General features: G+C 46.4%; 2 protein-coding genes and 3 long non-coding RNA genes across 5 annotated transcripts; 2 read left to right on the top strand and 3 right to left on the bottom strand.

Moving 5' to 3' along the window:
• Nucleotides 1-30,602: 30,602 nt before the first annotated feature.
• On the top strand, nt 30,603-41,883 carry LOC120847689 (cell surface glycoprotein 1). The gene is made up of 8 exons (XM_040219545.1): nt 30,603-31,014; nt 32,424-32,501; nt 33,756-33,812; nt 34,734-34,818; nt 36,321-36,807; nt 37,150-37,340; nt 37,395-37,519; nt 41,662-41,883. The coding sequence occupies exons 1-8, from the start codon at nt 30,703-30,705 to the stop codon at nt 41,881-41,883; spliced, it is 1,557 nt and encodes a 518-aa protein (XP_040075479.1). The 5' UTR covers nt 30,603-30,702.
• A 1,799-nt stretch (nt 41,884-43,682) lies between these two features.
• Nucleotides 43,683-49,843, bottom strand: LOC115318835 (P2X purinoceptor 7). Its single transcript, XM_029978544.2, has 4 exons — nt 49,551-49,843; nt 49,267-49,482; nt 48,754-48,912; nt 43,683-43,768 (listed from the first exon to the last, which is right to left on the bottom strand). The coding sequence occupies exons 1-4, from the start codon at nt 49,826-49,828 to the stop codon at nt 43,765-43,767; spliced, it is 657 nt and encodes a 218-aa protein (XP_029834404.2). The 5' UTR covers nt 49,829-49,843; the 3' UTR covers nt 43,683-43,764.
• Nucleotides 49,844-51,939: 2,096 nt separating this feature from the next.
• On the bottom strand, nt 51,940-77,050 carry LOC115318834. The gene is made up of 3 exons (XR_003918348.3): nt 76,982-77,050; nt 74,986-75,224; nt 51,940-52,292 (listed from the first exon to the last, which is right to left on the bottom strand). It is a non-coding gene; the product is annotated as an uncharacterized LOC115318834 (long non-coding RNA).
• A 4,370-nt stretch (nt 77,051-81,420) lies between these two features.
• LOC120847679 lies at nt 81,421-98,704 on the bottom strand. Its single transcript, XR_005717422.3, has 3 exons — nt 98,596-98,704; nt 81,993-82,074; nt 81,421-81,523 (listed from the first exon to the last, which is right to left on the bottom strand). It is a non-coding gene; the product is annotated as an uncharacterized LOC120847679 (long non-coding RNA).
• A 6,769-nt stretch (nt 98,705-105,473) lies between these two features.
• Nucleotides 105,474-111,261, top strand: LOC115327407. The gene is made up of 4 exons (XR_005717421.3): nt 105,474-105,603; nt 107,149-107,181; nt 110,198-110,246; nt 111,189-111,261. It is a non-coding gene; the product is annotated as an uncharacterized LOC115327407 (long non-coding RNA).
• Nucleotides 111,262-144,179: the final 32,918 nt, after the last annotated feature.

Below are 144,179 nucleotides of genomic sequence, written 5' to 3'. Positions count from 1 at the left end.
GAACCGAGGCTGACCTACGCCGCCATGGCCAGACGACCGCCGCAAGCTCCCCGCCAAGCTACGGTGCCACCACGACGTCAACCTTCAGCGCCACAGTACTACCAACGTCGCGAAGAACGACAGCACGTGCGCCCGGAAAAACCAGCACCCAGGAAAACTGACGTGTGGCGAACGGCCGATCGACGCCCGTTGTGCTACCACTGCGGGGAAGCCGACCACATCTACCGTCGATGCCCCTACCGCCAGCTGGGCCTACGAGGGTTTGCGCCCAACGACCCTCGACCACGTCTTGGGGAGCGACCTCGGGACATCGAGGACTACCTCCGCCGTTCTTCATCACCTGAGTCGTCTCGCCGCCGAGAATTCCGTTCACCATCTCCCCGACGCTCGTTATCGCCCTTCCGCCGGTCTCGCCGAGACAGCCCGTCACCCATCGCTTCCCGTCAGGAAAACTAAGTGCGGCAATGCCGGGAGGTGGTATTGCCGAGGACGAACGACGCCAATATCCTCCACAAACGTCGGAGGGCTCCCCCACTAGCGACGAGACGGTGTCCAATAACCTCGACGTAATCATCGACGGCCACGACGCGAAGGCGCTCATCGACACCGGAGCAGACTATTCGGTTTTAAGTGGGAAGCTCTCTCGCCGCCTACGGAAGGTGATGATGCCGTGGGATGGCCCGAAAATACGAACCGCCGGCGGACATCTCATCACACCAGTGGGAAGGTGTACTGCGCGCGTGGACATCCACGGGGAGACCTGCCCCGTGAAATTCGTCGTCCTCAAAGACTGTTCGAGAGACGTCATCCTTGGCATGGACTTCCTCTGTGAGTACGGTGCGGTGATCGACCTTGGAGCAAACAGGTTGACGCTGCGAAAGCCCGTGCTACCTCCGGAGGAATCCAAAACGTCGCCAGCCGCCGTCCGAGTCATTGCGGACCACGTGAACCTGCCGCCACGGTCGAGTGTTCGTGTGCCCGTCGTGACCGACGCAGTTGCCAGCGGGAAAGTCCTTCTGGAAGGCAACGTCCAACTGCTTCTCGGAAGAGGAATAGGCGTCGCAAGGGGCGTAGCAGAGCTGCAGGATAGACGTTGTGTGGTCCTCGTGACAAATTTTCGACCGGAGGCGCAGCATCTAACGAAAGGTGCCACTATAGGACACGTCGAGGAACTCCGGGCCGACGCCGAAATCGCCGCGATCTCCGACGAGCCCTCGCCATGTCAGTCGTCCAGTACAGTGCCGCAACAGCTTGACGTTAACCCCAAGCTCAGCGCCACGGAACGAGGACAGCTCGGAGACCTCCTCGCCGAGTTCGGCGACTGCTTTGCGACGACGTCGAGGGTGCGCCAGACAACAGTTGCGAAACACCGCATCATTACCAACGAGGACGCGCTCCCTGTGCATCGGCCGCCGTACCGGGTCTCCCCAAAGGAACGAGAGGCCATTCATGAACAAGTACAGGAGATGCTCAACGACGACATCATTCAGCCTTCGAGCAGCCCGTGGGCCTCTCCAGTTGTGCTGGTAAAGAAGAAAGACGGAACGCTTCGATTCTGCGTTGACTACCGGCGGCTCAACGCGGTCACGAAGAAAGACGTGTATCCGCTCCCCCGCATCGACGACACGCTGGACCGGCTGCGCCACTCCCGATACTTTTCGTCGATGGACCTTAAGAGTGGCTACTGGCAGATCGAAGTCGACGAACGAGACCGAGAAAAGACTGCTTTCGTCACGCCCGACGGACTGTTTGAGTTCAAGGTGATGCCCTTCGGACTGTGCACGGCGCCGGCAACGTTCCAACGTGTCATGGACACCGTCCTGGCAGGCCTCAAGTGGCAGAGCTGTCTCGTTTACCTCGATGACGTCGTGGTATTCTCGGCCAACTTCGACGAGCATTTACGACGCCTTCGGGCCGTTTTAGAGGCAATCAGGACCGCAGGACTCACCCTCAAGCCGACGAAGTGCCGGTTTGCCTACGGAGAACTGAAGTTCCTGGGCCACGTGGTGAGCAACGAAGGTGTAAGTCCTGACCCTGAGAAGACTCGCGCCGTAGCGGCCTTTCCACCGCCCACCGACAAAACTGCCGTCCGAAGATTCCTTGGACTTTGCGCATACTACCGGCGATTCGTTCAGGATTTCGCCAAGCTTTCTGCGCCGCTAACGCACCTTACGAAAGACGCCGTGAACTTCGACTGGGGTGAAGAACAACAACAGGCATTCGACGAACTAAAGCTGCGGCTCCAGTCACCACCGATTCTCGGCCACTTCGACCAATCAGCCGAAACGGAGGTCCACACCGACGCCAGTAATACAGGACTCGGAGCGGTACTGGTCCAACGACAAGACGGTGCGGAGCGCGTGATCGCATACGCTAGCCGGACGCTGTCGAACGCGGAACGCAATTACTCAACGACCGAGAAGGAATGTCTGGCCGTCGTCTGGGCCATCACGAAATTCCGCCCATACCTGTACGGGACTCCTTTTCGGGTGGTCACCGACCACCATTCGCTGTGTTGGTTAGCGAGCCTGAAGGACCCATCGGGACGCCTCGCTCGATGGAGCCTACGACTGCAAGAGTACGACGTAACCGTGGTCTACAAGTCAGGCCGAAAACACAGCGACGCCGACTGCCTGTCCAGAGCCCCTGTCGAGTCAGCTGCCGGATGTGCTAAAGACGACGACGACGACCACTTTCTTGGCGCGGTGAGCATTCACGGCATGGCAGCGCTCCAGCGGGACGATCCTGAGCTGCGTGCATTGATCGACCACTTGGAGGGACGAGGGGGTACGATTCCCCGAGCCTTTTCACGTGACCTGCCAAGATTCGCCGTCCGGAGAGGTATCCTCTATAAAGAAAACTTCGGGGACAACAACTCGACGTGGTTGTTAGTGATTCCTGCAAGTCTTCGAGAAGAGATCTTCCAAGCCTGCCACGACGACCCAACATCTGGTCACCCAACGAGCAGAAGAAGTACGCCAGCTAGCCCGTCTTCGAATAAAGGACCAGCAACGTGTGGACGCTGGCCGGTACAACCTTCGCCGCCGCGACGTGGAGTTCCAGCCCGGAGACAGGGTATGGGTGTGGACGCCCATTCGCCGCCGCGGCCTCAGCGAGAAACTGTTAAAACGCTACTTCGGACCCTACAAGGTCATCCGCCGCCTTGGGGACTTGAACTACGAGGTGCTCCCCGACGGAACTCGCCCATCAGGACGCCGCCAGCCACGACCCGAAGTCGTCCACGTAGTTCGACTCAAGCCGTTCTACGCGCGTTAGGATTGTGAAACTGCATGTTTGTTTTGTTTCGCCGTAATTGTTTTAGCCATTTCCGTTTTCCTTTCGTTTTGCATCGGGGCGATGCACTTTTAAAGGGGGAATAATGCCACCCGCAGAGCCGAGAAGGCAACGCTCGGTCACGGTCTTCTAGAAGATTCCCGGTCATTCTCGCCGCAGACGTAACTTTCCTTCTGCTTTGTTATTCTCGAAAGTGCCAGTTCATCCTCGCCCCGAGCGCGCGACGCTCGAACCTTCTTTGCCGAACTTTCGAGATAGTGACGCAGGGTAGATAAGCGGCTCCCGCGACCTTGTCGAGTCAGTCCCAGTTTCGCTAGCGCTCTGTAGTGCCGCCGAACCGCCGCCCGCTTTTCTGCTACCTCGACGCTCTTTCGTTATTTATTTTTGGTTGGCACAAGTTCGCCCATTAAATCTTTATTTTCAGTTCACTGTTCGGCGTTTCGTCACCTTCATTCGTGACAATATTTCAACAACAAACTTCTGTTTTGTTTTAGATGTGTTTTACAAACCTCGTTTACCGACGCCAGACAAAGTGTATGGAAATCGCTGCAAAGCAACGAGGTTGTTTTTTGGCTTTCCAAAACATTAAAGCAAGGCCTCTGTGGTGTAGAATATTTAAACTCTCGGTATTTTCCGCACACATTGAGCTACTTGCGCATCAAGAAAAACGACTCTACAACGCGCATAAAAAAAATTCGTAAAGAGGTTCGGTACAACTTCGTGAAAAGATTAGAGCCCAGTTCAACAGTTGTAAATGGCTTCACGCCGCGCGATAACGTGCGCATGTTTCTTCGCGTTGTCATTGATTGTTTTCCTAAAAGTTTTCTCAAGATTTGTGAAACAAAATATCAATAATAAAAAAAGCTGGAAAAAACGCCCGTTCCTGCTTACATAAAATTGAAAGAATAAAACACAAAGGACAAGCACAGGACAACCACTTCCTTTCGTGAAAGTGGTTGCCCTGTGCTTGTCCTCTGTGTTTCATTCTTTCAATTTTATGTATTCATGTTCAACCCGCTCGCCTTCACCAGTCCTGCTTACGTCGAGAAGTTTGGGTTGGGAGTCGCTATCAGGTGGATCCTTTTCGCATCCCAAAAGAAGATTAAATCGATGTTCTTTTTTTCCCCCTTTTTAAATGTATTTTTTTCACAGATAACGCAGGGCTATCTGGCTACGTTAGCACTGAATCAACATTAGAAACAGGGACATAGGTACTTCGCATGAAGCGCAGCAACAGGAGCAACTTAAATGCGGTATACGAGACACGGCCGGACATGCCGGGGTGACTCGCGGTTCTAACATGAAAGCTAGATCGGTGCTGTATGTGGGAATAAAAACATCAGCGCTTGATTAGCGCGTGTAGCCGCCGCAGTGAGGTAAAGCCCCTCATCTTGGGAAAAGTGGCGCCATTAATTGTTTTGGAAATGCTCGAGACACGTGCCGCGCGTTACTTCTGGGAAGAGCATTGTTATGTATCAGACTATGTTTATTTAGGGCATAGTCTTGAACGTAGAACTGGGATGCTGCTCCTGGTTAGTGTTCGATGGAATGTTCCAGAGCGCGCCAAAATCACTTTGTCTTCGGCAGGTTTCCATGAGCACCCGAGCCAGGGGGCGCTGGCTGTTAGTCAACAGACTGTAGAGATTACCAAGCAAAGATTAAGTGAATGGTGGCAGAAATCGAGAGAAAACTAGGTATTTTCTTATCCACTGATGGCAAGGGGGTTTCATAGCCTCACTTTCTTTGCACTGCGGAGTGAATATAGATTTCACATTTAAATATTCTAATCTTAAATGGTAAAACAAAATGGCTAGGTGGCGTAAGCTACCGCCCGATTCAAAGGGCTCAGCCGTATTCATCCATCCATCCATCCATCCATACATAACACGCCCCCCCCTTTTTAAGAAAAAAAAAAACAAACAAACAAGCAAATTAACTGAACACACAAAATAAAAATTCCAAAGCACTTGAGATCTTCATTGTATGAATCTTTGCGGTTTCACCACTTTTCTACCTGCTCATGTGTAGTAGTGCTGGTACGAGTCTGCTGCCTGTGGAGGGGGTGGCGGTGACTGTGGGCTGGCTGCAAGTGGAGAAGGAGCTGCGGCATAGTAATCCTCGGCTGTAACAGTCGCTGTTGGCGGCTGACTGTGAGCGGGTCGTATGTGATACCTGTTGCGCCTATACATGGTGCCTTCCGGTGTCATCACAACGTATGAGCGGTGCTGGGGTCCCACAGAATTAATGTAGCCTGGTGTCCACTTGCCACAGTGCTGAAACCACACTTTCTGGCCTTTCTGAAGTGCAACCAGGGGCTTGGTTCTCTTATCCCCATGTCGATGCTGCCGTTCCTGACGAAAATGTGCGTTTGTCATAGGGCGAAGACACCCATTGTTGTATTGAAAACTGCCTGCGCATGCAGAATGACCTTAAAATGACACCAAAGCGCCGGGCAGGTCTAAGCGTTCGCTCCGAACGAGATCGAAGCGCGCGCATTCTGGGCATAGAAATGGCCGAGATGCAGCCACCCTAAGACAGACGTGGCGAAAGTGTATGAAGTCACCCTACCCTCTATCCTGGGAAAAGTGGTGCCATTCAATGTTGTGGAAATGCTCGAGTGCCACGCGCCCCTTCTGTGAAGAACATGACGTCTAAAATCTAGCTCAGTGCTGCGCCGCTGCGCTGTGCCGCCATGATCTTCCCAAGGGCTCCACGTTGCACGTGCCGCGTGTATCGACGCATCTTGCGCTACTTTTCTTTAACATGAAGGGTCTTTAGTAATGATAAAAGCCCCTTCATATTTTAGAAGTAGCGCATAGCGCGTCGATGCACGAGGCAAGTGCAACGTGCAGGTCTTGGGAAGATCATGGCGGCACAGCGCAGCACTGAGCGAGATTTCAGACGCCATGTTCTTCCCAGAAGGGGCGCGTGTCACGTGTCGAGCACTTCAACAGCAATGAATGCCACCACTTTTCCCAGGATAGAGGGACTTTAGTAATGATGGCGGAGCGGCGATGGAACTTAAAGCGGCGCCGTGTCGTCTGGCGAGGACGCGAGCGTGCCTACATAAAGCGGCACAACAGCCTCTATACACGCGCGCTACTGGATAAAAATATTTCAGCTAAGAAAACAAAAATAGACCACGCGCCATCAGCCTCCGTCACCTTAGCCTGGACCAGTAAAACAACCTTTCTTTGCAGCGATTTCTATACACTTTGTCTGGCGTCGGTAAACGAGGTTTGTAAAACCCATCTAAAACAAAACAGAAGTTTTTTGTTGAAATATTCTTGAATAGAAAACATAACAGACACAGACTACGTGTCCGTTTGTTCACCATTCATGGAGAAGGGATTTTGCTATCGCAGTGGCTAAAAATTCGACGGCCGCGGCGGCGAAAACTTACGTGGCGGACGTCGAGTGGAGCAACACGGGTGGTGCCAACCTCATTTCACACTCATTTCTTTTTTTTTTTTTTTGTCGCAGCCGAGGTGGAAAAAAAGTTGTTTAGTCTTGAGAAAGTTAATGCAGTTATCCTGCCAGGGTTGAACAAATCTTCAATAATAGCGAAACGTCCGTCAACTGTGCTTGAGGTAAGTGCTATCTTTTGGATGAGCATCGTACCGGCGTGCGGTCGTGTATCACTACTGCGTGGTGCACGTTAAAGGGAAGATAGGGCACTTCTACATTTGAGAAAAAACGCTTGAATTGCGTTCATTTGGCCTTCAGAATAACAGATATCAAAATTATATTTCAATGCGACGCGCCGGAGAGTTACAAGAGCAATTTCAAAATATGGCTGAAGTCCCGCCCCCCTAGCCTTGGGCAGCCAAAGGAGCCGTCGATGACGTCATGGACAGCGACTGTCTTTCGAGTTTTTCTCGCGTTTAACAATACTTACGCAGCAAATGGTTTGGGTATTCGGGTTCACGGGGTAAAAATACACTAGAATTCACTTCTAACTCATTTTTTCCAAGAAGCTCCGTAGCTTCCCTTTAAAGACCCCAGGCTAGCGATTGTACTGCACTGGCTAAATTGCTCATCTACAGCTGGGAGACTCGTCGCCCCTGTGAGGCAGGCCAAGTTCTAGGCTGTATAAACACACACACAACCCAATTTTTCCTATCTGAAACCAATTTAGCTCTTGCAACGTCTGAAAAATATTTCCCAGGGCACAGTTTCTATCGAAACACAAAGTTTTCTAAAAATAAAAAAAATAATAAAACACTTTTGTCAATAACAAAAAAAAAAAAAAAAAATTTGAGTCGCATGTAACACCGTAGGCAGTCTGCCGCTAAACAGTACGATTTCATCGGTGTTCGCATCGAAAAAAGAGTGCCCTCAGAGATGAATCGCATGACGGCCTAGCTCTTCGCCCACGTGGGTGATCGGTCGGAAGTCAGATCGGTCGGAAGTCAGTCAGTCGGTCGGAAGCCATGCCCTAGAAGGAAATGCGGAGAAACCGAAACTCAAGACGGGCCGCCCGTACAGTGTTCCCAGACCACGAAGAGGTTTTGTAACTCGCATTTACGTAGTTCCGTTTTCACGCAGAAGAGTTTGGGTTTTTGTATTGCAGCGTTGAGTCAAGTCATCGGAATAGTTGATACAATCAAACCGACTTTTGGACGTTAAAACATTTCTGCCGGACATCGCAGCAGAGTGACGCAATAAATATAACACTAATTTTAGTATAGCAAAGGTTTTTTTTCTTTATTATAGCTCAATTTGGGAATACAGTTTTATCTAAACTTCTGTTTTATAGTTTATGATATTTGCTAAAAGATTAGTCTGGGAGTAAAAAAAGTACATAATTTTATTAACTGATTTTAGGGAGTTCGCTACCTCGTTGGGAGCTCGATTGAGTTCTATCCAGTATCCACTGATTTTTGTTTTCCTCGCCTGGCAGCACTGGGACCCAAGACAGTGGGGTGAAGCTCTCGGCTACTTCCGTCCGGCCGCGTATACTTATGACGTTCGTCCGGTCCGGCGAACTGCTTCCGATTGCCGCGCTCCCAGCGGGTGTTGGCACTTGTTATTTTATTTTAAATAAATATGATTCATATATTTATTGAAGCGAAATAAAGGTTAAGTTATTTTGAGGGTGTGACTGGCTTTGAAGCTTGTTATCGTAACTTTCTCTTTCGCTCTTTCAACGTGCGCGCTTTCTCTCTCTCCGAACTCGCGCCTCGAGATGCGCTGGCCCGCTGGCCGCTGGCGCCGGGAAGTCGGTGGACCGTTAGAACGCGCGAGAGACGCGAGTCGGAGAGCTGTTTCGCTTCTGGGAGTGCGTCGCGGCGCGAGATTCGTGCCGCGTTCGTGCGCGCGCGGCTTTCTTTTCTTTTTCGTGGGAACTCGTTGTTTTTGTAATGTGGTCAAGCATGGATTTTCGTCATCACCACACCACCTGATGTGCCAAGTGGGGAAACAATGACTGCCGAAAGCCGGGATATCAATGGTTTCGAGTTCCAATGGACGTGCGGTACGCTCTTTTGGTCTTCTCTTGCTTAAGTTTCCGATTAGATGTTTGCAACAAAACCTAACTGTCGCAGTGGTAGTGAGTATTAATTGCTTGATTTTGGCAATAGCTACGATGGTTTCCAATCACAAAACCAAATCCTATCATTGTTCGGGATTGCTCTTCACTCGCCACGAGAAATATGTCATTGTCAAATTACTGGAGACTTCTGTGTCATATCAAGATCGAGCACATATGCTCACTTTAAAAGATGGGAATCTTTTTGCTGTGAGCTGTTTATTTGGCATTGTTGTCAGCGATTCACGCGTCTGTTCGCGAGGAGTGAAAATGAGCCTAAATATTTTTCGATTAACTGAGCGATGGAGCGATCCGCTCTGGTTTCCCGTTTCGTTTAGCAGTGACGCACTCCTAAATTTAAGTGATAATATTAAAAGCGAATGCAGGTTCCCGATGAAGACTCAATACCAAAGAGCTGAGCTGTTTTTCTTGACCTCATTGCTTAGTTTCCTTTAGTTGCAAGACACCGTCGTCTGTCTTTACTTATATGCTTACTTATATAATCAAATTCGAAATGATTGTCAATTTAGCGTGGAGGCATTTAAGTCAAGGAGAAGGAAAATAGAGGAGACACGAGTTTTTAGTGTCGCCGTGTTGAACCCCAAGTACCGTTTTTCGAAAGGAGGCGCACAAAATGGTCGCTGTTTTCATATGACCCTATCGGACACGTAATGGCCAATCAAGCAATTCAACTTTTTTTTTCTAGGCTACACGCCTGTGGCTGGACGGCGTAAGGCTTGTGAGTACACGCCAAGAAGCTCGAAAAGGATCGCGAACCTAGAGATTTTATGTAAATTTAGCGAAGTGTTTTTGCAAGGACGCATATCACCTTCGTCGCACGTAACCTTAACGTTTTATCCTGTTTTGTTGTTCATTTCTTTGATTCTTGTGTGCAAAATAGTGAGACATTTCTTCTGTATTTTCTACTGTCTTTTGAATAAAAATGAACGCAAAAGAACAAGCATTGCATATTTTTTGTGTATGTGTCACTTTCGTTGCTTTGCTAGGCTTCTGCTGCTTTGCTGCTGGTCTCGCTTTTCAGTGCTGGCTTGTGTGCGTTGCAACCCACATTACCCAGCACTGAAATGCGAAAACCAGCGGCAAAGCAGCAGAAGCCTAGCAAAGCAACGCGCAAACAAAGCAAAAAAAAAAGGCTACAATATATATATTTTTTAAAAAAATCTAGGTGGCGCAAGCTACCGCCCATCCATCCAAACACAATGGCGCTGCCGTGCAGTTTCGGTTTTGGTTTCGCTGTGCCGCCATGTTGATTTTAGTACAGCCACCAGATACCAGGGGATTCAAATGGCGCTGCGGCCTCCCAGCGTCTCCCAATTTGCGTTCCATGGGCGGTATAGGGAGTTGCACTCCTCTGCCCAAGATGGCGCAACGCTTGCGGGGCAGGTGGAGCGTTGTGTGCGACGTGGTTGCGGCCTTTGAGTTATTTGATGGTTTTGTTCAAGACAAGGCTCCTATTTCGAGAACGAGCGGTTCAAATCAACGCCTCCGTTTGCAGCGAAAGTAATACCGAATCACTGACCGGTCCCACTTCACAGTTCGTTCATCAAGGGTGAGTATCCACGAAAACATGGTAGCACAACTTCGGGAAGGGGCCACAAAGCACTTTCCGAAGGCTGTGTCTACAGTGCCGAACGTAGGCACTCCAATCGCGCCTACAAGTGACGTCCGGGAGTCGGACAGCGCGTCTATCACGGGGGAGCTCGTTAACACACACACACCCCCGCCTGCGTTCACGCCACTTCGCGGCCACAGTATGCGGCTGCTAATTACAAAACTATTGACCCATTTGGCCCTGTCGTACACGCCGCTTCGCGGCGTCCAGCCGGCAAACAAGCCCCGCTCTACCCGATGCACCTCCGGAAACGAAGTACCATACTATTTCGTTCAGCGAAATTTCGGCGACAACATTCGTTTTTTTGCTGTGTTAATGGTAAAAAAATAAATGTACATATCGCCAAATGCGTCGGCAAAATAAAATGTTCCGAGAAAACAAAAACAAAAAGTAAACCCGCACTGGGTTTGAACCCGGGATCACGTGCTTATGTGACACATCTTACCAATATGCCACACTCCCCTTCGTAAAAGTCGTTTTGGGAACTCGTTTTATACGAGACTTTCGGACAGCACTTGAACGCGCGAGTGGAGTACCGTCGGACGGCATTTGAACGCTCTGCAAGAGTGCCGTCGGACAGTTTTCTAGACACAACGTTTTGCGAAACCACACCCGTTCACTCGTTCTGTCTAGTGGGTTTTATCAGAACAGAAGGGATATAGCGAGCGCAGCCGTGAGCGGCAGACTGGGCGAACTGCGATGAACAGGCGAGCTCTAGGAATCGAAAGTATGTGGCATCGCGCGTCGGAGGGGCCAGGATGGGGTTTTGCAGTGTGCGCGGCTACAAGGACCGTTGAGATTATTCTTCCGCAGGCATTACATTTCAAAGTTAAGTCCCACAGCATAATAGAATTCGAAGTAAAGTGAATTGGTGGACAGTTGTCCTGGTTTTAGGAAGGTCAGCGAGCTGCGGAACCGCTGGATTTCGGTCGTTGATCGCGGCGGTGACTGGACCCCGTCTCACATCCTCTTCACCTCAGTGAGTGACCTACACAGTGACCGCAATAACAATAAAAGCGAACTGTTTTAATCCAGGTTGTATCTGAGTGCCGTCCGATGGCACCAAAGTAACACTGGACTGCACTCTGAGCACGCATTCGAGCGCCGTCCGAAGGCTCGATGGGCTGTAGGTGGGACCTGGGTCATCGCACCCCGAGAAGCGGAGCCTTCAGTATCCGTAGTCTGAAGAAATAGGTTTCACTCGGAAGTTTTTTGACCATATCCAAGCACTTAGCAAGTCATCAGGGAAGTGTCGCAATCAGCAATTTAGAAGATCTGACTATGAGCCGCTTGCCGCTGATTTGTTTGTCATAAAGTGCGTCCAAACAAATCCACAAATCGTTTGAGCAACCTCAAAATTCTTCAGGCACTCTCTGCGTTTGATATCACCACACATCGCGACACCAGCTTTGCGCGGGCACATCCAAGATGAATTGCCGTTGAAATTAGTAGGTAAGCGATTTCAACATGTCATACTATCTGCAAAAAACTGTTCCTTAACCGAAGCAAAGTACCGAAGAAAGGAAGCAGACGACGGACGTCACCGGTCAGCCGCAGTCTCCATTTGGGAATTGAGATGAGTAGCGGCGCAGAGCCCAGCAGTGCCAGCCAGTCCTTCCCTACGAACAAGCGTCAACCACAAGGGATGACGGGTAGTCATGATGGGCGAGGAAGTAGACAGCAAAGGGGCTGGCGATAATGGAGGTTGGGTTGCGGGGGCTACGGAGCTAACATCATGACCCCCTGCTCCAGTTCTATCATACTTGGTAGTAGGCATTTCTTCCAAATTTTTGAATACAACAGAAGTTCAACTTTGAGGGCGTGTGGCGGGTCGCTACAAAACACACTCGACGCCCCGGCCGACCGAAAAAGGCCAGGCTGTGCTAGCGAGCCCCATCTATGGAAAGCGGCAAGCTTTGATGCCATGATGCTTTTGGAGAGAAGTAGTTGTAGTTTAATTAAATTTTAGGCAATTTACCCACATATGCAGGATATGTTTGGGTCTCCATCGACAGGACAAGTTGCCTGCTTCATGAAGACCCTCCATGATGATGTGCGACATGGGCAATTGCCGTACGTGTGATCATCGATGCCTCCATCTCCCTGTAAAGGTAACCCATAGACTGCAGCAGGTATCGCCTAGTATACAATGCCAGGAATTAATTTAAAGGGAAAGGCCGTTCCCAAGCTCCTTGAGAACCTGCATGGCGATGCCCTAGTAGGGAGGTAGCCAAGCTGCGGCTCTCCGCGTGTTAAAGTGCGGCTCGCCACTCCCTCCCTTATTCCTCCTCTCTCTCTCTCTCCCCCCTCTCTCCCGGAGCACTTCCCCAAAAAGAGAAATGAAACGTGTTTAAATCTGCTACTGCTGCCTTACGCACAATTGGACTGCTTTTGACTCATATAAGATAGACCGAAATTAGTTTGAGTTTCGTTTATTGCTCTAAACAAAGAGCCTGCCGCGCCCCCCCCCCCCCCCTCCCTCCCTCTGCGGCTCTTGAAAATTTTGTGATTTTGTTTGCAGCTCTTAGGCCGCGTCAGCCTGGCCAACCTTGCCCAAGTATATAATACTCTGGAGTGGCTATAGTTAGGGTTCCATGTTTTCAGAATATGTTTTTTAGTGAAATTCCGAAGGTGTTTTCTCTTTTTGCACAAGTAGAGGGTAATATTTTTGTAGCGTGCGAAAGAGTTCACATTAAACGCTGTGCTGCATCCATGCTATTTAGGAGCACGGTGATAGTGTGACGCTCTTCTTGATGAGAACAATGGACGCGAGAAAATAATTTCCGGCGCAGCCCAGAGTACTTACTCAGCAAAGATATACACAGATGCTAGGCTCGCACAAAGAACAGTGAGTCCGCCCACTGCACCGATTCAATCGAAACATACAGGGAGGCCATTTTGCTTCCCAATGGATTGCAGCCGACAGATTGCGCAATATTTTCTTGATGGGCTACATCCGAGCGATGCGATGTTGCGTTGCACCTTGTCACTGTTAGTGATGCCAGTGACGGTTCCTATGGTAAGCGTTGCGGGACGCTTGTTTTATTTATTATACGGTGTGTTATATATCTAGGGTTGAGAGCATGCAATGACCGATCTAGTTGTTGTAGATCAACATGGATTACCCAGCCGGTCACGGAAGCACGTCGAATGAGAAGAACACGAGAATAAAAGCAAAGATAGGGTTCACTTAATGAAAGAAGATCAATGATATGTCTCCCCTATAGGGGGATCGAGCCCACAGACTTTTGATTAGGAGCCCGATGTTCTACCCCTGCACCACTGAATGGCACAACGAACGGCGTTTCATCTGGGTTCTTTTAAGTCACGCAGCTATTGCGGAACATTCATTTGACTCACGTGGCGCTTGCACTCGCCGGTCATGCCCGGCGGCCGACGTGCTGTAGTGGCAGGCTTCTTGCCATGCTTTGTCGCGTCTTAGCATGGACTAGCCAGAGTGGCTACAAGTGCGGGCAAGCGCCCTGCGTTTAATTGCGGCTTAGTTGTACGAGAGCTCGAGCAGGAGGGACACCAGTGAAAGCAACTCGCTTGTAATTGTACCATTACCAGCTAGTTCATGCTAGGGTAAGACAAAAGGATAGTGTTGTCGCACCTTCCCTTCCATTTGGCAGTGGAAAAAAATTTAATGTACCTTGATCCAATGGGTAAATTCGGATGATACATTGTGTGCAGGTGTGTGTCGCAGGAGTGATTAAAAGCTCATGAACCCAGTTACAAGCTTCGCAAGTCTTACTATACTCTGTGTTATGAGAGTTTTCTCGTAGGATCAAGGGGCATTTATTTCTTTGTTAAGTCTAGTGCTTAACAGTGCCGCGCAGTCTATGTACAGCATCCTGCGAGCTTTGATTGAACCTGCGTGGCCGTACTGCCTAGGCGCCAGGCTGTCCTTTCCAGCATGTCATGGGCGTACTGTGTGTGTGAACAGTGTTAGTGAGCCAGGCTAGCACTTGACGCTTTGTTCTTAAAATTGAAAGGCTGCCATCGAAACATTAAACGCAGGACACATGTGCATCGAAACAATGTGAGCCAGCGTGCAAACAGTCGGAAAGATGGCTGCTCCAGCGTGCTGCACACAGCAGTTTGCGACACATGCTTTGGATCTTGCATGCGTCGGGTCGTTCGGGTGGCTCCGCCCAGTTCAGGCAGATACGAAGAAAACTGAAATTTTTTTACGTTTAAGTTCCTGTTGGAATACTAAGCTTTTGTAGCGTTCTCCAAAAGACTTCAAATACCTTGTGCTCAAATGCCGGAACCATGCATTGTGTCTAGCTTTTATAGATAATTATTTTGTTCTCAAGAGTCGTTACTTGTGGCTCCTTTGGGCAAAAACTGCGCTGCGGTTCAATGAGACGAGGGTTGCTGAGAGTCGTTGTAGATTTGTTTGTAATTTCAAAGTGCTTTTTGAGCAAAGATCTAGCTTCGAACACGAACAAAGCCTCCAGTGACAAACTGGGTGAAGCTCGGGAGTGCGTTGTTTATTTGGTGAACAAACCCTTTATTCCGTAATGGGAGGAACCAAAGCTAAGAAAGTCGTGAATGAGCCGGTACAATTTTTTTTCGATCAGCGTTTGACAGTTCTTAAGGTATCGATGTAATCGCAACATGGCTGAAATGATGGTATCCAAACATCGTAAATTAATCACGTTCGAGCACCGCGTACAAACCACCGATTGAACCACTGGTGGGCTCCCTAGACCTTGCTGTTCACAGGAGGAGAAATGGGAGGAAAGTGTCTCGGGGCTTTTTCCTCCCATTTCTGACCATTTGAAGCGTGCAATCATAGATTTATCTCGCTTTTCTTAGTATTTTCTGCCACAGCCACAGACGTGGCAAAATATGTTTGTTTGACGTAAATCTGTATGAGTGACTTTATACGTGGAACCGAAATATACCGACGCCTTCAGGCTAAACTGTGCTTCTAATGTAGAAAGAAGTGCACAATGAGAGTATCTACTCATGCAGTGTGCTGGTACGGAGATTTCAGCTATGGATACTGTTTCACAGGAAAATATGTTTTGTTTTGCTGCAGTTTGTGTCATCAGACATTGCAGCACATCATACCTACGACAGACGGTGGTGCCTGCCATGTGCTGAGACCTTCCAAGGTGACATGGGCAGTTACCATACTTGTGAGCATGGGTGCTTCCATAACCTTGCCAAGGTAACCTCTAGACTTCGGCAAGTATCGCCTCATATGCAATGCCAAAACTTCCCTTTGCGAGGAAGGTCATAACCAAGCTGCACCAGAGCGTGCCTGGCTACCCCTAGCGTGACATATAGCAGCATCACTATAAGCGGCATTCCGTGTTTCCAGAATTAATCCTTTGTCTATCATAATGTAGAAAACCTGAGACTGATAAAAGCAGGGAAACAATGTCGGAGGAGAAAGACAGGGGAAAAGAATGTAATCCTTTGTGGCATTGGAGGGTGTTTTCTGGAGTTTACCTTTGTGGAAAATTTGATGTTTCTCGGAGCTTGTTTTGATTAAATTCTCAGTTTTTCAGAATAATTTAGATATTAAATTTGCTTGCTGAGTTTCCCGATTCTCAGAAAGTCAAAAGAAACAGAAAAAAATAACCAGACACAAGTGTATTAATTAATTTATAGTCTCAATGATTGCGGAAGGAGTTGCCTATGCTTAGACGAGGTTTCTTGAGCTGAATATGGCGGTGTGACTCTAGATCCTCTACAACTCGCAGTGCACCCCAGTTAATACCAACTCTCCCACGACAAAACTTGGAGACCAGGGTTACTTATCCTACCTAGTTTGGCGCAGTATGGCCATCGGAGCTCTTGCGCCATAAAACCCGTAAACAACAACAACAACAGGGTTACTTATCCAGGTGTCGGTACATTAAGCTATCAGTCTCCTCGATTCGGTCACTGAAAAACTTTGTTTTACCCACCTTTTAAAGGCTCCCTGACATACTTGCTACTCACAGCCGTAGGTGCCACGGGAACGTGCCGCTCTGCATGGCTGTGCGGGGTGAAGTGTGAAATCTAGAAAGTTCCGCCGCCTTCGCCCGTCCCACAAAATCTGCCGGCTAATGGCTTCCTTCATGATAGAAACTGTACCCCTCTTCACGTTACAAAGCCCAAATGGTTTGTTCGAAACTCTTGTTTGTTTGGAGCATGGCTAGCGCAGCTGCATCAGAGAACAGAATGGAACATATTTCTTTCGTGCTGCTGAGCTATTGTTGGGGTTCCGCAGGCTTTATTTGTTGCCATCGAAATTCTTCTAATCAGTTGGAAACAAGTTCTACTGCCAAAACCCAACCCCTCCCCACCCCGACGTCACAAATACTGATGTCACAGAGACAAGGGGAACAGGACTACAACATAAACAGAATCCCTTCTGGACACTAAGGCATACATTGCCAAGATTGCAGATGTCAAGCAGAACTAAAAACATTGCCCCGTAATAAGTAAAAATAATAATAAACTTATTAGGGAAGTTATTGAAGCTGAAAAGATTTCGAGGTTAGAAGAAAACTGTCACTAAACCTTGTCCAGATTTATTACAAAAAATAATTAGATTATCTCTCATCCAGATGAAACCAAAAATAACAAAAAAAAATCTTATTGTTTAAAAAGACAGGCGCAGGCAGAGAAGAAATAATACAAGTCTGAGTTGCAAGTCAGAGCTTCATGAATGTGTTTTCCTTTTGTGTGTGCCTGTGCTTGGTTACGAATTTTTTGCGCTGTGGAGGAGTATGCAACACCAGCTTGCCCGAGCCTCCATATTTTTAATACTGCCAGTAGAAACTTTCACTTTGAAAATATGATGAGGACCAAATTTGAAAATTCAATGTCGCCAAACAATTTTTTGCGGACGTAAGGTTTTGGTTACGAGGTCAGTCATAGCTACTGGTGTGTTTAGCCAATTTTGAGGCAAATTTGTGACCTTGAAAAAAATTACAGGTATACTGTTACATTCTCCTTAGCCTCCAGAAGATGTAAATCACTGGATTGAGCCCCTACCATATTGTTTTGTCTCATAACTGATGCAGGTATCTTCTTTTTTTCTTCAACTCAGTTCGACGTAGGAGCTGCCAAGGCGTCCTGTCCCTTTCACGTGAGCAGTGGCCAGCACTGGAAGAAGCGATCTTTGGACTGCTGTAATCCATTCTTTGGGCAAGTGAATAAATTTCTTTGAAGCAGAGACCTGGTGTTTGCACAGCAGCTCCACAGAACAAACAACACAAACACAAATGTTTCTGTGCCCAAAGCCTTCGTAGCTGCTTGAACTTATTGATCTTAGCTTGCATGTTGCAATGTTAAGGCAAGATGCAGATATAGTTAACGTCTCTCTAAAAAAATTGGGAACACCTTATGCTTGGATGTCTAGCTTGATCAACTTGGAACGTCCAGCCGAATTGAAACAAGAATCTAGCCGAACTGAAGCATGCAGCCGAATTGAAACTTGTAGCCGAACTGAAGATTTAGCCAAACTGAAGCGTCCAGCCGAATTGAAACTTCTAGCCGAATTGAGGATGTAGCCGAACTGGAACGTCCAGCCGAATTGAAACTTCTAGCCGAATTGAGGCAATAGCCGAATTGAGGCGTCAGCCGGATTGGGACGACACCCTCCAAACAGGACACTACAAAACGCACGACTCCTACAAATCGTGAAAATTGAAGCGGACGCGCCCGCTTCAAGCCCGCTTCAATTTTCACGATTTGTCGGAGTCGTGTCCTGTTTGGACACCCCTTTATGCGGCGCATTGCAAAAGCGAGCGTGGCTCTGTGCGTGTCTTGCATTGTGATTGAGCACTGTCAAATCCTAGCGATAACAAAGTGCGGAAACGACCGTGGCTCTATGGCGCGGTTCCCGCATCACACATGGGGGATGAAAATGAAATCCCGGAAATTGTACTATTTTAGCGTGTTGATACTTTTTAAATATTAAAAAGTGGAGACACAAAAGGGACGATAAAGACAGGACAATCTCTGAACTTTAAAGCCGCTGTACAAACGGGACGTTCTGCAGAGAAGAACCTTCTCTCCCGAAGCTGGGGGACGGGGAGGGCAAGGTCAAGCGTTGGATGGAAAGGTTTAGAGAATGGGATTAGCCTCGGGGCGAGCCATCCTCTCGAGAGGGAGTGGGGACGGAACAAAGCTGGCCGTGGAGGTTCCGGCTACCAGGTGGAAGAAAGTTAAGCTTGTCAAACGGCGACCTCGGATCCGAGGACGGGCACGCCAGAGAATTTGAAAATAGCTGCTTGATTAGCCGGGCGACCCAGTGCGGTCTACTGGTTCTAGAAGGTCACTCGGATGAAGAAAACTCGTTTGGTCGAAAACTCTAAAAGCATTCTGGACGTGAACCCTTGCCACAAATAAAAATAACACATGCATGAAAAACTGCGAAGGCACCTAAGCTTTCGCCTATGATGTGGGAATGCGTGAGCATTACAGGCAGAGTTATGTTGCCGCAACTTGCAATAAAGAAAGAAAAAAAAAAGTTATGTTGGCGCAACGGATAGCGCGCTAGTTTCACGATCAAGATGGCCTAGCTTCGAAACCGGGCAGGCAATGGTTTTTGTTCTCGTGGTTTTTTTTTTTTTCGTTTTTTTTTTTGTTTGGTCACTTGGCTAGAAAAATCACATGAACAGAATTTGTTTTTGCCAAGTCACCAGAGATTTTTTTTTTTAATTTCTCCTTTTCTTCAGTCTTTCTTTCTTTCTTTCTTTCTTTCTTTCTTTCTTTCTTTCTTTCTTTTTTTTTTCCTTTTTTTCGGTTTACGCTTCCTATCGCAAAACTCTTTGCACCTATTTCGCGTTACATTGGCGTTAGCCAAATCATTTTATTTATGGCAGGGAATTCTGCCTTACGTATCTTATGTTACTATTACCAACCCTGGATTTCGTCCGGACACCAGTTTGGGAATGACGACGCCAAATTTCTGTTATAATTTCTTTGAGGTCTAAGGCCTCGTTATCCGTCGGTCTCTAAGATTGGCTCTTCAAGTATCTTTTGGGAAAGAGTTGACGACAGGCATTTTTAAGGAGCACGTGTGTCGACCAGAGCGAACATTGCTGAAGCGCCTCTAGTGTGATTTTGGCCGTAAATAACTGGAGGCCCCGGGCAAACCAACCCAGTGGAGAAAAGTATCTACCTTTCTGGTTTCATAGAGAGCTATGAAAGTCAGAAGGGACGAATCCCAGCCGAGTCAAACTACCGGCTTGCAAACGCAACCGTGTTGATAATACCGCAAAGGAGTTTGTATGACTCTCTCTGGCGGTGCGCAGAGGGTAAAGGCACGGAGTTAATATATGCTTTTGCCCAGTCACCTCGCGAACGGTTGGGTATTGGCTGCAGAGATCCATTTCGCGTTGTTTTATTACGGGATTATATCTTGATTTCTTTGTTCCTAGTTTCACAGACAGAACGAAATCGCTTTTCTCGTGTGGTGTCACGGCGGGAAGACAGAAATCAATCAGAGTACCGAAATTCGACGCTTGTGCTCGTTCTATAGCGCTTCTAAAAACCGTGCGATCACGGCTGTGTATCGTCAACATTGCATAAACTGCCGTTACTTGTACTCGTATTGCATCGTGAGGTAACGACTATGACTGGGTAAACAGAAATAGAGAGAATGGGTGCGTGTGATTTGTTGAAGTTCGAATCAACAAATCGAGCTTCAACGAATGCGATAGTATTGCATTCACTCAACCAGCTATATGAGTTTTCAGATCCTTCCAAGTATGCGATTCGTGTTCTGCCAGTGGTACCTCAGCTAGATTAAAAAACAAAATCCACGTTAAAAAAAAAAAAAATTCCGGTGACTCGAGTTGCTCCCGCGCCGAATCATGTTTCACGTAAGCGTAATTTTTGGGTTCGACGCACGACGAGGGGTCTTCAATCATAAAAATATTTTGATTACGATTATTTGCGGCGCTAAAAATTTGAAAGCCAAGCAGTGAAGACGATGGTGTTTTTATAAATATTATATACATTTTATTTTACACTGTTTGAATACGCTGCCGTCGTTGTGTCCTTGAATTATTGGCTAGCTTGTGGCGGACAGGGAAGTCTTGCAGGACCATTATGATAGGACCTACACTAAACCTGCAACGCTTCGAAAAATGTTAGTCCAATGCATACCAGCTTGTTCAAGGCGGACGAAGCATTGCGCATCCGGCAAAGCGCATTAAATCGCTGCCCGCGACGTTTTTTTTTTTTTTTTTTTATTTATTTACTTATTTTTTTTTTTTTTTTTGTGCGGCGAGATAATCTTTAGTCAAGCAGCACGCCCCCTCTACGGCGGGTTATGCCGGATTAACGGAGGCGTCTCCTAATCCATTCTCCGTGTTGGCCCCTCGGGGGAGGGCGGTGAAGGGAGGAAAGGAGGGCAGGAGAGGAGGAAACGCAAAAAAAAGTGGAAAGAAGAACTTTATTTTCGGCTTCAACCTCAAAACTCGCCCGCTCCGTGGGAGTACCGGAAAAAGAAATCTTGGCGGAAGGAGAGGAAGCGAAAGAAGTGTACGCGATCCCCCTGTCCTGCGGGACCAGGTACATCGGGCAAACAGGGCGATGCCTCAACGACCGACTCCGAGAACATCAAATGAACGCCGAAAGAGCTGCTTCGGAGTCCAAGCACCCGATCGTCATTCACGGGAGAAAATGTCCCGGTTGCGCTCCTAATTTATGTAATAACAAAAACGGCTTGACATAACAAAAATAACAATTTAATTAAACGTTGCGCCTCCAATGCGGGAGGACTCTTCAGTAGAGCACAGAGCGAGTGAGAGTCGCACAAAAAAGTTCGGCCATTTAGGCATAAAGTTTGTGTACACATCCGGCAAGGGGCCACGGTTCTTGTTTACCAGCGATGAATCACTTCCGCATTTGTCGTTCTGGATGAACCAAGATTCCAGCAGCTTCCTCGGTCGCCACCTTATATCTCTCGCCAAGGTCGATGCCTTGCCAAAGTCAAATTGGTGTCCTCACGTCCATGCGTGGTCAACGAGATCGGACTTGAAGCGGGTGGCGTTCGTGGAATTGGCGACATCCTGTGCGTGTTCTTTTAGTCTTGTTATTCTTTTTCGTCCCGTCTCTCCAATGTAGGAAGCGTCACATTCCTTGCAGTGCACCTGGTAGATCACGCCCCTTTCTGCCTCTGGCGCGGTCGGGTCTTTTGGCATGGAGATAACATTGACAATTGTTCTTTCGTACCCCCAACGGCCTAAGGGCGCGTCCCAATGCCTCCGGGATGCACACGACGTCACGTGTTCGTTCGGCTAGATCCGGGCGCCGACGGGACATTTGTTTCTTAACGCGATTGACAAACCAGTCGGGGTAGTTACGTTTTTTCAAAGCCTCCCGCACATGGCTAAGTTCTTCAATGCTAAGTGTTGACTTAGATGGGACAGTTTCTGAACGATGAAGTAACGATCTTACAACTGAGCTTTTGTGTTGAGTAGGGTGATGAGAGTGGCAGTCAAGAAAGTTTTGTCTGTCACATGGTTTACGATATACGGATGTCTTCATCTTAAAAAAAGGTTCACTAGTTCTATGGACACGTACATCTAAACACGGCAAGGTACTATCGGTTTCATGTTCGCAGGTGAACTGAATTGAGGGGTGGACACTATTCAAATTGCGGTGAAAATCAGTTACGTTCTCTCTGTTAACCATTACAAAAGTGTCATCGACATAACGACGGTAGAACTTCACGGGGAAATCAATGTCAGACATTACCTTTCCTCAACATATTCCATGACGAGATTCGAGACGGTTACGGAAACTGAACTCCCCATAGGGCATCCGCTGACCTGATGATATATGTCCCCATTAAAACTAAGATTACATTGGTTGAGACAAAAACGCAAAAGGAGTATAACGTCTTCAACAAGGAGGGTTGTGCGAGTGGACAACGACTGGTCTGCCAACAACCGGTCACGGGCGACATCAACCGCCAGGGCGTTGGGGACATTCGTAAATAATGAAATCACATCAAAGGATACCATAGCCTCGTGCGGTAGCAGGGTCTGAGCGCGTATAAGTTCAACAAAGTCATGGAAATTCCGGACGCTAAACTCATTTTTTCTTGTAAGAGGGCTCAGAATCATAACCAGATATTTGGGAAGGCTGTAAGTGGATGAACTAATAAAATATACAATCGGGCGTAGGGGGCAACCCGGTTTGTGAATTTTGGGGAGTCCATACATCTTGGGTGTCGCGGCGTCAAAGGAGAAGAGACGACGGTATAGGTCGTCACTGATGCGTCCTTTCTTTTTCAGCTCTCGAAGGTGGTCAACCAACTCTCTTTCGGACTTAGCAGCGGGATCTCTTGATAGCCTCACGAAATAGTGACTGTCGTTTATAACTTCATACATCTTCTTCATGTAGTCATCCCTATCAAGCACAACGGTTCTTTTTCCTCTGTCGGCCTTTAAAATCATGATGGAGTTGTCTGACTTCAACTCATTAAGAGCAATGCGTTCTTGTTGACCAACAAACAAATGTCCCATCGGCGCCTGGATCGAGCCGAACGAACACGTTAGGTTAAGGGTTTCGGAGGCATTGGGACGCGCCCTTAGGCCGTTGGGGGTACGAACTGTATACAAACCCTACAGAACAATCGCCAATGTTATCTCCAAGCCAAAAGATCCGACCCCGCCAGAGGCAGAAAGGGTCGTGATTTACCAGGTACAGTGCAAGGAATGTGACCCTTCCTACATTGGAGCGACGGGACGAAAAAGAAAAACAAGACTAAAAGAACACGCACGGGACCGCCACCCGCTTCATGACCGAACTCGTCGACCACGCATGGACGTGAGGACACCAATTTGACATTGACAAGGCATCGACCTTGGAGGGGGATAAAAGGTGGGAACCGAGGAAGCTGCTGGAATCTTGGTTCATCCAGAACGACAAACGCGGAAGTGATTCATCGCTGGTAAACAAGAACCGTGGCCCCCTGCCGGACGTGTACACAAACTTTATGCCTAAATAACCGAACGTTTTTGTGCGACTCTCACTCGCTCTGCGCTCTACTGAAGATGCCTCCCGCATGGGAGGCGAAACGTTTAATTAAATTGTTATTTTTGTTATGTCAAGCCGTTTTTGTTATTACATTTATCACGTTTTCGCCCGGCTTGTGGAGTATTTTTGCGCTCCTAATTTCACCGGCACGACAGCCATGGGAGGCCACTGCGAGCAAATGGGGAGAGAAATAATTGAGGCCTATCGGATGGCGACAAGCCCGGAAAACATAACCACCCCGTCCATTTCGCTCTCAAGAAAGGAGATTATCTTTCTGAGGCCCTTAAAGGGCCCATGAAACGATTTTTGGGTTGGGATAAATCATTTTAGATTGGGATTTTACTAATAGCACATCGTTCAGTGGACCAAAAGAAAACGGTAGAAAGTCAAAAGCCTGACTTTCAGTGCGAAAATTTGAAAACAGAGCGGACTATTTCGTACCTCCTCCCCTTCGCAACCTCTCTGCCGTTTCACGGTGATACAACCGCGGTCCCAAAAGCGCGTTATCGGGTCGAAACTGACGTCACACGCAACCGGACCTTACTTATTCCCTTCACCCCTAAGCTGACATTGTGGTGGAAGCTACGCGCTTGCCGGACCAATCAGCCGCCTCCCTTTCATCACCTGACTTCATTCTCCGCAGCCACATTTGCCACGCTCACGTGGCAAGTGTGGCTGGCCCAACGAGCACGTAGCTTCAACAGCACTGTCAGCTTCGGAATGAACGGGGTGGGGAAAGCAACTGTTGTCTGAATTTTGAGCGACGGGCTAATCTTCTAGGGGGAGAATGGATGTGTCCGGGATTACACAAACGAGAGTGCGAGCAAGAGGGGACTCCCCCTTTTCGTCTTCTTTAACTGTTTGGTGGAAGGCGCAATTTATGAGTTGAGGAAAGCGAAACAGGAAAAAGTTGGAAAAGCGTTTCATGACCCCTTTAATGGAAGCCGAACGCTAACAGACTAGGCAAGGCGACAAGGTCACCGGCAGAAGCGGCCTTTCCTTTTATGCGTTGTTGATGCCCCTTCGACCTCGCCTTTTGCAAATCGTCCCCACCTGCTTTTGCGTCTTCGTGTGGCTGTCAGCGAGCGCGACAGCCGCTTTAAGCGAATCAAAAGGATGAAGCAAAACGCGTGACTCAGCGTGACCTCTCTACATAGGACGCGTAGGACAAAAACGTTTGGACGAAAATTTGTCACGTGACTTTGTCTGTCACGCTGATGGGATCTCTGGGGCTGTCGTTTTCGCCGTTTGCCTAGTTATAGAAATAAGCAGGCCCCGTAGGTCCGGTTTTCGAACTGGGCTCTTCAGTGTTCTGTTGCTTTCGTGCGTTGCAGACGCGGCCGTGTTTTTTCGTCGGAAACGGTCGGAATACGTCCATGCCAATTTTTCGGTAACAGTCATTTTTTGCACCGGAGTTCGTGGAATACTTGTGATGTGTTTGTTGGACACGCTTCGACAAAAACTGCTCTTCGCCGACGACGAGACGTCAGTTGAATGTGCGCAACCTTCTTCCTCGAATGTGTTTGTGGGGTGCCTGAGTTGGATTATGCATCTATCAAGGATTACATGATATCGCTCTTTAATTAGTAAGTGCACTGCAAGCATGATTCTGATAGTCGTCCTGCTTTCCTTTCATTCTCCGCGGTTTTACGTGTGATGAGTTTTGCTTGGCATGAGGACAGTGTTAATTGTATTTTATAATTTGCTTTTCGTTTTACAGAGAAGTGTGACCTTTGTAAATATGTTGAGAATACACTGTGTGTAATGATAGTTGCTTAATAAACTTCTGGGAGCGATCGAAAAAATTTGTTTGTCCGTATAAGTGATTGGATACGCAACAAATGACATGCAACGTACACATACTTGCACGACGTTCGGCCAATACGAAGCAGACGCATCGTAGAGTTTTCGCACAATATTACGCGAACGCTAGGCCGGGGCGAAACAGCTGTACGGCAATACCTGCCGGGTATCAAACGGTGGTGCAAAACTGGACAGTTGAGCGATATTGGAACCGACTTTCGGCCGGCACTGGCACCATACTGCAAAGTATTGCCGTGCTGCTTGGGAACGGAGGTGATGACATCTTACTATCGTGCTTCCAACGCTTATTTATTTTATTTCTCTTCTGGGACGCGTAAAAGAGCACTTCTTTGACACACCAGAGATATTCGAAACTTGGGCTGGCCTCTCGGCTTTCTTTGCCACTTTTGGCACTTATTTGGCACTTCAGTGGGTAGCCAGAAAAGAGCCAAACTTCGGCATGCCCCGAATCGACAAATTAAGATTTACTGCGGCAGCTATGGCTCAAGTCTGGCACTTACTTTGGCACAACTGTGGCGGACCAGAGAAAAGCCAAACTCGGCGAGGCTGAAATACCGAAATTAGGCGTTGCTTTGGTAGTTATGGCTCAAGTATGGCACACTTCGGCACTCCTGTGGCGTATCAGAGAAACGCCAAATTTCGGCGTGTCCGAAATACCCAAATTAGGCGTTGCTCTGGCAGTTATGGCTGAATTATTGCATCAACTTTGGCGCTCCTCTGGCGGACCAGAGAAACGCCAAACCTTAGCACGTCCCGAATACCGAAATGAGGCGTTGCTCTGGCAGCTATGGCTGAAGTATGGCACCAACTTTGGCGCTCCTCTGGCGGACCAGAGAAACGCCAAACCTTGGCATGCCCCGAATTCCAAGTTTAGGCTTTATTATGGCAGTTATGGCTCAAATCTGGCACCAACTTTGGCGCTCCTCTGGCGGACCAGAGAAACGCCAAACCTTGGCACGTCCCAAATACCGAAATTAGGCGTTGCTCTGGCAGTTATGGCTGAAGTATGGCACCAACTTTGGCGCTCCTCTGGCAGACCAGAGAAATGCCAAACCTTGGCATGCCCCGAATTCCCAGATTAGGATTTACTATGGCAGTTATGGCTCACGTATGGCACCAACTTTGGCACTCCTCTGGCGTACCGGAGAAGAGCCAAACTTTGGCATGCCATAGGATCGCCCAACTAAGGCTATAGTTCGGCACCGTACTTTGGCACTGATGAATGCCATGGTGCAAAAACCTAACTGCGCCAAAGTTGGGCCCTTATGTTTGCCAGACCTTTGCCCAAGTTGGGCATTCCTCTGGCGTGCTACCTGGGTACAGTCCAACCCGACTATATTGAACCCGTTTACTTGGAATTATTTCTTACATTGAAAAACTTTTCTGCACAGTAATGTTACAGCGATAATATATATCAACAATTACGGTTACATTGAACAAAAATAGCAGCCACTACCGATACATCGAACTGCCAAGAGTGGCGTTTTGCTCCGCAAGCTTGCTTTCCCCCAATGTTTGCACCCCATTGGGGGAAAGCCAGCTTGAAGAGCACGCTGGCTTCTTTTTTGTGGGCGGACGCATCGACTTAACACCTCTAAGAAAGAAGGCCGTAGCGCTCCGAGTGGTTACATCACAATGTCGGAGAAGGAAGGCCATGGTGCAACTACATAAAAAAAAATATCACATCGTCGTGAAAAACATTTTTCTTGTCAAGCGGCACGGTGGGGTTCGTGCGCGTTTATCCGACATTAATATGTCTTAAAAGTGCTGTCTTGTACAATTTATTATATATATATATATAATATAAATGTAATATACAATGTGCTACCAAGGTTGAAAGTACCAATTTTATATTCATGATTACCCCTATAACCGCGGGACTATGTGCAGTCCCGCAGCTCCCCACAACTTTCGAATGAACCAGTTCGGTGAGACATTTTCATCTTCCCTCCAACGGCTCCGATTCTGGTAAATGTATGTTGTGTGCGAGCTGCAGACTGTCTGAAAAGGAATGCTGGGACTTTCAGAAGGGAAGAGAACGGAAAAAAATCTAGTCAGCGCCGCGGGGAGCGCACACGAGCAAGAGATGGGCCGACAACGTTAAGCCTCCCACACTGCTCCGCTGCTCTCGTGTGAGGTTCTTTTGATCCTTGTTCCCAACGTTTTTCTGTCGTCACCGCAGCCTCGGGTAGTTTTTGTGTTTGCTTGATACTACGGCATTTACGTGGATTAGCGGAACAAGTCCTGCTACTGTTTGAGTGACGTGTGTGGAAACTAGCCAACAATGACACTGGTCGATTATCGATAGACCTCTCGAGATTTCGACTAAGAGGGACTTCTTGGAGCTTGTCTTCAAATGTTTTCGTGCCAGATATTGTGGGACATATGGATACGATCGACAGGTGAGAAACAACTTATTTACGGGCTTTCTTGGTCATGTGGGATGCGAGTAAGTGCTGCAGTCTTTCTTTTAAAATTTTGTGATAGAGTGGAATTTTGTTCTTTGTCGCTATCCGTGTACAGTGGCGTCGACATTTGTAAATATGCGTTGCAACATTCTAGTTTTCACTGGAAGGTGAATGACAAGTTTGTGCGATCATACAAAATGCACTTTTTGTGGTTTCGTGTTTGTTGATACTAATGTCATTTTATTGCCTTTACCGCATTTATACCAGGAACTTAACTGTACTACGGCAATAGTATTATTGTATACAAAAGAAGTTATATTTTGTTTACATGATTGTAAGTGACCCTTCTCTAGCCGTGTCCACGTTGACTACGTCTACCTGATCTTTAACTGATCTGTTTTGCTGTGTCCACTCACTGCGTTTTTCACAATTTTGTTGAAGCGTTTCTGTATAAATTATGCATTCCTACAACAATTGCGTGACTCAATGTTTTAAACCTAAAACAATCACTTTGTATAAGCGTCTTATACGCATACTTCGTGCCATTTTGTACCGATTATTTAGCGATGTAATGCTTTGCCCGTGAAATACGACGTTTTCTAGACCCATTGTTATGGGCAGCTTTCATTTTAGCTAACAAATCACGCTTATGTGACTAAAACCGTGTTACGACAATCGACCCACGCGCGTTGCCTTCGCTTCGACGCGCCCCCCGATGGCCTTCATTTGCGACGTCACGAGAGGAGCGCTACGGCCTTCTCTTCTGGGAGGTGTTGGTCGACCGCCCGGAAGAAAAAAAAAATCTCTTTTGCGCAGGGAGCAGGGGGAGGGCGCTCCATGGTTCCTCTTCCCACTCCGTCCACAAAAGAGAATACTGCCTTTTCTTCCGGGAAGGTTGAGGCGGCCGCCCGGAAGAAAAAAAGCCAGCTTGCTCTGCTAGCTGGCTTTCCCCCAACGCAGCTGCCTGCCTTAGGGGAAAGCCAACTTGCAAAGCGAAACGGAAGCTCTGCAGGTGCTACTGCTCGGACGTGCTCCGTGCTCTCGGCATAGTTTGGCCCTAATGTGCGAATATAGAAGGCAGCGGCCTCAATTTCGGAGTCCGTCGATAGCGTAGAAAAATATTGTTATTGCGGATGCAATGAAGAAAAAGCAGCAGAAGATGCAAGACTATTTCATTGTGTAATATGTCAGCAGAAAGTGGATTTTTGAGAGTCAAATTCATTAATACACCTAACTGAATAACCCGCTATATCGAACTGGCAGACGTTTTCTTGCGAGTTTGATGTAAACGGGTTTGAGGTATAGTGGATTTTAAGTTCAAAACGAATTTAAAGTGAATATTTTTTTTCTGTTGAATAGTTTTGAATTTAATATTGTTATAGTTTCTACTAGCCTTCCACTACTGTACGATACTTAAATAGAAACCCTGCAGGTTGCTGCCGAGATTTCACTTGAACTCTCCTAAGTCCTTATTTTAATACGTAACTCATATTTATAAACTGCGGCATCTGAACAAGAAATTTGTTGCAGATATTCTAATCAAGGGGATTTTTAAATCTGCTTGTTATATACAAATATTTTGTATTCAATATAAAGTATGAAAAAAAAAAGGAGCATGAATGATGAACGTATGTTCTCAAGGCCTCTTTTGCCTAACCCAGACATTGTTTCTCAAAATTAATGAACGTCTAATTGCAAGTTTTAGAATGTGTCCAAATTTGTGCGTGTCAAAGAAATGGCATCGTCGTCATGCGCCAGTCCAGACAAGGTCTAGGCTTTGCACATGCGCACTGGTGACGATGTTATTTTTGCTCACGCAAGGCTTTTGGGTACTCTAGTCTAAAATTGCCTAATACTATTACTTAAGGTATTCACATCAAACTTGATCACATCGGTCCATGCTCATGAATGCAAGTGACAACCTAGCTTTTCATAATCTACACCTTTTTGTGTCTAGATATTTAGTTTTTTATGCAAAAATGTTTTTTGTATTCCTTCATACACAAACTCATCTCTGTTACGTCACAGTGCGGTGGCGGCGCTTCGGGCACACTTCCGGCCTGGGGCTGTGGGCGGAAGTCCCCGTGCGAGACGTGTATTCCTGCGTTGTTTTGAAAGGAACCTGACAAAAACCCGCTTTCTCGTCAAAACATCACGACTGGGGCTGTACCAAAAGAGTCTAGAAAGGTTTGAAGGTTAGTTTTCATATGCTCGGTTCGTACGAGAACGTGGATATGTGCCGTGAAAAGGGAAAACCTGATGCCGTCGGACCACAACTGCTTGGGCGGGAAGCACTTCGGGTTGAATTCACGAATACTGGTGGTCATCAATTTATTCTTTTGTTCCCACATGAATGCCAAAAAACCGTCATGTTGTACCGACCATTGTATAATGACTATGTTCAGTGCGTCTTCAAGTTCAAACGGCCGCCTGATCATTCGAACTATCGTCTGCTGTCTCAGACAATTCTGCTTGTCTGCTCTTTTAGAAGACACCGGCCCGAACATCAAATGTTGGTGCCGTACTTGCGATAAGAAGTAAGTACAGCCCTCAAAAGACTTAAAGGGGCACTGACAGGTCAAAATCATATTTTTTTTATTATCTGAAACGATTAAAAACCGTGTTTACACATTATCCTCAGAATTTGAAGCCTGGGGACTCAGTATTTGTGAAGTAAAAAAACAAAATCCAAAAGCCGATTTTGAAGTTCCCGCGCTCTACGGGCCAGAGGAGTGACGTCAAAAATCGAGGCGACCTGTGACTCGAGTTTTTCTCCTGCCTCCAAAACCGCCCCAACCGGAAGTGGCGTTGCCCCCGGGATCCGCGCATCGCGCATCCTCCTTCTCCCTTCTCCGTGCGTGTCGCCTTTCGCTGCAAGCAGACGACGCTGTACTTTCAAGTTCGAAGTTTCAGGGATCTCAAATTCTTTGAGATCCCAAATTGTTCCAAAGTTTGTGAGGTTGAACAGGACGCGTAGTGGACTCGTGTCGGCGACGTGAGGGACCATGTCGCGCCGGTGCTGCGTGAAAGGATGCCCCGGCGGAATCGCAACCGAAAGCACGCTGCTGCACAGGTTCCCAAAATCTGTGCCAGAGAAGGCGGCCTGGCTAGCTGCAATTCCTGAACGACTTCTCGAAGGCTTTGGACCTAAGTCCTTTATTTGTTCCCGACACTTTGTCGACGAAGATTATGAGGTCAGTCCAAGCGTATCTAGAGCGTTGGGGGTTAAAATGGTACCTCGGTTGAGGCGTAGTGTTGTACCGACGAACTTCCCGCAGCAGGTCACACCACGCCAAGCAAAGCGCCCAAGACTAGAGGTAAGTCTACCAAATATATCTCATTAAATGCAACTTGGACTTAACCACAATCTCGATGAACGCCAGCCGACATTGGTGCGCGGCATGAATTAATATTTGCCTGCTCTTTGCTCGCCACACGAACGTCGGCTCGTCCCAGCCGCTGGGACGGGCCAACAAATTTGCACCTCGTTAACGGAGCACACTACGTAGACGTTTAAATTTGTAGCTAAAGCCGGAAGGTTGGGTATATTTATTTGCCAATTATATCCCTTTTTTGTATATTCTTACAGATTAGTTTTAGAAAAAAACCATGAAAGGTACACTTATGCTGTTTGCGCGAGTGAGTTAATACGCCCAGGGGGACATTATGTGGGTGGCTAATCGTTGCTATAAGTCGGCTAATTAATTAAAATTCACTAATTTTTATTAGTCAGGATAGACATATGGTTCCAATTAGAAACATGCTGAGCGTCGTCCAAAACCCCTAAATCAGTCATTTTTAGAAAGACTGAGCGCGTGAGAAGAGCAGTGTGGCGTTGAAGTTACCACTCGTTGAGCAGACAATATGTTTTTGAATAAATTTCAACAACCCTTTTTTTGTGATAACAAACGGGTCGATGACGTGCTTATGACTACGGGGGGGGGGGGCAGGAGGAGGAGGAGGAGGAGGAGGAGGAGGAGGAGGAGGAGGAGGAGGGAGGGAGGGAGGGGGGGGGAGGAGGGAGTATTTATTCATTAACATGTGTAAGTATTCATACTGCACTGAGGCCAATTAGCAGAAAATACCATTTTGATGACCAAGGCATTTGGGTACATGTTTGATCGCTAAAAGGTGATGTAATAAAAAAAAATATAAAAAAGGGCACTTTTTAATATTTTTTTTAATAATGTAGTTTTAAATCATTGCATTGGATGAAATTCAGTGAATGAATTTCGAATTTAATGTAAAATACAACGCAATTTCAAGTTAACCAAAAGTGCTACCATTCGGTACTACAAAAATAAAGTGTTGAGTAAGCTGTGGGTATGATGCATCATGTGGTCTGAGGCCTCGAATTAGTCGTGAGAATATCTGAATTATGACATTTGTCACTTTATTTTGGCTATGTGTAAAAAAAACTGCCGTATAAATGCAAAAATAGGTAGTGGATACCATACAGAAAAAAAAAAGAATGCCAGATTTTTCAGGTGTTTGTAATTTATGCTGACCAAAAACTATCTACCTTGTCCATGGTAAACGTTACACTAACACGAAATAAAATAACTTCAACATTTTGGGTGCAGATTTTGTGAAGCATAATACATGCTTTGTGAATTATGAAAGGTCACTTGTGACACGGGATGTACAAAGTGCATCGCAAAGATGTACTGGACAACCCAAAGTATAGTACCCAAAGTGCACAGAATGATAATTTCATTACTTTCAGGAATCTCCGGGTGACAGCGCTGCTCCAGGACTAGCTACTCCCGACCAGTCAGCAAGCTTGGCAGCTGGGCCAACTCATGTGAGTTCACACCAAATCATCATGACACCTTATACTTGACACAAAGCAGCAGGAAAAATTATTAAAAATTAAAAGCCGTACTCCGAGATAAACTAAAATTACTTAGAACAGAATGTTTAGGTTAGACTGGTGACAGGCGATAGGTCCATTCCCAGTGTAGGAGCCAGAAAAAGAGGGGATGTCATCCAGAGACTTCATAGAATTTAAGGTGGGGGGCGCCAGGCGCCCCCCCCCCCCTTCCCCGAGGGCAATTTCACATGAGTGGACCCCCCGGTGACATGAAAGAATGGGAGAATAGTATTTTTACAAATTCACCCCCCCCCCCCCCCCCCCCCCGGCCCCGGAAACAAAGTCCTGGATCCGTCCCTGGTCTTTTCTCCATCGTTATGCGATGGGTCAACACCACACATGCACATGCCTGAACAGGACACACGCCACCAGCAAACACAGGGAAAACAGGACCGCAGCCCAAAAAAGAAAACAAATAAAAAATTCCAAGGACTCGCGTGGCAGAGTGCACCGACGAGCAGAGCCATGGGGGTGCTCCCCTCCCCACTACTTGGCGAAATTCTGCTTATGTACCACCCCAAAAATCACTTTTCCAGAGAAAAACCTTGGCGGAAGCTAACAATCCATAAAGGTACAAACAGATGTCAGGGTTATCACTCACATGACAGAGCATTACCCACATTCAATTGTCCCCGATGACAACCCAAAAGACTGAAGAGTGACAGATAAAAAAATTTTTGTGGTTCCTAACCAGACTGAAAAATTCACACCTCTTTCCCACCCAAAAAACAGTACCTCGTCGCATTGGGGTGGGGCGGAAAGGTGTGCTAAAGATTAAAAGATTGAACCAACGGCTGCGGACAGTGCAGTCAGTGCCAACAAACAAAAAATAAATATCACCTAAATTCGTGACAATTGTGGACCATAAATTATCCTGTGCATGACCTATCAATTTAGAGAGCCACAAGCACTGTTTCTAAGAAGCACGTTGTTGCACATCGAGTAATGAATTTTTCTGTGTTCGTGTAAATCAGGTGTAATGCAGCTAATTTCCTTTTTTTAGTGGGTAAGCCATATATCTTGAGGAGCCTAGAGGTGCAACTGCAACAACTTGTAGATGATTTTTCCCTACCTCCTACCTTTAATTTGTAGAGGAATAAAGAAATTTAACCTGAAATAAAGAAATCTAAATTTTTTATGTCCCGTTGTCTGGATTCTAAACATTGAGATATTTCATACTTCCAGGAATGTCAGGGTGAGGAGATACCATCTCCAAATACTACTTCAAAGGATATCCACTTGGTAAGTTGTGCCTCCACATTCAACACCTGCTGTCTTCCACTACAAGACAAAAGAATGATGAGGTTATTGAAATAGCATCATCATCTGTTCCAGAGGTGCGCTAACTGTTTAGGACTGCGACCCCAAAACCTGGGCCAAACACGCTTATTAAAGAGCACAGCCTGGTTTCGTTGACTTTACCCTCGGCTTTACCAGCCACTGTTCTTAGGGGACTGTTATTTCTGTGCTAGCTTTATGCATATTCATTTTTTTTTTTCAGGAACTCTCCAAGGCCGTGTGGCCTCGTACAATAGCCCGCGACCGTTTGAGGGGTCACAACACACACTTTGCACGTCTCTGATCTGTATAATGGATGCTGCAAAAGAAGCTCCCTCTTGAAAAGCGGGCAAAATGCTTGGGCCAGGCAAGGGACATAGTTTTAAAGTAGCTTACCAGACTGGAACTTTCAAAAGATTATTTCAATACATGTTGAAAAAAGAAAGAAACAGACTCAAGCATTTTCATTTAAAGAAAAAAGAAAGAAACAGACTCAAGCATTTTCATTTAAAAGCAGCAGCTGACACCAAAAGAGTGAAGACATGTGTTCATTTACTTGCCTATTGCATTCCTTTCTTCATTCTTTTTGAGTGACACTACTCATAACTATGTGTAGTCATTGCTGTTTGCAAATACCGACTTTACTTGTGCACGTAACATACTCGCATAATTAATTTACCCGCCATGTAAGCATAAAAAAAGTCCCTTTTGTTATTCCTGCAAAGAATTTCTAATAAAAAATGTGACTGCAATCAAGTGGTTACTACAAGAACATGACTGAAGAGCTGCCAATATAAACATTGTTTTGTCCTGCAGTAAAAAAATTGCTTTCTGTGGAAACTTTCTGTGCTTGAGCACAAGCTTTTTTTTTATCTTTGCATTTAGGTTGTTGTGGTGCCACGCACTGAGCTCTCTACAAGCAAGCCACCACTGGATTCCACAGCCAGAAGACAAATGGGAACTGTAAGAGGTAAGCCCGAGTGTCTTTCTGTTTGAACATAAACAAATTTAACAGAAGCCCCTCTGGTACGGTTAAAGCCAGGAAAATTAAGAAGTCATCAACAAAAGACCTCAAGTTTCACGGTCCCAACATTTCAAAAACCGAATTGACTTCTTCAGGTGTGACTATTTACAAATGTGAATGATTGCTTTCATATTTTGAATACTTCAAACATTACTAACTTTCTGGCACACCTATACTCTATCGAGCCAGCCATTCAGTTCACTGTGGAATGTGAAAAGGAGGACACCTTGCTGTTTCTGAATATATTTATAAAGCGACAAAGAGAATATCTGAGGTTTACACCATACACCTTTTCATCTTAGTAGTTCCCTGACTGGCGCATAGTGTACTTCCACCATTAAATGGTTTCACTTCGGTCGGTTTTGGTTTTAGCGTACTCGTGGCTATTGTTCTGTGCTTTATTGCATGCATTTAATTTTATAATATAAATATTATGTAGCAAAAGAACAATCAAACAGTGTCATAGCTGCATTGAGAACTCCTAACCTTTTGCTTTTTTGGAACACGTGGCTGTGTGCTTCCTTCAAAGTTGACAGCCATGAACTGTCACAGCATTAGGAACAATGTTTTAGTGTTGTAGCCATTTATGCAAAACGTTCCCTGTACAAAAAAACAAATTACCAAAACCATGCAGCTCTTCGGACGAATAAAAAAATAAGAGTATGGAAAACCTGAAAGCTTCCGCTATCACACACGTGTATGCTTATAACCGCCGGCATCCATTGAAACTTTTTTTCAGTTTGTTTAAAGGCCCGAAACATTGTGAACTCGCTGCAATTGTACCGTTGAAAGATTTAAAAGCACCAGATAAAAGACAGAGATAAACATCCACTATTTAGTGTCTCTGAGAGTTTCTCTTTTGATCATCAAAACTGCTTTCGTCTGCCTGGATGGCACAGCACAAACATTTAAGACTTTCCTGTGTCTTTTTTTCTGTCATTTTCATTTCGAACACGAGGCAAGCAAGCCACAATCATTGAGCAGACGTTGCCTTCATAACCAGTGAACTATACTGAGCCCTCGTGCTGCTCTTACCGTCGGCTTTCGATTCGACAACGTCAGAGCTAGCGCTAATCTTCAGCATCCCAACACACATATCCAGTGCGCCGTGGCTGGATGTAGAGTGCGCCGTGGCTAGATGTTAAGACAACTCTAGATATTGTTAAGATGATGATGTCCACTAATTGGAAAGCAGACATAAGCATTTAGAAAAAAGTTCACCAAAGAATGCCACCACAGTAGAAAAAAAACAAACCTGCTGCTCCTCGCATGTAAATAGCCTCCCCCCCCCCTTCAAAAAAAAACAAAAAACAAGTCGGTTTTGAAACAAAGGCACCCTGATTCGTTAAGGCTTTGTTGGCGGGTGTTTTTATTTTTTTTTTATTTTTGTGTTTATGAGTATGCAAATTTTCTATCAGCAACTCACCCCGAAAAATTTCTCATTCCAGCGACACAGACTGACATGCTGACAGAGTTCAAGGTTCTAGTCAGCCGTGGCACTCAGACTGATTACATGCGGACATCTTCGCCTGCCGCACTGGAGATCTGTCCCTTTGACTTTGGACCAACATCACCTGTTCCATTTATCGATCCGGCATATCAGGTTCAGCCCACAGAGGAACCGCAGCCTCAAGTGGAACCTGGGCCAGCCACACTGGCAGGAATTGACTGGTTGTTCTGTGAAACGGAACAAGACATGGAGGTAGAGCTGCCTTCAGAGATAAAACTGCCCTCGGAGCTACCTGGAGACGACTTCCCCACTGAAGGAGATTGCTGCCTTGAAGCCGACCCTGCCTTTGAGGATGGCCTCCCCTCAGAAGCAGACCCGCCCTCTGAAGGTTACCTTTTCTCTGAAGCCGACCCCCCTTCTGAAGCAGAGCCATACGATGCCGCAGATGACACATACTACCCCTCGGAAGAAGACAGCATTAACAGGTTCGCCTTGCTTGATATACTGCAATGAGGCTCTAAATAATTTATTCTAAGTTATGTAATTTGCAAATTTTATCATAACTGTTTGGTTTACTTCATACACTGTCTCAGTTATGGTGCTAATTGCTTTGGAATGCCACTTCCTGTGTTTCACAATCTGACCACCAAGCTGCACTAGTTTGCACAGCACATAACTCTAGTCCCCCCATTTTCCTGCCTCAGATATTTATCCATACATGGCTTTATTTGAAATCTCAAATAAAGAATCATTAGTTTTACAAGTAGTTTTAGCATGATGCACAAAGCATTGAACATTATATGTTCCTTCTTTTTTTAACTCTAAAGGTCTGCAGGCAAAAGCACAGCTCCGACACCCGACAAGGAAAGGAAATATATAATCTATGAAGGATCCTTGTTGGTGCTGTTCAAGTTTTGTAGAGAGTGCCACAAGCCCTGCACAGCGGAACTGCATCCTGACGGCACTTGCCTGACAGTGACCACGCAGTGCCAAGATGGACATGTCAGGAAGTGGACAAGTGAGCCCAGTGTGTCGGGGAGGAACGTGGGAAGCCTTCTTCTCTCCGCCGCAGTTCTCTTCAGTGGGGCAAGCCCTGTTGTAACACTGAGGATGCTGCGGCACATCAACATTCAAGTCATCTCCGACCGCACCTACTACAGATATCAAAAGCATTATCTTCTGCCTTCAATAGCCAGGGTAAGTCTCTTTTTCAATACTATGTTATGATGGACAGTGTTCATAATGGGTGACAGTCACACCCAGAATCTACAAGATATGGTCCTCACCACCTCAGACCACCATTCAAAATAACGGACGTTCATATCAAGATTTTGTTAAGGCCCGTTCACACACCTGCGTTCGGAGCGACCACTATGCTTACGAACGAATGCAACCGCTGCGACATCAACGACAACTGTGCGCGACGTGTACACACACATGCAACCGCATGCAACCACACGAATCGACAGCCAATGAGAAACGAGTTTCAGCTCTTGCTCCTAGCCAATAGTAAGCAACCCAGCTACGCTTACAAACATGGCGGACGGTTTCCTACCCGACGCAGGGTAGCGGGGCCGCTGATCTCTATTGTAGTAGGCTGGATCACGGATCGGGAGCCCGTCGGTGTCGCCACCGGCGGCTATTGCTTGACACCAGGCAATACACGCAAGTCTATGGGAGAAACGCACACAAGTAAGAATATTGAAGCACGTACGCTGTGCTCAAAGGCGAGTGTTTTATGGTGAGCCGCGGTGCTTATGTCGAGTGTTTGGAGATTGAATCTGTATTTGTCAAATGTTCGAACGCTGATGAAAAAAAGGGAAACGTACCGGAGCGCCTACGGCTCTCGTAGTGTAGTAAGCAAAGAAACTTGCTGTCAATGAGACCGTCCTCGGGGAAGCCCAGAAGTTGATGAATGACAAAGAAGTTCCATCTCGACAGAGGCTTTCTGGGAGTGAGCAAATTCCGCGTGGCAAAGCCTTCGAGCTCCTCGTCTGCTAAACCCAACTGAACAAAACCGCCACCCACGCCGCGGTAACTCTAGGTAACTCTTGCCTCATTGAGCTGTACTACAGCGGAGTCACTCTCGACCACAAAATATTTCTTTAAAAGAACTGCGAGGGCTATCAGTTTTAATATTTGTATGCAAACTATCTGACGGGCTTATCGAAAAGCATCTTAAAAGTTTCAGTGCTACAGCAGCTTAGAAACGAGAAAAGCGGCACTTTTTCTCGTTCTCCCCATAGAGTCCCATGCATTGGCTGGTGTCAATCAATGGCCACCGATGGCGACACTCGGCCCCAGCTGCCGAGGCCGCGGTCCGCGATCCAGCCTACTACAATAGAGATCAGTGACCGGGCCCTGACTAGAGCAGCCCGAGGTTTCAACTACGGCGTACAATCACGAAGATCTGCTGTGCGCCTACAATAGCTTTGTAAAGGCTGTTTCAGACATCTAAAACGAACCCGTTATCCGCGACTGCGTCCGTCGTGATCGCAGCGACCGCAACGACCGCGCTGCGCCGCGCGTACACTGCTGCTGCCACTGCAACAAGCGCAGCAGGTCGGCAGCACGGCAACCGCCTCTCCGTTGCCGTCAGCTGTGTCAACGGTGCCTCTATAAAGAAGGGGACGCACTGCCACTCACTTGCGTAACAGAAAATAGACCGTCTTCTATGACCTCAAGCTTTATTACTCTTTTTTTTTTTTTTTAGGATACGCTTGCAGGGTAGTGCATTAGAAAAAGAAAAAGATGCAGTACGCCGTCTTGCACGATCACGACTTTAATACACGACTTTGCCAACAGTAGAAATCTCACCACACGCCATTTCTACAATTATAAAAGATGATGTAATCTTAGCAACGCTACGTAGAAATATAATTTGACAGTCGTTGCAAGCGTTCAGGATTGCTAACACTAATCACCTTTTTCGGGCGATGAAAAAGCGTGAAAATTTGCACCCTTTATACGGCACGCACCAGTAATACCTTGAACTTAAGCACACGCATGAAATGCGCCAAAAATCCGGGCGATGTGCGAGGACACAAATGCTAAGAAAGCACCACTGTAGTCGAAGTAAACAAACACAACGGCACGGGCGTTTCTGCTGTCTTGAGAGTGCCGCCACGTGATTGCCGCACGAGTAGGTGGATCTTCCCTTCTAGTACGTGCTGGGCTATCATAACGACACACGACGAAAATTCACAGTCAAGGATAGTGCTTTTACGGGGAAGGATGAGCTTCCACCACGCCGTCTACGTCGACGATTACCACGGACGCCATGTTTACAGCTCGAAGGAGCCCGGGATGACCAGCATGCAACGCGCGCGACCAAGCTCTCTTCGATTTGTGATTGGTCTGTCGCTCCCGTCGTTCCCGAACGTAACGAAAAAGTTCAGCCTGGCTCAACTCCTTGCGTTGCGAACGAACACGAACAAAACGACCGTTTGGCGCTTCGTTGCTATGGTAACTCGTCGTTCCAACCGGTTGCATTAGTTCGTAAGCGTAGTGGTCGCTCCGAACGCAACTGTGTGAACGGGCCTTTAATGTTTGCGAGCCTCTCATGTACTGCAGTCACTAGCATAATGATCATATTTTTTACCCACTAACAGTTACTCACATTTGATGCCGAAATGTCATCCTGCAGCAGTATTGCAGTGTTAAATCACATACTGGGTCCACTATTGAAATCTGGACAAAATTGAATTGGAAACTTCCACTCGACTACTAAACTCAAGAGCTTTGACTGACTATTTTCGCCTTACATGCGAGACTTCCTTTGGTTCATACCAGATTTGCAGGGACACCAGCATTGCTTTCTTTCTCCCTGCTAGAATTGTGTGGGGTCTGCAGTAATAAATAAAATAAAAACAGAATAAACTCTTATACCGTGAGGTTTTCAAATTTAACATTGTCCAGATTATAGTGTTGGACCTAGTGCACAGGAGCAGAGGCTGCAATGTGTAGCAAGATGTCCTGACAGGGCTCTTCGTGTAGGCGCAGCATGTTCGCGCTTGTGATTAATAAAATATCTGCCCGTGTAGCCGATGTACGACGATCTGCATGACATGGCACTTTCATATACCAGTCCCGTGGTGCATTCTGTGAACCTGTTGTAGTGCTTTGTATAGCAAGAATCTGTGGAATTTCGGAAATTGTTGATTTTGCGGCACATTTGTGATAGCTTATTGCGTGCAGAAAAAACAATGAGTGCATCGTACCGATCGGCAACCTTTTTAAGATTGTGGATTAATGAGTACAAGCACAGGATTACCGCAGGACTTGCAGAGTCTCTTTTCCGAGGTTGCCTCAGTCTCCCTTCATCTTTTTTTATTAGGCTGTCCACCACTTCCGCCAGAGCGCTCCTACAGCAGCCCGGTTTCTGCAACCATGCTACCTGTTCCGTGAAGATCTCTTGAGCACTATGTGCACAGGACCTTTTAAGTAACGCCTCGAAACATTGTCTCTTTGTGCCTATGTGTATGTGTGTGTCGGTTGCAGAAAGCGGGCTACCGTCGGAGCACTCTGGCGGAGGTGGCGGACAGCTTAATAGGAAAGAAGGGACACCGAGGCAACCTCAGGAAAGAGATTAGGCGAATCCTGCATGAGCACTCATTAACCTGCAATCTTAAAAAGGTTGCCGATCGATACGATGCACCCATTTCTTTTTCGACACCCAATAAGCTATCACGATTGGGCCGCAAAATCAACAGTTCCCTCAAAGTCCGCAGATCCTTGTGATACAAAGCCCTGTAACAAGTTCACAGAATGCGCCACGGGACTGGTATATGAAATTCCCATGTCATGCAGATCGTCAGCCACATGGGCAGATGTTTTAATAATTGCAAGCGCAAACATACAGCGGTTACACGGACAGCCCCCCAAGGACACCTTGCTACACGTTGCAGATACTGCTCCTGTACGCCATCATATTCCAGTTGGATATCTAGGGAGCTGTACGAGGCCTTTGATATAACAGAAAAATGTATAAATTGTATTAGTGAAGGTCCGTGTCATTATCGGCGAAAGAGTAAGCCTTTTTGCCACGGGCTACACCACACACAGGCGTGACTGTGGATTCTGCTACGAGTATAAAGAGATTGGGTTTTTCCATAAATCTTAGCTGTAAAGGTGCCCCGTTTCGACTTTTTTTTCTTTTATTGTCCTTGTGTAGTTTCAACTCTTAGTTTCGGCACTTTGTGCGTGATAATGAACCAACTAGCCCAAATCACCATTTTAATGCAACCGCTGTTTGTCTTTCTTTCTGTTGTCAGTCACGGGCTCTCAATGTGGAGTTTCGTTAATTATATTGCAGAAATAAAATGATTCATGTCATTCAGGTCTGGAACGCCGAGCAGGAATGCATCCTTGAGGAGATGAGAAGTGCAGGAGGCGCCCATTTATCGGGTGATGGACGTTGCGACTCCCCCGGATTTAGCGCTAAGTATGGCACATACAGCTTTTACTCCAACACCCTGAACAAGATTGTGCACACAGAGCAAGTTCAAGTTGGTGAGGTGAACAATTTTATTCATTCATCTGTGTTCCAGCCTCCACGTTAGCTAAAACTTCAAATTATCACTACAGCACGAAGAATTGTGGAAACAATTTCTACAAATCCATCTTGCATCCATTTACAACGAACCTTACGTTTATGGCTTATCGGAATGGATAAGTGTGAGCGGTAACAATCACAACGGTCAGCTAAGAAAGGCAGGTTCAGAAATTTCCATTTTGCTATAACGGACTGCGATACGACCAGTTGAGCTGCAACGCCAGGTTGCTATGGCAACCGTTGCCCGTGCACATGGTTGAAGGAGACGAGGTTTGCTCCGTTGCGATCCCACACAGTTCAGACTCCTCCTCTATTCTTCTACCGTGCCTGTGCATAGTGCCAAAGGAAAGCCAAAATGAGCCTACCTTGTTACGGGTTTTTATGACAAGATTGGCAATACTGGAGCTCTGCATACACTCTGTGTCCTGGGGCTTTCACTAGTATATTTTCTCTTTGGACCTTTGTGAACGTTTTTAGAGAACCAGTGTAAAATAATGAGACGAAAATGCATCTATCTGCCCAGTTTCCAAACTAGCTGTCTATACTCTGGACTGCAGATTCCTATATTGATGGGACAGAACTTAGTGAGCTGAGACCAGTACCCCAAAAAATGTCTACATAACAAGGCGTCAATGTAAACGAGACATAGCTGTCTACAAGAATGTTACGAATGATGTACTTGTGTAATGGGGAAGTTGATATGATTGACTCACTCTATTTCTAAACATAAATAGATAGCATTTTACAGTAACTTGTAGTGAAGTTGGATATATTACCGGCTGATGTCACCACCTCACCTGCGCCCTTACGTTCTGTTTTAATGTCAATAGTCTGCATGTTTTTTGGGGTGCTTGTTGTTTATTAGAAGAAAAATTGCAGCGACGAGCAGTCGGCATAGTCGTTCCGACGGTGACATCATGAAGACCTAGACATTATTTTTTTAAATAACGAAGATGAGGGGAATTCTTGTGATGGTAGCACCATTTCGGAGAATTCTGCCAACAACAAATACACTTTAAAAGGACTTGTGAGTCGCAACTACAGAAAGGTACTCCTAACTGTGGCGCATCATCGTCAGAACTGTTGCTAGACGAGGAATGAGCAAAGCATTCCAGGTTGTAAAAAAACATGTTTCCTTATTTCGTCCTCTTTTCATTTATGCTTGCTGGAAAGCATGTTAGAGAAGCAAAAGATTTGTGCAAGGATTAGCTCAGCTTTAGGTGGAACAGCCTGTCATGTGGAGGGCCCGGCAGTGCACGCTGCATGCGGTACCGAATGGGCTAAGAGAAGGGCAACTGTGGTCAATATATTTCTTATTTTGGGATTACGACTGTTTTTAGGTAAACCAGTGTCCCTGAATAACAAGGTACAATTTTTTTTATATTGCGCATAGTTTATAAATATTACGGCTCAAAGTTTGCTTTTGGTCGTCTACGGCAAAACCAAAAGTACTTGCTAGAGGGTGGCAACACTGGTCATCAGCCGTACGGCTGCAACGTGACGTCACAAGGGTGCTGCGGTACAACCAATGAACTGCAACTCCACCGTTGCATGACGTCACACAGATGCTGCACCAGTTTTCCTTGATTAAAAGCTATCCTGCTTGCCGCGTGCTAAAGAGCAGCTGGTCCCATCTTTAAAATAAGTTTTATGGGAGAATGCGGTTTCACTTTGACATAATATTTCAGCTATGATCATATTTCGTGCTACTAAAGCGACACCAGTAACTTACTTTAATTTCATTTTCAACCAGAGTTGCCTTTTTTAGAGAGGTTCTTGGCAATTGTGTACAACTCCCTTGCTTTTTTTTTTTTTTCTTTCTTCACTAGAATGACGCAGTGCAGGCAAGCTCGCACATGGAGAAGGTTGGCTTCATGAGAGGCTTCAACTACCTGCAAGAAAACAACATAGATGTGTTATCATTCACCACAGATCGGCATGTGTCAATCAAGAAAGAGATGGCAACTAATCATCCCGATGTCAGCCACTGCTTCGATGTGTGGCACTTTGCAAAGGGTATGGAATAACAGAGCTCTGAACACCTGCAGCTACCTGGACATATACAAAAGTACACAAAACAAAACTGGTAGATGCCGGTATATATAATAAACTTTGCTGCTAGCAGATCAGATGTGGATAATAGGGGTTGCAGTTGAGGGCTGGATGTTACCTCCGTAAATCTGATATTATCATAAAATGTGTGTACTTGGGGAAAGCATGTCTGTGCAATTGAATGTGCGTCAAAAGTGCCCGTCAGGTCTAAAATATATAACGAAATGTTGTACATAGCTGGTTGGATGAATATGAAGCCTATTGAAGACTTGATGCAAATAATAAACCAGCTACCTGTGTGGCGGGATATTACAGTAATGAATATTCAGGGACATACTGTTCTCATAAGGAAAGATTTGGAAGGGCCTTACAAGCACGGCATTTACTTTACCCTCGTCGTGCAGAATAAAGCTCACCAGTCAGTTACTTGTTGGAGTTCTAATTACAATCCTCATTGTTCCATTCTACGAATACAATTCCTTAGTTCCAAGCACTAAAACCAGTCAAACTTTATAGCGTTTCTTCACTCTGTCCATCCATTACAGGCATCACAAACAAGCTGCGAGCAGCGAGCAAACGCCCTCAGAACAAAGATCTGAAAAGATGGATGGAAAAAGTAACGAACCACGTGTACTGGTGTGCAGCTATTGGGAATGGCGATGGCCAAGTGGTGCTTGATGCGTGGAAAACAATCACGCGCCACATCATCAACGTTCATGACGGGCATGAGGGCTCCATCTCAAGATGCATGCATGGGCCGTTACACAACAAGTTGTGGCTCAATGCAGGTGGGTTCTTTTTAGAAACTGTTCAGAAGCTGAGATGACAACTAACAGATGTTGTTTTTCTTTTCTTGCATAATACGAAAGAGTCATCAGCATACCAGGTTTTCATGAAAGTTGCACTTGCCCCACTGCTGCTTCGGGACATCAGGCAGCTTTCGCCTTCCTTCCAAACCTAGAGCCTGGAGTCATTCCATAGTGTGCTCATCGGATTCGCACCAAAGTCTACCGTATTCACCTATGAGGGGATGCGTGCCCGGTATGCTACGCCACACCTCACATCTGTACACTGCTCTGAACGTGTGTAAATCTCTTCCAGAACCCTACTGGCTGTGCTGCATTTTAATGCAAATGCAAAACGCCTGCAGGCCACAACCAAGGATGGCCAGGGCAGGTACAAGGTCAAAGCATCAAAATCAAGGAAGGACCATCTGGCGGCATTCCAAATGGCAGAAGGGGCGAAATTCGGTAAACATACGCAAAATCTCACTCTCACTCAATGTGTAACCAATACCACTGAAATCTTCTCTTTGCAGAGTATATCAGTACACTGATGACGAACGTGCTTGAACGTCTCGAGCGTCTGCCATCTTTCAGGGAAGCTGCTTCTGAGCTGTCGACTCCTCCCCCTCCTCCACCCATGATTGCCAGGGTGCAACCCAGACCGTCTAAGGCAGACTTGGTAGCTGCACACAAATCCCGGTTCGGGAAGGCCTAGGCACCATCCTATTCAACCTTTTCTGCCCCAACGTTACTAGATCGGCTCGGTTGTCAAGCTCCGCATTAGCCGCGCTTGGGAAAGCCAGCCCCCTCCGCTCATGCGAGCGGGGTGGGCTGGCTTTCCAATCCGGACATTACCACAATGCAACAGTTGTTAGTAAAACACTTTGTAAGCCCACACAGGAACTATGTGACTTCACGGTGTGTCCAAGGGTACCCAATCGTTGGACCGAGCGGGTTGGGTGGGCTGTGACACGAATGCCGCTACACGGCAGTGAATGGCAGCGCGTCACTTTTTTCTCTGACCTTGTCAACTTAGCCGATCCAGTAACGTTGCTCTTCCCTGTACTTGTATATAACTCTACCTCGAGCTAGTTTGCTTTCTGTTGTGTAATGGTACCTTTTACAAGTGTAGATAGACCGCAAAGCCAGCAGGACGTGGCCGGCTGAACAGAAATGAAGACGAGCAAGAATGGAACGAAGATTGCGAAGGTGATCCGGGTCAGACTTGCCAGTGACAAGAATGTTGTCAAAGACACAGCAACGTGTGGCAATCCAAAAAACAAGTTCTCTATTTCTCACTGGAAAATAGCTGGAGCAGACGACACCCCGAAAGGAAGACGGGTGTACTGGAACAAGCCCTTGTGTGTTGAAATGGTCACATACTTTTTGGAGTCTTCGAGAACTACTTACTGGTAGAGCTGGAGCAGACAACACTCCGAAAGGAAGACGGGTGTACTGGAACAAGCCCATGTGTGTTGAAATGGTCGCATACTTTTTGGAGTCTTGTTCGAGAACTACTTGCTGGTAGGCATCCCTCAAATCCAACTTTGTAAATTTCTCGCCCCCAAAAAGCGTGGCCCACAGATCTTAGATTCTTAGAATGGGGTACTTCTCTAATGTTGCCACTTGATTTACAGTAACTTTGAAATCTCAAAAATTCCTCACACGACCATCCTTCTTTGCCACAGGAACAATGGGTTCCTGTGGCAGGTTGAAGTTCTGACCGGTGTAAAAACAGCCTCTCTTTCTAGCCGCTGGTGGTCTTGCGTAACTCCATCTTTCAAATCAGAAAGTAGCGGGCGTGGCTTGAAGTGGGGTGCATGAATTGTGGCTTCTGTGCTCTTGAAGGTGCTAAGACTTTTCTCGAAGACTTCCAATAACTCGTGAACTAGAGTTTTCACATCCGAGAGGGAATGAACGGTTGCCTCCACCTTCGAGAAATTGATTCCCAGCTCTCGAATCCAATTGCGTCCAAGCAGTGTAGGTGAACCATCTCCTGTACTCCTGAAAACAGTTTTTTTTTTTTGTACATGACGGACAGAGTTGCTTTTGTATCCATCTCCATGCAAAGTGGCTTGCTGCACACAGTGACGGTGGAAGGCGGTGAGGACGCAGCGCTGTCAATTTGCCACATGTCAAAAACCTCGGGACGATGTCACTCCGGTATCTTCAAAGTTGTCATCAAGAACGTTGATTGGAAATGTCTGAGGTGGACGGGACTTGCGTCCTGACCCCAAAAAATGCTGCTTCGCAGGTTTGTTCTTGGACGACTGGGCGTTCTTCTATTTTGAATTACACTTTCGACAGGTGTACCCGCTTGCTGCAGTAGCTGCACGTGGTATTCACATGCTTGCAGCTGTATGCAAGGAGTTAATCTCCGCAGCAGTAGCAGGTGACGTCTCGCGCCAATGCCGTGACACAGTGAGTCGTGAACGCATTGCTGCTAGAGCTTGCCTGGCAAATCTCTCCAGTGTCCTTCACTGCTTCCATGGCCAAAGCGGTCTGTACAGCATCCTCGAACATGAGGTCCAGCTGCTCCAGGAGCCTGGTCCAGATTGTAATGCTGATTATTCCTCAGACTATGCAATCTCTCGGCATGTTTCTTAGCGCTGTTCCAAAATTACAGTGCTCCAACAGGCTCTTCAATGCTGCAACAAAATTCCTTACGGTTTCCCCTTCTGTGGGAACACGCAAATTGAAATGAAAACATTGAACAATACCAAAAGGTTTGGGGCAGTACTGGCTCCCGAGAATGGTAAGAACTTTGCCTAAAGACTTATGTTGTGGTTTGGCGGGCTTCACCAGATCTCGGAGTAGGGAGTAGGTTTCTGCGTCGCAACTTAAGAAAATGTCCTTTTCCTTGTCATCGTCAACATTGTTCGTTGAAAAAAAAAAAAAGAAAGCTCCAAGACGTTCGACGTATGATGGGCTCTCCTCACCTTTCTCTGAAAAGATTCAATTCTGCCGAATGTAGGCGTGGCTAACTCAGAAGCTTGAAGAAAACCTGATAGCTGTAGAATATGTCGTGAACTTGCAATGCCCGAAGAACCTGAATAAATAGACCGCTCTCACTAAGCGTTCGGCACATGCGTAACGCCGCCATAACTTTAGTTCACCAGAGGCAGACGGCAGTGCACGCGAGGGCTCCTGCCGTCTCGTGCTCTACACACACAGAGCTCCAGCGAGGTTGACGCACGCGCAACTAGACTAAAATTTCCTCGATACATTGCGGCAGCGCTGGCATAGTCCAACTGGCTGGTGAGATCGGTCTATTATTTTTCTCGTCACCAATTGTTACAAGTGTAGATAGAACTTGCGACGCGGGAAGAACCTGAATTAATTCTTTTTCTCGTTACCAATTGTTACAAGTGTAGATAGAACTTACGATGCCTGAAGAACCTGAATGAATTCTTTTTCTCTTCACCAATTGTTACAAGTGTAGATAGAACTTGCGACGCCTGAAGAACCTGAATGAATTCTTTTTCTCGCCGCCAATTGTTACAAGTGTAGATAGACCGCAAGACCAGCAGGACATGACTGGCTGAACAGAAACATGACAACGTTACTTTCACTTCTGGACCTGATGAAATGCTTTAATGTCTCGTGATGGTGATCGTCGTAGCAGACAACTACCACTAGGGAATCCGGCAGTGCTACTAGCCTGATCGAGATTGTGACAGTACCCTATTGCTGTTCACAGACGACATCAAACTTTTCTCAGTGTTCATTCTCTTGTCAATTGCATTTTTCTGCTGTAGAGCAGCAACATGGCCTTGTATATATTGTGTAATGCTTGCTCATGCTTCAATATATTTTTATGTTTTCATCTGTTAATTTATGCAACGAAATGAAAACTGTATAGTGCTTCAATATATTTCTATTTTTTCATCTGTTGGTTTAGGCAACGAAATGAAAACTGTATAGTACTTAATATATTTCGATTTTTTCATCTGTTGGTTTATGCAACGAAATGAAAACTGTATAGTTGTTTTGTGGCATATGAAAATAAACATAAGTAAAATTGTTGCACCAAGACTCACCTTGGAAACCTTGGGTACCTAAACCCCGTCTCCTCCTCACTAGGAAATGCCTCCCTGATTGTCCGCACAACACAAGAAGGCAGGACAAACCTGTTGCCCCTGCCAAGTCGCCCCCACACCCAGCGCACAAATCGGCGATAGGCAACATACCTATAACGCCTGGAAGAAAAAAAAAAAAAAAAAAAAAGATCACAACATTAGGAGAGTCCCAGTTTCGTCTGCCACATGGTGGGTAGAATCTATTCGACCCATTTAGCAGTCGTAATAAACGCAACAATGGCCCAAAATTAATTTTGATAACTTCGAAAAGATGCCTTGGCAAAAATTTGTGAACATTTTTTTACCAGTGTTATGTGCGTTACTTTGAAATAATTAATCTACCAACCACCTGCGGGCACCTCTATAAATAGCAGCGTGACACGTTAAAAAGCCAATCTATTCGGTCACTTCAGAGGGCCAACGTGAACGCCCGATAGATCGCATCAACTTCGCCGAGTATACAGAATATATTACCTATGCATGTCGTGGTGCATGGCGAATCTTCGGTCGTGCAACTCGAAGTAGGCTAGCCTGAGCATCACTAGGTTGAGGCACACCAGGGGAAACTCCTCGTGCGTCGTGATGCAGCCCAGGCGCTGAATCCGAGTCAACTTGGGACCCATATCCCTGCAGCAGCGGCACTCGTCGGGCACGAAGCTGGGCAACACAGCACATCGGCTGCAGCTGCACCTAGTGAAGGCCACGAAGTAACAATATCACTTGGGTGAACTGATCTATGACTTTTAGATTGGTCTCACCAGTCAGTGTTGTCGAGACGCCACAAATCAGGGTGGGGCGAGAGCTCCGACGACTCGGCGACGGCGTCATCCGGATCGTCCCATTCCCGATCAGGGGTATCATAAGGCACCAAACCCAGTTGTTTCGATCGTTCGACTATTTGTTTTTCTAAGTCTGAGAGGTCATCGGGCACCGAAAAGGGAACTTCGTCCGATTCTCCGACCATCCTCACTATGGTCACTGCTACCCGAGTCCCGGCTCTCACTGCTAGCCTGCTACAGATGCCGAGCTCCGCCATTTTAACTGAGGGTGGATAAAAAGCCAGGAGGCCTCAAAACTTCCGGACTCCCGATTTCGGATATTTTAAAAGAACGTGCGCAGTACGTTCAAAATTGGATTAAAAAACATGTTTTACGAATGCCGGTATTAAATGTTATAGAAATGTCGCCTACAAAGCTTCTAAATTTTATGATTTTTGACGTCACCGATCAAAAGAAGGGAGGAGGCTAGAGGCGGGAGATTCAAACGCCAAAACTAAAAAGGCGCGCGCGCGGGCGGAAAATTTTTTTTTCGCGATGCGGTTTTTTTTGCGTGTCTATGACTGCAACTTGCATCGTTTTAGACAATAAAAAAAATACGACCTTTGGGGTGTCAGTGCCCCTTTAAATTTGAAACTTGGTAAGCAGGCTTCATGTAAACAGTAGATACAAAAAGATGTTCATCATTGTTACCAGTGGCCATCACCAACTTGTTATGCCTAATTCACTTGGTCCGATTCTGCTTGCGATTTTCAGTATCGGCGTCGACCATCTCAGCTACGGTTCACGCTGTTGCAGCCCGAGTGACTTCGCGACTGAAAATTGCGAGCGAAATCTCATCATGCGAATCAGGCTTTAGCGTACATTCTGCGGCGTCCACGCGGAATGAATCGCCGCATGTCACATTATTCACGCGAAGTTTTGCGGTGTAACGAGCCTCGGTAATATCCCTGAGGCCGCTCAAGTAGTCAGGCATCGCCAAAACGACGTAGAATCACCAATTCGAACACCAAAAAGGGCAGGGGGACTCACACCGACAACGACAACATCGCATTCCAATGGTTCGTTTATGGGCGACGGCGAGCTTCTCGCCCACACTCCATCGCGCATGCGCGGCGCCAGTGGCGCTCCAGTTTGTAAATATGAGTTGGTGTAAACTATAATTTAGGGAATGACATATAAAATATCAAGCAAATAAAAAAATGTCAACCATTTACCTACTACTCAGTTTCATCTGAAATGACCCAATACCATGGTGTTAAGAGAGTTCAGCCTTCAGTTGTGTGGTGTAAACATCAGCCAGTGTGCAATGGTATTACAAATACCAGAGTCACCCCTTGCGCGAAGGCATGATGTTGCTCCAATGACACTGCCTAGCTTTCTGCTTCTTCGTCCATCTATCATTTTCTTTTTAGACACAGCCTGCTATTGTTTTGCCCTCGCCATGCCCGCCATCAATTGGGGCATAAAATTCATAATGTTTCCTGTTCATATGTTCGTTATACCTTACAATACAACACAGACCATGCTACAGGCCACACAAGTCAACTCAATGTAGTGACCTCGGAGAGAGGCGCTGTGATACGTTGTCACTTCATGCGCTAAGTTGCCCGAGACAGCTTGCAACGGCCGCTACAATCCATTGCACTTACAAACGGAGTATAGTGACTTCTAGATAAATTAATTGAATCATTTTGTCAACTCGCTACATGCACTAAAATACTACTTTGAGAAATTAGCACAGTTGAGAGCAATCAACCAAGCACAGCACCCCGAGGACTGATGTACCACAAAGTTCAGTTTTCATAGGCACTACCAGACACATCACAGATAAAAAAAATATAAATAAAAAAACATTTTTTTGTATGATGCTTTGTGGTGCCTGGGAGGTAATGCGACCAACTATGGCCACTGTGGATACGGTGCTCGAGTAACCACTAGTTGTTGAGACACAGCGCCTCCAACAGAAATTGACTGCAACAGACTCGGCAAAACCGTTATTTCTTTATTTTAAGACAATAGAATACAACAGGTCTTGGTGGTGGATTCTGAATTACATGTTTCTAAGTGTTCAATAACGAAAATTAAAAAAAAATTGAGGATGACAATATCTTTGAATTCTCACAAAAAAATTGTTTGACTTTTTCTATATTTAAAAAAACTTCTGAGCATGCATAAAAATATTTACGTTTCGGGAAGTCTTATTACCCTGTGGAGCTCGAAGATATGTTTATGCGCAATTGGGAAAATCATATTTCCACCTACTCAGACGCAATTTATTTTAACAAAAACATGGAAGGTCTTTTTGTAAAAGTAGGTCTATTACATTGCAAGGACATATTTTGCTAGCTCCTATAAAATCTTTATTGAAAACAAAAAATAGGCACGACATTATTGTCCTATCTTAACATGTTGCCCCATTTGTTTTTATCGCCTTCCTTGTTTCTGTTAGACTCTACACATTGGCCGGTTCCCCAATTCCCCATTCTTGGGTCAGGCTCTGTTGATGCACTGTTTAGTTAAATTAAACTATTATTGCTACATGAAAGTTTTATGAGTCTGTGCTTTGTCGGACACATGTCTATATTTCCTGTTTACAGTGTAACAGTTACACTTGCGGCTCACCCGGACCGTGTCGCTTGCTCCAGTGCCGCTACAAGCCATGCCTTCATAGTGCCTTGTTTGGAAGACTTCAATGTCATGGGTGCCTTGCGACCACGGCTTCTAGAAAAGAAAAAAAACACAATTAATTGCCTGCACGCAGAACACCAAAGAAAAAAATCAAACCTCTGGGTATCTAATGCCTGTCAAGAATATCAATGTAACCTGTGCTTTAGTGCACATTCTTTATACTCTGTGCATTAGTTGTAACATGCGGAAGAGAGCAGATGCTGTACAGAGATGTTCTCCACCTAAAGTAGGTTTAAAGTATGTCCCTTACATCTATCACTTGCTTCATGCAGTTAAGCATGTTATGTACGAACCAAGATTGAATTTGATATTCAGTCAATTTCCGTGCAAACGACATAAACAATCACGTGCCTCTGTCAAGTGGCAAATTTGAATGCAAGCTCTGCTAGGTACATATATCTGTCTCCTCTGGTTGAAATTAATCACAGGAGCTCACTCTTAAGAGACATTGCACAATTTCAGGTTGTCCGAGCCATGCAGCTTGCTCCACCTTACGTATCATTGCGCAGCATGTTAGTAACATGACAGCCTCCTTGTCAACGCTAAAGTCATTTTCCTCGTTTGAGGTTTTTTGGCAATGCTTATTCCACAGCCTGCAGCCCTAAAACTTGAATCTCTATCATATTGAGGGCTATATCACTCAGTTTGCATCCACCCCCTTCTACAGGCTGCAACCACAGAGGCATAACATAAACAAATCCAGTCCCTATAACACCAAAAAATATTGAACGGTTCCAATTGCATTGCTGCATCAATAGACCCATTTTCTGAAAGTCCACACAAGGCACACTAGATCTTGTAAACAAGTACAGTAGCACAGCCAAAAATAATTTACGTCCCCACTCACCCCTCCCAATATTAATTAGCACAGTACGCTGTGTAATAATAACGCTACTTTCCACTTACAGTATGGGTGCATGTTCTGGTGTAAGTCATCACACCAGTAATAGGCAAAATAAAATTGCCCATAAAACTGCATATCGAGTGGAACCTTGATTATGCATTTCCAGTTTAGGCAACGTCCTCCATTTTACTATAAATTAGCGCAGGTTTGTCAAAGTGCTGTAATTATCGTCTTTTTGGGTAATACGACTCCGGGTTCATTATTTGACACTTTCGAGCGTTCCCATAAATGTTGTATCATAAATGTTCCACTGCATACGGTCTAAACTTCCAAGGGGGAGGGGGGGGGGGGGTATTGAAGTTTCATGAGTAAAGCACTGCGGATTCGCCAAATGCCCAAGAACTAATAACACACACCACAGCGCACTATAGCAAATAACACTCACACCTTACACACGAAAAATAAAGCAAAATTCAAACAAACCGCGCTGACTGACAACTCTTTTTATATAACTTTGTCTTCTTCGACCTCTAGCACCACCGAATTTCCCAATTCACGCGCACCGATCTCCTAGATGCCTAAAAACGTTTTCTCTTTTTCTGTCAGGTGTAAAGTTGGTGTACTTATACAGTTGATATAGTTCCTGGCGATATGTTCTGGGAAATTCGGTGGTGCTAGAGGTTGAAGAAGACAAAGTTATATAAAAAGAGTTGTCAGTCAGCGCGGTTTGTTTGAATTTTGCTTTATTTTTCGTGTGTAAGGTGTGAGTGTTATTTGCTATAGTGCGCTGTGGTGTGTGTTATCATGTGCAACCAACTCGCCCAAGCTGCTACGTCCCAAGAACTACCCACGGTTATGCCCAGTGAACTGGCAGGTGCGGATAAAAATAAATTAGATTTGGCGGATTGTGAATTGGATGCAGATGTCATGGGCTACAGGTGCGGATATCCATGGGTCCGGATCTATATTTTTGTCGAGCCTGCCCTCAAGCGTGTGTTATCGCAGAGCGAAGGGAATAAGTGAGTGATTCTACAAAGTGCATTATGGAATGTTTGGCAGGAAAAAAATTACTCTCTCAGAAAAGGAGTGCCAATTTGGGAGAAAATATTTTTTTACACTAAGACCTGAGTCTTATCAGAAATCGGTTTAGTGTTCTGCGCCACCAAACCTGCTGTCCCTACAAAAAATAAAGAATGTAGGGGCATCAATTGCCTTAGGAAAGTGTGTTCTTGTCTGGCACGAAAAGAGTGGAGAACATTCTTTGGGCAAAGGAAACTCAAAACGTAGAAGCCACAAAAAAGTAGAAGCCCCAGTCGTGTAATCGCGTCTTACCACGCATATACCAGTGCTTCTCTGCAAAGAGTGACCGCCTTTCCTCGCACACTTTTTTATTTATTAAAGGGACACTGACAGGGTATTTATGCTCGCCAAGGTTTTTAGTTGTACGTGACATATGAGAGCTCAACTACCCAGAACAGAATTTGCGGCTCGAAATTCGGTTTCTTTCCGCCCGAAAACCGCCGATCAAGAACTGGCCGGTTCGAGTCTCGCTCACTCTCCTTTCCGCGGTCACGGGCCGTTTTCTAAGGTATCGATGCGACCACCAAATTTAATCAAAGTCGTGGGTCACTGAAGGCACACACTCAATATTAAAAATAGAAAAAAAAATACGAAACCCATTTTTTGTGGCTTCTAAAAAGCTGTAGATACGTTGATTGATAAAAAAAAGTTCCACAGACAACCGGAAGCCTTATGTGCGTTCGTCGTTTCGCGTATCGTGGGACTCGCGGGGACGGCGATGGCAGCGGACGACGGGCATGGGACCTCTATTTCAGAACTGTCGTTCGCGGTACCGGCGAATTCTGTCTACCGTTAAAAGAGAAATTTGGGACTGATCAAAAGAATTGGTATTCATCCCGTACGACACGCCCGGCCACCAAGCAGATTTGCACGAAGACGTCGCCGAGCCGTCGCTCCCTTCTCGTGGCTGAAGACATCGCTCGTGCAAACGTCAAGCACGACGTGTCTACTTCGAGTTGAATATTCACGCGTACGATTTCTTTACTACGTGCGAATGTCCCCAAAGCGTGGTCCTTCCCGACTTCGACCCGGGAGTGCTTTTGCTAGAGAAAAATCGACAGCAAACTTTCCAACTTACAGTTTACCGGCTGAATTATTACTAAGGAAAGAGATCCACCAGAAATGAGATGTGCTAGTAGCTCAGTGGGAAAGACGTCCGGTTCACACGCGTTATGTCTGGGATCGATCCCTCGTGTAACTCTATTTTTTTTTTATATTTTCCGATGTTTACATATCTTTTTCTTTTTTTTTTACAATCATCACTGAAGAAACAAACAAAAAAATAACAAACAAAAGTTGTGGACGATACTTCGCTGAATTAAATGGTATGGGATTTCCGTTTTGACACCTGCAAACTCAATGTAATCACTTTCCACAAAATACGAGGAGCATACAAATCAGGTAGCGTCCGCTTTCCGAGGTGCCCGTATATGTTCTACAGGAATTGCAGCCAGCCATTGGTCCCGATCCCGTTGATCTTTCGGAAACTCTGTCGCACAATGCCATTTTTTTTCGGATGCAGGACATGTGAGCCAGCTCTTCACGCAACATCTTGGGTGTATTCTTTTCGGAGCCGATCATGGAAATTCACCACGGGCACTTACTACTCATCCTCCAACTCCTCAATGTACAAAACAACTCATCTTGGAGTACAGAACAACGAGCGGAACAAACGTAACTGCAAAAGAATCGCACGGCGAGCAGTTCCCGCACGCCGCATCGCACACCGCATGTCGTGTCGTCTGCTATGGAGAGGAGAAAAAAAAAAAAAACGCACGGTCGGGTGTAGTTACGTGACTTCCGCCACTCACTCTCTTCTCTCCACTTCTCCGACCTCCGTCGGGTTTCGGTTTCGATTTCGAGCAGTTGCGTCTTTTGGCTGTATTAAACAAATACGCTACTCTGTTGCAAAATATTAATTGGGTAGTCCTCCGACACCATAATAAAGCGCCTAAAAAAAATAAAAAAAAAATTTGGGGTGGTCAGTGTTCCTTTAACTTAAAAAAAAACCTTCAAAAAAGAAAATGTAGGAGGGACACGCAGGTAAAAAACAAATTTAACATGAACAAAAAAAATTTTTTTTAGAGGCTGGTACACATGTACAGCACAAAGCTGATGAACCTAATTTAGCACTGATTCACCACTGTATCACTGGTGTAGGACACAAAGCACAATGTCAGAACTGCATAAACAAGATCAGCATTACAGTATAGACCACTTATAACGTAACCACTTATAGTGCAGGACCGGGTATAACGCGGCTTTTTTAAACCACCGGTTCGCCTCCCATAGAACTCCATGTAATTACATACCACTTAAAATGCAGGCGCGAAGGGAAATACTGGTTATAGTGCGGTTTCTGGAACAGCGCGCCGATTGCCCTGCGCAGCCAGCACGCTTCCCTGTGCGACACTAGATAATGGCGCTAGCCTGGCTAGCCGCAACCGGCACTCGCGGAGCAAAGAGGTTGCTCGAAGTCGTGGCTCCAAGAAGCGAAGAGAGAGGCTTCAGTTGCCATACCGACGAAGGGACGCACGCACGTGTCGTTCACGTGCGTGCGTTGGAAACAACCGCAACGACAGACCAATTGCAGGTCGGGCAGAACTGTTAGAGCGCGTTGCATGTCAGTCGCGGGCCGGCTTCTATCCGCAAACATGGTGTCGGTTGCGATCGTTCCACGTAAAAGCACTATCCTTGACTGTAAATTTTCGTTGTGTGCCGCTATGATAACCCAGCACGTACTAGAAGGGGAGATCCACCTACTCGTGCGGCGATGTCGTGGTGGCACTCTCAAGACGGCAGAAACGCCCGTGTCGTCGTGTTTGTTTACTTCGACTACATTGGTGCTTTCTAAGCATTTGTGCTTTCGAACATCGACCGGATTTATTATCTGGAGCATTTCACGCATGTGCTAAAGCTGAAGGTATTACTGGCGCGTACCGTATAAAGGATGCGAATTTTCACGCGTCTTCATCACCGGAGAAAAGTGATTAGGGTTAGCAATCCTAACGCTTGCAACGTCTGTCCGCAACCAGCGACGCCGTTAAAAGGCTGCGCCAGGCAAAAGTCGCTCATTTCTTTCAAAATTGACACACTTAAAAGAGAAGTGTACTAGTCTGGTGAAATAAAGACTCCTCTTCGACTAACATAAAATACATTTTTTTTTAAAGGTAAGTTGTCTCATGGCATGTATTTTGGCCTGAAAAATTGATGTTTTCGTTATAACGCGGTACCGCTTATAGTGCAGATTTTCGCGACTCCCGCGTTTTACGTTATATGCGGTCTACACTGTATTCCCAGGTCTTGACTAATAGCCCTAATGTAGAGCTGTGGTTGTATGTGTAAACCGGCCTTACATAATATCTTTTTTTCACTATTACCTTGAAGGTTTCACAACTGCGGTGATGCGATTGGCCTAACCCGTTTTGAAGCACCTTTCGGAGCAGCCAAAACAGTGTTTTGGAGCAGCAAAAGTGGCCTTTGCAGTAGCCAAGACAGTGTTTTGGAGCAGCAAAAGTGGCTTTTGGATTTAGGTAAATGGTCAGCTAGAACGAGAGGGACAAACACAGACAGGGAGAAACAGAGACATACACACCGCTGACTATCAACTAAGACTTTATATTTCTTCTTCATCACTGTGACCCACAAATTCACACCTAAAGTAATGCCAATGAATGACCCTAAATCCTTACAGTACACTAATAAATGAAAATACTGATTAAATAATATTAAATTAAAATTGAAACTAATTAATTACATTAAATTTTATTAATTATTAATTATTAATTTTGGTCCAACCCACAGACCACCGCCGAAACATATCCCTCCTAGTCCCTTTCACGGCGCCGTGCCACACTGCAAAAACTGCCTTTCTTTCTTGCTGACCGTGATGGAGGGCATGCTCACGCAGTCGTCGCCGGTTTGCTCAATGGCCAGGGCCTCGAGGATCTCGCGCGCGAAAGCATTTCTGTGTCTGTTAATAATGGAGACGCTACTAAACTGTGGCCTGCACCCGCACGTGCGGCAATGGGCAGCAAGGTGCCCTGCTCCCGTGCCTTGCACCGACGCCGCGTGCTCCCTGACTCTGTCGTTAACGCAGCGTCCCGTCTGTATTTTCATTATTAGTATTTTCAGTATTTTCAGTATTTTCATGTATTAGTGTACTGTAAGGATTTAGGGTCATTCATTGGCATTACTTTAGGTGTGAATTTGTGGGTCACAGTGATGAAGAAGAAATATAAAGTCTTAGTTGATAGTCAGCGGTGTGTATGTCTCTGTTTCTCCCTGTCTGTGTTTGTCCCTCTCGTTCTAGCTGACCATTTACCTAAATTATGTACCAACTAGCTCAACTTCAGCCTGTTATTCAGTGGCTTTTGGAGCAGCCAAAACAGTGTTTCGGAGCAGCAGAAGTGACTTTTGGAGCAGGTATTCTTAGAAAAATAAAAATATTTGTTTTAAGTGCTGGACAAACGAAGGGCACTTTGCTTGCCGCAATAAGCAAACTATGGTCAAGCTAGACCACCTGGGAGTCTTTCAACGTGTAACTGAAATGCCAATGACATGACAGATTTTGCAGTGCTTCAGGTAAATTATACACACATATGTAACTGCTGAAGATAAATAAGAACCAAACTGCACATAATAAAATTTATTTGAAAATGATCAGCTACTAGTAAATATCACAGCAGTAGGTTGACTAGTTATATAATATAATGAAAGGAAGCAGTCTCCGACTGATGAAACGCGTAACTACTGCAGAGCAATGCGAAATTGTACACAAGACAAAGGTTCATTACGAGTCTTAGCGCGTGCTTTTCTTTTCGCTTTTTTAAACTTTCTGAAAGGCTGCTCCAAGCCTCGCTTTGCCTTCGGCTAGAAATGAATGTCAACTTTCAATGTCTCCAAAGAGACATTGAGACATCCCATAAGTGTACAATGCTGTAGGCGTTACCGAGCGATTCCGAAAAACCGCTTGCCGCCGTTTCACTGGTTCCCGACGTGCCAGATTTTTGTCAAAAGTAAGCAAACGTAAAACAATGAATTGCAAGCGTCCCAGCAGGTGCCTCTCTTGTACAATCATATTCGCATGCACCTGAGGGCAACTTCGGCAAGCTTGCAGTTGCACGTGCTTCGTCGCGTGAGCGGAAATAGCTGTTCGACCGAAACCATGCTACTCCGCTTCAGTGCCAACTGGTTCCCAAAACTGTATGCAAAATGCAACTGTCCAGGATACAACAAAAACGTCCGGCGGCACGTGCTTGATAGGCAGGCAAACAAGGTACGTACTAAACACACACAAAAAAAGAGAACCTGAGCGCATCGATGCAAGACATCGCGAGTAAGGGTCAAAAAGCTTTTGGAGCGCTTTGTGCAACGACTGAACTCGAGACAAACAGGCACCCTCTGCGAGTTCAGCGTGCATACATTGTCTTCTTTGCTTTAGATCACTTCTCTCCACCCACTTTCTTCCGTGGGAGATTTTTTACGTATCAGGGTCCCTCTCGAAAAAAAACCTACCAAGAGAAACCTAAATAATCATTACTTCGACAGAGCAAACTGAGTTAAAGAGGGATTTTTGTAGTAGCGTAAGATTTAAAAATGCACAGGAATTTCGGTGAACACGCCGCGAACATGCGGCAGTCCTTAAATTTCAGTTCAGAAAGCGCCACATCTGCAGCGACGTGGGGATGGCAACGCCCGACGTTGCGCCACCACGGTGACTGGCAGGCAGACACAAAATATAGTTTTCCATCGGCCGTTGTTTTGAGGAGCGAGTGCTTCAGCTCACAAAGTAACTCCTCCCACCGCGCAAAAACGTGCTTTCGTTTCACAGTATGACGGCATGGCTGGCCTGGTACCCGGTACGCTACTGTCGGAGCATCCACACATGCCCGCGTTTATCTTTGAAAAAAAGTCAGCCGCGTGAACCGCAGCGCGTGCAGCGTCATTCGCTCAATAACACTCAACAATTTGTGTGTTGGGGAGCGAATGACGCTGCACGCGCTGCGGTTCACGCGGCTGACCGAAGTTGTTTTGTTTTCTTCTTTTACCCTAAACCGCCGATCTATCAAGATCGGCCGCGCCGAAAAATAAGGCAAAACGACGACGACTACGAATAAACGCTCAGTCTTGTGACAACCAGCTAGGCTGACATGACTCCTTCATTTTGTCTTCCGAATTTACTTCACTCCTGCATGCTCAATTATGGTACTCAGTTTAGTTTCGGTTTCGAAAAGCCACCAAAATTGGTCCTTAGGCGCAGATTACTTTTATTTTGGCGAAATATAGCAGGATATAGCAGGGTTAGTCCCTTGGCGCAGTTTGGCGTAATTGGCGCAGCAATCACATCACTGCAACTGGGCATTACACAAGGGATAGGCTGCTGATATTTGCGATAGCAAATAAGTGACCATTACACTCAAGAACAAGAAAAGTCATGTAGGTAGTGTTCTAAGAAATAAGAACTCAGGAGCTACATTATAAAGAATGGTCACCATCTTTTGGTTTTATTTTACATCCACTTCCTTCCCTTCTTCTCATACTTCAGTCCTTGTCTTCTTCGATCTCCCTACACTTCCACACTTTGAGACTCGTACCTCCTGGGTTGATAAAGTAAAATATTGCCAATTGTGGCAAACTTGAGTTGGCATCACTATTTCGATATCCAATGGTCTTCAAAATGCCTTGCTGGCTGGACATCTTGACAACGCGAAAGAGCCAAGGAGGTTGGAGTTTGTCCCTAGGAGGTCTTTACGAACTAAGACCAAGTCATTCAGCTGCACGTACGTTGGGTATCTGGCTGCCGTGGCGAGCCCTGAAGTTTTTCTTCATGCTGCCTCGATACTTGAACCTTTTGTCTGCTATTTTCCTTCATTCCCTCAGCTCCAGTTTCTCCGAAATTCCCAGCTGCTGGTCCCCTGGCAATTTAGGAGCGTTTTCAAAGACAGCATAGTATTGCACCCAGGAGCGGCAGTACGCGAAAATTGTGATGAGCCAATTCTGCCGTGAGGCAACGTTTCCATACGCCTTTGAAGGTTGGGTACATCACTGCGTGTTGTTGGAGGTCTTGGATGACCCTCTCTGCCATGCCATTAGCTGCTGGATCGTATGAAGATGACCACTGCAAAGTGATTCTGCACTGTAGACCCCAGTCCCAGAGGCGTTTGCTTACAAAGGCAGGTAGGAAGAGCAGCAAAGCAGGAATAGGATCTGAAGTGGAACATACTGTGAAAGGGTGTTACCAAAGATAACAGAATATCACTTCACCGGGCAGGACCAATGATAAACCCTGTTTCGGGTCTCAACCAATAAGATTGCTCTCACCATATTTTCTGGATTTTTTGTTTGGATGTATAGGCTTCTCCTGGCCATTGATACTTTTAAACTTGGAAAACTTCTACGGGCTAAACCTAGAATAAATAGCACTTACAACGAAAGTGGTGAGATGTTCTGGGAATTAAAACAAGCATTAAGCCGTGCTAAATATAATGCGCAAAAAACTTGTTTCCCATTCACTCGGATATGTCGAAAATAATTTATTGTGAGATAAATCTTGCATGTTTATGAATGAAAGTTTCTGAAACCACTCTTTTGAAGTTAATAAACATAAACATAATCTTTTTTAAGAAAAAAACTTTTTTCCTGAATTTTTTTAGTCTGAGGCATTATATCACCCTTTAGCAAAAGTTATACATACAAAAATTAACAAGGGACATCTTATCACTTGAGTGGTATTGTTAGAACCATTGATTCCAAATATTTGAGTGGTATTGTTAGAACCATTGATTCCAAATATTGTTAGCAGTGACTATGTGGTCGGGCAAAGCGTTTCCTTCTGTTATTGTTAAGAGTATCAAAGAGTTTGCACAGTACACGCGAAGAAGGCCTGATTGTTGCAGGTAATGTCTCGTCTTGGAAAAAAAATGAAAGGGGAGATGGAAATAATGTGTTCCTAAGTGCTGGATTATGTGGTAAAATTTGTAAAACAGTGTCCATCGACATATTTCTCGTCTTAATGGTTAGCTCTGTGCAACGTTATTAGAACACTCAATTGGGCAACTAACCCTTGAAACCCGGACCGCGTGCGTCCACCAAGACCAAACTTTTTTATTTATTTACTTATTCATATACCCTTAAAGGCCCTCATGAGAGCATTACATAAGGGGGTGGGGGCCTGCGTGGATAAGTTTCATACAATAATTACCTGAACAAGGTAAAATAAATATACACGCATTAACACGAGTTCCCATAAAAGCACAAAAAAAAACATTAGGCACAATAAACACATTTCAAGATTAAACCTCGCTGTTTAATCAAATAATCTCAATAATTCAGTTCTGAATGCTTCAGAGTTTTCAATTGTTACTATGGCATCAGGCAAGTTGTTCCAGTCGACAATTGTCTGGGGAAAGAAACAGTGGTTGAATGCGTTCGTGCTACCAGATAAACGGGTGATTGTTCGAGAATTCCCTTGTCGGGTCGATGATCGGAGGAGAGAACGCAGTAGGGCGTCGCGAGGCGTAGGATGATAATATTTAATTTTGAGAAGGGCTGAAAGGGGTGCAATTTTACGGTGGACTTGTAATGGTGGGAGGTTCAATGATTCTTTAGAGCAGATACGCTGGTGGTGCGGTCATAGTCGAACAAGGTAAATCTTGCTGCCCAGTTCTGAACTGATTCCAGATTGTTGATGAGGTAGATCTGGCGACGGTTTCAAACCGATGCTGCATATTCTAATTTTGACCTTATGTGTGTGTTGCATGCCATGTTCTTTACATGCGATGGAGAGGCTTTTAGGTTGCGTCTAATGTAACCCACAGTTCGGGATGCTTTAGCTTTAATGTTTTTAATGTGGTCAGACCAGGTAAGGTTAGCTGTCATTGTTACACCGAGATATTTATATGAGTCTACAGCCTCTATCCGACCACTTCCTATTGAGTATGAGAATACTGATAATGATTATTTTCGAGTAAAGCAATTTAATTTACATTTTGATTTATTCAGTGACATAAGCCACTTATTATACCATGTGCTAACTTTGTTTAAATCGCTTTGTAGCACATAGTGGTCATTCTGATTAACAATTTGTATGGTATAGTACACAGTCGTCGGCAAAAAGCCGAATGGTAGAAACGACAAATACTGGGAGATCATTAATGAATATTAAAAAAAAGTAAAGCTCCAAGCACTGATCCCTGGAGAACTCCTGATGTCACTGGTTCTGTGTTAGATTCACGATTGTTAACGGATGTAAATTGCGAGCGTAAAGAAAGGAATTCTTGAATCCAAGACAGAACCAGTGAGTCAATATTAAGGCATGAGAGTTTGGCGATGAGACAATTGTGAGGAACCCTGTCAAACGCTTTTGCAAAATCCAGAAATACGGCATCAGTCTGGATGCATGCTTGAAGGTTAATATGATGATCATGGGTGAATTCCAGAAGTTATGTCTCACAGGAGTACCCTTTCCGAAATCCATGTTGATGGTTATAAAATATATTGCTAAATTCCAGACGCGATGCAATGTGCAAGAATAAAACATGTTCTAGGAGTTTTGATGCTATGCAGGTTAATGATATTTGGCGATAGTTCGAAACCAAGGAGTGAATGGCAGCTTTAAAAACGGTAACAACTCTGCCTAATTTCCAATCTGCCGGAAGACGTGATTGGGACAATGATTGCGCAAATAGTAAGTGGAGGTACGAGCTTAAAATAACTTTTGTGTTCGGAAACATTTTTGAGCAGATATAACCTCGCCCACAAGAAGAAGTGGGTTTAAGTCTTTCGATGAGCTTTGAAATTCCAGCAGGGGAAATTTCAATAGGTGTCATAGGCTCTAAACCCAAATGACATAACAGGGGAAAGTTGTTTTCTGTTTCAACAGTAAAAACAGACGAAAAATACTCATTCACTGCACTCGAAACGTTAGCTTCAGAGACAGGACTTCCATTTTCATCCATCAGGTGGACAGACCGATCATTGTTTTGGGGGAATATGAATTTCCAAAACTCTTTGGGGTTATCTCGTAACGTCGATGGAAGGTCCTCAAAGAAAAACTTTTTTTTTTTTTTTGATGAGCGAAGAGCACTTTTATACGTCTTCAACTAGATACGATTACAGTGCCGCCTCTTAGCGGCGAGTCAAAATATCAAAGTTGCTTTATATAGCTACTTCGAGATGGCACTGCGAGATGGCGCCACCGGCCCTTGTGCAACTCCGCTGATCTGGTACGTGCAACCACGCAGTTCCCAGAGTGGGCGCTACGAGAGAAATGGCAGCAATACAATCGTGTCTAGTTCGGTTCTCAAGTACGGATCATAGCCAATTTTTCAAAGCAGGCTCCTAAGGCAGTTTCCCGACTGAGTTGTTCTATTAACGTTGGCTCTGGGGGATTCACTCTCTAATGCAATTCAGAGATGCTAGTACAGTGATGCGATTGGCCTAAGCCGTTTCGGAGCACCTTTCGGAGCAGCCGAAACAGTGTTTTTGAGCAGCAAAAGTCGCCTTCGGAGCAGCCAAACAGTGTTTTGGAGTAGAAAAAGTGGCTTTTGGAGCAGAAAAAGTGTTTTTTGGAGCAGATATTCCTAGAAATATAAAAATATTCCTTTTAACTGCTGGACAAACGAAGGGTGCTTTGCTCGCTGCAATAAACAAATTACGGCCAAGTTAGACCATCTGGGAGTCTTTGAACATGTAACTGAAATGCCAATGACATGAACGATTTCGCAATGCTTCAATTAAATTATACATATATATGTACCCATCATAAATAAATATAAACGAAACTGGACATATTAAACCTTATTTGAAAATGACCAGCTTTACTAGTCAATATCGACAGCATCAGGTTGACCAGTCATATAATGTATGGAAGCAGTCTTAGGCTGATGAAACACGTAACTGCTGCAGTGAAATGCGAAATTGTACACAAGACAAAAGTGCATTACGACTAGCGGGTGTTCTTTTTTTTGTTTTTTTTGCTTTTCGTAATTCTTAGCAAGGCTGCTGCAAGCCTCGCTTTGCCTTTGGCTAGTAATGAATGTCCACATGCAATGCCTCCAAAGAGACATTGAGACATCTCACAAGTGTATAATACATTACTAAGGCCATTGCCGAGCAATTCCGAAAAACCGCTCGCCAACGTTTTACTGGATCCCGACGTGCCAGATTTTCGTCAAAAGTAAGCAAACGTAAGACAATGAATTGCAAGCATCCCAGAGGGTGCCTCTGCCGTGCATTCATGTCCGCATGCATACGAGGGCAACTTCTGCAAGCTTGCAGCTGCACGTGCTTCGTCGCGCGAGCGGAGATGGCTGTTCGATCGAAAAAAAAAACATGACTCTATGCTCCGTCACCAACTGGTTTCCGAAATTGTATGCAAAGTAAAATGTAACTGTCCAGCATATATACGACAAAAAACGCACCCGTATTCACCAGGCGCGAGTAGCGCCTGTTTAACCACCGACTAGTGACGTCATCGACTAAAATTATCACGTGGCAAGCGATAGTCGCCGCTAGGTGAGCGCTATGTATTCACCGGTCGTGTTTAGGGCATAGTCGCCCCGCGCGACTGAGGAGTCGACTGACAAATCTTAGTGATAGGGTAGGGCTAGTTTAGCCCGTGTTTAGCGGGTGACTAGCGACTCAGTGCCATGGCCAACGCGTATAGCACCGCTGACCGCCAGCGCGAACGAACCCCTTACTCTCTCGGAACCCTGGGGGCACATCTAGAAAGAATTGGAGAAGCAAATAATGCGTAAATAGCCATGTTCAGTGGACCGAGATACCGCTAAAGAGATCTCAGCAGGGCGCTGGACGACAAGAAAAAAACATGTTTACCGGCGCTTCCATATTTGTTTATGTCGCTGGCAATGCGGCTTCCGTGTTTCTCCCTGGTGTTGTTTTTAAATTTTTCTTTGTAAAACTGTCTCGGACAACATGTCTTTTATTGTAACTTTTTTTTTTCCTGATAAACATTTAAAGTTTAGTTTTTATACGAAACAATACCCATTTACGCAGTTGCGTTGAAATTTGCATATCCGTGTCCTATCTTTTTACGTATCTTCCGCTTGTTAGTTCTGAATAGATAGTCACCCGCTCGCTTCGCGCTCGTGAATATTGCAGAACATAATCGCTCGTTAGACGCGTATTTCTTGTTTAGCTCGCGACTACTTAGTCGTGCTACTACCCGTACGAAAATGTCAGATTCAGGCCGGAATGAAAAATACCGGTTCCGCCTAGACCCAAAATTGGGGCACCAGCTTGTATCCAGCCTGGAACCGCGCAGTTCCAGTCCCATTTTTAAACCCAGGACCGTTGCACCGCCGGAATTCCCGCTGCGCTCACCACTGGACTCTACAAAAGAATTTCGTGTTATGCCCTTAGCCGTTACAACCGAGAGATCGTCGTGACTTCAGACCCAGGCGGAGTGGGTCTGAAATCGCGACGATCTCTCGCTTGTAACGGCTAAGGGCAGCGCACGGAAGACTTCTGTAGAGTCCAGTGGTGAGCGCAGCGGTAATTATGGCGGCGCACACGGTCGTCCAGGCGTCGTCGCGTCGTCATTAAACAGTGCACGGAACACACACACACAGCACGCACAAGCACAGTATCCAGTGTTGAGTGCGTCGGGAAGTTCCGGCGGGCAAGCGGTATCCAAGTTGCCCAAGTATTGTCACCAAGCACACCAGCGCAACCAGATGCCGAGCCAAACTGCAATGGGTCGGCAGCTTCACACTAAATAAATATTCAAAGCCGAGGTCAGTGGGTATCCATCCAGGGCAACGATGGGCGCGTCAGTATCCGTGCGCCCGCAGCGCGAACGTCGCCGCCGGCCGGCAGTCCGACGGGAGCGGAGAAGAACCGAAACTGTCGAAGCGCTGGCGCTGACTGCAACAGACAATGAATGGGGTCCATATCACAAGAGCGAATGATATTTTAGCGAACGGCGACATTTGAGCGAATGGTCGTTTTAGCGAATAACGGGGGCGCGCGTTAACCCATCCGTCGCGCTGCGCTTTACGCCGCTTCGCGGCGACAGTCTACGGCAACTCATTACAAAAATATGAACTCACTTGGCCCACCCGAAAACGCCGCTTCGCGGCGTCCGACTATTCGCTAAAGTGTCGTTCGATGAAACGTGGACGTTCGCTAAAACGTCATTCGATCAAGTGAGTGCCTCCCCAATGAATGCAAGGCGCGCGTCGTCGCCAAACACGGTGCACGGAACACACACACACACAGAACGCACAAGCACAGTATCCAGTGATGGAGTGCATCGGGAAGTTCCGGCGGGCAAGCGGTATCCGAGCTGTCCAAGTATTGTCACCAAGCACACCAGCGCCAAGCGCATCCAGATGCCGAGCCAAAGTGCAATGGGTCGGCAGCTTCACACTGAATAAAGATGCAAAGCCGAGGTCAGTAGGTATCCATCCAGGGCAACGATGGGCGCGTCAGTATCCGTGCGCCCGCAGCGCGAACGTCGACGCCGGTCGAGCGCCGACCGACCGTGCAACGAGCGCGAAGAACAAAACTAAACTGACTCGACTGACTCGCAGACAAAGCCGGGCGCGCGCGCGGAGAACGCCCGCTCGCAGCGCCCGCGCCTGTCGCTAACACGTGACACGCGAGAGACCGCGAAAGTGGCGAAAGTTCTCCGCCATCCCCCCCTACCTCCCCTCCTCCAGTCACGCATATGCGCGCCCACAGTTTGCGCACCCGCTGGCTACAGAGCCGCTGGCTGGGAGCAGACCCTACTGGAACAAGGGGAGCGGATCAGATTCACCGATCACCGTGCGATTCCAGTGCGTTGCGTCTCACTGGATTCGACTGGTCACGCCCAGAATCGCGCTGATCGGAACTGTCCAGAAGTTCAGAACTCCGCGGACCCGAACTGGGACCGCTCCCATCTGACATTTTCGTACGGGTAACCTTAGAACGGCGCTGGTTAGTCGTGCCTGGTGAATACAGGTGACAGAAGCTAAACAAGCTAAACACACGGGAAAGAAGAACCTGAGCGCATCGATGCACAACATCGCGAGCCATGGGGTCAAAAATTTCTTGGAGCGCTTTGTGCAACGGCTGAACTCAAGACAAGCAAGCGCGCTGTGCGGGTTCAGCGTGCAAACATTGCATTCTTTGCTTTAGCTCAGTTCTCTTCAACTTTCTTTTGCGGCAGGTTTTTCACGTACCGGAGTCCTTCTGAAAAGAAAGCCCACCGAGAGAAACCTAGGTAATCAATACTTCGACACAGCAGTATTTGAGTTAAGAAAGATTTTTGTAGTAGAGTATGATTTAAACAACAGGAATGTTGATGAACATGCGGCGGTCTTTACGTTACAGTTTAGAAAGCGCCATACCTTCAGTGACGTGGGGACGGCAACACTCGAGTTCGCGCGACCACGGTGACTGGCAGACAGGGACAAAATATAGTTTTCCCACGGTCTTTGATTTCAGGAGCGAGTGCTTCAGCTCATAAAGTAACTCGCACCGCGCAAAAACGTGGTTTCGTTTCACAGCATGACGGCATGGCTGGTATCCGGCACACTTGCGTCGGAGCGTACGCACAAGCCAGCGTCTACAGTTGAAACAATTTTAAAAAGCCGACGGACGAAACCCACGAGACGACGAGCGCGCGAAACGAGAGACGGCGGGAAAAACCATGTAAGACCGGACGGACAATTGATGCAGAGTACTTTCTGTCGGGCGGACGCTTGCGCCACCTAGCTCACGCATGCTCAATTACAGCATTCAGTTTAGTTTCGGTTTTGAAATGCGACCGAAATTGGTCCTTTGGTGCAGGCTTGGGGCAGATCACCCATATTTCGGCAAAATGTAGCAGCATGTAGCAGGGCTGGGCAATTGGCGCAGCAATCACATCACTGTAGTATAAGAAGAGTAGACAGAATAACTAAATTGTAAAACTTTTTTGGAGAAGTTTTAATTCTTCAGCAAGATAGTTCTGCCATGGAGACCATACAGATGATGAATGTTCTAACTTAGGGCATACAAAGGTAAGGTATGCAACGCATTTATTATTAGGAGGGGCTAGTATTAAATTGTCCAGGAGAAAGTCAAGTGCGCTGTCTTCCTTACCGATAGTAGGTCTAATGCGGGTGATCCGTGTAAAATTTCTTGCTATATAAAGACAAACATATTTATAAAACAAGAATGTGCTGATTATGGTATCGTTAATACTGTAGACATAAAAAGATGGTAATGAAAGCTGAGCAAATGTAAGCAATTTGCATTTCTTTATCCTCGAGGACAACAGCCACTATCACACCAACCCGCTATGGATAATAAGGCAGTTTGCAAGGATAAGTGATGATCGCCATCTGTGACAGGAGTAAATTAGTCATCTGTGAAAAGTCAGATAGTGGACGCAACACGAAAAGGATGATCATTGATACAGATTAGGAAAAGAAACGGTCTGAGCATGTTTTCTAAAGGAATGCCCAATGTTAAGTTGGACTTGGATCACATGAAGTTATTTATAACAGTGCATTGAACTTGATTGGAAAAAAAGTCAAAGTCAAATTTAGGGGTTTAACGTGCCAAACCTACGACGGGCATCTGGCACGCCCCAGCGGAGGACTGAGGATCAATTTTGACTACCTGGGGATCTTTTGACGTGCAACCGAAAGCTCGGTTACACGGCGCCTTCTCCGCAATAAGGCTCCGTCATATTGTGGGGACACCTGGGTCGGGATTCGAACCCGCCACCTGGGGATCTGTAGGCCGGCGCTGTCACCTCAGAGCCACCGAGGCGGCTAACTTGATTGGAAACAAATTAGAAAATCCAGGCAACAATAAAGGGATCAATAGTGACATTGCACGATAAGGTGGTTATGAGACACCCTGTCAAATGCTTTTGAGAAGTCTAGGAATATACAGTGGTGAAACTGACAAGAGGTGACTTGGAGCAGCTCTTGTAACAGGAAAAAATCGGTTTTGGAGCAGACAATTTTGAGCTTTCATGTCAGAAAGTTTCATACAATCTCTTCGAAAGTTAGCCCATAGAAAAGACTGTAGCTGTTGGAGCATTGGGAGACTGAAGTGTTATGCCCACGGAGGACCTGGCCTGTACAGATATTTATTTATTTATTTATTGAACAGTCATACACCAGCAATTTCGTAGAAGTCTCAATTAACCTATTATTAGTACCGATGGCATCTTCAGTCTGTGTTTAACGTAAAAAGATATTTTCGGCTACTTTGTAGCGGGTTTTATTACAGTGACGTAATTGTCACAAATTTAACATCAAACGGACACTTATGGCTGAAAGTGCCTCACATTGCCCTCCCTCGTATTCAACTTGCTGCTGTTCCTAGAACAGCTAAGCGGAGCACATAGCTACTCTAACCGATCACGAGTAGCGGTAGCTATTCATTGCAATCGATGTGAGCACCGTTCGCAAAAAAAAAGAAAAAGACGACAACTCTTCATTTGGCATGAGCAAAAATAGATTTTGGGTTTCAAGCAAATTCAAAGTGAATAGTAATAGTTCTTTCGGTCGAATATTTTTTAATTGAATATTGAAGACTTTTTGCACCTTTCTCCATGACTTTTACTACTGTTCCACCACGCTTAAACAAAAATTCAGCTGGACTCACGAAGGTTGTTCCTAATTGCCCACTTATGAGTAGTTAAATTTAATCTAGCTATATTTATAGACTGTAGCCTCAGAACGTCCAGTACCTACAGTAAGATGGCAAGTAAATGACAAATTTGACATAAAACTAAGCCTATAAAGGAGCCTAGCCATACATAATTGAGGGGATTTTTAAAATTTTCTGCCTATATAAAAATATTTTTGTTGATTCTGAATTTAAAAAAAGCACAAACAATAAACAGAGGTTTTTTGAACATTGCTGCCTACAGCCTGTTGTAACTCAAGAAGGTAGGGTGAGGGTAAGACGGGCCAGGAAAGAGGAAGCAGACGGAATGCTGGAGAAGAGAGGGGGAAATCTCTCTTAAGTGTTCCGTCTGCTTCCTCTGCCCCGGCCCGTCTTACCTTCACCCTACCTTCTTGACTTGCAAGGGACTCTAACATATACCCTTGAATACTAGTCACAGTTAAATTTTGAAGATTTTACTGCAATGTAATAATATTATAATAACGATCCCAAAACTTTTATGTTTTTTTTTTTCTTTTAATATACATTAGGCCTGCACGTGCACCATACTAGTTTGAAGATGTGCTTTTCGCATAAGCGCGCGAATGAGCTGCGGCGAAGTCGGTAGCGAGATCACTGTGTCAGCTTCATGGGTATTGCTTCTCCGCAGTGCAACTGTGTTTGAGGAGAAGCGCACTCAAGGGGGCTAACCCACCGCAATCAACCGGCGGACACTTCAAGCGACTTCCGTTTAGCTATTTGAGCGCCATCTCTTATCCGTTGGTATTCTATTAAGTCTTTCCGGTTTACGCCAGAAAGTTTATTTAATAGGATGAGATACATATTATTGTTGCTGCTTACAGATTTCAAAAATTATCCTGGTAAGATGAAACAAATATTTTGGTTAGCTAAAGTTTCGCCCTCATACTTTGCTCTCATTGGCCGGTTGTTTTTTGTATTTTGACCGTTGAGAACAGTTGCGCGTCGGCTGCCGCGCTCGCGGATGTCGGCTGCTCGAGGGAGCCTGTGCCAACGGTGCGGTGGTGGTTTTCGTTTGCGGCAGCGGGCAGTGGCGTTGACCTATTGGTTATCGGTCTATTTCTTCTACCAAAACACGGAAAACGAAACCTTGTCTATTGCTCGACTCAGTGGTGCTCTAATTCCAGTGGCAACATCTCTGCCAAGTTCTTTGGGTTCCTGATCGAGTGACGAAAGGTAAAGACGGGCTGCTATACTTTTGGTTATACAGTTTCGGATTGCCGAAAATTTGCTGGTGCATGTTTCTTTATGGTAGAGTTATTGTAGAAGGTCACAAGGGATAGCGCATGTATCTTAAAATGAGCGGTGTGGGCGGTATCGGTGTTAGAGCACCGCAGCTCGTGCGTGGAGCAGCTCGCTGCAGAAGGAACCTGCGAGATACCACGGCGATCGAATCACTGTCGCTAAGTGCCGCTAAGTTAAATGTGTTATTGCTGGTCTGTGAATACTTGAATAGTAGTTTCGTGTAGATTTTGTTACTTTGTTGTGCCGTGCAGTGAACGTTTTTTTTTTCTGTATAAAGAGCGTGTCTAATAAAAAGAGAACTTGCAAAAGAAGTTTGGACTTGTGCTCAGATTGGCGATGAGCGCCCATCTTAAGCCGCTAAACAGCAGCGGCTGGGCGTACTTTGCATTCATTGAGTGACGATTTTATGAGAACTGGCTGTCACTGAACATGCACTGTTGCCAAGCTGATATCAATCGAGCGACGCTAAGTCAAGTGCAATCGTTTCGGAGCGTCGGACATTCGCAAAAAAAAAAAAAGGTAAACACATTGTATTGTAGAAGAACGAGACGGCGGCAATGGGAGCAGTTCCCTCTTCTCTCAACATCAGCGACAATAGGATGCAAATTCGTTCGGAGTTCGGAGGCTGCTCCAAACTCCGAACGAACTCGCATCCTTTTGTCGCCGAGGGTGAGAGAGAGGGAGAGGAGGGACCACACTTCTCACACCCTCTCCCATAACCAAGCAATTGCCATGACGACGGCGCGCGTATTGTTTTGTCTATTTTTTATTGCTGTTGGAGAAACCCAACGCCCGTTAGGGGAGATTTGGCGCTGCCGTCTGCAATTGGAGTCCCAATGGGAGGTATAGGAAGAGTCCGCCGGTTGCCGCAATCAACACTTCGAAATGTATGAATATTGCAGTTAATTTTTTTAAGCGAATATCACCATATTATTTCAAACTACTATTAGAAAATTAAAATATTCGCGTAGCTCTATTCTTCGCACATACTACTTAGGCATCAAGAAAAAAAAACTACTGTCTTTACTTTCAGTGGCATCGCTTGTCCCGTGCCAGACACTTTCAGTTTCCTTTTCGAGAACTGCTCCCTTTCGGCGCAGACATGACGCAAATTGCGCGCAAATACAGCCTTTAGAGCAGCATGTAGCAGGTTATTTATTCTGGCACAGTTTGGCGCAATTAGCGCAGCAGTTTTACCACTGAATATAGCAACGTTTTGTTGTTTACGTTGCAAATTTAATTGAATGTCGTATAAATCACAAAAGTTGTATTTTGCATGATAATGTCTTTCTAAATCTGTGCTTATTTTTGTTTAGGAGCATATTAGGCTCAGTGTATCTAATGATGTTTGAAGATATTATGCTGAGTGATATACAACAATAGTGAGGTGAATTTCTATCTCCGAACCTATGTACCTACTTTTTGTATAACATGTATTAAGTTATGTTAACCGTTTAGTTAAAGCGTTTTCTGGATATATTTATTACCCTGATTGTTTTTCCTGCATCTCCGTCACCATCTGCCAAGCTCTCGGGGCCCGGACCTAGTAAGCCAACAAAGATTGGCTTTTTTGTCCGTGGTTTCGACATCTGTACTTGCAGATGCAATAAATGATTTGATTTAATGTACAGGGATTACATGGCTGATTTTTAAAAAGGCCCTGGAAGGACTTTTGTACTGGTTTTTAATTTGCACCGAACCTGAGTGCACTGAACGTCGTATCTTAATGAAACTGTTCTTTTCACGAATTTTACTTTATTTTAAAAGATATAGGCAAATTAAAAAAACAAAAACAAGCACAAAAACCCTCTTTCATGACGTCCTCGTCGCTTGAGTGGTCGTGACCTAGAGCAGGGTTAGTGAGCTCAACAAGCACACACGGCTGCCGCACTCCGTGTCGACGGCTCCAGAGGGCGCCACTAAAGCATGTTCCGGCTAGGCTGTATGAAGCGGGCGGCCAGGGTGGCTCGCACTGCACTTGCTGCACGATTAAACACTGATTCGGCATGACACTTCATTGGCCACCAACGACAGCAAACACGAGTTAAAAATCAGTTAAGAAAGGCAGCCACTTCGCGCTACCATACCACCAAACGGCCAAATCGCAAGCCAAATCTGCTCGCCAAAGGCCTTCGAAACACTCAAAACCAGTCGGATCCTCGAGCCCGTATACGACCGCAGCGCCGCCACGTACATCGGAGACCTTTCTACACTCGCCGCTCATCGGTGCCTGACCCCACTACCCCTGTAGTATGCGCCGCCTTTTCCACCGATTGGTGGTGGATATGTCGACGGGTCATTTCTTGTTTCCGTCTTTATAAACTGCATTTGTTTCTTTTCTGATCTAAAATACTGAACAAAAAGTACTTTCATAAATATCTGAAACGGTTCGCGCCACTTATATTTTGTATTTCGACTAAAAAGAAGCTTTTAGCGGGTCTGACCAGTAGACTACACAAATTGCGCGCTTTCGGCACCGCAGGTCGCCCCCGTAGGTGGAGGAGGTTTCCACATCGTCCGGTTAAAATATAACGCACTGGTATTTAGTTACTCTCTCCGTGCCCGCTGCCTTGCCCGAACCCCAGTAGATTTGGAAACCGCAAAGAAGGTAGACGCTTAAATATGATTGCAGGGCCCCTTTAAGTAAAGAGGTATGCTACCAGAGGAGTGATTCTCGATAGATGTCAGTTAGAACCAGAAATTCTATAGGCTTGGCGTTTTCCATGACTGCAATTTATGTGGTTGCCACCAGAACTTGTGGAAAGTTCCAGATCTTCAATGGCTAAGGATGTATATCTAACAATTATATTCTGCAGATATTGAACAGGGAATTGCCATTATTACACAAATAATTACAATGCTCCGTGAAGTAATTCCACTAAAGAATAAAACTGAACATACCAACAGCCTCCTGTCAGCAGCTTCCATGAGTCTTGGTAGTTTCAAACCGCAACATGTCCTCTAGAAGTGGAGCATAAATGGCTCTGGTCTGTGCCTGGTCTGGTGCTCTAGCTGTCTGAGGGCCATGAGTCCACAGTCACTTGTGCCTTCGTTTCACCCCTCTATTCTTCTACACGGGCCACAAGCTGTAGTACCAGGCTTGCAGTAGAAAAGAAACTGAAGGTGTTAAAGATGCACTTCTGAAAAGACAAGGCACAAAAAAAAACCTCAACTACTTAGCTTGAAAGGTGCTAAAAAAGAAAATCATACAGATTTAATTAGAACAAAACTTTGAAGATTCATCTCAACCACCCAGGTATTGTGAACCTAGACTGATCTTGCAGCACAATAAGCCTCAGTCAAATTGCTGGAACCTCAGTCTGGTTTACAACCTAATAACTCGGCATCTTGCCTCAAAGCCAACTTTCAATTAACAGCTAATACATTAAACCCTGAAGATACAGCACCAATAAGAGATGAGCATGGTCATGACAGCCTGCTTGACTTACAGTGTCAAGTTAAGGGTTAATCAATGAAACTATTCTCCTATGCCCTTGAAAACTGTGGTCGAGACAAACGTTACAACCAAAAAGATACTTCAAGTAGCTGTCAGCATGCGCTGTACAAGCAGAAGTGTCAAGGGAAGGTTGAAAGGGCCACAGGAAAGCACTGGCTTCCCAAACCTTAGATCCGCCACCCGAAAAACACCCTACTTTCACAGGGGGGAGGGAGCTAGCCTTGCGGCTACAATTTCAGCTATCTGCTCACGTGATAGGGACAGTATACCCAACCTCGACATCAGATTGGACATAGTCTGAAGGTTCAGTTGACTGACTGCTTACAAAGCAAATTGCACGGACCAGAGGAGCCTGCTTTAGTATGTTGGTCAGCGACTGTGTGCTGAAAAATTAACAAATAGAGAAGAGTCATGCTAATGCAGTGCTTATATCTGTAGTGAGTTTGAAACAAAAAGATTATGCACGTAAAATGCTTTCAACAGGCTTGTGAATGTGCATTAAAAATTTGCATAAAGATGTTGGCCTGAACTAGGTTTCGGTCGGTGCTGCTTCGATTGCTCACAACTGATCTCATTCCAGGGGTAGTGATTAACAGAAATAAAACAGGCACAAAGGCTGTTTCACACACTTGCGACTGCTTCTGGCTGGAGAGGTTAAAAGACTGGCTTTAAACCTCTATAAATGCTTATGACTGCCGTGCCGGTTGTAGGCAGTTGCAAGTGTGTGAACCATGCCTGCTTTCTTCTGCAGTAATACACTGCACAAGGAAACTTATTGTATGTTTCTATAGTTGCAACACAAGAATGCGGTGAGACTGGAGTATTCAAGTTCTACTGCGGTGAATCACAGCTTGCTCTTCTATTTAGGCCTGCAAGAAGGATGTCCTGGGAATAATAACAACATCAAGCCTATACAAACAAAAACACCTACCTGCTTCCAATCATACTTTGAAAAGACCTTGTTTTTTAAGGCATGGCCAATAAAAGAAAAAGCTGATGGCCATAGAGAATCTTCTGTCACAGAAATAACACTACATACTGCCATATATGTCAGGATAGACCATATCCCAAATTAACCATGCACAAAAGAGAATGCTGAGAATGTATGAACATACACTGCATGTGCTGGTGTCTGCAAGCGAATCTGTTCAAAGGTAAAAATCTAAAATAAATAGCACATTGCACACACATTCCTCGAAACCCTATTTTGGTTTTTTGCCTCGAATCCTTTATGCAGAGAAGGCAAGCGTGTGCAGCATGTGTACCTACGTTTCCAGCATTCCCCTTGGTGCTTGGGTAATTAGCAAAAAGTCTATTGCTGAAGTTGTGGTTGCAACGAATGCTGTCAAAGCTACAGCTCCTGATGCAAATTTCTAAAAGGGCCATTAGAGGTAAGCACACATGTCAAAAAGTCGGTGAGGGGGGGGGGGGGCAACTTACCGGTGAAATTCCGCTGCCTCAAAGAATCATGACCACCTGTGACATCTTTGGGCGATAGTAGCTCCCGGGGGTGCTATTAGAAAATAAGATGGATTGTTAGGTACAAATCTTCTAATACTCAGAATTTAAAAAATAACTATCAATTTAGTACAGAACCCTCAGATGCGTCTGCTATATTGTCACGGGTGGTGACCAAAAACAATAGATGAACAGAAAGAAATAAACGTTTAATGTGGCGAACTTGTGCCAAAAAATAAAAGAGTACAAAAGATAATAACAGAGCGTCGCAGGCGTCGAAGTCGGCGAAACCGCAGGATCGAGCGCTGGGGCGAGACTGACTCGACAAGGTCGCGAGCGGCGTCTTATCTAGAGTGAGTCACTATCTCGAAGATTCGGCGGAGAAGGTTCGAGCGTAGCGCGCTCGGGGCGAGAATGAACACGCACTTTCTAGAACAACATAAGCGGGGATAAACGATAGAAGTTATGTCCGGAACAAGAATAAACGAGAAAGTTCTAGAAGTCCGTGACCCCTGCGCGCGGCAATATAAATGCTTGTGCAGCGAGAGCACATTCGAAAAATGCGACCTCCTGCTGAAAATAACAATGTATGTATGCTTTACATGCAGCATTTCTTTGCAGAGCTGGTGGTTGCATATCATCACTGTTTTTGAACTTCCACTTCTATGGTGCACAACCATGTGTTCTATGTTGAAAGAGAACACAGGGCTCTCAAACCAATAAGTGTTTTCACGACAATGTCATACCTACAAGTGTTCATTCTGTTGTTTGTTTGTTTTTTCCTGTTTTTATCTCTGAGACATATGATAGTTATCTCTTCGCTGTTTTTGTAGCTCGCTTTGTCAAGAAGATGAAAGAGAATACCTTGTCAAGCAAACAACTGTTGGCTTTTTGTCTGCCTCCCAGCATTTGTACTTGTACAGGTGCAAATAAAATGATTAATTGATTGATTGAACTAATACAAAACGGAAGTGCAACAATCTAATTCATTCCCTATAATCAAACAACAGAATTCACGTTTGAAAACAATACAGGTGCCTTCACTAAGGGAAGAGAAAGGTAAAATGTAGGCTTCAAAAAGCAAACATATTGTAGCCAATGGCGTCATGTCACTTGACACACAGCAGACTACTTCCCGCTGCATATGCTTAGCTGTTGGCATAGGCACATAGCCCCCTGCTTCTCTCATTCACCGTCCTGTCCCCCCTCCCTCTTTGTGTCATACCCTCATGGAGCTTTGAGAAGCAACTTGAAGCCAATATATATTTTGTTGCAAATTAAAAGCCTGGGTCATCTGTATTATATTTTATGTCCCTCTTTTCTTGCCCAGTTTTCTCGCTAGACTGGCCAGGCGACAATCAAATGCAGGCGCACTTACTGCTCCCTCTCTTAAATCTAGGCTCTCTCCGTCATCTCCGCCGGCATGTTGTCGTTAGCGCTCCGAACGTCTCTATCGGCATGCCACAACGGCTTCTCCGCGTGCAATGCGGTAAAGCTGCTTCCCAGATAAGGAGCGGAGAGCAGACAACGGCCTTTCCCGCATCTTCTACTGCCTGTTTTGGGTGCCTTCTTGGTCGTGACAGTAAAGTGCGGCGGTCTGAGACTTAGAACCAGTTGCACCAATGCAGCTTAACGCAAATCAGAGCTTAGCAGGGAACCTAAGCCGAGTTTTGGTTTTGTTCTGTTGCACCAAAATCACTTATCGCTAAACCTAGCACTAAACCATGCCTATCGTGAGCGCTCAACATCGGGTACTTTACTTGGTTGTTTCTTAATCCTGGATTTAAAACATGTCGGCTGGTTTGTGGCGGTCTACACGGTGGACGAAATTGGTTGTACAAAGTGTTTTAGGCTACAGCAGCGTGAGAGCCTCAACAGAATGACCTTCGATTGCGACAGATGCAAAATATTATGTGAAGTGTTTATCGACCCGTTTTCAAGTTGACTTTCCACTCTCAGTGTGTGTTAGCCCTAACCAGGGAAGGTATGCAGATGTGGGGCTCACGCACGGCTCACGTCCATCTTCCCATTGGTTTTTATTTCAGCGTGCTTATTCGTATGCAGTTATTTGCGCATATCTGTAACGTATGGCTATTTACAACCTTGTTTATCTTAGAGCGCAGCTCTTAGGCACCCGTTTCCGGCTTGAGTGGAGTCGGCGTAACCGCACGGTGCATTATGGGACACTACCCGTGATGCAATGCGCAGGGAGGAGGATGAGGGGGAGGGAAGGAAGGAGGAGGAGGGGGAGGGAAGGAAGGAGGAGGAGGGGGAAGAGAAGGAAGGAGGGGGGGAGAGAGGAGCTTGAAGGATGAGGTGAGGGGGAGGTGAAGGAGGATGAGGAGGAGGGGAGGAGTAGCAAGGAGGATGAGTGGGTAAGGAGGAGCAGGGAGAGGGGGTATACCCTCCCCTCAGTACCCTTCCCTCGTCTTCTTTAAGAGCTGTGCTCTAATTCGGCGTTACAGGGTGTTGTAAACGTCAGATTTTTACTTTCAACGCATTTCCTTTTTTTCCAATCGGCGCGTTGAATAGCGGCAGTGGACGATCTAGGCGATCAGCCGATTGTAGCCCCATTCTTCCGTTCTCATTAAATTGCGGTGAACAACGCATTTAGACAATAATGCGACGAAAAGGTTTTTTTTTTTTTTTTTTAGTGTTGGGACAATTTTTAAGAGAAGTTTCTTTGTCTCCCGAGTAAAGTCTTAGCTTCAAAAAACTGTGTCGTTCTACAGTCGAAACATATCTGGTGACCGCACTTTGTAGCGGCGACAAGAAATCATAACGACTAAGATGCGAGATTTGCTCAGCACTGTATTAGGGCAGGCTGTGGCGGGTGGTGCGAAGAGATGACTTTTCTCATAGACACAATGTGATGACCTAGTGTGAGTTTTCATACTTCAAAGACCGCCACCGCCTTACGTTCAACTAGGGAGACAGGCAGTGTACTGTGCCACAGCTCACACGCCATGCCCCTCTGGGTACAGATGTTACAACATGTTCTGCAGTACCGTAGAAGCTAATAATCGTTCAGTAATTGTATTTACACTTCGATATATTTAAATTGTTGTCAAAATTGAATACAATATTTACTTTTATTTTTGGGGTGCACTTTGTTGCAATGCATATAAGTTGTGTGGTGAAGTAGGCATCATGAAAATACCCAGTATTTCTGGTTTCTGGCTACACTTCGAAATTTTTTATACAAATATGTATGGTTAAATTATCCTTGGCAAGCAACTGAACCCCAGCTCTAGACTCAAGCCTTGCTTATTCCAGCATCTGCTCATCTAATTTCTTAAGGAAATAATTCAGGTACTATCAAAAACATGAAAGGCTTATGAAGGCTGATCGGGAATCTGAATGGTTTAGTTTGGAAAATCATGTAGGTCATAAATGACCTAAGCTTAATGTGATAATCCTAGTGTTGGTTTTTATGATTGAGATCTGAGGCAGAGCAGGTGAAATAGAAAAGAAACTTTGTACAATGTCTAGGTCTAAGGCACAGCTTGTATTTGTTTGCTAAAAGACAGAACTAACAGACACTTAGAAAAACCCTCAACACCTAGGCATAGAAATTGGAACAGCATAATAGAACCAGAGGAATGAAATGCACGACTGCCACAGAAAGATGGAACTTTACCAATCTGGGGAAACTTTACGTAACACTGACTATTTAAAATAAGTGAGAAACCAGACCGTAATGCAGCTTGCTTTTTGAACTAACCTAAAATTAACTATCTTCAATTTTATGAGCTAACAGAATAATGACCGATGCAGCACAAAGAAAGTCAGAAGGTCAAGTTATAAGGTTACATGTAAAGACCCCAAGTTAGCAGCCATGCTGCATATGGTAAGTTTTCTTTCTGCAGTGGAGACACAAACAGTCTAATTTCATAGCTGACTGATTCATCACTCTCTGAAGGCTAACAACCTATTTAATTTTGACTTTTATGACCATAATAAGGTCAAAGTAGGAAAGTTTTAACTTACACAAAGATATACCAGGTGTTTCTTTCAAAACTTAACAGATTTGTTTAAAAAGCCGTGAAAGTTACACTTCTGCGGTTTGTGCAGATGAGTTATAATGCCAGGGGGATAGAGTATTAGGGCTAATTGTAACGATCAGTCAGCTAATTATTTAAAATTCGTTAATTAACTTTTTAAATAATTAAAAATCGACACATAGTTCCAATTAGAAACTTGCTAAGCGCCATTGAAAACTACTAAATCAACTTTTTTTAGAACATAAAGCATGGGCAGCATTTTACGTCATTCTAATGAAGCGCTCAATTTGGATGTGTTTCTAGGTTTCGCTTACTTATCCGAGCACTCTCCGCGCCCGCAATCCTGTCCCCTCCCCCTCCCCTCCCTCCCTCCCTCTTCCCCCTCCTCCTCCTCCTCCTCCCCCGGTAGTCGCGGCGCAAAGCCACTCCCTCGCTTACCTTGTAGCATAGAGGGAAGTTGGGCGCAACTGTGTTGCACGTCTCAGCCACTGTCGAGCAGGACCGTGGGCGCAGAGATGCACTGCAATAACAAATCGAAACCTAGAAACGCGTCCAAATTGAGCGTTTTCATGGAACGCTGTAATATACAGCCCCTGCGTTATATCTTTCGAAAAAGAGTTGATATAGTGGCCTTAGGTGACGCTGAACAAGTTTCTAATTGGAACCACATGTCTATTTTCATTTATTAAAAAGTTAATTAATGAATTTTACTTAATTAGCCAACTGATCGTTACAATTAGCCCCCTATACTATGTTCCCTTGGCCGTATACCTCACCTGCGCAAAACCGCTTTAATGTAACTTTCATTTTTTAAAACAAAGCCACAAAGAGTGTCTTGGTGTAAATGCTATATGTATTCCGTTACTAAGATTGGCTCATGAAGTAAACTAAACAATGAATAAGTATGGTTGGAGCCAGAATGCAGACGTTACGAAGGATCCATGTCGTACGAGGGTGATTAAAAACTTATTTCACTTTGGTCAACTTACACCTTCTGTTGGCTGCACTGTCTTATCGGCACTTTTCATACAAGGTTGCTGTATCTCCAGTCACTGCTGTGCAGGCTTGAATCTGTTAAATCAGTTCAGTAGGGACTGAGGTGGTAGGAAGAATGGCTGTCCCATGCTTAATTTGTAGAAGTGAATCAGTCATCGTTCTCGTGATATGAAGGGGTGTCCAGTAATTCCATATATATGAATATACCGATATCCATAAAAAAAAAAACTTTGTGCACAGTATTATGGAAATGTAAATATTTTCTCGCAAAGAAATGCGTTTGAATGGATACAGAAGTTCTATGAAGAATGCACGAGTGGCAGTCATTAAGGAGCCAATGCCCATCCATTTCGACGACTGAGAATGACGTTGAGACACTTCCGCGAGAGGTGTTGAGACACTTCTGCAAGGCAATGGGGGATCTCCAGAGGAAACTCAAATGCTGAAGATAATCAGAGTATTGTCGTCGTCCCCATATCATAGTCAATCATTGGTCTTGAATGGTGCTATTATATTCGAGTTCTCTATTTTGTGACCACACTTGCCTCCAGATGGCTCCAACGTACTGAGAACTACCCCGGGATAGTCGTCAGCCTCCGATTGAAGTCAATAATTGGTCTTGAATGGTGCTATGACAACAAAGTTTCCTTTCTGGTGAGCCAACTTGCCTCCAGACATCTCTGCAATGATGAAAACTACCTCGGAATGGTCGTAGTCCTCCTATTGTAGCCAATTATTGGTCTTAGACGGTGCTATGACAACGAAGTTTCCTTTCCGGTGAGCCAACCTGCCTCCAGACGTCTCTGAAATGATGAAAACTACCTCGGAATGGTCGTCGCCCTTCAATTGTAGACAATAATTGGTCTTAGATGGTGCTATGACAACAAAGGTCCCTTTCCGGTGAGCCAACCTGCCTCCAGACGTCTCTGAAATGATGAAAACTACCTCGGAATGGTCGTCGTCCTCCAATTGTAGCCAATAATTGGTCTTGAACGGTGCTATGACAACGAATTTTGCTATCTGGTGAGCCAACTTGCCTCCAGACGTCTCTAAAGTGCTGAAAACTACCACTGGATGGTCGCTGTCCTTAAAATGTAAACTGAACTTTGAAAAAAAAAAATGTGGTCGTTAAAATTAATAAAAATCATTTGACAATTTTGTAATCCTGACTTGTTGCAAAGGGACAGATGCTTAAGGAACTATATCATGTAAAATTTACTGAAAGGACAGATATAAGGCCACTGCCATTCTGATTTCAAATGCAGCAGTGATAATAGGCACATTCAAGTCCCACTAAGTTTGTGCTTAGGTCTTGCACTTAGGTGTTTGCTGCTCCAAAACAGTGTTTTGGAGCAGCAAATGTGGCCTTTGGAGCGGCCAAGATAGTGTGTTTTGGAGCAGCAAAAGTGGCTTTTGGAGCAGCGAAAACAGTGTTTCGGAGCAGAAAAAGTGACTTTTGGAGCACACATTCTTAGAAAAATAAATATTTGTTTTAAATGCTGGACAAACGAAGGGCACTTTGTGTTGTGTTGTGATGCGACGTGTTTGGGCGGAATTCGCTGCTTGTGTTTTTGCTGCTGAGACATCCCACAAGTATACAGTGCTGTGAGCGTTGTCAAGCAATTCTGAAAAAAAAAAAACACTTGCTTTCGTTTTACTGGTTTTCAATGTGGCAGATCTTTATAAAAAGTAAGCAAACGTAAGACATTAGATTGCAAGCGTCCTGGATGGTGCGACTCGTGCAATCATGTTCACATGCACGTGAGGGCAACTTCGGCAGGCTTGCACCTAGACGTGCTTCGTCGCATGAGCAGAGACAACGGCTGTTCGACCGAAACCGAAACCATGCCACTCCGCTTTGTTGCCAACTGGTTCCCAAAATAATATACATGTACAAAATGTAACTGTCCAGCATACGACAATAAACAGTCCAGCGGTGCGTGCTTGCCAGGCCGGTGGGCGAGGTACAAGCTAAACACACCAAACAAAAAGGACCTGAGCGTATCGATGCAAGACATTGCGAGCCAGGGTCAAGAAGTTTTTGGAGCGCTTTGTGCAACGACTGAACTCGAGACAAACAAGCGTGCCGTGCCGGTTCAGCGTGCAGGCACTGCCTTCTTTGCTTTAGGTCACTTCTCATCATCAACATTCTTTCGCGGCAGATTTTTCACGTACCGGGGTCTTTCTCGGGAGAAAGCCCACCGAGAGAAACCTAGGTAATTATTATTTCGACACAGCAGTCATTGAGTTAAAGAGGGATTTTTATAGCAGCGTATGATTTAAACAAGAGCAGGAATGTCGATGCGTTTCAGTTTAGAAAGCATTATATCTGCAGCAAAGTGGGGACGGCAACACACGACGTCGCGCGACGAGAGTTACTTTGTGAGCTTTGTGAGCACAAAGTAACTCTTGCCACGTAAAAACGTGGTTTTGTTTCACAGCATGACGGCAAGTTTGGAACCCGACACACTAACGTCGGAGTGTCCGCGCACACGGCCGCGTCTATCACTAAAAAATTAAAAAAAAAAGAAAAAAAGACGCGAGATGAGATTCCCGAGACGACGAGAGTGCGAAACGCGAGATGGCGGGAAAAATCATGCAAGACCGCATAGACGATTGATGCAGGGTACTTTGTGTCGGGCAGTGTCTTGTGCCACCTAGCCAACGCATGCTCAATTACGGTTCTCAGTTTAGTTTCGTTTTTGAAAGGCGACCAAGATTGGTCCTTTTGCGCAGGTTTGGCTCAGATTAGCCATATTATGGCGAAATGTAGCAGGATGTAGCAGAGTTAGCCCCTTGGCGCAGAGTTTGGCACAATTGGTGCAGCAATCACATCACTGATGCTGGCAGCGCCAATTCCACAGAAATATTAGTAGTTGCACGGTGTTTAATTGGGGAAGACCTGTGTTTCGGAATTAGTTCAATTTGAAACAAATGCATAATCGTAAACATATAATTAAAACAGTGCAAACGAGCACAAAGACAAGTAAAAGAAGGCACAGAGACACAGCGCTGACTCATGACTTGCTCTCTTTTTCGTCTTCTTAAAACAAATCAACATAAAAAGACGTGAGTCAGCGCTCTATCTGTGTCCCTTCTTCTAATTGTCCTTGTGTTCGTTTGCGCTGTTTTAATTATGTTTTTTTATACACCATCGACTAGCTCACCTCAAAACATTACTGCAAATGCAAAAAATTCACCTTTCTTTTTACTCTTTTTTTTTTTTTTTTGAGATTGATTAGTGCTAAGTGGCGCATTTGGGTAAAGATTGAACTGTACTCGCGCTCCGGGGACCTGTAAAAAGGTATGAAAGCAGGAAATAAGCAATCCTATTTTTCCTTCAGTGTTTTCTTTTTCTTCTTTCTGTTAAACAAATTATTATTATTTGCAAAAAAAAAAAAACAAAAAAAAAACAGGAAGCTTTGCTACAGTTAGCGCATTAACATTGTGTGGTGCTTAGCTGGTGGGGTCAGTAATGTGGAAACGGACGGCGAGCAAACAATTTTCAAGGCGCAATTGCCGCCCCCCTCAAGCACACACACACACACAGATGTCCCAAACCTCCGCTGCCGCCGCGCCCGAAACCCACAACTTTTAACAGCCATCACATCTATCGTTGTGTACTCACAAACGCACAAATCATTCTTTAAAAAAAAAAAGAAAAGCTACAGTAACAAATGGCCAGGGACTTTTCAGGCATTCCCCCATCTAGTAGTGTTAAAAGTGTTCAGAAGACGTGTATTGTCTTGTGTTGAGATGATGAGGGCAGTGGCATAGGAAAGGGAAGGGTCTTTTTTTAATAATATTGTTTACTGGAAATGACTGATTTTCCTGCCCCCCCCCCCCCTTTTCCTATGCCACCGCATCTAGGCACAAGACAATACAGGGAAAAAATTGTAAACTGCTCTAGTTTTTTTTCTTTCGTCAATAAAAATATTTAACCCTAAAAAACAAATTACCGCCAGAACCTTTTTTTTTTTTTTTTTTGTGGGGGGGGGGGGGGGGGGGGTGTTGATGTGAGTGGGATGTCCCCGAGTGTTGGAGTGGGTAAAATATTACGAAGCGTCTCGTGTTACGTCCAACGTAACCCAAGTTAAGTCCAAATCTCCGCCTTTCCCATGATGATGATGATGATTAGGAGTTTATTGGCGCAGCAGCAACGAGGGCCATAATGCGCCAAACTTGATGTATTTAGAACATATTATAACAAAAGTTTACTTTGAGGCTACATATTTACAAATGGTATAAATATCCAGTTTGTTTTAAAAAGTCTAAGACACGGCTGAATGGAACTAAAGGTTTATCACCAAGCAAAAAAGAGGGATGAAATGGGAGATGATCCCTAAAAAGTTCCAGAAAACATGATTGACGGAGTGGTTGATGGGACGAACAATGCCACAAAATGTGCAACACGGTCAGAAGCTCTCCACAGTGTTCACATAGTGCAACATCCTCACCACAAAGCAGATACTGATGTGTCACACGGGAGTGACCTATTCTTAGACGGCATAGAAGAACCTCCACACGACGTTCCCTGTTGTAAGAGCTCTCCCAAACGCCCAGAACGGGCTTGATAATGTGAAGTTTGTTGTTGCTCTCTGTATCCCATTCAAGCTGCCATTTGAGAAAAATAGATTTCCTCAGAAGTGGTTTCAAGTCTTGGTAAGGTAAGCAATTGAATGTTATAGACGAGCCTTGGGCAGACACGGCCAATTTATCCGCCTCTTCATTGCCCAAAATCCCAACGTGGCTTGGCACCCAGCAGAACTTAATGTCCCGACCGCGTCGCAGGGCGCTATTGATCTTACCATGTAGATGTTGTGCAAGGCGGTTCTTTGTGGGCATCAGGGAGGACACAGCCAATAAGGCACTCTGCGAGTCGACAAAAATTACAGCTTTCATTATACTATTGTCGAGTATATGTTCGACCGCTAGTAAAATAGCATAAAGCTCTGCAGTGAAAATGCTTGCCCTAGAGTCAACTTGTGTGGCTTTGCTGTAGGAGGCGGAATAGAAAGCACACCCTACAAAAGACGACGATTTGGACCCATCTGTATAAAACTCCAGGTAGTCCGCATATTTTTGTTGCAAGGAGAGGAACTCCTGCCGGAGGATTTGTGGTTAAATGACCCTCTTACTGTATTTTGCAAGTGACCAGTCACAGAAAATCGGCAGAACATCCCATGGAGCAACCCTATGAGTGTTTTTAAGCAAGGGAATCTCATGGAGGGGGATATTAAGGGATTGACAAGTACTTTGCAAACGGAGGCCTAATGGTCTGACAATGCTCGGCTTGTTTTCGAAAAGTTGTGAACTTCTGCAAGCATGAAGGGCACTGTAGGAGGGATGCTTTGGATTTGAAAATACTTTGTAAGCATAAGAGACGCTGAGGTACTGCCTCCGTTTCTCAAGGGACATTTGATGCGTATCAGCATACAAACTCTTCACGGGAGATGTGCGAAATGCACCTGTAGAAAGTCGTAGTCCAAGGTGGTGTACTGGGTCAAGCATCTTAAGAGCGGATGGCCGCGCTGACCCATATACTACTGCACCATAGTCGAGGCGGGATCGAACTAAGGAGTTATACAGTCGTAGAAGACAGCGCCTATCAGCACCCCACGACATATGCGATAGCACTTTTAGGATGCTTGATGACATCAAGCATTTCCGTTTCAAATTCTTCAGATGGGGTACAAAAGTAAGTTTCTTGTCAAAAATAACACCCAAAAATTTGTGTTCTTGTTGGACTGATATCTCAATGCTATTAAGATGCAAGGAAGGATCAAGAGACAATCCCCGGCGTAATGAAAAAGGAACACAGACTGTTTTTTCAGGAGAAAATTTGAAGCCGTTTTCTTCTGCCCACTTACACATTCTATTGATTGTAAGCTGCAATTGTCGTTCACAACTGGAGAGGTTACAGGAAGACACAGAGATTTGCACATCATCCACATATAGAGAGTAAGTTACTGATGATGGCATAACCTTAGCTAGACTGTTAATCTTTACAGCAAAGAGGGTAACGCTCAACACTCCTCCTTGAGGAACACCATTTTCTTGAGAAAAAACATCTGAAAGTGTGGAGCCCAATCGGACTTGAAAGGTTCTTTCGCTGAGAAAGCTCTGTGTGCACTGAAGCATGCGGCCCCGTACACCACAGTTGTACAAGTCGCGAAGTATTCCATACCTCCATGTGGTATCATATGCTTTGTGTAAATCGAAAAACACCGAGACACAATGCTGCCGGTGTACAAATGCCTCACGTATAGCGGTCTCTAGGCGAACCAAATGATCGGTGGTCGCTCGTCCCTCCCGAAAGCCGCACTGGTTTACATCAAAAAAATTCTCAGTCTCTAAGAAATGGACAAGACGACGATTCACAAGCCGCTCATAGGTCTTCCCTAAGCAACTCGTGAGTGCGATGGGACGATAGCTCGTAGGAATGGAAGGGTCTTTCCCAGGTTTCAAAAAAGGGATTATGTGGGCATGTTTCCAGCAACGAGGAAAGGCAGCAGCTTGCCATAGTTGATTAAAAAAGGTTAACAAACCGTTCATAGATTCAGGGGACAGTTTCCTCAACATTTCATAGTGGAGTCTGTCTGGCCCTGGTGCAGACTGCTTCTTTGCACCAAGAGCGACTTTGAGTTCACACATTGTGAATGGTCTATTGTAAAAAAATGAACCACCCTCCGACATCGAGATGGGCTGCTTTTCAAAAGTCGACTGGAACTTCTTGAATTTTTCGCTAAAATTAGAGGAGCTACTAATAAGATGGAAATGCTCCCCAAGAACATTTGCTTGATCTTTCAGCGATACAGAGGGGGAAGAAAACAGAGGAGTTCGGAAAGATTGGTAATCTCCTCGAACTTTCCGCAGGCGATCCCAAACTTCTTTAGCTGGGACAAAGCTATTTAGAGAAGATATATATTTTTCCCATGATGTCCTCTTTGCCTGTTTCCGTGTCCAACGTGCCTCGGCCCTACATTTTTTAAATTCAATCAGGTTCAAAGCAGTGGGATAACGGCGAAATATACCCCATGCCTTGTTCTGTTTCCTGCGAGTGACTCTGCAGTCCTCATTCCACCAGGGTTTGCATCTCCGGGGTAGGACGCCGGATGTTTGCGGAATAGAAGATGCAGCAGCATTAATTAGACATTCAGTGACAAACACCGTCGCCTCCTCGGGGGACATACTGCGAAAAAGCGATGGATCCAGTACGGCATTTAAACCAAAAAGAGCCCAGTCAGCCTTCTCTAATTTCCACTTTGGAAGGCGGGTCGAAAGCGAAGGAAGGGGTATTGAACTTTCTAAAATTATGGGGAAATGATCGCTGCCAAATGGATTATCTAAAACCTTCCATGAAAAGCATGGAAGTAAAGCTGGTGATGATATGGAAAGGTCTATTGAAGTAAAGGTGTTATGAGCAGCACTAAAAAACGTTGGCTCCTTTTTATTCAGAAGACAGAGCCCGGAGGATAATAAAAGTCGTTCTAAAACTCCACCACGAGAATCCTGACGAACACTACCCCACAGTGGGTGGTGGGCGTTAAAATCACCTAGAATTAAAAAAGGCTTAGGCAGCTGATCTATGAGTCCTTGTAGCTCGTGGAGCTGCAGTGGAACGTTGGGTGGCAGGTAGAGAGAGACCAGGGTGACGAGTTGGTCAAGGAGAACGCGAACTGCTACTGCCTCGAGTGGTGTTTGTAGAGGAACCTGAGCACACACAACCCCGCTCTGCACTACAACTGCGACACCACCAGAAGGGCTAGGAGAAAGGCGATCCTTCCTAAAAACCTGGTGCCGGCGTAAGACCTGTGTGTGTTTGTCGGTCAGATGGGTTTCCTGCAAACAGAGTGCCACAGGACGAAGCTCATCGAGAAAAAAATTAACGTCATCAATATTACGAAGAAGGCCGCGACAGTTCCACTGCATGATACCTAATTGTTTACTCATAGCAGTGCTAAAATTAAAATAAACTTTAACTTATAAACTGCAAGAATGGGTAAAAAAACGGTTTACTAAGGTTTAAAATCGATTTTTATGCGCGGAGCGTTTTTCTTTTTCGCGCAGTCATTCTGCGTCCCACTAGAGGTAGTGGGAGCAGCGAGGGAGGACTCCGATCCCGAGAGGATAGCCTCGTCGTCGGATCTGAGCCCACACTCTTCCATGGGCTCTTCCGGTGGTGTCGTCGGTTGACCCTTAGGGGCCAACTGCTTCGACGTCTCACCGGGCTTCCTCTGGGGAGCAGAGGAGCGAGGGGGTAGGCCTCGGCCCTTAGGGGCCAAAGGGCCAGGTGGAGCAGGGGGGGTCAGCCCCTGCCCTGAGGTGGATGCAGAAGAGGCAGCATCCACCTTACGGTTCGAAAGCGGTGTCACTGGCACCGCTCCCGAGGACGGAGACCTCGACGGGAGGCGCAGACTGTCCGTAGACGTCTGAGTTCCCGTCGAAACCATTGGCCGTACCGGTCCCCTGCGTACGGCCTCGGCATAAGAGCCTTTGGATACAAAGGCGAAACGCTTCTTTGCATCAGCGTATGAAATATTTTCGGTAACCTTCAAGGTGAGGATTTCTTTTTCCTGTTTCCATAATGGGCAGGATCGGGAGTATGCTGGGTGCTTACCGCTACAGTTAGCACAGTGGGGCTCATTCTCGCACACATCAGCAACGTGCTCCTTGCTAGAACACTTGGCACAAGTGTCACTTCCTCGACAGTTCCGTGACCCATGGCCAAACCGTTGGCATTTAAAACACCGCTGAGGGTTTGGCACATAAGGGCGGACGCGGCACTGGAGATATCCTGCCTTCATAACTTCAGGAAGTGTAGTTGACTCAAATGTAAGGATGATGTGTTTCGTCTTGCGTTCAACACCATCGCGGCGAAGGGTAATACGCCGAGCAGCGATTACTCCTTGTGTGGAAAGGCCCTCAACTACTTCGGTTTCTGTACACTCGAGCAGGTCGTCTTCTGAGATCACTCCTTGAATTGTGTTAAGTGTTCTATGAGGTGTGACAGTGACTTTGTAATCAGTCACACAGTTTAGTGCTAATAGTGAATCACTTTGTTGCTTACTGTGTATCTCCACTAGGAGATCACCAGATGCCATCTTTTTTGCATTGTAATTCTTCCCAATCACTCCTTCAAGAACTTTTGAAATGAGGAAAGGGGACAACTTGCCAAGCGGTTTTTCATCCTCAGAGTGCATGACAAGAAACTTGGGGAACTTTGAAAATGTGTATGTTGGTTTTTCTATCTGCAGTGCTTCGGTGCGGACCCTTTTCGGGGCCCGATCAAAAGGTTTTTTAGCTTGAGAACCCATATGAAGGGGGAGGGTTTTCGGAAACTGTGGTGCACCGCCCACCACCGAGCCCAACAAGGGAATAGGTAACGCTCCATAACAAGAATGGCTTGGCTGAAGACGTTACGCTATTAGTGCTGCCCAGTCTCTATAACCAAGAGTGGTTCTGGACAAGGTGTCTGTCGCCACCCAAGGTTAGCCCTTGCCGCCAAAGGAGTTGAAAAGGAAAGAAGAGAAATGAGAAGAGTGAAAAGGAGGAGAAGACAAGGGTGAAAGCAGAGAGGGGATAGTAGAAGTGGCGACTAGACTGAATCATCCTGGCCGGGCCTTACCAGGACTCCCGTCTACGAGAAGCAGGGGCCGAAGTGGTGTATTGCCTCACCCGGGGGGCCCCGAAGGGTCCAAACCTACCCCGGGCTCGGCTCAACCACCAGGATGCCCTTTTCCCCGGACACGGGAAAGCCACGCACAGCCATACGTGGGCGGGCGAACCCGCATGGCTCGGGGTCCGTGGAGACGCCACTCTCCAAACACCTGCTTTCACAGGTGCCCCCTGCGGGGTCCGCCTTTCCCAGGTTCACGGGGGAGAGAGAGGAGGGCGGGGGGGTTAGTTATACGTGTTTCAGTGCTCCGACAGGACATAATGCTAGCCACAGTGAAAATATTATTAAAGGAGTCCCCCCCCCCCCCCCCCCCCCCGCCACAAACACATACATACACATTGATCACCTGCGTCCAATCCCCGAGGCGTGAGCACCGTTTACTCTCAAGTGCACCACCCAAGGCTAATTATTTCTTTCAATAAAAGCAAAAATATTTGCTTGAAATTAATCTAATTCTGAAACTAGGACCGCCAATATTCCCACTGACTCGTCGAGCCTGCATAAAAGCCGATGTCATTCGCAACACAAAATTGAGAACATCTACACCACTGTGTTCATAGTTTCCCGCGACAAAATCGCGCCACACGCGGAGTGCAGGTAAATAAGATCCAACAGACTCAACAGCTTCGTGCTACCGAGCGTCCGCGCCTCCGCATGCAATCCGCACTCGGAGTGCAGATAAGAATCCAGCACAAACCGCACTCGGAGTGCGGATAAGAATCCAAAATTATTCGCACTCGGAGTGCAGATTAGAATCCACCACGGGGCGCGTTAAGTCCATGCTCCGGAGCGCGAGAGTTTGATGCTCCTTTCACTAAACGGACAGGAGTTCCACCGGAGACCGACACTCGAGCGCGCTCTTCGTGCACCGAAAATTTCTCGTAGCGCGAGTGACTTCTTTGCGCTCCATGACGTCACGTAAACAAACAAGATGGCTGCGCTGCTTTTGAGACCGTCGAGTCGAGAGGCGTAGCCGGAGCGCTGCCCCTTTTCAGTTGATCAGTGCTTAATCCAGCAGGTAAAAACGATTTGATTTGAAAGCTAAGACAGCAATTAGCGTTCCGAAAAAGGTTTGTTCGCGCATCTCGCATGAAAAAGAAATTCGTCTGTCAAACGGTAGCGTGCCGGTAGCACAGCGACAGAAAAGTTGCAGAGATGAGGAGATTCGGACCACGCTTTTCCTTTTATAATGCTTAGCCCAGCGAATAAAGATACTTCGATTTGAAAGCCAAAACATCAGCGAGCGTTGAGGAAAAGGTTTGCTCGTGCGTCTTGCCTGAAAACGAATTGATCTCTCGGACGAAGTGCTGATAGCTCGGCGACAGAACAGTTGTGATGAAAGGACAGTCAGACCGCTGCCCTGCTTAGAATGCTTAGCCCAGCCGCAGCGAATAATTATACATAGATTTAGTGATGGGACGAATCTTTATCCGAATCGAGATTCGGAGCCAAATCTGAAGATTCGGAAATATTCGGAAAAGTAGCCGAATCTCAAGCGATTCGGAGAAGTTCGGAAATATTCAAAGCGTTGCCATGGTTGCCAGATCACGTTGATGAGTGTTTCAACTTTTTGTGATACTAAATTCACTAAATTCTACAAAAAGCACAAAATAATGTTGTAATATAATATCATAGTAATTAATAAAATGCTCCGCTTTGTTTATAATATTTTGGATGTTTGTCGAGAATGGAAACCAGGCATCGCGGGAACATTGGTTTCGGTTCCGGATTACGACCAAAATAGGCATGCTTGGTGCACGTGGAAATACAAGCATACAAGCGCATGTTTTCATCGCCCGAGTGTCCCGGGCAGTTCGGCGACAGTCGGTTGTGGACCAGGGACCTCCGGCGTTGTCGGCGGGGCCATGGCAGTGACAACCGCGGCTGCCCTTCCAGCGAAACGCAAGCACGAAAAGTTCCTCGTGGATCTCGTCAGGCTGGGCGTGGCTAGAGCACTATATAGCTCCTACGGAGCAGAGTAGCGCAATCCTTTGAACCTCGTGATTTGCCGACAACATGGCCGACAGAGTGGCTCGGCGCGAGTCACGTGGTACTCAGGGCTCCAGGAGGCGGCCCGCCCTATGGGAGAATACATGGAGATCGACTCAACACGGCTGATTAAAAAATGAACGGCGAGTTCACACTTTTCAAAAATAGTCTGTCGTGAAGTTAGTAAAGCACTAAACATTTTATCAAAGTTTTAATAATATCGGATGCTTGTGCAAATTTTGAGAAGGCAATTTCCAAGGCAATGGCGTTTGAAGCAGACGATTTTTGCTCGCAGCGGAGATGGGCTTTTCGGTTTGGCCGGAGCGGGTCACGTGAATGGTGCGACGTCGCCGTGTCGTCTGGTGCATGATGCCGCTCAGGCAATTTTTTCAAAAAAGTCACGTCCTTGCGGGGCACAAAACTTAGCGAAAATTATTCTAAAATGTTCCATTATTATGTCAAAAACGATTGCCATTCCGAACATCCCCACAATACTGAAGAAACAATGATTTTCTCACGTTCTCCATGCATTTCTGACCGCAGTTGGAACCTTCGGGCGTTCGCCGCTAGTCGCCGAGAGGCGGCGTTCTAGATTGCGCTACTCTGCTCCGAAGGAGCTATATAGTGCTCTAGGCGTGGCCGCCCCAGCCCGGCGGGATTCAGCGGACGTGCAGCCGGTGCAGCGGCGGGTCGACGGAGCGAGCTGATGTTTACGTGAAGATCAAGTTCTCGTACTCCGGGGTTACCAGAGACGTCGACCGCGCTCGTCCGAGGTTCGCAGCAGTCCCCCCCCCCACAAGAGATTGATGCCGTACGTGCAGTTCGGCAGGAACACATCTCGTGCCCATAATTACGGTCATAGTAGCACCAGTAGCACACACCACACATATCTAAGTATGTTCGATTCGATTATCTTTAACGTGTGTCCACTGCGGTATTGTTATCAAAACACGGGAAACAATCTAAAAGTCCTTGCGCCATACTATGTACGGCGGAAGGAGTATTTGTACCTTTCTAGTTAATGATATCTTAATTAGTGTTTGTTCCTGAACAATAAAGTTGCGTTAGACACCCCTATGTTGTTTCTTTTTCATTAAATAAAGTTCAAGTATACAATACTTGCTGCCGAGACGGAGAAACGACAGTGCCAGTGTGACGTTTTTCTTCGCCGGTGCCGTACGCGGTCGAAGCTGGGACGAGCAACACTTTTCATCGCTCTCGCGTCTTACGCAGCTAGCTCTAGAAAAGGAGACGAATCATTTCCTTGCCTGAATATATTTATTGCGCGTTGCGCCACATTATGTATAATACACAGCATTTCGCTACATTTTACCGATCCCCTCGAAACCGCACAGAAACCAAAACCGTGCATTTGTTAGGCCTACGCCAACCACACCGATCAGCTCAGCTGGACCTGGGCGCGTGCCAGGATTTAGAATGACAGTACAGTACATACCGTAAGTTGAAGTAAGCAAGACGAAATCTGGAACACAACTGACCGCATTCGCGAGGTTTACGACAAGGTTCATAGTGCCGTCTGCAACCAGCGACGAACCTGACGAATCTGCGAATCTCCCAAATATTCGTCGCGGGAAGTTCGGAAATTTCCGAATCCGACCGAATCCGAATCTCCAGTGATTCGTCCCATCACTACTTAGATTGGAAAGCCGAAACACCAGTTAGCGTTGCGGGAAAGGTTTGCTCCATGCATACCGCCTAAAAACGAATTGACGTGCAATTGAACAACGGTGCGCCGGTATCGGCGTGCTTCCGTCTCGCTGCGAGACGGAACCGACGGAACCAGGGAATCTGACAAATTTGAGGGTTTCCTGCGTCGACGAGCCGGTTCAAGAATGTTTTCTTTAATTGAAATCGTAACAGCATGCATGGTCAATAGGGAGTATTCACTGGACGCCATATTTGAGGGCGATGTTTAGAGCGCATGCTCGGAACGAGCTCACGTTAATAGGCTCCTAAGACCGGCAATCTTGATGGTGCGAAACGCACGTGGCGAAAGAACTATGGAAGCACGCCGTCAGCACAGGCTCAGCAGTCGCGCACATAGCTATGGCCGCCAGTGAATACTCCCTATAAATACAGGGTGAAACAAGGAGTCACCAGGCTCTTTAAATCGACCGGAAAATTCGGTTTCTTAACCTATCGCGCTACGACTTTGTGCAGCGTTGCCCACAGATGGTGCACTTTTTTTGTAAAATTTGCAAAGAGCGAACTTACCTGAGGAAAAAGTAAAGAAAGAAAAAGGCTTAGCTCCTATGGAAACGCAGCGACGCCACCGGTCTTCAAACAACACGGCGCCGTTTCGCACGGGTCACAAGAGATGGCGCAACGAACGCCGCCAACGAACGAGCATACGGCGCCGAGAGCCAGCACCTCAAGCAGACAATCGTTTCGACTCAAAAGCGGAGCGCGTTCCGCGGGCGGCGACAATCGCAGAAACAAAAACAAGCGCGGTAACAACAAGGAACTGCAGTTCCTGTCTGCGTCGTCTGCTCGTTCGTTGGCGGCAGTTGGCGTCACGACCGCTTGCGCCATCTCTTGTGGCTTGTGCGAAACGGCACCGTGTGGTTTGCAGACCGGTGGCTACGCTGCGTTTCCATAGGAGCTAAGCCTTTTTCTTTCTTTACTTTTTCTTCAGGTAAGTTCGCTCTTTTCAAATTTTACAAAAAAAAAAAAGCACCATCTGTGGGCAACGCTGCACAAAGTCGTAGCGCGATAGGTTAATAGCGAGTTCGTTTCACGGCACTCGTGCCCACGCGTGCCCACTCGCAGCAAGGAACGGGTTCGTTTCGGCCGGCGCTCCACGAGTGGTTGCACTCTCCGAGTTCGTTTCATCGTTGACACCCCACGCGTGCATGCGCTCGCTGCACCGAGAAAATCGGGAGTGCGCCAAAATGCAATCCCGTCATGCCTCGCTCCGGCGGGGCCGGCGAGGAGCGGGAGCAGACGACGAGGGTTCGTCTGCTACGATGTGTCGCGGAACCGAACGGAAAAAAAAAAGAGGCGAGAAACAGACGCGCAGTGCTGTCTGTTTCTCGCCTCTTTGTCCCCGTTTTTTGAGCGCTAAAATGTATTCCAAAAGCGCACTGTGCTGTCTGTTTCTCACCTCTTTGTCCCTGTTTTTTGAGCGCTAAAATGTATTCCAAATTCTAAAACCAACTAGCCCAACAATCTACTCTACGGAAAAAAAAAAGTAGATTTTCTGATAGAAATCATGTCCCGCGGGCAACGAAATCAAACGCGAACTTGAATTGTGAGCGCCTGCTATTTCACGAAGGAAGCAATTGACAACCCGTGATTCATTTGCAGGTTTTAAATCACTCTGTTGCCGCACAAACGCTGAAATATACCAGTGTGTAAAGAAATGCTCAGAACAAACGCAACAGCGGCCCTCGAGATTTCTATCACCATCCGTGTGCGGGTGAAAAATTGAACATTTGTCGATAAAACTCCCCCTCTGACTACCCAATAAGCATCAGAGAAAGCTAAAGATGGTGACTTTACCCGAGGATTGGGCAACATCATCATGCTTAACATTTACCTAAGCAGCTAACTTGCCCCGTCGTATTTTGTTCGAGAAAGCTCTCGTTCTCGACGCCCTTACCAAAGCTAATATCTAATCCACCTATAGTGACGATTTAAATCGAAAATCCCAGTTTTGCTGGATATTCTAACAGGCTAGTTTTAAGCCGTACCCTTTCAGTGGTTCACGCATAATACCATGCTCAAACGGATCAAGCTTCTGCTCGGACAGCATCATTAGTTTTCTTCAGTGTAAACGGTTATAAGAATTGAAAGATAGCAACCAGCTGCTTTGTAGACAGCTGGTTGCGGAAATTTACGCCGTCTGTAACTAGCTCTACGGCAGCCGAGCTGCTTGAAGACATCGCAACTATAAACTACAGGCTGCAGTTGCCAACGTTAGTAGATAAACGTTGGTAGCAACTGCATTCTCGCATTCCCACGCATCACTCAGATCCTCTATGCTCGGAACAGAAAGGCGCTAGTTTCGGTTTGAAGTCGGTGCCTTTTCTACAACATAGATGGCGTCAGCATCAGTCTTCTGCACTCGGTGCATTTGGCAAGTTCGTTTGAGTCCAGTTTTCCGTGCAACACTGTGAGTGCGATGCCTTCTGGGAGAGAACTCGAACGGTGCCAGTGCGTGCGAAACGAACTCGCGATAAGAGACCGAATTTTTCAATTAATTTAAAGAGCCCGGCGTCTCCTTGTTTCACCCTGTAGATCGGCCATGGTAACCTTCCAGATATGTGCACGAAACGAGTCTTAAAACCTTTCAGGAATATTAAAACGTTCGTAGAAACTTCATACGTTGCAGTCTCTTTTGCTTTAGAGTCTGCGGCTCCACACGGGCCTAATTATTTATCTTCGAAATATTTTCGGCTTCTGCCACCCGTATAAACGGTCGGAAGGAGCTTACTCGATCTACCGATCTAACTCTAGGGTAAAGGTGGTTATCGAAAACCTACCCGCGTCCACCTTTTCTCTATTTTTGTTGTCACGTGACATAATCGGCCAGTGTAACTCGGATCCATTCGAGTAGGTTTGGAACGCAGCCTCGGTGTATCGCGCTCTTGTACGCTATGCGCCGTTTAGTTGCTGCGCTCGGAGTATGAAACTCGGAGCGTCAGAGTAGGAGTAAAGAAGCGCCGACTTAACGCGCCCACTATCCGCACTCGGAGTGCGAATAGGGACAGCCTGGATGGACTGGCTCGACAGTTATCTATTCGGACGTGACGCGCCCGGCGGCGATGCTCTAAGCTCGTCTCTGTCATTTCGGCATGCGTCTCACTTCAAACTTTGAATCTACAACGAAAACTAGCTGGCTATCCCTTCAAATATGTTCAATCAACACGCTATCGAATCAATTTAAAAGAGAAACACTCGCTTACCGGCGGTTAGCGTTTCCCGAAGGTGCTCCGGCAGCCGTGCACAACCTACGGTCGTTGACTAGACGCAGCGTCCATCAGCGTCTCCCAGATATCGTTTGTTACTCTTGACAAAGTAGTACCTGTAAAAGAAAAAAGAAAAAAAAAACGTAAAGGAATCGGTTTAAAGGTAGAAATGAACGCAAACCACAGAGCGATGTCGACGACGGCGCGGTTCCCATTCGTATGCCAGACTGTGCCAGACCATCTGGAACTACGGAGCAAGTGGTGGTCACAAACACAAAACTTTAAATGCTCTTTTTTTTTTCTTTTTTACTTTTTCTTTTACACGTCGTATAAACAACGGCTTTTTTTTTAACGCGCCTGCGACAATAATTTTGGAGGGACTGCTTTTGTGCAAAATTGTTTTGGTGCTACTGTAAATTCTGAATACTTTTGGTTTCGGTTTCGGAAACAAAGTGGAAAAAAAAAAAAAAAAAAAAAAAAAACGCTTTCGGAATCATTAAATTGTGATATGAAAGGGAGATTGGAAATGACGCTTTCTTTTGTTTTAGTACAAACACTGCCTTTATTTTTTTATTTGTGTTTTTTTTAACAATTGTGCTATCCCTTCGTCGCGTAGTTCAAACTGTGCCTGCATTTATTTATTTTTTGTGCATTTTTGTGCAAAATTTATTGTTTTTTTTTATGCTATGGCTTCGTCACATTTTCCAAAATAAATATTTGTAGCACTTCAACAACGATTATAAATGAATTAATGAAAATGGGTAAATATAAAGACAAGCTACTCTAATTCACAGTATGCCCGAAGTGCAATGTGTGCCCTTAAAAATATTTTTAAATGCAAAGGATATTTATTTTCATAAATGCTTTCAGTATAGAAATAGGGATTTCGTGAGTATACACCAACTCATGTTTACTAACAAACCGGAGCGCCCCTAGTGGACGGCACCGGTGCCGCGCATGCGCGATGGGGGTGTGGGCAAAAAGCTCGCCGTCGCCCATAAACAAACCATTGAAATGCGATGTTGTCGGCGTCGGTGCGAGTCCCCCTGCCCTTTTTCGCGTTTGCATAGTTGATTCTACGTCTTCCTGGCAAGGTCTGACTACTTCAGCGGCGTCACCGAAATTACCGAGGCTCGTTACACCGCAAAACTTCGCGTGAATAATGTGACATGCGGCGATTCATTCCGCGTGGACGCCGCAGAATGTACGCTAAAGCCTGAGTCGCATGATGAGATTTCGCTCGCAATTTTCAGTCCGGACGTCGGTCGGGCTGCAAAAACGTGAAGCGTAGCTGAGATGGTCGACGTCGATGCTGAAAATATCAAGCAGAATCGGACCAAGTGAATTAGGCATAACAAGTCGGTGATGGCCACTGGTAACAATTATCAATGCATCCTTGTATCTAATGTTTACATCGAGCCTGGTTACCATCCTTCAAATTTGAGTCTTTTGAGGCCTGCACTTACTTCTTATCGCAAGTACCGGGCCCACGTTTGGTCTACGGGCTGGTGTCGTCTAAAAGAGCAGACGACAAGCAGAAACGTTTGAAAGAGCAGACGGCAGTTTAAACAGTCAAGCGGCCGTTTGAACTTGAAGACGCACTGAACGTAGCCCGCAGGTGGTCCGTACAACCTCGCGGTTTTCCGCCGTTCATGCTAGAACAAAACAAATACATTTGATGACCAGAAGTATCCGTGAATTCAATCCAAAGTGCTTCCCGCCCAAGAAATCGTGGTCGACGGCGCCTGGTTTTCCCTTTTCACGGCACATATCCACCGTCTCGGACGAACCGAGCACATGAAAACTGGCCTTCAAACCTTTCTCGACTCTTTTAGTACAGCCCCAGTCACGGCGTTTTGACGAGAAGGCAGGTTTTTGTCAGGTTCCTTTCAAAACAACGCAGGAATACATGGGACTTCTGCCCACAGCCCCAGACCGGAAGTGCGACCGACGCGCCACCACCGCGCCGTGACGTAACAGAGATGAGTTCGTGTATGGCTTGCAGCCTAGATGACGTCACAGTATTTCGTGACACTGATGCTATCACCCCAAAGGCGCTCGAAATTCTAACCATACTCCATCTCAGAAATGTTTGCAGTACAGACAAAGGCGCAGAGAGGCGCGTGAGCATCGCTCAGTAGTGTGCTTTTGTTTGTACGAGCACTCGTTCATAAGAGGCACTTTCTAAAGCCACGCGCTCGTGCCGGCGCCTTTGTCTTCACTGCAAAAATTTAAAAGTTCTTTTTTTTTGCAATTTTTGAAGTAGGTTGGCCGTAGTTTGTTCCCAAAATGACTTTTTGTTTTCTTTTTACACCCTATTTGTAAACGAAGTTTGAATGTCTCCGCAGGCACACCTGACCGCTACTGTTAATATTCTGCCGCTTTTTAGCTACACAAATTACATTTTGTTTTACATCCAGGGCCAGTGGCGTAGCCAGGGGAATCCCCCCAATACCCCCCAAAAATGTGGCGGTAGGTTGCGGCATACGGACCCCCCCCCCCCCCCCCTTTCTAAAAACAATTGTCACCAATGTCCAGGGCTAACAAGATGAAACGCACACAGACACAGACGCACGCACACGCGAGCGCGCAAGCACACATACAGACGCACATTCACGCAGACATGCACACGCACGCACACATACACGCACGCGCACAGGGACGTGGCATACACGCGCGCGCTCCCGCGCACACATGCACACAGACGCATGCACGCCTGCACACACCAGTGTTGCACACGCAATCGCATCCGCAGAGGCACGCACACGGACTCTCGCGTTCACACCTACACACACACACAACGCACGTAAAAAGTGCATTTAATTTTATTAACATAATCTAAACCCTGAGACAAGGAGAAATAAAATAACGGAGAGGGCAAGTTGTTTTGTCTGTTATTTTGTTTATCATTGTCTCAGGGTTTACTTTCGTTCCTTGATCTTTCAAACCTGCCGGAATCTATACCGAAACTACCTCAAGTATAGTTTCGGTTTCTTTGCATGGGCAGCGCTTTGAAATAAAACTGGTAAAACCGTAAAACCGGCCGGCCAAGTCAATCCATTTTTTCAATGGCGTCGCAGACTCGCAGTTTCATCTGGACGTGTCGTTTGGACGTGTTGACGGATTTGAAGGTGAGATATTATCTGGAACATTCTTTCGAACACTTGTTATTTGTTCGGGAACCTGGTAAGTGAATATAGAAACCTTTTATTGTTTACATTTGATGGGAGCGACCACATATGTCTGACTGTCTCTTTCGTGGTTTCGCGGATTGCTTTCGCTCTTTAAAAATACCCTGTGCCCAGAGTGCCCTCATTCAATTGCATTCTCACGGCGATATTTTGGGGTTCTTATGCTATCCGCGAGTTTATCGTTAATATTTTATTTTGAAGTTCTGCCGTGGTACTAGCGACATGATAACGGGGTGATCTGCTTTCAGCTTCTCAACCTGTACTATCGCAAACAAAACGAGCTGAAACAGCGCTCCGCCCTGCGCCGACTGTCGCCTTGCTCCGCACGCACGGCGCACCCTGAGGCCGAGATAAATTCTCACTTGCGCTCGCTGCGCCACTGCGTTCTTCCGTCCGTCTGCTAGCGAGACGGCTTGTGCGACAGCGGGCGTGTGCGTGGTAGGGCTGCAGGGGGGGGATGTGCATTGTTGAGGTTGTTCAGGCCACAGTTCAGGCGTTCCGCTCTAGGCAAGGGGTTTTGCGGTGCGGCAAAGTCGCTCCCACGCCACGAGGCGGCGTTTTGTTGCCTCCGTCGGATGATTCAAGTCCCCATATGGCGTGTAATTTTTACGGTCACTGTCGTCGTCGTTGCCCTCCTCGGCCTCGTCTCCGTAGCCAAGGGCCTGTGCTATACCGCTCTACTACGCGCTTTGCCCTTTCTGGTCGATGCTACTGCGTTGTCCCAAGATGTGTTCGACAGTCTCCTCGTCGCCGCCACAGAGCCCGCAGTTTGGATCTTCTCCATAAAGCTCAAATCTGCGTCTCTGGATCAGTAGGGAGCCCGTTCGAGCCTGCAACAGCAGCGCGCTGGCTCGGTCTCCCTGCTAGTGTGGATAGGGCGCTGGTTCCTTCTTGTGTTTCCTGTACAGTTGGAGGCTCAGTATCCTCTGCATTGTCCTTCTCCAGTCCTCTATTCCGGCCCGTGTCACCTCTGCCCGTATTGTCCTCACCCACTCCTGTTCCGTCGTCACCAGATGTCTTGTTGTGCCCCCACCGTACTTAGAATCTATAGTCTTTATTTTCTTCATCCAGCCTGTCTTGGACCCCTGATATCGGATGTGGTAGTTCATCCCTCTGGCGTAGCTCTCCTGGGGAAGGAACTTTAGTCTGCCCATGTATGCAAGCTTCGACCTGGCCTCTCGTATCTTGTAGGTATACATCCCATTTCCCCGGTTACCACTGCGTTTGCTGCGCAGCTCAGCAGCCATCTCCCCAGTCTGTATTGATGTCGATCCAGATACTTTACCACCGTCTCGCTGTATGTAATCGCGTCGTTCGCGTAAGTCACTGCTTGGACTGCAAGGGATTTCCATAGTAGCCTCCCAACCGAGTGTCTATTGTACGAGTGCCTGGCGAGATGCCACACCACCCCCTTCAGTTTGTTTGACTTTTTAATTACGTTTTTTTCCTGTTTGGTCAGGTAGTCCTTGCTGTGCGTTATTGTTACACCAAGGTAATTGTAGGCTGTTGTTTTCTGTACTGTTTAATTTTGTAGGTAAAAGCTGGTGTCCAAATTCACGTTGGAGCCCATCCACTGCGTTCTTCCTGCATTAAATTTAAGGTTGTCCCTCGCTGCCACCCCTGTGCAGATGTCAATCATGTGCTGCATATCGGTTGAGGACTCTGCGAGGAGCACCACATCGTTCGCAAAGGCCAGGCATGGGATGCACGTGTATTCTTCCTCTTTGTCCTTGGTCGTAGTGCTCAAGGGCAACCCTGCCCCTTCCTCCTCCAGATGTTTGAGATGTTTGAGAAGGTCGTTTGTGTACACATTAAACAGTGTTGGTGATAGGCGACACCCCTGTCTCAGTCCAAAACTTATTGGTACTGGTTTTGATTTGTAGTTTTCTAATGTGTACCAGGCCTCGCAACCCCTGTACAAGCTCTTCAGGCGTTCGACACTTTCCTTTTCGAGTCCGCTTTTCTCCATCTTATCCCATAATCTTTGGTGTGGTACTGCATCATATGCTTTCTCGAGGTCTAGGAATGCCAGGAACAACTGGGAGTTTTGGATGTTTTTCATTTCTATGGCTTGGGATTAACGTAAATAGGTTATCGCTTGTTCTTCTGTTTGGCCGAAAGCCATTTTGAGCTTCTACGAAAAAGTTGTTTTTATCATACAAGCTGTAGCCTGTGGTTTATTATGCTTGCAAATAATTTGCAGACTGCTGATTATTTCGATTGGTCGATAGGCATTGAGGTCTTTTGGGTCTGCTTGTTTCCCTTTATATAGGAGCTTTACTCTTGCCTGTTCCCACACTTACGGTATTTCTGTTGACACCAGGCGTTCATTAAAGCATGTTCTGAGGTTGTTTGCTGCCTCTTTCTTAATTGCCTTCAGGAACTCGTTCGGAATATCATCCATACCGGTTGACTTCTTGTTTTTCTGTCGTCTTATTTGCCTCTTCAGTTCTCCCGTGGTTATGGGATCTAGTCTGGAATGCTTCTGTATTTTTCGTTTTCCCAAAGTTTCTTTTTGACTGTATGTCTCTTCCGGGGTTTGCTTTAGTTTTTTGTTGTTGCTGTAAGAAGTACTCAGTCATCCATTCTTCTATTTCACATTTTTCTTTCAGGTCTTTGCCCCCTCTTTGCAGCATACGTGTCTGTTCTTTCTTTTTTTCTGCATGCATTGTAGTAATTTGTCTCCAGAATTTCTCGTTAGATTTTTTCCCCTTTTTCAGTATGTCTTCCTCTGTCTTTCTGCAGAACTGTTGAATTTTTGTGGCCACTCCACTTTGTTTCACCTTGTGTTGTACCGCAGGAAAGGCTACAAGCGCGAGCTCCTTGCTCTATGGCACACCTCGGCGCCACAAGCTCTCGTGCACCTAGGGCAGCTGCCAACGCTATGAGCTCGCACTTCTAGCCTTCGCTGCGGTACAACATGAGGTGAAACGGGGTATAGTGCCTTCACTCGAACTTTTTGTTCTTCGAAACATTCCCACAGGTAGTCTTGGGTATAGCCTTTTCGTTGTGCCCACCTGTGCTGCCTGTTGATCTCTCGTCTTCCCAATTGCCTCCTTTACCTCCTGTCGAACCAGTTCCTTCGGTTTTATTGTTTCCCTTTTCTGGTTTTTTCCACTTGTTCTTTGGCTGTTTGGGTAATTAGGCTCATTAGTTCTTCATATGTGTTGTCTTTTGTAATTTTTTTCTCCAATTCTGATGTAAATTTTTCTATTTTATCTTCTGCTCCTAGCTTCGAGTGGTTTTCTTGGATGTTTTTTTTTTCTGTCTTTGGTTGTTGGTGTTTAGTTTTAGCAGTATTCTGGTACAATCGCTTGCACAGCTGGTTACCTTGCTCTCGTCTATGTCTATAGCATCTATCTTGATGTTTTCTTTGCCTGCCTCGTCGTTTATGAGGATATAGTCAATTGTTGATTTTTGGTTGTTGCGGCTCCAGGTTGTTTTTCCCTTGCATTGTGGCTCCAGGTTAACTATAGTTAAAGGGGGGGGGGGGGGGGTTCAACAATTTTATGGTTAAAAGAATTTGCATCTCCTCATTTTTACGTTGTTTATCGTGCCCTGGAGGATAGAGAAACCATTTCCTTCCTTCAAAATGTCGCGATTCCGCTGAATAATTGCAAAGCAAAAGCCGAGCTTCTTCCCCCACTTGCAGCCGCAAGTGGCAGCCGGAGGAACTACGGCTAGAAGATTACGTGACTTCGCTCGGCTCTAAGCTGCAGCCTAACGCCCGCTAATGTCAGCAGAGAGAGGGAGAGGAAGTGTCCTCCGAGACAGCACACGGGAACCCACACGGCACTCCGAAGGACGTCACTAGGTGACGTCCTTCGGAGTGCCGTGTGGTGACACATGAGTGAAACATCACTCATGTGTCACCCAGCTATTCGAGTTCATTACTGACCTTCATGTCAACACTCATGACAATCACCAGACCGATATCATATTCATCGACTTTGCCAAAGCTTTTGATACTGTCCCACATAGTCGCCTCCTCCTAAAGCTATCACGACTCCGCATCGAACCATGCATTCTTAACTGGATCGCTTCCTTCCTTTCTAATAGAACTCTGTCCGTAAAAATAAACGCTTCTCTTTCTTATCAATGTTCAGTATCGTCTGGTGTACCGCAGGGGAGCGTTCTTGGGCCTCTTTTGTTTTTAATATATGTAAATGACCTTCCTTCATTAACGTCCACCATTAGGCTTTTCGCTGATGATTGTGTCATATACAGAAAGATATCCGATACATCCGATCATTTAATATTGCAAAATGACCTTGACAGGATCGGAACTTGGTGCACCGACTGGCTCATGCATATTAATGTTTCAAAAAGTAAACACATGAACATTTCCACATCGCCAAGTAGATCGTCTACCCAGTATTTCCTTCAAGGACGCAACATTGACAGGGTGTCCGTTTACAAGTACCTTGGTGTCCACTTTTCAGAAACGTTAAACTGGTCTTATCAGGTAGATTGCATAGTAGCAAGTGCTCATAAAACCCTCGGCTTCTTGAAAAGAAATATATCTCTCGCACCTCCGTCCACTAAATTGCTTGCCTACAATTCGCTGATACTTCCAAAACTAGAATACGCTAGCGCTGTCTGGAGTCCTCATCAGGCATACCTTGTTGATAGACTGGAGTCCGTCCAGAATAAGGCACCCCGATTTATTACCTCTGACTATTCATCATTTACTAGCGTCACGTCACTAAAAAACAACCTTGGTCTACATTCTCTTGAGAAACGTCGACGGCTGTCACGACTATGTCTTTTTCATACTATTTTCAATAGCGCATCAACTTTTAGGCAAACCTACTACAAACCGCCCTCCTATATATCACCCAGAACGGATCACCAACTCAAGATTCAGCCGCCCAAATCACGCACACTATTATTTTCCTCATCGCCTGTTGACATGTGCATTAGAGATTGGAATGATATGCCATACGAAGTTGTATCGGAGACTAACCTAGCAGCATATAAATTAAAATGTGAACAGTACTTTGGAATGAGCAGTTAGTAAGCGGTCTCTACCTTGATATTTGTTTGCCTTGCACGCTGTTGTATATTTTTGCATTTTCATCTTGATCTTTTTTTGCGTTAAGTTTTGTTTACACTCATTCAATTATGTCGCGATATATGAAATTGCAATGTTATATCATGTAGTGTTTTTTTTTCCTGCTCTTTTGTCTGCACGCTTTCCCCAGTGCATTTTTGTGCGTGTTATTTTAAGATGTAAATAGTATATACGTGAAAACACTGTTTTGAAGTTCTAATTGTATATTATGAATTTCCCCCCTCATGTAATGCGCTCGCAAGTCGAGTGCCTTTGAGGTAATAAAATGAAATGAAATGAAACTAGGAGGGGGACCAGGTGTGACCCTGAAGACTGGGAGTGAGTTAAGGGGTGCCCGAAATGCCAATATTTATCTTTTTTTTATGCAACAACTAGGACACGCAGGAGAAATCGGTTTTCTGTTTGTTACTTCAGAAGTGTCAGAGGGCAACTTCCACAAATTTTTGACCGAAGTTCGGAAATCGTTGCACCCCCCCCCCCCCCTTTATGCTGTGTTTTTTACTAGTTTCCTGAGTTCTGCTGCTTTGCTTTCCCTACCATCCAGTTCTAATATGTGGCAGTTAGTCACCCACAATCATTATCGGTTCATTTTGGAAGGTTGAGCCAATGTCTTTTGAGATGCAGTCGTAAATTGATTTGTTCCATGCCGGATCTTCATGTGCCGTTGCCGAGTAGGTTGTGCAGATGGCGCCACTTGCCCTCGAGGCTTCCAGCGCTCCTTTAATGGTCTAACCCGAGCGACTGGCAGCAAAGTTACAGTACCTGACAAAAGTATTGTATCCTTGTCCCCAACTTTGTCGGTTCTTTATAGAAGGAAATAAAACTAATTGAAGAACCTAAAATTGTAGTCACATGATTTTTTTTTTCTGTGAAAAGGCATTTTGATAAATACCGAAGCAGACATTATCTGCTTCTGTCCTCGCGAACGCCAACTGTCGTTTACATGCACTTGCATTAATTGTTTATGTTCAGTTTTATTTTATTACCAACTAGCGTTCCTTAGGCCGCAGTTAACGCGTGAGCAACATAGTCTCGGCCCGTTTGCTTGAAGCGCTAACAACTGGTAAAGTTAGCCGCAGTACCTAGGAGGGGGATTATTATGTCACGTGACTGGCTCGGTAGGGATGCGGGGAAACGTGGCGGTGCCCCGGTGAGTGAGTGCCGCTCTCTTTGGAACTAATATGTCGTTGTAGCTGTAATATCGGGCGCGTTAGTCAGCAACGAATCGTGCAGGAGGCTTTCGCTTTGCCTTACCTCACTTCAATCGCAAAGCATGAGCAATGACCTTGCCGCATCTTTTTTATAGTCTTTTGATGCTGGCCATTACTAAGCCTAAATGAACGCGATAATTGTCGGCATGGCAACGTCTTTGGAAAGCGGATTGCCTTGACTCAATTGGCCGGGTTTTGATAGCACACAAAAGCTGACAGCGTCCCATTAGACCTTTTTTTTTAACTACCCAAGCATCGAGAACAACGCTGGAAGTGTAATTCTACGGTCCGCGCGCGCTGGCCTTTCTCTTATAAAAGATTCAAAGTAAATAATCATAATAAGGCTTTGACGAACGTGTGTGCGAGGCAAAATTTGTTTTGGACTTTTTGATTTAGAACAATTACTACTGCAGACGCTAGCACGTGCAATGCCTGTAACTGCACTCGGTGCTTGGGAAATTTAGAAAAAGGTCTATTGGGACGCTGTACAAGCTTGCACAACGTCTTTGCGGAGCAAGCCACTGAGCTGCTTCGCCTAACTGCACCTAGCCGCCTAACTGCACAAACAATTTTGTTCTTAGCGTCCCTCAAGCAGGGTAAGCAAATGGGAAAATTAAAAGTGTCCTAATGTCACTCTTCTTTTTTATTTTGCCTGGAGTACATGTGACCGAATAACAAAAAATTCACCCGTTATGTGGCATACTTACCTTTGGTAATGGAGCATTTCGCATCATTGGTGATTTCCTTCTCTTGCAATTAGAATGTGCAAACACTGTTGGAATGGCAGTCTGTTTCAGCTTCTTACAACCATCTGCGCAATTTTGCTCAAACTGGGATCCTTCAAATTGCCTAGAAAAATATGATAAATTTTACTTAACAATGCCCTATAATTAACATTTGCATGCTTAGTTGCATCATGTACATTAAATCCAGGACAACTTATAACTTTCAATTTACTTAGCAGTCACTGGTTTAAACAGGGCTGTCATAACCAGGGCCCCTTAGAAGTTGCAGATAGTGAACATGAGAAATGCGTATAATTAAAATTAACTTTGCCGTTTTGTTTTGTTTCATTTAAATTCCATGTGCTCGTATATCTTTATGCAACAAACAAGGATTGTAGCTTTAGTGATCGCACATGCTTATCTTGATTGCAACGAACTATAATTATGTCTCACTTTCTTGAGTTGAGCCAAAGTTTGAACTGCATATATGACCAGATCAATGCTATTTACAGTAATTTATAAATCCATACCATCCGTGATTGTAGCTGTAGATGCGATCACGCAAGGCACGGGTGATCATTTCCATAGTGGAAAGTTTTTAGAATAAATGAAAAGATTCTTACCTCACAAAGTCGGGAACCAGCCATTGGCGTCCACGTGTCGCGCTTTATTTTTATTAGCCAGTTTCCCTCATTTTTTTTTCGGAATAATAAACAACCGAAAGCCATCATGGCTGCTGTTAGAGCACCCGACGGCGCAGCAACAAATCATTTTCGTCTTTGAAAATAAAAGCTCAGAAAATCAAGGAGCCGGTAAACCTCCAGGGTAGCCTATGCACATGTACGCGGAATAGGAACAAAAATGGTGGTCGGGAGCGTGTCGATTGCAGCGGGTTCGTCGTTGCCACGCGGTTGCTAGGGCCAATGTCAATGCCGGTGGGAGGAGTCAAGGGTCCGCCTGGGTTCACCGAGGACAATGGATGGCCAAACTCTCCCCTATCTATGGCTCTGATCCTTGCGCGGATGGAGGCACCATCTGTGAGATGCTGTCACAAACAGCGGCATTCTGTCTGCTGCTTCTCAGGGACGGCGTCCTCTCAAAGTGAAAAACAGTTTTCCACTTCTAACTTTTTATTCCGGTAATGATATGCATTAAAACTTAAGCATCTCGTTTGAACGGCTGCGGCTATGTTCCAACAAAGTTTGAGCTTTCTCGAAATTCTAGTTTATTTTTGCGGTGCGAAAACCAGGGTCCGATTTTTTCAGGGACATTCTGTACAATAAGCTATTGCACCCTCCTCCTTGTTAAAAGTTCTAGTTGTTAGGGTTTTTTTACTTACTATAAGGTGTGTCTCTCTTCATGATATAAACCACAGTGAAGTCTGAATTCTTGTGCTAGGTGCCACCCTGACCAGGCTGAAGCTGACATGATTAGCAAGCATCGTAACGTGAGTTGAATGAAATGACAGCATAAATTGACTACTGTGTGAATGTTCGTGCTTCATGGCAGTCATGCAATAACAGTTGCCTTGACGTCACTTGTGTTGATGGAAGGTTGCCCTATTATGTCAGCAAGAACTATTATTTGTTTTGATTAATTTAAGGAGCTTGTGGGCCATTACATGGAGTAACTTTGTACAGCATCCTTGTCTAAGGGCTATACCATATTTGCTGTTGTGCTTCCTGTTGGAGGATAATGCCTTATTTGCATTGCATTCCAAAACTCACTTTTTAATTACTTCAATAATACCTAGTAGCTGGCATTTATGTCAGCTTCTGCCACATCAACCCATGACCTTTGATTGTGTGCCAAACACACCACTAAATAGAAATGGCTTCATTATTACATTTTGTTCCTCTATTGCATAGGATATGGGAATCCCAGCAATTACATTCTCCAACGGTATTTTGTAATATTCACAATTTCAAATTATGTTAACAATTTCATAAACCTCCAAGTCACTCATTGACTGATCAATTATTTAAATAAATGTCAACTGTTAATCGGTTGCAAGTTTCTAATTAATGCACAGTCCCACCCTGCATTACTGTTTGTGTATAATATCAGGAAATGTTGATTAAACATACAGGTTATTTCATAACGAATTTTTATGTCTGACCCATTATATTCATTGTTTTCTAGATAAGTTTGAAGTTATATAAGAGAGTGCTCATCTTAAAATTAAGCCATACCACTGGATGTACACTAGTGTGTGACCGATACATATGTTCCCAGCGAAATGAAAGAAGGCATTTAAGAAGGGCAAACCACTTGCTTTGCTGTTTGTCTTGTCTTCTTCTAAGTGCATGGGTGTTTACGTCTAGAAGTGTTAAAGTGAAATTTGCTGCTGCAGGACTAGTTTTCGTGACTCAGCTGGTTTGTCTGGCAGCTTGCAACCTATGGGAACCTGAGGAACTGCATCACAAGAGTGAAAGGGACGCCCACCCAGCACTTCTTCGAGGGTGGTGCCTTGAAGGGAGAACTGCGCCTAAAGCGAATGCCATGGCAGGTGGGTCATTACAGTGAACCCCTAGCACAAATAATCCCAAACAAAAAATTATTAACAAATGGGTTAGAAACAAAGAATGGAAATATGGAAAAAGAGGTGGAGGTGAACACACCGTAGCACTGTGTTTTATGCGTCTGTTCTCTTCTGTCCTTTGCACCGTTTTTTGTTTTTGTCTTAAATGATGGTTTATCATTTAGTCAGTATCAGCACTAGTGAACAAAAGTATGCTCCCAATCATTCCTATGAATTAACTGTGTGCTTGCAATTTAATCACAAACATTGTTTATGCTTGTGTCTAGAAATGTAACTCGTACAGTAATCTATTAAAGGGACATTGATAGGGTGTTTATGCTTGTCGAGGTTTTTGTTTGAACATGACCTACGATATTCCAACTACCCAGAACTTTACTTGCGGATCCAAATTTGTTTGTTTCTGCTCAAAAAAAGCCATTCTTGAATTGGTTGCTTGCTATCGCATTCACTCTCTTTTTCATGGTTATCTGGGGTTTAAACTGTATGCACCAAACATATTCAAAGTTTTGCGTCATCTAAGGCAGACACGCAACATTAAAAAAAAAAGAATATGAACCCCATTTTTGTGGTCTCCAAAAGCCAGCAAAAATGCTGATTGAAAAAAAAAATCCTGCACAGATCACAGGAAGTCTTTATACATATCATATTCAATACAGCGACGTACTGCGGGCTGGACGTTACGATGGTGACGCATGATGCACCAACGTTGCGACGGATGAGGGGGCTTTACTTCGGAACGGTCATTTGTGATACCAGCCAATTGATATTCAAGCGCAGACATCGAGCGTTTGTCGTGCGAAATAATCGCACGACAAACGGTGCACGCAAATTCGTCGTCGTCGTCTTTTCGGTTTCGAACTGCAGATTGTTTTTGGCTTTATTAAATATATATGTGGCTGTGTAGTAAAATATTTCCTGACTAGTCTCTTGACACAAATTAAATCGCCTGGCAAAAAAATGAAAAAATATGCACATTTTAGGGCGTGTTAGTGTCTCTCTAAAGAACAAAACCGAGGTGCAAGCTGGCACAGGTTAAACAAAGTGATTTACCCAATACAGTAGTAGGGATTCATGAAGGATGATGCAAACACTGAAGTCTAAAACAATGGGCTAAAAATAAATAGGCAACCCTGAAGAGGGAGACACAAAGGCACGTTTTAAAAATAATATTTTCCTGCTTACAACCACTCTATAAAGGGTATTCGTTCCCAGATATTGCAGCCTTCTACTGTACGCAACCCCGAAGGTCCCCAAGACAACAAACGAAACGAAGCAACCTACGAACCTCTGAGTAAATGTGGTTGAAAGAAGAATAGCTTGAGTTTTTAACCTAGGAAGTACAAAAACATCATACACAAGGTCAAGTTTCCAAAAACGGGTGGACATCGAACTTGTTTCTAATGAAAAAATACAGGCAAAAAGCGGTGGCATAGTCAAGAATTTTTTTTTTTTTTCTTTTTTGGGGGGGGGGGGGGGGGTGGCTGGGATGTCCATTACTTGGGGTTCGGAGAGGGGTAAGGGGTCAAAATTCTTGTGTATAATATTATAGGGTCGGCTGGATTTCGTGGTGGGGCTGAAGCCCCATAAGCACCCCTCCCCCTCCCTTGCTACGTCCCTGTACGCCTCTTCCACTCAGAGTCGAAACACAGAAAGGGCTTAGTCAACGCATTTCTATGCTTTATCATTATTATTGATTCTTGCTGTATATGCTTGTAGTCATTCCCTTCGGTCAAAACTATTTCAGCAGGATCCCATAAGGGCGCACGATTATTACGTTTAATCAAGTGGGTTTTTTTGTTGCTTTTCTTGCAGAATTTTGTTGCAAAGATTGCATAAAAACAGGGATCTGTATTTGGAACTGTGAAAACATTTGAGGGAATAATTGTGACCCTTTATGGATCTGTTCTGGAAAAGTTTTGACCCAAGAGAATGTCCACAAATTTATACTGAAAGAATCAGTAACAAAATTGAAGCTTGTAACTGTGGTGAATAAGTCGTCCCTATGTTTTGACTGTGAGTGGAAGAACTTTTTTAGCCTATATCTTTTTCCCTAGAACCAGGTTTGATGTCCCTCTCTTTTAGGAAGTTAATGCTGTGTATGGTGCTTTTCTATTCTCTAGGCTATAAGCTCGAGGGTATTCACTGTTTTTTTTATCACATTTACACAGAGGTTAGTAGGTTGCTTCTTTGTATCTCTGTCCTTAAGTATGTTGGGGGTCGTGCTGAGTCCTGGACAGTGCAAGCTGAAATGTTAGTGCAATGACCGAAATCCACTGCTTGCTGGGCTTCTACAAGAGATGCTGAAGTAGCAATAAGAGGCGGTTGAGGACAAGAGTGCATGGCCACTGGTATGCGACTCTGCCTGTTTCTCATTGTTTAGGAGCACCTCGATTTGAGTCATCTTTATGTTTTGCTATCGCCTAGCCGCGCTTGTTGGCGCCTCAATTATGTGGGCCGGTGGCCTTTGTCCCATCCAAATAACTTTGTCCTATGACTCAGCAGGCAAACATAATGGTGACTATAAACAATCCCAGAAGCAGCACATCTGCAGCAAGGTGTGCGGTTCTCAACCATGATCAGGCCGAGTCAGGCATCATGCCACTGCAATCTCTTCTGAACGTTATCTTTTTATTGCTGGTTGAAGTTTTCTTGTTAAGGCAGTGCCACTGTTGTCAGTCGTCGCTTGGTCATTTCAGCTTCTAGCAACAATGACTGGACTGTAGGGCTGAGCATTGATTATAAATTTAAACCTCATTATAATTGCCATCCTTTAACCGATTATTAATAGATTAATCATTCTCATTCCTTTCCATGCATACTCAAAATTATATATATTTTTGTTTGTTTTTGCTGAATGTATGATAAACAGTATACAAAATTGATTATGAATCAACTTCAATACATAGTTGACAACAGTTTGAGGACACACTCGCAGATTATTACTTGAGTTGCATGAGGCAAAGAGGTTTGTTGATATTCATCGGCAAGAGCGGCTTCCTTCGATTGTTCTCGCTGCTCTAAACAGACACTCAATATATGTTAAAGTGGCCAGAGCACATGTAACCCTCTGCACCTTGTCTGGAGTTACAAATCTTGCCCTTACAGTTTATTTTAGATTAAAATTTCACCTAAACTTTACCCTTCATATACATGTACTCGGCCATTTCTCTATGGTAAAATCATTTAATTTTGATTTTCTTTTGGTTCATCAAAGTTTTATTGGTTGACCGGATAAACAGAATAATCCAGATTAAAGCAATATTTGATTAATCGGTCGGTTATTCTATCCATTGCCCAGCCGTACTCTTCAATAGAAGGCACTGAGGTCCAGCAAAATATTTTTCTTTTGGAGATGGTTGTAAGTGGAAGTGTACCCATGGAAAGGGTTTCTTAAAGTCTCCCTCTATATGTTCTGTTGTGTGCCGCTTAATTCAGAACATTTCTCGCCATTTAAATTTAGCTGAGTCCCAGTCTTCGGCACATTCATCATAAGAAATTTCTTTTACAGTGAAACGTCAAGGCAATGTCAAATTTATTGCTAGTTGAAGCAAACCAAAATCACAGAATGAAGTGATGGTTTCCTCTTTTGTTTAGAGAGAACTAATGTTTATCAATATTTTGTTTGAAGGTGCTTTTATGACAAAAGGTGTCGCCAACCTCTGCTCAAGACCAATGTGGCTTGCGGCTTTAAAACCCATCACATTCAAGTGTTATTTAAATTTTTATCTTCATCATCATCATTTTCTTGAGCCACAACTTTATTTAGAGCACCAGTTTTACTAAGAAACTTCCATTGCCAGAGACTCATGCTCTTATTAATTGTGCAATGACAGTGCAGCCACCAACTGCCATTTCTAGCGAAATAGCGGTCTCTGGTGTAACAAATCTAACAATGAACAGTGTGGAATAATGAAAAACAGTCCACTGCTGTTTTTCCCAGGTCCAGTGACTTGATCCTGCAGGCATTTATGGTTTTCCAATGCAGTGTAAATGTGATCAAACCAAAACAGAAGATAGAGATGTGCTGCGTTAATGGTCCCTAGACCTTCCCAGTGGTGATGCTCCTCCTCACCTTTTCCTAGGCAACGAGCGATAGGACTCTTCACTAACGTAATCCATCTTGGGCTTCTGGTATAACAAAGGCCACTGGGAGGGGCTCGAGGGCAGTCTGCCTCGAGGGGAAGTTGACTTCTTGATTGCTGCTACTTGGGGACTCCAAGATAGATGGACGAGGCTTTTCAGCAGACCTAGGCTATCCTGGAGGTTGGGGTGGGACGTTTGCGAGTTGTGTTACTTTCCTACATGGCGACAGCCGCCTCCTGTGCATAAGTGAACTGGTGCTCATCTTTTGTGTAAGGTTGCTATTCATGTCACTGAAGGAAGCTTTACACTTCTGGTGTGGCATGTCATTTATTCGGCAGCTAGAAAAGCTGTTGCTTGAAGTCAATGTTCAGGTTCTTGGTTTTTTGGAGGACCGGAAATATTTTCTGATACACTTGACTCTCAGTAACTCAAACTCCTGGAAGCCACAGACTTTAATTTGAAATATGAGAAGTTTGAATTATTGGAAATTTATGGAAAAGTGATATGAGGCAAAGTATGAAATCGCTATAGGAATAACTACATATACCAAGCAGTTTTTATACTATCCTCTGCATAGGCCTATTTAAAAAAGGGCACACATAAAACATTGGTGAGGCTTAAAGCAAATACTAATATTGGCCGATTATTTTCTAATTGAATATAGAATAGTTTCTCAAAGCCTTTTACTACTGTTGTGCCGTGCTTAAACAAAAATTCAGCTTAACTTGTGAAGGTTGTTCCCAACCTTCCCCTTGTCCACTTCTAAGCTCAGTTAGTTTTAATATAACTACATCTATGAACTGTGACCTCTGTAAGTCCAATGCCTACATTGGGGTGGCATGTAAATGACAGATTTCACATAAAATTAAACCTAAAGAAACGTGCCCACCCTACTGAAAAAAGTTATATGAATTTTTTTCTGATATGTTTATTGGACACCTTTTTCATATCAGAACTTATTATTTCATATCAGTTTCATATGCCGCATATCAGTTACACTAGGTGGCTAGGTGGCGCTAGGTACCGCCCAATTCATGTGCTGCAAAAATGTATTTATTTACTCACGCCACCCTGTAGATACATTACGCATACCACTAGCATCAGTTGAACAAATACATTGATTGCATACATATACACGGCACAACAAACATGAATGCAACAGCACAGCCAATAACTACTACGGAGCTCTGCGTTTCCGCCTTTTATACAGGTCGTTTTGTAAGTACGGAGTTTTTCGGTGACCACCTACGCAATAAATAATATTTTCAGCGTGTTGGATTTTTTTCAAGAATGTCGTAACCCTGAGAGTATTTAGAACGGCTCACGGGACGAATCTCTTAATAAAAAGTAAACGCTCATGCCGTAATTATTTGAATGCCGGTAAATCAGGCCGCTCCACTGCGGTTCCAAGCCACGTGTTTGCTTTCCCGTGCGGCACGTCGTATACTGAAAAAACATTATATGAATTTATTTCTTATATGTTTATTGGACGCATTCATATCAGTTGGCGTATGTAGCATATGAGTTCTTATATGTCGCATATCAGTTTTTCGGTATTTCATATCAGTTCTTATATCGCAAATCAGTTTTTGGATATTTCATATCAGTTTCATATGTCGCATATCAGTTTTTGAATATTTCATATAAGTTCTTATATAGATTCATATACTTTTTTTCACTAGGGCACCTATCCTAATCGAAGGAATTTATAAATCTGCTTGCTATATGCAAATATTCTTTCTTTCACCTGGAATTTAATCCCCCCTAGAAAAATCAAAGAAGCACAAATAATGAAAGCAGATTGTCAGGACAGTGCTCCTTGCATAATCGGGATGGGTTAGTCCCATCGAGTATGCTTCTCACCTAGCACCCGTATACTGCGGCAAAGCAATGACCATGAGCTTCGCGTGTATTGCTTTTCCGGAGTACACAGGTGCTCGATGAGAAGCGCATTCAACGGGGCTAACCCTCCGCAATGGACAAATAGTGTGAATGGAGCGAAAACATTGTTTGAATTAAACAGCTTATAGATGCATTAAAACATAGCGAAAAAACTAAATTTTTAATTTTGTTTGAATTAACTGGCAGTACGAAATATCAGAGTTTGATTTATTGTGAGTCCACTGTACTTTTTTTAGTTCAGACAAAACAGTATTTAGTGGCAGCTGTCAATGCAAATAGTAGTAGTTGTATACTTCATATAGTACTTTTTTTCAGGTGCCATAGTTTTACAGTTTTAGAGGATTTTAAATGATCACATGAAATTGGTAATACAGCACATCATTATGCTGTAACTCGCCTCTGGCAAGCACAGTCCAGTGTTACAAGCAGATTATACTTTTTCATGCAGCCATATGAGTGGCAATTCTTCGGTTTTCTGCTTGTCTAGTTTGGTAGAAACATTGTTCCGAAATGGTATGAAAAGAAGCTATTAGTCTAAATTAAGTTTTCTTTGTCTTGATCCTATAAGTGAATTGCTCTCATAACATTTTGCAGGCATTGCGCTGAGGCTTGGGCCATGTGGAACTGGAGGCAGCCAAGTCATCAAAGAAGATAGGACTTCGGCTCATTCAGAAACCATGTGAACTACGGCACAAGAGGCTCAGGGCACCGGGACAGCTGGCTGAATAAACAGCTAAGCCTTTCAAACATTGAAGTGTGTGCTATCCCAAGGAGAGTAGTTTGAAGGAGATTAGAGTTTTAGACCTCAAGGCAAATAAATGTATCTTTTCCTGCCAAAGGTTGGATACTTCTTGAACAGCCCTGATTCAAAAATACGAAAGAGTTATACAAAGAAGGCGGACAGGACAAACATCTTTCGAATTTCAACACATTGGTGTCTTCTTTTGCTGGTATAAATTGACCAACCTGGAAAAATGCGCTTTTAATCTGACAGTGAATCGAACTGATGACCCTTTCTTACAGTGTCCATTGAATTCATGATCAGTTACCAGCAGCCTGGCCACCAACACCTTTGAAATTTTTGGACTAGGCAATATATATATCTTTCGGAGACTATATTCTTGTGAAATCGGTAAACTGTTTCTCTGTTGTTTGTTTGCCTAGTAGGTAACATACACTGTAAATGACACCAATTTTTTTTCGTATGGGGTGACAAGAAACATTGCACATCATTTGTGCCAGACTTCGGAGGTGGTGGTTGCAAAGCTAATGCAACTGCAATTTAGCCTAGAGTTTGATTATCATGAGCAATTGTAACTAGGTAGGTTTTGTCAATCTTTTTTCTTTTTGCACAGCGAAGCAGCAGGGGCTGTAACATGAAGGTTCAATAAGAATGGGTGCGTCATATGATGTTCAGATCACAAAGACCTCAACCTGGATGCCTCCTAGCTGATCCACCCCAGTGCCTTGAGTGCATTACAGTGATGCCTAGAGCTTGAGTATTGTTGCCTGCAACATGATGAACCTACAAACACAAACATCTGTTCTCGCATGTTATTTTGCCTTTAGATTGGGGAGAAAACTGCCGTCTGCTATACCTTTAGTGGCAATCAAAATGCCACAGCTAGCATTATTTGCCCCATGGCCGAGGTGAAAATGACCTTCGGCTATGCCTTTGTGGCCAGGCAAATGTCACATTGTTTTTTGCTCAATGGTCGAGGTGAAAACAAAGCCAGACTAATGCCGCGTCAGTATTTGCTCCGTGGCCAGGCTGAAAACAACCCTCGGGTATACCTTTGTGGCCTAGCAGATGCTGGCCCTCGTTCTTTGCTCAATAGCCGAGATGAAATCAAGGCCTCGGTGACCTAGCAAATGCCGGCCCTCGGTCTTTGCCCAATGGCCGAGGTGAAAACGAGACCTCGGTTATACATCTGTGGCCAGTCTAATGCCGCGTCGGTATTTGCTCCATGGCCAGGGTGAAAACGACCCTCGGATATACCTTTGTGGCCTAGCAGATGCCGGCCCTCGTTCTTTGCTCAATGGCCGAGATGAAAACAAGGCCTCGGTGGCCTAGCAAATGCCGGCCCTCGTTCTTTGCTCAATGGCCGAGGTGAAATCAAGGCCTCGGTGGCCTAGCAAATGTCGGTCCTTGTTTTTTGCCCAATGGCCGAGGTGAAAACAAGACCTCGGTGGCCTGGCAAATGCCGGCCCTCGTTTTTTTGCCCTGTGGCCGAGGTGAAAACAAGGCCTTGGCAACTGGGCAAATGCCGGGCTCGGCCCTTCCTTGGTGGCCAACATGTAAAAAAATACCTTGGATGGCCGGGAGTTTGCCGAGCACTGCCCTTTGCCAATGGCCGAGCTGAATTCGAGGCATCGGTGGCCTGGCTTTTGCCGACCATGGTTTTTGGTTGTCCACCGAGGATTTGCCGGTGGCCGACCAAATTGATTATTGGCCTAGCAAAGGCCGAGGCATGGCCGATGATTTTAGAAAATTCTGTGCTACTTGGGTATCCTCTAACTCGGGTGTGACACTAGTCGGTGATCTGGTTTTGGGGCAGGAAGCATGTGCGTTTGTTCGAAAACTGAGCCATGAGAAGGTGGCGTCAAGTAGCTTCCTTCAGCAGCACCTCGAAAACGATTATATTTCAGATGGAGAATCTCAAAGAGAAGTGTCTGTAAAATCATGGAGCTACCTCTCAACTCCCGTCTCGTCCCGTTCTAGCTTTTGGGCAAAAAGCACCTGCGTTTGTCCAAAAATTGAGCTTGTAGTGCCTGATTTCGCAATTTTAACGATGTGGCTCTTCTTTAATGACGTGACACGTGAGTAATTAGGCAATATAGACGATTGCTCTCAGTATTATGCTATTTAACGTTGTAGGAAATCGCGTACCGCCGCCGATTCGCCGTTTCCCCCGTGGTCCGTCAACAACCCGAGTCCAGCCTGGTTCTTTCACGGGAGCAGGATTCCGCTCCCAGTTTATTGGTACAATAACACACAACGCTACCAAACACTCAATCTAAAATACAAATACAAGCTACATTACACAAATATTTACAACCGCATGTTAAGCCCAACGCTAAACACAAAGAAGGCCCTTAGGCCTCGCGTCCCGCGATATCCTAGATCCGGTCGCCACCCACTTGCCTGCCTGCGTCTCGGTCTCGTCCGGAGTTCTTAGAGGCCTCTCGCCCCCTGCCCCACCGAGTATATCTCTCGATGGGCGAGGAGGTTTCTCCTCGCCTGCCACGGGGGCGCCTGCAGCGCCCTCCAGTGGCTAGGAGAGAAAGCGGCGCGTCGGGAGCCGAATTCGAGATCCCGATCGACTCCGCGGCAACTTGACCATGTGATCGTGTCGCGGCCAAGATTGGCCGAATGGTTTGATGGGCGCCCTCGTGAATGCACGGTGCGCCATACTCCCCTCTCCTAAAAAATCGAAGTACGCCGGAATTCAGACGTTCGGCTAGGCTGCTGGGAACACCCTCGCTTGGTTTGGCCTGGAGACCTCCCACACGCACACACACACCGATGGTCCCATGCGTCGTCCTCACTGGGGTCCATCCGTTCGCCCGAGACCTGGGGTGCGCGGCTACCACACACCTCGCAGTAGACTGTGTCGACTTCGGCTTGGTGGCAACCTCCGGGGCAACGGGGTCCTTGAGCAGTGTGCCTAACCAATATGAGATTGGCCCCCCCATGGAGTAGTGCACCGGAGAGGGACTGTGGTTGCGACCCAGCTGCGACCGCCCTCCCGGAGCGATGCGGGGCTGGAAGTCCAGTGTCACTGAGAACTGCACCCCGGCGTCCTGCGTGGCGTCGCGGACGTCCCACGAGGCTCCCTGAGCTGTGGTTCCTGCCGGGGAATATGCCGCCCGAAGACGAGAGGTTCAGCCCAAGCTGGTGTTTGTAAAATGGCGACTCCTCCTTTCATTGTCTCCCAGGAGAGGACCACACCAAGCCGCGTCTCGAGGTAGCAGCCGCAGGGCCGATGACGCAAAAAAATGGGAAAAGTCCAAAGCGCGCGCGCAGCGAGGGAGCAGCACCCCAACACCAACACCGCACCCACAAAAAAAAAAAAAAAAAAAAAAACATTCCACAGTTTTACAACAACAACAAGAAACAAAAACAAACACTGAGGGTTCCGAGACACCCCTCCCCCACCCACAAAGAAAAACAAAAACACAATGCCGGGAACGCCGATTTCGGATCGTTTCCTCCTCTTCTTCCCTTTCCCGGGCCACGCACTCTGCGAGGTTCCGATCCCATCAGGTTGCCTCCGGCTACGCGTGTTGTAGCCGTGCCGCGGTGGTTCCGGGAAATCTTGAGATCGTCGGCGCCCGCGAATGCCCCTTTGCAGCCGCTTGACCGGCTCATCCCCTTCCCTGGGGAAAAAGGGTTTCAGTTCGCCGATGTGAACTGTCCCGCGGACGAGACCAGAATTCTGGTCCCTCAGCGTGTATGTCAGTCGAGACTTCTTGGAATCGATGACAAAGGGGCCAACCCACTTGGGGGCCAACGCATCGCATCGCTCTGCACGTGACTTCGCCGCAGAACGGTGTCGCCCACCTCGAACTGCGCATCGCGGTGCGCTTTGTCATAGGTGTTCTTCTGCTCCGCCCGCGCGCGAGCCCTGTTTCCGCGGGCGGCGTCCAGCGCCCGCGACAGTCGCTCTCTTGTGCGCGTCGCGAAATCCTCGTGCGAGGGCACCGCTCTGGCCGCGCTGTGTCGCCGGCGAAGAACCGCATCGGTCGGCGTAGAGAGTTCTCTGCCGAAGTTCAAAAGCGCAGGCGTGAACCCAGTGCTGCGGTTGAGGTTGGACCGCAATGCAAACGAAATCGAATCCAAGTGGAGATCCCAGACCCGCTGCTTACGAGCATACGCCCCGAGCAGCGGCTTGATGTCGCGGTTCCGCCGCTCGGTCACATTTGCTTGGGGATGGTAACACGAAGTCTTACAATGCTTAATCCCGAGGGCCTGGCAGGTTGCCGCGAAAACTTTCGAGCAGAATATCGAGGCGTTGTCACTCACCAGTCTCTAGGGGAACCCGTAGCGACACCAGACCTCGGGCAGCCTGCTCAGGACTCCCTTGGCTGTCACCTTCCGCATTGGAGACAACTCGACGAATCCGGTGAAGCGGCAGGTCACTACCAACACATGTTGATAGCCTCCGCTGGACCGCGGCAGGGGCCCCATCAAGTCGCAGGCCGCGTACTCACGATGGGCTCGAGCAGGCCGGGTGGTCTGCCTCCCCTGGGCTTGCGCTCTTGGCACACGGCGCAGCTCCGGACATACCGGCATAGCTGCCGCTTCATGCCCGGCCAGGTAGCGAAACGGCGCAGCTTATGCCACGACTTCGGTGCACTGCCGTGACCGTCCGCTTCGTGGTAGTGACGCAGCGCTGCCACTCTGAGATCGCGGGGAATCACGGTCTTGAACGACTCACTTGAATCGCTCTCTTCCGGGAAGTAGCGCAGCAGGACGCCGTCCCCATCGATCAGGTAAGACTCCAGCTCACTTGCTTCAATGTCTGACTCCTGGGCGGTGGCACTTGGCCCTCTCGGTGTTTCGGAGTGCCGCAGTGTCTCTCCGCCTGTCTGGTCAGGATCCATCTCTTGCCTGAGCCGGTCGAAGATAGCGCGACAAAAAGAATCGCGCTGCTGCGCTTCGAACAGTTCCGTTCGGTTGAACGCAGGTCCCAGTGAGGTAATCGCCTCAGCCAGCTGCGCGACGACGCCACAGTGGCGAGCGGAGCTCGAGGCGGGATTTCCCGTCTCCCGGGGGATGGCCCCGCCTCCGCAGTCTGCTGTCTCGCGCGGTGGGGGTCCACGGGTGCGCGGGAGAGCGCGTCGGCCACCACATTTGTCGTGCCCTTCCGGTACCGAATTCGGTACTCGTACTTCTGCAGTGTCAAGGCCCAGCGCGCCAGTCTTCCGGCGGGTTCCTTGACTCGGGAGAGCCACGCGAGGGCCATATGGTCCGTCTCGATCGTGAATTCCGTCCCCTCGACATAGTGATCGAGGCATTCGCGCTCACTCACCGTGTAGTTCTTCTCCGCCGGGTTCAGCGCTCGGCTGGCAAATGCCACCGAGCGGATCTCTCTCTCTGTATCCTGCAAGAGCACCGCGCCGAGTCCCTGGTCACTGGCGTCCGTCTGGATCGTGAAGGGCCTATTCAGGTCTGGCAGTTTGAGGGATGCTGTACGTGCCAAGGCCTCGGTCAGCTGGAGGAACGCCTCCTCTTGCGGCGCCTCCCAGCTCCAGGGAGCCGCTTTCCTCAGCAACTGCGTGAGGGGTGCCTGCACGGCTGCGCAGCTCGGAATGTAGGCTCGGTAGTATCCTATCATGCCGAGAAAACGGCGCACTCCCCCGACATCGGTAGGGACTGGGAACTCTAAGATCGCCCGCAACTTGTCCGCGTCGGGGGAAACTTTTCCTCTCTCGATTCGGAATCCCAACAAGCTGATCTCAGAAGCTCCAATTTGGGCTTTAGTCGGGTTTAGTGTGAGGCCGGCGATCCGCAGTTTGCGCAACACGTCCTCGAGGTGACGAAGGGGGTCCTCGAAAGTTTCCGAGTACACAATGATGTCGTCCAGGTACGCGAGCGCGTGCTGCCACTTGGCATCTCCGAGCACCCCGTCGATCAACCGCTGAATTGTCATCGGTGCACCTGTTAATCCGAACGGCATCCGAGTGAACTCGAACAAGCCTCGGTGACACACGAATCCAGTTTTGCTTTCGTCGCCCGGGCTCATCTCCACTTGGAGGTAGCCTTTGCTTGCGTCGAGGGTAGTGAAATACTTCGCCTTCCCCAGATTCGAGATGATTTCTTCGATGCTCGGAAATGAATACGCATCTTTTACGGTCACCGCGTTCAAGCGCCGATAATCGACGCAGAGTCTCGATGTTCCGTTCTTCTTGGGCACCAAAACCACCGGGAATCCCCAGGGTCCCGATGACCGGCGAATGATTCCCGACTTCAGGAGCTCATCGACTGCGGCATCTATCGCTTTTCGCTTCGCCAGGCTCACAGGACGCGGATTGGGCTTCCAAGGGCGTGCGTCCCCAGTTTCAATGCGATGTTGCACCTGCTTAGTGCAGCCCGGCTGTTTGGTGAACATTTCGTCAAAGTTGTGCAGCAAAGCCGCCAACCTCTCTCGCTCTGGTCGAGACAGTCCATCGGCATTGGCCAACGGGTGGCCCATTCCGTCGCAGTGCTCGGCGGAGCTCGGAGTTGGGTGACTCATGGGCATGGCATCGTCGCGGTCGGTTCTTTCCTGTTCTGTCGCTTTTCCCAGCGCTGCCGCCATGGCCCCCATAGAGCGCTCTCGGAAACTTGAAAGGGGTGCATGTGCCCCCTCTCGGTACCCGCCACTTGCGACGTCAATGATGGTGCCGGTGTGGGCCAGGAAATCCCGTTCCAGAATGATGGGCACTGTCAGCCCGGCCAAATGGACGAGCCGCTGTCTCTGGGCCCGTTGATTCCAACGTACCACGAGACGCACTGCTCCCCTCGAAGTCGTCGACCCACAAGCCAACTGTAAAGTGGTCTCCCCATGCCTCACCCGAACGGACTTCTGTTGGAGATGCCTGAGGACCTCGTCCCCAATTAGCGACGCACTAGCCCCGCTATCCAGAAGAGCTGCGAACTCCTTTCCCGCCACCGTCAGGGAAATAAATGGGGCCGCGGTGCTTGTCACTGTTCCGACTCGATACGTCGTCGGCACGCACACAGTCGATGGGGAGTCGGGGACCCGCTCGTTGGTCTGTTTCGCCGCCGATAACTTTATCGGCGGCCTCCTCCGTTTCCCGGAATCTCCCTTGTGCAGTCGCGCCTATAGTGCCCGATTTCGTGGCACCGAAAGCAGCGGCCTCGCCAACCTGGGATAGGATTCTCCCCAGTGGGACGGGCGATGCGCTCACCCCTTTGTGGCAGCGGGTCGGCGGCAGACTGCTCCTGGGCTGCGGCGATCCGTGGTGCGCCGGTCGGCCGGAATTCCGCCGCGTGGACGGCCGCGCTCCCTCCTCGGCGTGATCCTGGCTCCAAGGCGTCATCCGTGAGCTCTCAGGGATTCCCGCTCGCCTCCCCGCTGGCCGCCGCCATTGCGGCCTCCCGCCGTCGACACCCACGTGGCACCGGCCCGTGCCACGCGCATCGGGGTTCGAGCGTGTCGATTGGTGCTGGGGGAAGGTGGTACTTGCGCTCCGCCAGTATATCGGCCTGAACCCTGCGCGCCTCCTGTGCGAGCTCACTCAGACTTCCGAAAGGGCGCCCACGGAGATACCGCGAAAAGGTGGGATGCGCCTGCCTCACCAACCGCTCGACCTGCTCCTGGTTCGTAGCATTCGGATCGGCGATCTGCAGGAGTTCCTGCATTGCCTGCAGGTACTCAGCACAGGGCTCAGCGGGAGCCTGCGTTTTTTCCTCCAGTTCCCTGCGCATTCTTGGCAGGTATAGTCTACCGGCAAGAACTCTTGCCGGAAGAGGGCCATGAACTCGTCGAGTGTTCCGGCTGACTCGCCAACAAGGCGATGCCACCTGGCTGCTGGGCCTACAAGAGCCACCGGCAGAACCCTGCCTAGCGTATCCTTCTCGGTCAGGCCGGTAGCCTTCCGATATCGCTGGATTTCCAGCAAGAAGTCGGTCGCGCTCAGAGCTCGATCGCTGTGTCCGCTGTACTCCGGCACCGGAATGCGGATGAGGGTTTTTGGCGGTGGCGTTTGCCTCTGCATGCTCTGTAAGGCCTGAGCGAACGCCGCAACCAACGCCGTGGATTCACGGGACATCTCCATGCTTTGCGGCATAGACACTACTGGCGATACCGTCGGCGTTTCCGGACTCCGCACTACGGTCATCTCCGCGGGGTCCCCCTCCGCCAACCCCGAGAGCCGTCGCTCTTTTCCCGCTTGTGTCGTCGCGACGTCAGCCAAAAACATTAAATCTGTTAGCGCGAAATTAGCCGCGGCCATCCAGAACACTTGTTTGGACGTGCCTTTTCCAACTTCAAAGTGCCGCGGTATAGACCCGCCAACCAGGGGGACTGCCCCGCGTGAACTTTCACGCATTGTCGTCGACGGACGTTGCGACCGTAATTACGGCTCGCCTGCCCCAACGTTGATGCGCCATTTGTAGGAAATCGCGTACCGCCGCCGATTCGCCGTTTCCCACGTGGTCCGTCAACAACCCGAGTTTAGCCTGGTTCTTTCACGGGAGCGGGATTCCACTCCCAGTTTATTGGTACAATAACACTCAACGCTACAAAACAGTCTAAAATCTAAAATACAAATACAAGCTACATTACACAAATATTTACAACCGCACGTTAAGCCCAACGCTAAACACAAAGAAGGCCCTTAGGCCTCTCGTCCCGCGATATCCTAGATCCGGTCGCCACCCACTTGCCTGCCTGCGTGTCGGTCTCGTCCGGAGTTCTTAGAGGCCTCTCGCCCCCTGCCCCACCGAGTATATCTCTCGATGGGCGAGGAGGTTTCTCCTCGCCTGCCATGGGGGCGCCTGCAGCGCCCTCCAGTGGCTAGGAGAGAAAGCGGCGCGTCGGGAGCCGAATTCGAGATCCCGATCGACTCCGCGGCAACACGACCATGTGATCATGTCGCGGCCAAGATTGGCCGAATGGTTTGATGGGCGCCCTCGTGAATGCACGGTGCGCTATAACGTGGACGGTACTATCCTCTAACTCGGGCTTGACACTACTCTGGGTTTTAGCTTTTGGGCAGGAAGCATGCGCGTTTGTCTAACAATTGACCTATGAGAACGGACTTTCGCTATCTTAACGATTTGGCTTCTCTTTATTAGAGAGTTTTAGAATTACGTACGCAATTTTAGCGCACGCAAGCGCTAAATTTAGCGCTTGTATTAGCGCACGCGACGCGAGAGAGTTTTAGAATAGCGTTTCTCCGCCGCGACGCAAAAGCCCAAGCATCTGGCGCTTGCGACGCCACCAAGATACAGTAAAAATTTTTATTTCACACACGAAATGATGTAACTTTAGAAAAAAAAACTATTTTTCTTTCCGGAGTAGCATTTTAATTTGTTTAAACATGAGAACGCGACGCGAGCGGTTGACCGGTCGTGTCCGCTTGCGTCGCCTCGGCAAGAGAGGTCTCGTGTACTGACCTTCGCAGATCGTTCCTTCGCCGTGAAATGTTCGCGCGTCGCAAGCATCAAGTTGCCGGTGATCGCTGTCAAACCGAGTACAATGTCGTCCCGTATTGAAAATTGCAGTCGCGAGGATGCCGCCGACGTCGCATCACGACGCCGCCAAAGCAGCCGCCAACATAATCCTGGAATCCGCCATTTTTTTTAACTGTGCTCGTCTTAGATTGAGCCAACTTCTCATCACGAATCCTCCTTGGAGAAGCGCAAAGACTCTTTGCGTACGCACGCTATTTCCGAGAAACAGCGCGCGCTAAAATTGCGCACGCAAAGCGCGAAACCTGGTTTGCGTTCGGAGCATGCGCAGTGGCGACGACGCTATTTTTTTGCGCACGCAAAGCTTTAGCGTGCGCTATTCTAAAACTCCCTATTAACGTGACCCGTGAGTAATTAAGTGATATAGACGATTGCTCTAAGCGGTAAGCTATTTTACAGGCACACTAGTATCCTTCAAGTTGAGTTTGACGCTAGTCGGGGTTCTCGCTTTCGGGTAGGAGGCATTCGTGTTTGTCCAAAAATTGAACTTGGAGAACGTATTTTTGGATTTTTAACAATTTGGCTCCTCTTTATTGACGTGATACATGAGTAATTACGCGATATAGACAATTGATTTCAGCGGTAGGACATTGTACAGGGAAGGTACAATCGTCTTACTCGGGTTTGACACTCGTCAGGGTTCTAGCATTTGGGCAGGAAGAATGCGCGTTCGTCCAAACAATGGGGTAATACCGGTGAAGGGGCCGAGGTACAAACAATATTCCTGGTAATAGTAAAGGTTCAATTTGAGTTCTACGGCTATTCAATCCTTGTGAATATTACGTTTCTTTTTGTTGTGGAAAGATATTCAAGATTTTGCAAAATAAATTCATGATTCAATGAAAAAAGGTTTGGTCTAGGAAAAAACGTGCACTTTCCTATGATTCTACTTCGTATTGATTATTTTGTTGTATTGTTGTTGTCTATTGGCTTACCGGGTAAGCTTAAGATGTATACAGCTTTTCGACTGAAATTAATATTTTACAGTGTATTACGGAGAGCAGGCAAGAGAGGGCGCAAGGTCCTCAAGGACAAGAAAGCTGGGAATTTTAGTGTATTGTCTATGATAATTTCCAGTAACAAGAAAAAAAGATAACGATGAAGTTATATGGTTTCAGTGCACTTGACATAAAAACATCCGCGTTTGTTCATTATTGAAAACATCCGCGTTTGTTCAGTATTGAAAACATCGGCGTATAAGTTTAGTATGTCTAGCTGTTTCTCCTAAACCTTTAGAGTCTTGAAGACGCCAGTGTTAAATACCGATATCTCGGTGATTCACGAGGTATTAAACTGATGCCAGGCGTGTAGTGAGTCGAACGGAAATCTACGACTCTGCACGAAGCATTTGGTGAAATGGCGGGTCATAGGGTGGCGTTTAATGTTAAAGACCAACAAGCGCTGCGGTAGCGCTGTGGATCTAGTTTCTACGCATGAGCAATGGTCACACCTGGTCGTTTAACGCGAGCTTGTTCCTACAAAACGAATCAACCTATGAATTCACAGCAGCAGAGTGGGCAATGATATGAGGCGCTATAAAAGCGGTGGGTACACCAACTGACTTCCATTAGCTCTTCAGGATTTCTGCCGTAAGTGTCGAATGCTGAACGATCGCAGTAGATCCATGACTGTCCAGGCACTGCTGCACGGCCTCGTTGCCCTTTCTGTAGCTCTCGTAAGTTGAATCGACTACTTTTAAAGAAGTCCATAAACCTAATCTCGGTACTTCGGTTTATGGTAACATGCCTAACAAGCGAAACGAGCTACGAAAGTTTTGTTCGGTTCGAGATGAGTACATTGGTACATATTGAAATCACTATGTTCAGACCAGGTGTCCAGGGTGGTTCAGACAGTACTCGAAGGATAGCGTGGTCGCGGCCCAACGTTGCTGGAAAGAAACGTTCAGCCTTTCCACTTGGTGAACATGGAAGGGCAGCGGAGCTGTACTATGTGCCGCCGTCGCTCATAGATGGCGGTAGCTGTCCAGAGGGTTTTGTCGAGTTTTATTTGTTTACGGACACGAAACTGGGGAAACTAAATGCTCCGCTGTAAAAATGCCCAATGCTTTTGAGTGAGACCAAAGGCCGTAAGGAAATCTGCTGTCTAGCCTTGGCGTCGTATGGCATATCACCTGTGATATCTTTACGAAAATGTTACAAAACACTTCAGAACAGCAGATCAATTGTTTTCACAATGAAGTCCAAGATCTTGGCTCAGGGCTTCTGCAGCCTGCTTTAAAAATTGCATCCCAGGGCATGTGCCACCACATGACAACTTTGTTTCGACATCAAAAGGAATTACATCGCAAAATATATTAAGGCATGCAAAATATACTCAAAATGAAGCATTTCAGATACGTTTGATGAGTTTCTTGTTACAAAAAGAAGAACTTACTTCCTTGATATACGACGTATATTCATGCGTCACTAGTCGCAGAAACACTTAAGTACGACCATTCCCTTAACACGTTTAACACGCAAATTATGTATTACTGAAACGCTTAAACAATACGTGTACTTTTTTTTAAATTTCAGGTTTCTAACGCTAAAGGTGAGTGAGGGCTTTTCTGAAACCTAACAAGCGCTAATAAAAAAAAGGACACTTTGGTTTTCTTTCTTTTTTTTATGGAAGGGTGACAAAAGTTGTCGTGTCGATCCATCCTCGACGTAGTTCACGTTTAAGAAAACTAAAAAAAAACGTCGACCTTCTTACAGCTTTTACAGCTTATACAAAAAGACATAACTGCATGGTAGTGAAATCATTATCATTTATTACCTCACAAAAATGTTAAAAACTGGTTGCGTCTGCTGCAAAACCTTTTTCTCAAACTTTAAAAAAAAAATTGGGATCTTATAATACAAAAAGCACTAGTACAGTGTAGTGTAACCTAAGCAGCTAGCGTAAAGCCCACGGAAACAATGCGACGGCAATAGCCATCGTATTGTTTCTTTACCGATAACGTTTGCGCATGCGCAGAGAGTCGGCTACAGTGCTTGCTTCTTCGAAGCATTTTAGAGCGCAGCTCTAAGGCGCACGTTTCCGCTTGAGCGGCGTCGCCGTCGTCGTAACCGCGCGGTGTACTATGGGTAAATTTTCCCGAAAGAAACCGAGGTCCTCTCGAAGGACCTCGGGTTCCTTCGGGAGGACCTCGGGAGAACCTCGGGTTCCTTCAGGAGGACCTCGGGGGGACCTCGGGTTCCTTTGAGAGGACCTCAGGAGGACCTCAGGGTCCTTCGGGAGGACCTCGGAAGGACCTCGGGTTCCTTCGGGAGCACCTCGGGTACCTTCGGTGACCTCGGGGAGGAGGGTCACGTGAACCCCCCCCTCAAATTCACGTGACCCCCTCCCCGAGGTCACGTGACCCCTCCCCTCACGGTCACGTCACCCCTCCCTCACAAAGTTACGTGACCCCCCCCCCCGAGGTCACGTGACCCCCGACGTCACGTGATCCCCCAGGTCACTTACCTGGGTGGACCTCGGGTTCCTTCGGGAGCACCTCGGGTACCTTCAGCGACCTCGGGGAGGGGGTCACTGTGGTCACGTGACAACGCTCCCCGAGGTCACGTGACCCCTCCCCCCCGAGGTCAGGTGACCCCCCCCCCGAGGAGATTGAAGATTGGGGGAGGAGGGGGGAAGGCGGAGGAGGTGTATACCCTCCCTCAGTAGCCTTCCCTCCTCCTCCTCAAAAGCTGCGCTCTAATTCGGTGTTGCAGGGAGTTGTAAAGGCTTTAAATTTTTTTTTTAATTACGAATTCTTTTCTTTCTTTCTTTTTTTTTCGCGCGTCTCTGGGTGCAAGTGTCTCTTGGGACGCCGAAACGAGACCCGGCCTTCTCAGTATTCATGTATGTAGCCAACGTTATTAAGCCACTCCGTTGGGAAACTACCATAGAGACTGCTTTGAAAAAGTGGCCCCGATTTGTTCTCGAGCACACAGCTAATGACGAACACAGCGCCACCATTTCTCCATTCGAGAAACCGTACGTTACTTCTATTTTGGCTTCAATCGGCCACTGTGGCGCCGAAACAGATGCAGCGGACCCGGACTCCCCACCGGACGCGCCGCGTCTTACTACCGAAGTAAAAATGCACCTAAATCGGTACGCGCTGCCTAAAAGCACCGCTGAGGCATGGTTTTATAAAAGCAATATTAATTCTGCCCCAAAACTTTGCTAACTAAAGATTTTAAAAACATCACGCGCCCTTCATTTTTACTAAACTCCGATAAATTTCATACAATGAGTCTTTTCCATTTGTTTTTACGCAAAAACAGGCTTTCTAAAAGCTCAAGGTGGCCAGAGTACAGACAAATGATAAAGAGTGGCGCTGTTGTCGTATTTAGCTTAAGGGGCCTTAATTTGGCTCGGTCTCGGTGGACGCCAGCGGCCCAGGTTTCGACGGCGAGTTTCCCAACTGAGTGTTTTAGTAACGTTGATGTAGCGAATGCCACCAAGAAGGCAAGGCCTGGCCGCGTGATGTCATCGTTGTCGGATGCGCGACCCGTCCCTAGCGGCAAACACGCAGAAGCTGGACGGGAACAGCCGGCAGTCGCGTCCGTCTTCGCGTCGGCGCCTGCTAACGTCGGGCTCGTTGTGAAGCGCTGCGACAGGCGATGGCGGTGACGCTGACGCAAGGCAGACGGTGCTGTGTGGATCATGAAGCCAGAGTCCAGGGCGGGGGGGGGGGGGGGGGGGGGTAAGGTGCCGCCGCTTCCAATGCACCCTCCTCACAATTTACGGCGCTCCGTGGGGGCCGCCATGTTATAACTTGATACCAGTGTTGCTGCATCTGTAGGTCGTCTTTAAAGGGGCACTGACACCCCAATGGTCGTATTCTTTCTTATTGTCTAAAACGATGCAAGTTGTAGTCATAAACACGCAAAAAAAAACGCATCGCGAAAAAAAATTTCCCCGCGCGCGCGCGCGCCTTTTTATTTTTGGCGTTTATATTTCCCGCGCTAACCTCCTTGCTTCTTTTGATCGGTGACGTCAAAAATCAGGAAATTTAGAAGCTTTGTAGGCGACATTTCTATAACATTTAATAACGGCAATCGTAAAACATGTTTTTTAACGCAATGACGAACGCACTACGGCCTTTCTTTTTGAAATACCAAAAATCAAATTTCGGTGTGATGTCGCTTCCTGAATTTGTGTTCTCCCTCGGAAACCTTGGCGGCGCTCGAGCAGAGGCTTATCGCCGAGTCGGGGAAGACCGGTTTTTCCCCGCGTCGGCTCCCTTCTATCCCGCCTGCTCACCTCCTCCTCTCTTCGGGTCGCGGTAGCAACGGCGCTTTGCTTCACAGCGTGGTGCGGAGGTCCGAAAGAAAGTCGAGTCGCAGGAGTCCGCAAAATTTGACTCACTGCGCTGGCGCGGATCGCGCGGGAACTTCAAATTCGGCATTTGGAAATTGTTTTTTTAATTCACAAATACTGAATTCCCAAGTTTCGAATTTTGAGGGTAATGTCCCAGCATCATTTTCAATCGTTTCGGGTAATAAAATAAATTACGATTTGGATGTGTCAGTGCCCCTTTAAGTTAGAGCTGACGGAGAAAATCTGGCCACGGCGCAACGCCGATGTACGCTGGAAGCTAGAGCCAGTTTGCTTTCGCTGTTTTTGTTTAGTCGGAGAAAATCTAGCAACAACGCACGTTCAACATGGCGCCGGTATTGCTTCGGTTTGGCCACGTTTGACGCGGTTTGCGAGCACATGTAGCGAAGACGTGACAGGAGATGTGCCCCTGTGATGGTCCCGGAAGACAGAAGGTATCATTCGTAATCGTCGTGTGTGCTTTGAAAGCGAAGGGAGTCCCACGGTCCACGAGTGCGCGACCACAAACCAAGGCTCACGACAGCGCTCAGTTGGCTTCGGCGATCTCGTTCTGTTTGGTGCATAGAGATAGGTTTGGTGCAACACGACGATGCGACAGGGTTGAAACGTTTGTGGTGTGTGGTGCGGTGCTTGGAGGTAGAACCCCATACTAACACGAAGCGCAAATGGGTATCGAGGCGTTGAAATTCAACGGGTTCAGTTCCGTCGTCGCCAGCTGATCCGATCCAGATGGTCCGGGAGGACGCAGCGACGAGCGCTTTTAAAAGTAAATCTTGCTTCTTTCCGTTTCAAAATGTGGAAGATTCTCGACGCATACCGTGAGTAAAAAGCTGCGGGCGTTTTCAACAAAATTATGTCGTTTTAATTCATTAATAGACTCCGGATTGTTGACCTAGACCTGCCGTTTTTATGCTTCGTGTTGTTGGCGTTTGCACAGCGACGCACACCGTCCGAGTAGATGATTCGGTCCTGTAAACGACCGGTCATACAGAATTTCAGGGAAACATAAGTTACCACTGATATTTTCTTGTAAATCTCGTGCGAATCTGTTGCGCTCGTCATGCGGTGTGATTAAATTAGGGAAACGTTTCCTACCTGCCTACGGATGCATGAACTGAGACCATTTTTTACGTACCGAACATAACGTAGCGTTTTTTCTTTATTTTGGAAACAGGTGTTGGTGAATTTATTATGCTACGATCGCTTGAGAGTTCAGAAATTGGAGAGAGCGAGCATGCTTTCCCAACTTTGTCTCTTTTCTCTCTGGCATCGCCCCTAGTTTCAAGTTGCAGTTTCACTAGACATACCTACTAGCAGGTACAAACTGCTCTAAAGCAGGTAAAACACTGGTAAGTCAGGGCGGTGCGGACTCCGTGTTTCGCGCTTTTCGCAAGGTGACTGGGTAAGTGCTTTTGCGAGGTATGCGGAATACGCAAACGTTTTTGTTATGCCCGTCAGTTGCGTCTCTCCAGCAAAACGAATAAGATGATCTATAAAGGCGCAATCACAAGCCAATATTTACGATAACAGTGCATTTGATTCGGTGGTCCGTGTAGTTCTTTTTTTACCCTGCTTTCTGCAACAGCGTGTCATGACGAAGAGCTGGAACGTTCACGGTTTGTGCTGGGCTACCGGTTGACCCAGGGGCGGATCCAGAACTCCGTTTTTTTTCGTTTTTTTTTTTCTGGGGGGGGGGGGGGGAGGTGGACGGGGGGAGGAAAAATCTAAACTCTAAAGCAAGATAAACAAGACTCCGGCTGCGCCTTTTGTTTTAACCGCCGCAGAACCACACTGCGCCGACGGTCCGCCGACTTTTGGTTCTAAGCCGTGCTTTGAAACCGCCGCCGTGGACTTCAGTCTCGGTTGAAGCGACGGAGTGGTTCTCCAAGTGTGTGCACCTGCTAGGGTGCGACCTACCCTATTTCGAACCCTCGTCCATGAGTACCGAGCTTCCTACCACATGGCAGGCCGGTAGTTGGTTTTATTTCGGGGGATCCACCCATGTCAAATCGCCCTCCAAGAAGGGGGCAGGGGGGGGGGGGGGGGGGGGGGGTCGACCGCTTGGAGGGTAGGCGGTCGACCCCACCCCTCATGGATATGTGCGAAGATGCTTGTTCTGCATTCAAAACATCACCCGCATGCTCGAAATCTTTGAAAGTAGGGAGGACCCAAAGAACAGGTGCTCGATAAAAACTGCCCGAAATAGCAAATAATATGAACACGCACCTTTTATAACCCACGCACTTTGTTATTTACGTTTCGAATGTTTTTTTAACCGCTCGTCAAGATACACAACAGAGTCATTTCTATATAGTGACAGGGCGTGCATATAAGCCTTATATAAGCACCACCGGAATGCTGCGAACCTTCAACACACTCTACATTCCTTTCGATTGTTATTTAACTAAGAATCGTTGCTCGTTTTTACATACCTGCTATGGAACAGAGGCTTGGGCCTGAAATATAGCAGTTTAACGCCCTTCCGTGGTAAAGAAAAAGGCTCTAACTAAAACAATTACACTCTTAAAATATTAATAAAGGTACATACTATCCGGTACAACCAAGATAACAAAAGTCATCCATGTCATATTCCGGTGAAGAGACAAAATGTACGCGCGTTTTCCCATAGGAATGCACAGGAGCACCGCAAAAGTAGACTGCACTGTTAGCAAGTACCATGTATTTAGCGAATATTTGGTGTGAAAAACACGCTACTTACACAAATTACCATAAATTTACGCGTCGAGTAACGGATAATTCGCTCAAAAATCATGCGAGGTTGTAAAAAACGTGTTTAGGTTCGGCCATACACGCATAGCCGTGTAGCCGACTTCGAAAACACGTATCATCCGCATGTATCATTCGCGCCTTGTCCTGTTTCCCTTCGTCTGTGTCCCTGTATTTTTTCGGCGCTTTTTGCTTACACGTATCATCCCCCACGACGACCGCAGCACTGCCGGCTATCGAAGCACCGGAATGCTTGGGGACACACCTAGAAAGGACCGTCGAGACAAATGCCGCAGAAAGAAACATGTCTCGGAGACAGATATGCACCAAAAACAATTACGCCATGTCGCGGGACGTGGCGAACCCCGCGCTACCGCCAAGGAGGATAGAAGGGTAGGAGAGGGCATGACGTCGGCCGCGTAGCCTCCACAAGCCATGCTCTCTTGAGGCCTCGCCTCTTTCTCATTTTCCTCCTCACTCTCCTAACTTACCATGCCGACGTGACCACATCACGTGACCGTAGCTAACCTTCGTCTTGCTATGGGGGAATAGAATACACCACAGTCTAGCCTTCGATCTGATGAAACCTACCGCGGACGGAGCCCGCGCAAGCCTGCAAGGAGTCGTCCTAGAATCAACCATCCATCTCACACGTGACATGTCACGCGCACCAATCGCCAGAGAGATCTGCGGTCACGCTGGGCGCAAAATCGTTTAAACTTTTTATGACTAGGCTTCACCAATATTGCAACGTGCCCCCTCCTAGTACTTCTAACCTCCTTGGCTACCGCGCTCGCTGCCATTCAGGGGGCCAAAGGTGGGTGAGGAGGAGTGGAAAATCCCGCGCGCCGACATCCTGGGTCCCGAGTGAAAGATAGCGAAAGAGAGCGACAAAACACGAGAGAAAGAAACCAATGTTGCCAGCTGAAGGACGACAGTCGCAATGGTAATCGCGAAGACTGAAAACTCTCAGCAATATAAACAGTGATAATCTAACGTTGCAAACTAAATTTTCAGCTATTCTAAGCTTTATAAAAAGCAGCATACTCATTACGCTGCATTAAAGGGGCCCTGCAAGCACTTTTTTACTGTTTTTTAATTTGCACCGAACCTGAGCGTACTGAACGTAGTAACCTAGTGACACCTTTCTTTTCTCGAAATTCGCTTTATATTAAAAGTTATAGCCAAATTAAAATTACAAAAACAAGCAAAAAATAACCTCCCTCATGACGTTCTTGGTTGCTTGAGTGGCCGTGAACTAGAGGAGGGGTAGTGGGCTAATCACGAGCGCTCACGGCTGCCGCACTCCGTGTCGACGGCGCGAGAGGGCGCCACTAAAGCATGTTCTGGATAGGCTGCATGCAGCGGGCAGCCAGAGCGGCTCTCATTGCTTTTCCTGCGCGATTAAGCACTAATTCGGCATGACACTTCATTGGCCACAACCGACAGAAAACACGGGGTAAAGATCAGTTCAGAATGGGAGCCACTTCGCGCTGCTGTACCGCTAAACGGCCAGAACGCAAGACAAAGCTGCTCGCTAAAGGCCTTCGGAACGCTCGGAGCCGGTCGGATCCTCCAGTCCGTACACGACCGTAGCGCCGCCGCGTACATCCGGGACTTTTCCGTGTCGGCGCCTGATCCCACTACTCCTTTCTAGTATGCGCCGCCTTTTCAACCGCGTGGTGGCGGATATGTCGACGGGTCATTACTTGTTTCTATGCTTTATAAACTGCATTTGTTTCCTTTCTGATCTAAAGTACGGAACAAAAACTACTTTCATTAATAATTGAAACCGTTCGCGCAACTTATATTTTGTATTTTGACTAAAAAGAAGCTTTTAACGGCTCTGACCAGTATTAAGACCAGGACCAAAGACGTCACATTTTGCGCGCTTTCGGTACCGCGGGTCGCCCCCGTCGGAGCAGGAGGTTCCCGCGCCGTCCGGTTAAAATATGATGCACTGATATTTAGTTACTCTCTCCGTGCCCGCTGGCTTGCCCGAACGGTTCGGGCAAGCCAGCGGGGTTCGGGCTGAACCCCAAGAGACGTGGAAACCGCAAAAAAGGTAGACGCTTAAATATGATTGCAGGGCCCCTTTAACTTCCCTTCTGTCGAAATCTCGAAAATCTGGTAGTTGCGCGGTTTCGTATTTCCGGGCGCGGCCACCCGCGCCTTTAAATACGAAACTAACCCAGATAACCAAAGCCGGTTATCTGGTTTAGCTTAGTGTTGACGGGAGGCCGTAAATCTGCGTGCTATGCAAAAAGAAAGCTTCGAAAGGAACGCGAATATCTTTCCACCGGGAAGTTCGTGGATTGTTGAAGTTCATGACACCTGCTCTGGTGATATATTTGTGAAATCGAAGGCAGTTGGTAACCATGTGGGACCCCGAGGGTCTGCCTGCATACTCCGCCGCTTGCGGCAGCCAGAATGCATGGGAAAATGGCGGACCTTTTCCTCTAGAGTTAGTATGTATGATCTCTATGCTGCCATTCCTGCCATTGATTCTGGTCGATGGCAATGCGGCTTCTCTCATATCGCCCATGCTTGTATTTATTTTGAGAGTCGATCTTGATAATAGTTTCTTACATACCACAAATAAAGTTACGGGCCTAATTACTCGTTCTAAAAAGTTAAAATGGATATAAAAAGCGTGCCCTGGATCTTAACACGTGATATTGCAGTTGGTTTCGTTTTGGCTTCAACCTTTCAACTGCAAGCGAAGGTGCCGCTAGAGCCACTCGATATGGCAGCGTAGCTGCCAGAGTAGCGCCACGCTTTCCCTGTGCCGCCTCTCACCGCGATTGGTCACACGCGGTACCATAGGAGCGAGCTGAGCTGGCTCGGTTTCCGCAGCAACCAAGTGACGACTCGTCACGTGACCTCTCAAGAGCCGTGATGTCATCGGTAAGATGGCAGCGCCAAGAGGTGGTGGATGCGAGTTTGTTCGGTTCGCTGAGTCGTGATGTGCCGCAGCTTGCTGACGATTTAGGACTTCTTCGTGCTTTCTGACGTAGGTATAACGTGAAGATCTGAAAGAATGGTACTTTATACCCTTCCTCGGCAAGATTGCTCTGGATATTAGCACCTGTGCGACAGCATCAGTAATACCGCCTTAGCGGTGCTCGGGTTTCCGGATGTGTTTGTGGATCGATAAGACATTTAGCATGCAATTTTCGCATTCTCTTAGCTTTATTTGAACGTTGGAGTGTCTGAGAATCGATGCGAAATCTATGCGTCGCATGTTGGGCCTTGGGGAATTTGTTTCTGCCCCAGGTAACCGCATGATCACAAACTTTTATAGAGGAAGCTCCTGCGGTGTTTACGTTTTGTACTAATCAACCAGGGAACCTGGGTTCAATCCCCACCCCTGCCCGTTTCGATCTGGATGAGCATCGTACCGGCCTGCGGTTGTTTATTACTACTGCGTGGTGCACGTTAAAGACCTATAGACCCCAGGCTAGCGGTTATACTACATTGGCTAAATTGCTCAGCTACAGCGAGTCACTCGTCGCAACTTTGAAATGGCTGACCAACTACACGCTGTATAAATATTCACACAACTCCCAAGTATACTAATCAACGATTTTACGATATGCGCAGCGCAAGTTCGTCTGCTTCTTTTAGTAGGGGTTGTGGTGACGTCAGAACGCCGAGCTCTGATTGGTTCTGAATAAAGAATAGTGGGTAGGCCTCAAGGCAGCTTGCTTTTAAGTCTACCCACTATCCTTCAATCGGAGCCACAAAGACCTCGGCGTTCTGATGTCACCACAACCCTTGCAAAAAGAAGCAGACGAGCTTGCGCTCCACATAGCTTTTAGGATAAAATTTTCGCATCTTTCTAGCTTCCTTTGAAAGTCTGAATTTCTGAGAATCATAACGAGAGGTATACGGCGCATGTAGGACCTAGGGGAAATTGTTTCAGCCCTGGGTCACCGAATAATCACCGCATTTTTTTAGCGAGGAAGTTCCTGCGATCTTTAACCTTTTTTACTAATCACCAATTTTATGAGTTGGCAGTTCTGAAGATTTCGATATAACTTGCTTTCGTTGCAATAGCTTGCATCTGATCGCAGTGTTTTTCGGTCTGTTTTTCAAGTGAAAAACTGGCGTTTGCTCAAGTGACGTATATGAAATGTCCTGCTATATAACAATGCATCAACACATACTATTAAACTTAGATGCTCAGAGGTGTGTTCGTCTTTGTAATTAACAAGTTACAGACGTATTTATTTCTTACGAGTGTAATATTTATTTTCTGTAGCTGGGCCCGTTTTGTGCTTCTTAATAGGGAGTTTTAGAATAGCGCACGCTAAAGCTTTGCGTGCGCAAAGAATAGCGTCGTCGCCACTGCGCATGCTCCGAACGCAAACCAGATTTGCGCTTTGCGTGCTCAATTTTAGCGTGCGCTATTTCTCGGAAATAGCGTGCGTACGCAAAGATTCTTTGCGCTTCTCCAATGAGGATTCGTGATGAGAAGTTGGCTAAAGCCAAGACGAGCAGAGTTGAAAAAAGATGGCGGCTTCCAGGTTTATGTCAGCGGCTGCTTTGGCGACGTCGTGAGTGCGACGTCGGCGGCATCCTCGCGGCTGCGATTTTCAATACGGGACGGCACTGTACTCGCTTTGCCAACGATCACCGACAGCTTGATGCTTGTGACGCGCGAACATTTCTCGGCGAAGGTACGATGTGCGAAGGTCAGTACTCGAGACCTCTCTTGCCGAGGCGACGCAAGCGGACACGACCGGTCAACCGCTCGCGTCGCATTCTCACGTTTAAATAAATCTAAAATAATACTCTGGACCAGAAAACTTTTTTTTTCTTAAGTTACAGCATTTCGTGTGTGAAATAAAAGTTGTGACTGTGTCTTGGTGGCGTCGCAAGCGCGAGATGCTTGGGCTTTTGCGTCGCGACCGGAGAAACGCTATTCTAAAACTCTTTCGCTTCGCGTGCGCTAATACAAGCGCTAAATTTAGCGCTAGCGTGCGCTAAAATTGCGTACGTTATTCTAAAACTCCCTAATGTCAGTGTGCTATGACGTTATAATCAGGTGTGTATGGCTCTAAATATCCTCTTTACAATGCCTACAAAGGCCAAAATGACGTCAGCCGACCCCAACTCACGCATTGGACACGAAAACTGCGTCGCTCGGATGTATTCGCTCGTCAGAAATCAATTCGTCCATAGATATTTGAATTCGCGTTCCTGGCCAAAGAGTGTCCTGACAAAGCTTATCATCACTTGCGAATGCCAAGTTCTACGGTGTGCTTAAAAAGCACGGTGAAAGCTTGAGGTCATCGCACCGGTGCCCTAGCATGTCACGACTGCATGATTTCACAGTTCTCTTTTGAGTTGAGGATTACAGGTAAGGAAGAAGAAGTTTAAAAATAATTTCGTGACCCCTTTAACACGGATATGTGTGCTACACCAGATAAAAATATTGACTTTTTGAATGCCGGTAAACTTCCGAAGGAGCATTTGGCCTGTCGGCATGAACACCTCATATCCGACGTCCGTCTCTTTTGATGGCGTCAACAATTCCCTAGAGACCACCATGCCGTCCTTCTTGGTTGAACCCCGTCGACGTCGCTCCTCACCAGTCGGTGAGAAAATCTCATCTTGAAGGGATGATCGCGTCTTGAAGTAGTATGATGCTAACATATACTCGCTCACTATGGGTCATTCGAGCAGCAGTCATGTCCCGAGCCAATCGTCCTGTCGTGGCCGGCGTAATCGGATTTTGTTCCATCGAAGCGAAGTCCGAAAGTACTAGGACGGTACGTTCGTCCCACGAAGCGGCCGCCATCCCGGCGGCGCCGAAAACCACTCGCCTTGTCCGTGCACGTACGAAACCATAGCAGCTCTCGTCGCCCGACAGTCCCCGGGCTGCAAATCGCCTCACTTTTCAGAAAAAACAGGCGCCGTTCCTCCAGAGGTTCTTGCCGTACCGCGATGCCAAGCGTCTTATACCACTTTTCAATGAACGAATGGAGATATCAACTAGACTACAAAGGTTGCCGCCCGGCTTCGCTGGAAGCACGGTTACCATGGCAACTTCCCAGGCCCAAAATGGAGATCACTATCAGCGCTTTTGACGTCGTGCATCTAGATAATTTTGCGTCGTGTCGCTACTCTGGCAGCTACGCTGCCATATAGAGTGGCTCTAGGTGCCGCCGCTTCTTATGCACCCTCCTCAGAATTTACGGCACTCCCTCGTGGCCGCCGTATTACAAATGTATACCAGTTGCTGCATCTGTAGGTCATCTTTAAGTTAGAGCTGACAGAGTAAATCTGGCCACGGCGCAACGCCGATGTACGCTGGAAGCTAGAGCCGGTTTGCTTACGTTGCTTTTGTTTGGTCGGTAAAGATCTGGCAACAACGCACGTTTAGCTTGACTCCGGTATTGTTTTGGTTCGTCGGGACGCTAGAAGCTCGTAGGTTTGCAAGCACGTGTTGCGAAGACGTGACCAGAGAAGTGCCCCTGTGATGTGTCCAGAAGACGGAAAGTATCAATCGTAATCGTCGTGCGTGCTTTGAAAGCGAAGGGAGCCGCAGGGTCCACGAGTGAGCAACCACAAGCCAAGGTTCACGACAGCGCAGCGTTGACTTCGGCGATCTCGTTCTGTTTGGTGCAACACGGCGATGCGAAAAAGAGCTGAAACGTTCGTCGTGTATGGTGCGGTGCCTGGAGGTAGAAACCCACACTAACACGGAACGCAAATTGGTTGTTGCGGGGTGGAGGTGCAATGGGTTCAGCCCCGTCGTCGTCAGCTGATCCGGTCCAGCTGGTCCGGGAGGACGAGGCGAGCGTTTTTAAAAGTAAATCTTCCTTCGTTCTGTTTCCAACTGTGGAAGTATCCCGACACATACCACGAGTAAGAAGCAGCGGTCGTTTTCAACAAAATTACGTCGTTTTAATTGAATAATAGAATCCGGATTGTTGTCTTAAATCTGCCGTTTTTATGCTTCGTGTTGGAATGCGTTTGCACAGCGACGCACACCGGTCGAGTAGATGATTCGGTCCTGCAACGAGTTTGTTGCGTCCATCATGCAGCGTGAAGAAATTAGGGCAAGGTTTCCTACCTGCCCACAGATGCATGTACTGAGACCATTTTTTACGTAATGAACGTTGTGCTTTTTCTTTATCTTGGGAAGAGGTGTTGGTGCATTTAATATGGTACAATCACTTGAGAGTTGAGAAATTGGAGAGCGAGCAAGCTTTCCCAACTTTGTCTCTTTCTCTTTGGCACTGCCCTGTTTCAGTTTCAGTAGGCATATCTACTAGCAGGTACAAACTGCTCTACACTCTTAGCGGGGTAACCTTTAGCAGAGGGTACGTTTTTGCAAATTTGTACCTTTGAATATAAGAGTTACAATGTAACCGCAAACACTGTACCCTCTATGTAGTGGTCACGCGGAAGCTCCTGCATAAAGGTTACGGTAGCGTCTGATATACAGGCGTCTTTTTTTCTTTTTTTGTAAGGTTTTAAAATGTGGGCGACCATTGCGCCGGGGCTTTTTTTTTCTTTTCTTTGGAGTTGTTTCTAGAAAAGGTGGTAATACCTACGTGGATGCGCTCTTCACCGTATTTTCGTTTGGTTGGCGGAAATTATATGAGATGATAAACTTCACATTATGTTCACTAATTAATCAAAATTTAATAACTAACCTTTTGAATAATGGCTTAATTAGTCATGTTGCAATTGAAGTCATAACGTGAGTAATGGTTACTGCCTAACCCAATCGAGACGATTCGTGAAAAGACAACGATCTTTGAGATATTCATGGTTAAACATTTGCCTTCGGTCAATTCAAGGGCGTAAGCTGAATGTAATCAGCAGGAAAGTGACGCAGTTATCTCTGTCCCTCCGTCACTATCACTGAAGTTTGACAACGGCGCGTCCTCCAAAGGCACGCCGTCGAGATAGTTACGAGCAGCCGATAAAACTGCGTCACGCTTCTACGCACCGTAATCAGGCGCGCCTTTCTGCGAGCGGTTTTGAATCAAGCAAGGAAGGCAAACTTTGAAACGACAAATATCTCAAAGGTTGTAATTTATCTTTGTGAACTGTCTAAATTGGGTCAGGCTTTAATATTTGGTCCCGTTATCCCTGCAATTGCGGCATGGCCAATTGAGCCATTAATTCAAAAGTCAATCAACATATTTTGATTAATTAGTCAACGAAATGGGACGTTTATCCCCTCACCTAGTGTCCGCCGAGCCCCGCAAAAATGCGGCAAAGACTGCATCCACGTAGCAATACCTCCTTTTCTTAAAAACACCGTGAAGAATAAAAAATACGCTCTGTGTATAGTATCTACTTATGTATACTTTTTAGGAAGTCATTTTCGCCAATTTAACCGCTCCTTTAATACAGCTTTTTGCAACAAAATTAAACACGAAGCACGTCCCTCGCCCTAAGATCGGCCCTCATTTACAGTTGACTATAGTCAATAGTATTATATTTGTGACCCTTGTCATTTTTACGCTTACATAGCCTCGCTGATTGGCGAATATGAACATCCCGCATAAAGATGTGCGCTTGGGCAGCTTAAGTAATGCAACAAATATTGAGAAATACTCCCTTTATTG

The sequence above is a fragment of the Ixodes scapularis genome, unplaced genomic scaffold (assembly GCF_016920785.2).
Source record: "Ixodes scapularis isolate PalLabHiFi unplaced genomic scaffold, ASM1692078v2 ptg001421l_1__unscaffolded, whole genome shotgun sequence".
Taxonomy (NCBI): Eukaryota; Metazoa; Arthropoda; class Arachnida; order Ixodida; family Ixodidae; genus Ixodes; species Ixodes scapularis.
The sequence above is the reverse complement of the archived record's forward strand: the minus strand, read 5'-3'. Positions and strand labels throughout refer to the sequence as shown.

What these genes read in the sequence shown, in the direction of transcription:
- LOC120847689 (XM_040219545.1), top strand. Translation starts at nt 30,703, where the DNA reads ATGTCGCGCCGGTGCTGCGTGAAAGGATGCCCCGGCGGAATCGCAACC. An exon ending in CAAAGCGCCCAAGACTAGAG is followed by an intron (nt 31,015 to 32,423) that starts GTAAGTCTACCA and finishes CATTACTTTCAG; the next exon opens with GAATCTCCGGGTGACAGCGC. An exon ending in TTCTGCCTTCAATAGCCAGG is followed by an intron (nt 37,520 to 41,661) that starts GTAAGTCTCTTT and finishes CATGTCATTCAG; the next exon opens with GTCTGGAACGCCGAGCAGGA.
- LOC115318835 (XM_029978544.2), bottom strand. Translation starts at nt 49,828, where the DNA reads ATGGCGGAGCTCGGCATCTGTAGCAGGCTAGCAGTGAGAGCCGGGACT. An exon ending in CGTCTCGACAACACTGACTG is followed by an intron (nt 49,483 to 49,550) that starts GTGAGACCAATC and finishes GGCCTTCACTAG; the next exon opens with GTGCAGCTGCAGCCGATGTG. An exon ending in ATGCACCACGACATGCATAG is followed by an intron (nt 48,913 to 49,266) that starts GTAATATATTCT and finishes TTTTTCTTCCAG; the next exon opens with GCGTTATAGGTATGTTGCCT.